General features: G+C 41.0%; 5 protein-coding genes, 1 long non-coding RNA gene and 2 other non-coding genes across 12 annotated transcripts; 1 reads left to right on the forward strand and 7 right to left on the reverse strand.

The window, feature by feature from the left end:
* Positions 1-1993: 1993 nt before the first annotated feature.
* LOC119791588 (coagulation factor VII) lies at positions 1994-13795 on the reverse strand. The gene is made up of 10 exons (XM_038297772.1): positions 13668-13795; positions 10377-10549; positions 7561-7585; positions 5621-5734; positions 5398-5532; positions 4936-5231; positions 4330-4444; positions 3358-3554; positions 3164-3289; positions 1994-2656 (listed from the first exon to the last, which is right to left on the reverse strand). Exons 1-10 carry the CDS (start codon positions 13729-13731, stop codon positions 2414-2416), a joined length of 1488 nt encoding a protein of 495 aa, XP_038153700.1. The 5' UTR covers positions 13732-13795; the 3' UTR covers positions 1994-2413.
* Positions 13796-18558: 4763 nt separating this feature from the next.
* LOC119791593 (diacylglycerol kinase delta-like) lies at positions 18559-45878 on the reverse strand. 4 transcript variants are annotated; one of them, XM_038297778.1, is made up of 31 exons: positions 45707-45877; positions 40759-40869; positions 40583-40663; positions 29775-29879; positions 29567-29699; positions 29382-29488; positions 29176-29301; positions 28850-28952; positions 28582-28744; positions 28399-28507; positions 28165-28304; positions 27999-28083; positions 27805-27899; positions 27618-27717; positions 25406-25706; positions 25167-25334; positions 24962-25090; positions 24814-24889; positions 24628-24738; positions 23282-23378; positions 23092-23199; positions 21953-22066; positions 21621-21755; positions 21399-21553; positions 21219-21324; positions 21009-21101; positions 20795-20914; positions 20558-20675; positions 20272-20402; positions 19484-19583; positions 18559-19405 (listed from the first exon to the last, which is right to left on the reverse strand). In XM_038297778.1, the coding sequence occupies exons 1-30, from the start codon at positions 45842-45844 to the stop codon at positions 19494-19496; spliced, it is 3648 nt and encodes a 1215-aa protein (XP_038153706.1). In that variant the 5' UTR covers positions 45845-45877; the 3' UTR covers positions 18559-19405; positions 19484-19493. The 4 variants fall into 4 exon arrangements, with proteins under 4 accessions (XP_038153706.1, XP_038153709.1, XP_038153705.1 ...); XM_038297781.1 differs by having other exon boundaries at positions 29567-29879; positions 45707-45878; XM_038297777.1 differs by having other exon boundaries at positions 28390-28507; positions 29567-29879; positions 45707-45878.
* Positions 45879-47129: 1251 nt separating this feature from the next.
* Positions 47130-47695, forward strand: LOC119791589. The gene is made up of 3 exons (XR_005281876.1): positions 47130-47266; positions 47326-47392; positions 47479-47695. It is a non-coding gene; the product is annotated as an uncharacterized LOC119791589 (long non-coding RNA).
* A 3713-nt stretch (positions 47696-51408) lies between these two features.
* Positions 51409-59571, reverse strand: LOC119791582 (S-arrestin-like). Its single transcript, XM_038297766.1, has 16 exons — positions 59418-59571; positions 58306-58373; positions 58140-58200; positions 57742-57786; positions 57274-57473; positions 56785-56844; positions 56614-56681; positions 56396-56531; positions 55757-55841; positions 54571-54643; positions 54340-54477; positions 54159-54236; positions 53628-53642; positions 53207-53259; positions 51852-51861; positions 51409-51739 (listed from the first exon to the last, which is right to left on the reverse strand). The coding sequence occupies exons 2-16, from the start codon at positions 58351-58353 to the stop codon at positions 51646-51648; spliced, it is 1164 nt and encodes a 387-aa protein (XP_038153694.1). The 5' UTR covers positions 58354-58373; positions 59418-59571; the 3' UTR covers positions 51409-51645.
* A 10075-nt stretch (positions 59572-69646) lies between these two features.
* Positions 69647-86024, reverse strand: atg16l1 (ATG16 autophagy related 16-like 1 (S. cerevisiae)). Of its 2 annotated transcripts, none has more exons than XM_038297789.1 (20): positions 85836-86024; positions 84570-84681; positions 84402-84495; positions 84210-84312; positions 82204-82277; positions 82061-82130; positions 80202-80383; positions 79214-79279; positions 79055-79138; positions 78890-78949; positions 78665-78767; positions 77052-77157; positions 76346-76416; positions 76201-76272; positions 70993-71113; positions 70799-70904; positions 70561-70710; positions 70441-70488; positions 70269-70370; positions 69647-70194 (listed from the first exon to the last, which is right to left on the reverse strand). In XM_038297789.1, the coding sequence occupies exons 2-20, from the start codon at positions 84673-84675 to the stop codon at positions 70101-70103; spliced, it is 1812 nt and encodes a 603-aa protein (XP_038153717.1). In that variant the 5' UTR covers positions 84676-84681; positions 85836-86024; the 3' UTR covers positions 69647-70100. The 2 variants fall into 2 exon arrangements, with proteins under 2 accessions (XP_038153717.1, XP_038153716.1); XM_038297788.1 differs by having other exon boundaries at positions 78665-78770.
* LOC119791606 lies at positions 76716-77001 on the reverse strand. The gene has a single exon (XR_005281877.1).
* On the reverse strand, positions 80466-80751 carry LOC119791607. Its single transcript, XR_005281878.1, has one exon.
* A 19932-nt stretch (positions 86025-105956) lies between the features above and the next one.
* Positions 105957-119399, reverse strand: spint2 (serine peptidase inhibitor, Kunitz type, 2). Its single transcript, XM_038297782.1, has 10 exons — positions 118891-119399; positions 111163-111333; positions 110161-110259; positions 109107-109130; positions 108590-108751; positions 108446-108502; positions 108189-108356; positions 107962-108006; positions 106389-106497; positions 105957-106281 (listed from the first exon to the last, which is right to left on the reverse strand). The coding sequence occupies exons 1-10, from the start codon at positions 119309-119311 to the stop codon at positions 106188-106190; spliced, it is 1350 nt and encodes a 449-aa protein (XP_038153710.1). The 5' UTR covers positions 119312-119399; the 3' UTR covers positions 105957-106187.
* Positions 119400-142893: the final 23494 nt, after the last annotated feature.

The following is a 142893-nucleotide window of genomic DNA, read 5'->3' on the forward strand; positions in this document are numbered from 1 at the left end:
AAACCTATGGAGGCTCCTGAGAGTAGCATGGAAGAACAGGATCATCCCTTCAAAGTGGCAAAGAGCAGTCAAAGTCTTCATTCCAGAAGAAGGCAGACTCCTCTACGATCAGCCAGTTCAGGAGCATTGCTCTCCTGAATGTTTAAGGAAATATCTTCTTCTCCATCCTGGCCAAGAGGATGACCAGCTACCTCACAAACAAGTAGAGAGAGCAAAGGGACCTGGATGTAGTGTGGTTGGATCTTGCCAGTGCATATGGGTCTGTCCCCCATTAGCTCATCGACTAGACTCTGGACTTGTTTTACAACCCTGTCTGAGCTCGTACCCTGGTGGCAAGGTACTTTGCAGACCTCCAGATGCATTGCACTCACAAGGACCATGAAATTTTTCATCTCCCCCAGCCTGTTCGTTGCAGCCTTTGAGATCATCTTCATAGGGGCAAGGAAGATGGCAGGAAGATTGAAGCTATTTGCAGGGCAAAGGCTTTTTCCTATACAAGGGTATATGGATGATATTACCACCATCATCCAGACAGCAGCATGTACCCACTTCTTTTGGTCGAAAGCCTCAAAAGAACTGAGGAGAGCCATGGTGGTGGCAGAAGTGGCCAGGACAGAACAAGATTGTCTCCATGTCAAGGCTTTGTTGCCGAGCAGACAGGGAGGCTGGTTGTCATGGGAAGGCGTCTCAGACAGACAGGCCCATGTCATTGTCTGATCTGTGGTAATTCCCACAAGCCAGCCACTTGGCAATCAATGCAAGCCTTCAGCACATCCTGCCAGGCTGCAAGATTGCATTATCCCAAGGTCAGTACATGTGGAGACAAGACTTGGTTTTGAGGAAGCTAGCAGAGGAGGCATGCATACAAGAGGCTAACGACAGACCTCCTGCTCCAGTGATGTTGCCAATCCTCTTCACAGGAGCCAGGGTAAACCCCAAACCTGCCCACGGCACATTACCATCAAGCTTCTTCTCACCTGGTGGTCAGTTGTCAATGAGGGTCGAACTTAGGAGACAACTTTAGTTGCCCAGGGAGATTGTGGCGACATCACTGTGGCCAGACCTGATCTTGTGGTCAGTTCCATGCAAGACCATCCTCCTGGTGGAGCTCACCGACCCATGGTAGCAGGGTATGGAGGCTGCCAGTGAGTGAAAGTGTGATAAGTATTCAGATCTGGCAAGCCGGGTGCAGAGAAGCTGGCTGGAAAGCCATCACATGCCCCATCAAGGTGGGCTGTAGGTGATTTGTCAGGTCCTTGATGGTTTGACTGCTCTGCGGCCTTGGATGCACTAGACCTTGACGACGCAGGACATCAGGGAATTGGCAGAGGAGGCAGAGAAGGGCAGTTTCTGGCTGTGGCTAAGGAGGAGAAACAGGGTAGGGGCCTAAAACCTAGGGCATCTGCAGGGGGTGGCAGGGAGATATCCAATATCAAGAGATGTACTAGGGTTAAAGGAGTGAAACATCCATGACTTGTGGTTCCCAGCTGATGACCTGCTCAAGCCCAGGGGTGTACAAGGCACACGTGTTTAAGGCATTGGGGGAGGTGCGTCAGGTAGCAATGCCATGCAGGTGGAACATCAGCCTGTATTTTCAATTCAAAGATCAATTGCTTGGAAAGAGGTTTTAACATTCTGGATTCAAACAAATGCTGATAATATAGCAGAATAACCTCACCAGATTTGAACTAACCTTAAGTAGAGCCACAAAAAAAAAAAAAAGGATTTCTTTGACAAGTAATAAAATGACCATTTATTTAACAAAGAATGATATGGTCAGAACCCAGTTACCATTAAAACCTTATCTTACTAATTTCCTCTTGTTCTTTGCATGCTATCACACATAGATTGATTTGTCTAATTCATTGAGAGTTTGCATATCTTTCGTATATAAACATACCATACAAGTGAACAGGATGAGCGAAATTGACCCATTTGAAATCACTACCACTGCTGCTAAATGCATTGCAGCATCCCTGGAAGAGGGAGCCTCTGTTTGTTCTGAGTGCTGACTGAGTGCAGCTTTGTGTGACAGTGGACCCTGACTATCCAGCTGCCGGTGGAAAATAACCAGTCTTCCTTCTTTAAAGTTTGTTTTAATGCATTTCTAATAACTGTTGCAACATAATTGGGTTTGAATCTGGATTCTACATTTTCTTTTAACATCAAAATAGACTCAAACCACTATGAAAAATAGATTCAAGACTAGCTGAAAACCTTTTCTGTCTCTGAAAATAAAATAAAATACCAGTATTAAAGTAATGTGACAGATTTCACTAAATTCTGTTGATGTTCTGCCTTAAAGCTCTGACTTTATTCTAATCCTACAGGAACCTCAGAGTTTGTTTCCTGCACATTCTTTCAGGCCGATAAGGATTGTCTTAGAATGGTCATGCTTAAAACTTGGCTCTCATCAGGTCCGAGTTCCATTTTGGCCTACTTTCTGCATGGTTTCTCTCATCCAGCTCAGGAAGTTTCCTAATCTGGTGTAAACTCCATATTTCCCCTTAGCAGCACATTTCTCTCCCCAGCTCACAATCCCGGTCAGAAACCAGGTTCCTCTGTAGTTGACCACAAATGGACCGCCGCTGTCTCCACTGCAGGCATCCATGCTGGTTTCAAGGTAACCTGCACAGAACATGTTGTCTGTGATCACCTGGAGAATGCAAAAGGAGGAGGATTACCCTGAAATATCAGGGTTAAGAATTTTAAAATCACAGCTGTCAACAGCAAAATATTAATTAAAATAATAAAATAATTTTTTTCAAAATGTACTTAGGGCTGCAGACACATTTTTGCAAATTCCAGGCACGCACTGATGAAAAATCAATGGCACTCCCTGCTGGAAATAGAGCTGTATATCAACCAGAGCTAAGGTAAAACATCTGAAAAAACTTTATATGGACTAACTGAAGGTTTTTTTTTTTCTTTGTTACGCTTTTTTGTACTATATACACTCTTTTTATATTGTCTGTCGTATTTTTATCTTGATTTAATTCTTTGTACCCTATACAACCTACTGGTACAATAATTTCCCCAAGGAGTAATCCCAAGGGATAAATACACTTGATCCAAGTCAAAAACCATTAAAGATTTTCATTTAAAATGATCTCAACAACGCCCCCTACGGGTGGATGTGATGCCACAAGATGGAGCAGATCACCTGTTCAGTGGACGCAGAACACGCCTGATAGCTCACCACTGGCAGGGTCACCTTCCTCAGAAAGCGGGAAGATTTTCCAAGGTACTGAGTGGCTCCCCACCCCGTCACCATGCCCCGGGTGTTGTCCTGAACAAAAACCTACATTCAGGATCTCAATGATCTATCAAAAAGAGAGGTGTTTGTAATTGGGTTACCCTCAGTAGGTACTCAGATAGGTGGGGGTCTGGTAGGCAGGCGGGTACTGCTGTTGGGCCCCTGATAACGGGCTCAGCCAGGTAGAGAAGGGCAATGTCGCTGTCGAAGGTGAAAGAGTGGAAATGAGGATGGACGATGATCTCCTGGATCTTTATTTTCTGCTCGCCTGGATCAGGGCGTTTTTTATCAATGTTGCCTGAAACAGATAAATGGTTTATGTTTAGGATGAACCTGGACAAAATTTGAAACTTAGATCTGGTTAATAGGCACTGCATGTTGTTAATAAACAAACCCAAGAACCCCTCAGTGTGGCTGAATCAAAATAACTCTTCATAGCAGACAGTTAATTTCTCATTATGGTGTGAACAGAAACCAATTAGAACTGGGTGATGCCTTCCAGTATTTCTTCTGGTCCAACATACAGGACCCAGATGCTGAAAGGATTTCACGCTATATCCTCTTTCCCTCTGGAAATAGAAGGTTAATACATGTTTTTCAGACATAGGTTGACCCAATAACAATCGACATTTCTACTGGCTAAAAAAGCTGGGTCTAACGCTGGCCGCTGTGTGGTCTTTGTCTCCTTCGGCTGCTTGTCTGGTGACCTCATCAAGCTGGGTTATCATTGATGCAGTCACCAATGCCACAGAAATCAGGAAAGTAAACAATGGAGAGAAACATGTAAGGAAGCCAGGGCTAGTAAGTGTGCTGTATTGTTTTACCCTTTTATCTCTCTGAATCCCTTTCACCAGTGCTGCGCCATGTTTATCAAATTTTAACAGTTGTTTCGGCTTGTTAGATCAGATGGCATCACGTAATTTAGCGGGTTCCCACAGCATGCCGATCACAGCCAAGGTGGTTTTCACGCAGGTAGCTTGCCGATTGTTGTCGATTTTAAAAGGGTTTTTTGAATAGTGGGAAAGGGGCCTAATATACCCAGGGTGGATAAGAATTGTTCCTTTCATTCTCACCTACAGTAACATGGTCTGCAGAGTCCACGAAGCAGTGGGCTGCGGAAACAACCCATCGATCTGTAACCAGAGTCCCTCCACAGAATCCAAACCCATCTGACCTGTGGATCAAAACCTGGACAGAGAAAAACAATTTGTAAAAGATTAACTTGTCTATACCCCCATACCTGGGGGTTGCGACCCCCACCACCTTACAGGGGAAAAGAAGACCTTGCCTGTTCAGCCAGGCCAACAATGCCCTTTAACGACTCCCCTTCAGAGATATAGACAGGTATGGGGTATTGCAGGCTAACAAAGTAACCAAACAAGCCCCATTCCAAAGGGGCGGACCCGTTCATGCGGTTCAACTTGCATGTTTTCTAAGCCAAAACAAGGCTTTGTTTTTGCTCCACTCTATAAAGCCTGGAATTCAACCCTATTCCTGATATTTTGAATTGAAAAAGCTGGATGGGAAGCGAAACATCTTCAAACTTGGAAACAAAGTCCAGTGGATTGTTTTTTAACTTTTTTGGAATGACTATGACCTTGATGACTTAGAATCTTCACCAGCATAAACCAAGACATTAAGATATTCATGATGAGTAGGAAACAGCTGCTATCTCTCACCTGCCAGGGACTCCCTCCTCTGGACTCCAGGTTTCCTCCGACAATACGAGGAGATAGATCTTCCTCCTCTTGTCCCCCAAGCTCAGTTTGGTTTCCACCGATACCCCTTAATGTTGAGTTTGTTGTCATGAACTCTTCTGATGCCTCTGTTACGTTGTGTCCTCGAACTTCAGCATGTGTGCTATTGTGGTCTAGGACATCCATTGGAAGGGTAAAGTTGGTGTCTTCAGAGAGATCGAACAGGGAGCGAGTGTAGGACAATGCTGCCATCTGCTGGCGGCCACAGGGAAACTTCACTGTAGGATAAAATGAAGCAGGTTGGAGAGTTTTAACACAATTCATCAGCCTGACTCCAGGTAGGTCGAATAGCCAGGCAACTTATTGCAGCACAAAACATTTTTGTTCAGATCACGTGTGTCTTATTGCAGGTTTTTTTTAGATCAGATATCAACAGTTTGGTACCTGTTGGTGTGCAGCTCTCTCTATTAGTATCTAATTTAAATCCATCAGCACAGCCACACTGAACACCTGCGCCCCCTGGCAGGTCTTTACAGTACTGCAGGCACTCGCCATTTCTATAGCGACACTCTGACACCTCTAAACCCAACACAGAAACAAGCACACAAGGTTAAGATATGCCATGTATGGGCCAATAGGTGTAACTGAGTCACAGAGGGTTCTTTGCCTGAGTCGCAGGTCTTGCCGTGGAACCTTGGAGGACACAGGCACAGAAAGTCCTCTCTGTCCTGAGTGCAGATGCCTCCGTTAAGGCAGGGGTTGGTCTGACAGGGGTTCAGATCTGTGACACACAAGACAAACTCAAAAACAGGTAGATCAGAACCAGAAAGGCTGATGAGTGGTTTCAAGAGACATTAGCAGACAGCCATTAGGCAATACTAGGCAGTTGCCTAGGACCCCAAGTTCCTGGGGGCCCCATAAAACTCTGTTTACATGTATGGTTAATACAACTATTCCTTGTTTGTGTATGTTAATTATGTTTTTGATAAAAACACTTTCGCTAAAACGCCATCAGTCAACTTTTCAGACCCCTCTACCACTTTTTTTTCAAAAAGCGCCTAGCGCCAAATCAAGCTACTTTTTTTTTTTGAGAATTTAGCAACAACATATAAAGGCACCAAACTCTGCTCTCCAGAGCAAGTAGATTGGTAACCCTGCCTCCTGCTTTCCTCTATTTTGTCTGCTGTCATGATTCATGCAGCTATTATTTCATCCAAATGAAAAATGGAGAACAGATAAGCAGATCATGGCTTGTCTACAGTGAAAAGAAGGAATGTGTTATTTACTTTTGCTGTCGCCTTTTTGGAAACACAGTAAGAAGCAATCAGTTAAGTGAGCTTAGTGCTTGGAAAAAATCTTTCATTCCTTTTGAGACAGCATGAAAAGTCAGCTGAGTACAAAATATAGAGAGGAAAACAACAAGGAAAGGGACAAGAAGAGAGGGAAAATGTAGAACAAATAATGCATGTCTATAAAAATTTTTTTTATCATTATAATAGGTCTGTTTTATGTGTCGTCTTCTCAATTCAGAGGGCCCCATGCCTGTCTTTGTCTAGGGCCCAACATTTCCTAAATCCGCCACTGCAGACAGAAGGATATATCAGATAAAACACAGGTATCAAACTCTAGTCTTTGAGAGCCAGTAACCTGCACCTGTTAGATGTGTTCCTGCTCCAACACACTTGAATCAAATGAGATTAGCAGGATATTGCCACACTTGACTGTTTACTGAACAGGGTTGGAAGTTTCACAGAGATTTTTCCATGTTGTTTTTTTCAGCCAGAAGAAATATTTTCTTCCAGTTTTTCCGAAAGAAAGTTGGAAGGTCAAATTTACTGGGAAGTTCTGTTTCTTTTGGTGAATATTTTGCCTTAAGCAGACCCATCCAGTAACAACCTTGAAATGGTGTCCACTATCTATAAACCAGGGTATTTTGGCAGCATGATTAGCAGAAGAAATTAAAGAAAAGTAAAGCCAGCTGGAGTATTCTGGGTATACAAGCAGCGTTTTCCTATCATTTTAACGTTATTAGTAAATTATCACTTCTGTACTGAATATTTAATTCCCTGGTGAGTTTCCTTTTGGGGGTATTCCCTAAGGGTGTTTCCCTGGGGAGTGTACATTTTTTTAAAGTTTTGTGACCAATGGTTCATTCATCTAGATTTGTACTATATACACTTAATAAATTATATAAATTCTTAATTTATGTCGCTGTGTGTATTCACCTCATGGAGAGTTTTGGATATAGTGAGATTTTCAAATATGATTTGTTACCGAGACTTTTTTCCAGTTTCTTCTGGAAGAAATGTAAAAAAAGACCCTTTGTTCCAGTTTTTTTCCACATGTTCGGAAGAAACAGATTTGTTTCAGGACAATTGGAAGAAGAAACTCCACCCTGATGCTGATGCGTAATTAAGTCATTTGATTGCGGTGTGTTGGAACACAGAAATACCTAAAAGTTACTGGATACCTGCATTTGAAGAGTTAAGTTCGATACCCATAAGGTAAATATACCTTTCTCAAGCATCTAAGAGTATTATGACATCACCCGACCGCACTGGAACATATTAAATAGTTTTGTTGCTGGTCTAAATGGATTTTACTTACTTCTGTATCTGTACCAAAACTCCATCTGTGTAAGAAAGGCAGAAAAGCATAATGAATATAATTAAATCATTCTAAATACATGTAGTTAAATATTTAAGGGTAGAGCATCATTACAGAGGTTTACACGAACAAAAAGTCTATTAAGGTTTAAACTTCTTTAAAGTTGGCTTGTCACGCATTATGCCTATACCTAAACCCATAAATCATGTTTTTCATTTTTATGTCTTTGTTTGGCTGATTTCTTGAAAGAGAAATGATATTCTTGAAATAACATGGACAAAACTTTAGGCAACTGTTCACGACAAAATGGAATTACTCATTCATTTTGTGACATTTCAAACCATTTGCCATGTATAATTGAAACTTTAATAATAATAAAGTAGGGAAAGGATTTAGTACACGTAGCCTAAAGTTAGCACCGTTAGCCTACCTTTAGCACAACTTTTAAATGATAATAATTCTGTTGATGTAAACTGATTGGAGGAATCTCAGTCCAATGGTTTTTCTCTTAAAAACACACCTGCATATTTTCATTATCTGAGTGGTGACAGGCACAGTAATCTGTTCAATTCTTGAACTCCAGTCGGCCTTGGCAGATGGCCGCTCACACTGAGCCTGGTTCTGCTGTTAAAAGGGAGTTTTTCCTCTCCACTGTCACTACAAGCATGCTTACTGTGAGGGATTGCATTTGAGTCAATGAGTCGATGCAATCAACTGGTTTTAGATAGAAAACTTTGAATAAATTTGACTGGATGATCTGGTGAACTGTAAAGTGCCTTGAGATGACATGTGTTGTGAATTGGCGCTATAGAAATAAACTGAATTGAATTGAGGAGAGTTTTCTGCATCTCATTCAACAAATAAAATACTCTTTATTTACCTGACAGGTGCTGTCCATTTTAATACAGCCAAATGTACAGAGTTAGAGCTTTATCAAGACTGATAAAGTTTCTGAAAAAGGACTCACCTGAACAGGTAACTGACCAGGTAAACTGCACGCTCAAGCTAGAGGAAGAAGGGTAAGAGCAGTAAGGGAAAATGGGGTTAGAATAGGGGCGAGAGGTTTAAGGATGGGTGAAACACGTTTCTTATATCCACCGTGGTGTAGATGAGAATATATAGCCAGATAGACACCAGCGTGTGCATGGTCAGGGGACCCAGGAGGGGAGAGGGATCTGCCTGAAGCCTACAAGACAGAGGTGTGTCATGTAGTGATATCACTACACAACTGAAAATCACAGTAAACCACGCAAGAGTCTGCCTCGTGTAAACATGGCCGTTTAAACATGACACCAATAGCAAAGCAGACAGTGGTACTTTTAATTACTATGTTAATAACTGTGCATAGTTCATTAGACGGTTGGTAAAAAATACACTCATATAATATGTTTCAAACTGCAATAAAGATCTTAAAAGAACAATGTATTTGAGTATTTTATTTTTTACACTACGACTTGGAATTATAGGTAATCCAGAGCATAGATTAAACCATAACTGTTACGTACAATGTGTTAGCGACGATGGATACCAAAAAGAGGTACCTAAGCGGAAAAAACAACCAGAAAAGAAAAAGCAAAGAAGAGCTGCTGGAAGAACGGAAAAAAACTTCCCAAAATAAACACGTTCTTTCAAAGAACCGAAGAGGGAGAGGTGGACGATGCTGCTACAGTGAGTAAAGATTGCAACCAGGAGATGAATGGAGAGAGCGTGGGTGAGGAGGGGGGCTGTGAAGCTCCAGGTAGCCCGATGTCTTGTTGTGCTAAAATCAGACATCCAGAGTCTCCAGGAAGTTCCGGGAGTCTCCCTGTTATAGATAGTTGTTCACGGATGCTTGTGAGTTGGATAAATTGTCCTGGATTTCAGACTATGCGAGGTGGGGTTAATGTGAGTGAGAGCGTGCAGGCAGTACAATAATGCGTGCATCATGTGCGAATTAGAACTACTGCGATTGCGCAGACACAACAAGAGAGTGCACGGTGTGTGTGTATGTGGGGCAAGTTTCGGATTGGCTGTCTACGGTGCGAGGGGAGTGGGGGATGGCGGTATTGGGGAATCGATAAGCATCTCCCTGAAATGAGTTTTTGGAACTTGGGATTTCTGTAACACGTGGTGGTGCGCTGCCACCAATGGTTCCATTCAAGGTCCGCAGTCACTATTTTTCCGTGTGTGATGTGTGACCATATACTACTGAGAATTGCATAATTGTATCATCTTGGCCGATTTATGGAACTGTCGCCGTATCCTGAACCTTTATCAGCTGTTGTACTTCATATGGGGCCCAGCCAGATAATATTGCTATTGTTGTGTCATTACGCCATTGAAGTGGACATTTGGTGAATGTTCTAGTAGGAAAACAACGAAATACACACATGAGAAGCATGGAGGAGTTGACCTGTTAACTCTCCATTAGCCATTAGTGGATCCAAAAGGTTTTAGCGTCGGCTGATGGTCCTACTGGTTTTAGTGGGTTAGTTCCATTTTCTTAGGGTATTCTCTTCCTTTTCTGTTTTTTTTTTATTGTGTTTCCTGTCATTTCTTTAGTTTTATAATATATAAGGCTAACCTTTTCTGGTGCCTGAACCAAACAAAGCCTCTCCAGACATTAATTCTGCATCACAGGGTAGTAAAATGTTATTATTATATCCCCCTTAAGTAGAACAAATATCCCCACTGATACTGCAAGGTACCCAGACCCAACCTGGTGTTTCTCTGACTTGCTAGGAGAAGGAACCTAAAATGACTGAACTTAGTTAAATAATAAAAGAGACTGCTTAAAATGCCCCCTCCCTTGATGTGGCCCTCGCGGTGTGTCATACTGTGGTTTCGTGGGTCTGGAAGATCTCAGCTGCCTCTTCTTGGGAGCAGCGCTCTTCGTAGCATTCCCTCTCCAGGTTTCCTGGTAGCATCTCTTCCAGGGCGACGGAGTTGGCACGACGCCTCCTATTGGAGGACTGGAGCACTTGCAGGGCAGAAGGCTGGTCGAGGAAGACTGAGGGAAGATTTAAAATTTTACTCTGACATGCCTTGTGCTCTAACTGCTGCTGTGTTTTATTACCAAGCAGTGATGGGGGTCATCATTATTTAACAATCTGAAGATCATTTTAAAGTCCTCATGGTGTTAGAAGGAGGTAATGATCTGAAAATGCGCTGCAATTACTATTATTTAACTTTTAAATGTGATTGTGGTAAACAGCAAGGCCCTCATTCACAAAATCCTGAGATTTTTCCTAGAACTTTATTTTCAAAACAACTATGGCCTTCAGAGAACGTCTAAGGCGCACAGATTTTAAGAGTGAAGGATTTTTAATGAGCATAAGAGGGTTTTAAAGAGGTATCCTTCTTACAATGGTCTACACCGAATTAGTAATGCTTTACCTGATCTATCATAAAGAAATCATTCTCATTCAGTGACAGGGCCAACTCTCTAAAGCTACATAGGAGAGTTTTTGAGAAGAGCAGCCTACACAAAGCATCGATACGCACCAAGTGCTTTTAATTGATCTGAAAATGTATTTAATATATCTCAAATTAAGCTGATACTTGGGTCAAAAATTACATTCTATTGCTTTAATTTTGTAAGTTTACCACTTTATTTGCTTAATGTTAGCATTTTAATCTCATAGGGATTAATTTTAGACTTAGACAAATTTATTGTCATTTTATGGAGCCCCTAAAGGGACATGGAGGGGGAAAAAAGAACTTTTGCGAGATCCTGCAATACTTTTGCGGGATCCCCCAATAGTTTTGCAAATCTTGCAAAAGTATTGCAGGATCTCGCAAAAGTTAATTTTTTCCCTCTATGTCCCTTTAGGGGTTCCGTAGGATTGCATACTGACTTTTTCTCTCTTCATTGGTGTAATGTCATGTTTTGGGACTTCACTAGGAATTAAGAACCTCTCCAAATCATCCTCCATGGTTGTAGCTGACACATGGGCGTATTATCCTCCCATAGCAGTACACTTTGCACCTCCACTGTTGTGTGTCTGTTTTATTTCCGGTTCGCTGACATGTCAAAACATTTTGCGAGATCTCGCAAAAGTATTGTGGGATCTCGCAAAAGTTTATTTTTTCCTCCATGTCCCTTTAGGGCCTCCGTATAATTTTGTATACACAGAGTGTACACAAAACTTAGTTTATAAAGCTTTCAGACAGTGAATGAGCAGCAGCTTAGCAGTGAAAAGGAACATTTCCATTTCATAAAGTGCAGCAGTAAAAAAAATGTAAACAGTGTGGGAGAAAAACATGGTGCAAAAGGCATTGATGTGGAAGTTTAAAGCAGTGTAAAAACAAGAAAATATATTTGGTGCAAAAATGCAAATATTTTGGGACTTTATTCACATGATATTATGACTATTTTAATAATTTAATAAATAAAAAAATATATCTTTATTATGGCTGTAGTAACACCCGACAAATTAACTAGTAAAAGGACCAGTACAGCAATTAAACATTACTCTACTCAAATGAATTGGAACAATTTAGGAAGGTACATTCAAACATATTGATGCAGTGCAACTATGATAGATTGTGAATTATTGGTTTATTAGAATAAAATTTGTTCCAACTGATTAATTGAAAAGGGTAGAGGAAACTGCTCTTCATTGACCGGTATTTTCAAGAGAAGTAATGACAGAACAGAAACATGGATCAATCCAGGTTCCAATCTGGGATTATTTACTGTTTAATGGATCTAGAATGAACTTTAAGTGATTCTGTTTGTAAAAATAAAAACTGGATAAACTCCATAACTTAACACCTAAATAGTGCCTGTTTAGCCATGCTGCATAGCGGAGCAGCAAGGTTTTAGAAAGCGAGGATGCATCATTCGATATATAAAAAAAAAAAAAACGAAGGACATCGTGCAAAGCTTTATAACATGATAGAAAAATACACACAAGCAATTAGCATAGTAAATGGGGAAGGCTTTGGCTCGCCAAAGCAGTTAATGGAGTCACGTATCAGCTTTCCTCTTTAAGTCTCTTCTAGCATTGAATGCTGGATTACAATAAAAACTGAGATTGAATTAAAGTGGCAAATAGTCAGACAGTATGTCAGAGCGACATACCCTCTCCTTTAATGATAGTTTTACATCTCTGTTCATTGGAAATCATTAGTGTCAACCTATTGTTGTTCATGTGTTTTATTTAGTAACCTAACAGGTCCCTGTTATGTTATATTTAATAAATAAGTTCAATAATGTGTAAAAAAAAAACATTTCATTTTGTTTATTCAGTCAATATTTAATACAGCTGGCACAAAAATTGTTGAAATACAATGTACCAACAGCATATTTAAAACAAATATTTTGCACTTTATGTTATGGAAAGATACTGAGAAAATGGCTGCTTATTAATGAGTTGTTAGTTGATTGATAAGATCAAACAACTTTTGATTAATTCATTAATGGATAACTTGCATCCCTAAGTGCAACAATAATTGAAGGTCTACCCATCATGAGAGAAATGCCTTTATCCATTCTAAATTCTCTGATCGGTTTATCTCCGTCTATGGAGAAGCGCATTTGTTTGGTTGTTCCACAGAAAGAAAATTAAAAACAGTCCACTGGACTTTGTTTCTAAGTTTGAAGACATTTTGCTTACCATCCAGGAAGCTTTTTCAATTCAAAATATCAGGAATAGCGTTTAGTTCGAGGTTTTATACAACAGCCCGATAAAACCTTGTTTTTGTTTTGAAAAAAATGCTAATTGAAACAGACGAAGGGGTCCACCCCTTTGGACTGGGGGTCGTTTGGCTTCTTTTGATAGCCTGCAATGCCCTATACCTGTCTAAGAGTCTGAAAGGGGAAACAATAAAGGGGATTTTTGGCCTTGCTGAATGGGTGGGTGATGGGTTGTTGTTTTTGGGAGGTTTGTTCAACCAATCACAGCTCGAACAGACCCTGTTAGCTTAGCTGACCCCTAACAACAGGGTCAACCAGGCTTAATCCAAACATTTCTATCTCTTCCTCCCTCAGAGTGGCTCTCGGCAACTGGCTGAATCGCTGAGCATTAAAACTCTTTGACAAAGAAAGACTAACTAGGAGCTTTCTGAGAGACTCTGAGGATCTTAGTGAAAACGGACACATTTCATGCAGGTTAAAGTCTCACCTGAACACTGGGTCATCAAGAAGCAGCTCAGCAGGAAGCCAGGAGTCCACAGCAGGGACAACATGTCTGTCTCATCAGCGTCTGTCTGCAGGTAAAATGAAGGTCCAGCTGATCGATCGACTTTTAACCACAGTTCAAACATTTACTCATCAGAACAGGGAACAAATAGGGATAAAAGTCCAACCTGAATACTGACAACGCACTCGTTTTTCATCGCTCACCTTTAAAGATGGGAGGTCAGAGGTCACCTTCTGAGGGATCAAACCTTTAGCTCAGGTGAGTAATCATCATTAAGTGGGAGCAGCAGCTTATAGGTTGTTTATTGTTGTAAAAACACCCATTGTCCTGCGAAACAAGCTGCAGGGATTACTGAGCCCATTGGGATTTCAACAGGAGGGAGTTTCATCTCTAATGTCATCAACAAAAACCCTGCTGTTTACATGAGACCTGGAGTTTTCAATTTATCTGAAGGAAACAGTTCAGGACAAGTGAAAAAACCCCCACAAAATTAAAATTTCACTGTTAATTAATTCTAGAAGCCACATTTCATTGAACTACATTTTTTATCTGACCGAAGGTTAATCAGAAAACATCCACTTGTTACCGGTTCTGTGCTTTGAACTCCGTTTCATTCCATTCTTTCAGGTAACCTGCATTTACTGCAGCTTTTCTTCTAGCTGAGATCTGGCTCTAGAAGGTGCTCACAAATCTCCACGAGAATATTTGATCTTTACAAAATCTCTAAGACACCGAGGAGCGTTATCACAAATCCTTCCTCCCAACAGCTGTAAGAATCTGTAACCATCACTGTTCTAAACAACCTGATCACTCAGGACAAACTCTTTAAACAACACTTCATAACTTATATGTATTAAATAACCAGGAGACATGACAACAGATTCTGATAGTGATTGTAATCTTACTCAGATCATAGAAATGACTTAGGGTTACAGAATAACAGCTGCTCACCTCTCAGAAAGTGGCTCCGATTAACAGTCAAAAAGGGCATTTTATGTATCTCCATTCTGCCAAATATTTTACATCATACCTGTTAGCAGGTGAGTAGACATCATGGCTCCAGCCTTATTAAAACATAAAAATTTGTTCTTAGCTGAATGACACCGGGTACAGAATGGAGATTATAACTGTATATCAGGACAGAGGAACCATCTTAACCAGATAAACTCACACATCATTAGTGATAATTACCCTAACAGGTTTCTACCTTAATCAGTTAAATAACCTGCTGCTGTCATGTTCCACATCTCTGATGTTGCTGCTATTTTTCAAATATCCATTACTGTAAAAATGTCCGTTGTTGCATATTGGTTATTTAGTCTCCAGGTGCAAAGTTTTTATATTGTTAAAACATTTTACAGTACAGTATTTCATTTGTTTATTTTTTAACTCCTCACTATTTTTCTTATACTCTTTTTTTAAAGGTCCACATTTGTTGGTGAAGATTCTCAGTCATCCAGGTCATAGTCATTCCAAAAAAGTAAAAAATAAATAAATAAATAAAAATCCACTGGACTTTGTGTCCAAGTTTGAAGACGTTTCATTTCCCATCCAGGAAGCTTTTTCAATTCAAAATGTCAGAAATAGCGTTGAGTTCCAGGCTTTATAGAGTGGATCAAAAACAAAGCCTTTTTAGGCTTAGAAAACATAAATTGAACCCGACAAGCAGGTCCGCCCCTTAGAATGGGCAGTTGTATGGCTTCTTTGTTTTTAGGGGGATCATTGGCCTGGCTGAACAAACCAACCTTAAACAGAGGGGGGAGGCTTAGGTTTCAGATGTCAAAAACCTACAATGCAGCAATAGGTTTGATTCCTTCCCACTAGTCAGGCCACGTTTCCCTCTAATGACCCCCCTTTCAGAGCCATAGACCAGTATCGGTCTATGGCTCAGTAAGGGACAACAGTAAGCTTCAGTAGGAAGCCAAACGACTGCCCATTCCTAAGGGGCAGACCTATTCGTCCGGTTCAATTTGCATGCTTTCTAAGCCAAAACCAGGTTTTGTTTTTGCTCCACTCTATAAAGCCTGGAACTCAACACTATTCCTGATATTTCAAATTGAAAAACTTCCTGGATGGGAAGCGAAACGTCTTTAAATTTGGAAACTAAGTCGACTGGAGCGTTTTGTAAGTTTTTTGGAAGGTCCACATTTGTGTGACCGTTTATTTTAATCTTTTTGCTGCTGTAACATCAGAAAATCCCCATTGTGGAACAATAAAGGGATTTCTATTCTATTCTTTCTTTTTGGGGTGCTTAAACATCATTTACCAGAATAATTTACTCTCACCTACATCATCCTTCATAACCAGATTAGGTGTTGTGTTGTACTAATTGAGAAACTCCTTATAAAGTATATGCATTTTTCTTTTGGCAAATAGACCTTAGAGGTTAAGAGAAAAAATAAGATAAAATGTTTGAACCATCCTTTCATTAATTTATCTACTGTAAAAACATTCAGTACAGCATCAGTCTGCTTTTTACATCATTTCCAACTTAAGAAGCATCACTTCTCTAAACAGAAGAACCATTGGAACCTCTCAGGAGCAAATCTAAAATGTCAGTGAAATATGAACTGGAATTTTATCAGACATTTACATCCTTATGAGAATCTTTCAGGTGTCTTACATGAGGTTGGATTAACTTTCACTCAGGTTTAATTTCTAACTCCTGTTTAAACCAGTCTGAACCAGATCAGAAACAGGTTTGTTTCATTTATCATGGATCAGCTCGCTGCAGTGTTTCCTTTAGCAAACAGATGTGGTTTTCAGTAAAGAGTTTAGTTTTTAGTGTTGATCCAGGATCCCAGTCAAACAGACTGGTTGGTCAGTCGTGTTTGATTGGACCGGTAAAAACTTTTAGGTCCATTCACTTCCAGTGCAACTGAATGGCTGTTTGCAATTTAAACCCTTAAGTTTTTCACAGAGAAGCCAAAAGAAAATATTTCAGGGGAAACACAAAGTTTATTTTCCACAGGTTTCAGTTGTTCTCTGTATTTACAATGACAGCCCTGCAGGGGGCACCCCTGTGACCAGAACAGGGTCAGCATTCAGTCATAAATTACTAAATAAATAGATGCATCATCAGACTAGTACAGAAACATGTCCAACATGCCCTCGAGCAAGGCACTGAGGAGGATCTGGATGTTTCAGGGTCTGGATCCAGAGGTAAAAAAAATAAAAAATAAAATTAGGATCCAGAACTTTACAAGTTAGGACTCTGAAATATCTCAGTTATGGCATTTCCCTAAGATGTGTCCGAACTAAGACATTTCAGTGCGTAAACGCAGAATCAGAAAGATGGGGAACTAAACACAAACATCTGGATTAATAACTTGAAAAAACCTAAACAACAAAACTTGAAAACATCTGGGTCCAGACCAGGAAATTCAGGACTAAGAAACATCTGTAGCAGGAAACTCTGGGTCGATTTTATGAATTGTTTGATCTTCAGGAACCAGATAACAAATGTCGAGACCAAAGATGTTAAACGTCGAATATCAGCATCCAGAATCTGAAACATCTGGAAGCCTGTGTATCATCTGGGCTTGGGTCAATGTGTAAAAAAACCCATCTGGAATCTGAAACATCTGGAGGCAGATTCTAGCCTCTGAAATACTTTGAATAGGACTCAAACATCAGGGAAGAGGTGCAAACATCTGGATCAATAATGTGGAGGTTTTGGCCCAGGTTCTACAACACCCTAATCAAAGATTTGAAGCTAACAGAACCAGATCAGGATCAGGGTGTGGAACTAGAATTTTGGAAGATAGGAGAATGGACTCAGAAACGTTTAAATCCACACTAAGAAATGTTTTAAGCTCTAGAAATGACACAAAACACAATGTTTAAGAATCTGAAACATCTGCAGCAGGACTCTTAAAACATCTGGATCCCGGCTCAGAAGAATCTGGATCTATACCTGCATGTATCAGGGTCAGGTCCCAGAACCTGAAGGCTCAGGTGTGTCTAGGTCGACTATAAAACAGCTGGATGTTGCTTCGGAAACATCAGGAACCAGACTTGAACACCTGGATCAGGAATCTGAAATATATGTGAAGCAGGATACTAGACCTCGAGTCCAGAGTTTGGAGACATTTGGTACCTTACGTAGCTAGAAAAAGTTTGAAAAAAAAAGTCAAATATTTAAAATGCCGGGCTCCTGGTTAGAACTCAAACATTTGGAGCCATAATACAAACATTTGGAAACAACTGAATTTAAAAGTCCAATCCCAAACACTGTAGAACACAAACGATCTATAGAAAACAGAAGCTAAAGGCTGACAGCAGAAAACATGGCGACACTCAGGAGGCGATCAGGAGCCGCTGACCCGATCACGACCCCTCTCTGGGTGTTTAAGGCATCAACTGACTGATGAGAAACGTTCAGTCTGTGGTTGATCTTCATCTGCTGGTGCATTAGAGGACTGTGGGACGTCAGAGTCTCCATCTGACAGCTGATCCATAAATCTGGAACTTCAACAAGGGTTTGATCAGAGCTAGAAGCAGAACTCTGGAGCTGCAGCAGAACATGAACCCAGACGGTGGTTCTGGTTCCTGATATTAGGCGGAGTCCAGATACTTGAATCTGATGGATCGCTTCAGTATTCAAATTTTCTTTCCATCTTTTAAGTTTGGACCAAAAAACGTGAATAAGACTAAAAGTTTTCTGACAATTTATAATCAGAACCACCATGCAAACGTTAATAAGAGGAGCTCATTTGGGCTTAGACGACTCAGAAACAACTAACTGTCGGGTTGGATCACCTGGACTGGATCAGAGGGTTGTCGGGTCGGGTCTCATTCTGTCTCTCTTGGGAGTCTTTTGTTCTGATTAAGGGGTTTGGGGCCTTTAAAGGTTTGGTTTTTCGTCTCCGAGCTCTTGTTTAAAGGGTTCTGCTGGATCCTGGTCCAAAAGATGAAACGGAAGGAGGTTCTAAAGAATCAGCTGGGTTACGATGTTCCGTAGAGGGTAAACCAGAGCGGGATCCGAGTGATAATGGAGCATCACCGTGGTTTGGTTCCAGCTCACTCCAGTCCAGAATTTGGCTCATAGAGCTGCAGCTGGCCTGGCCCAGCTAGAACCCGGTCAGGGTTCTGGTTCAGTCTGTGAAAAATCTCCACCATCTAAAAGTCGTTCATAAGAAAATATAAACAGAGTTCAGACCCAGTCTGTGGTTCTGTTTGGTCTCCAAACACACTTTCAGGAGTTTTATTTACTTCAGATAGTAAACCTGTGAGCAGCTCGTTCAGAAATCCATCAGAACCTGAACGCAACACAAGGAGTTCATGTTCTTCAGGATTACTTAAGGATTCAACCAAGGAATTACAGCCCAGCAAAGCGGATCAGAACCGGATCAGTTGACAGTCTTTAGCACTCAGAAGAAAAAACAGCTTCTGACTGTTCAGAAACTGATTCTAAGGAGATGGTCAGAGATGGAACAGATTGATCTGATTAGAATAGATTAGATGGTTCTGATCTGGAGATTTTTCACTGAGAACCGGGCCGGCTGCAGGCTCTGAGTTGGGCCGGTTGGTTCTGGTTGGAATGTAAAGGCACTAGTGGATCATTTGATTGGTCCTTTTCTTTCGGGGAGAACCGGCTGGTTCCTGTGAAATGCTGGTTTCCATTTTGCTGAGCACCGGTTCTAGACCTGGGGTTTTGGGCCTGGTTTCTGGGCGGTGGAGAAAGGCAGCAGAGGTAGAAGGACAGCAGGCAGCAGTTCCTACGCAAGACGAAAAAAACAAAACGCTTAGAGTAGGACCAGGACCTGACTGGGTCTAACCGGATCATCAGAACCAACCTGGAGGTAGTTAGGCCTCGCTGGCGCTGCTGTTCCTCGTAAGCTCCTTGATGGCCTGTAGGATCCTCTTCATGTGGCCGACCTTCGTCACTCCAAGGTCCTACAGAGGATGTGGACAGTCGGTGAGACAGAAGCTACGTTCAGTCTGCAGATCATCCCATGTCTGATATCAAGACATCCGCCCGACATCATGACATCTGCATACATCCAGACATCCGTCCGATATCAAAGCATCCGTCCGACATCCAGACATCCGTCCGACATCAAGACATCAGTCCGAAATCAAGACATCAGTCCGACATCAAGACATCCGCTCGACATCAAGACATCCGCTCGACATCCAGACATCCGTCCGATATCAAAGCATCCGTCCGACATCCGGACATCCGTCCGACATATCCGGACATCCGTCCGACATCAAGACATCCGTCCGACATCAAGACATCCGTCTGATATCAAAGCATGCTTCCGACATCCGGACATCAGCCCAACATCAAGACATCCGTCCGACATCCAAACATCCATCCGATATCAAAGCATCCATCCGACATCCGGACATCCGTCCGACATCAAGACATCAGTCCGAAATCAAGACATCAGTCCGACATCAAGACATCCACTCGACATCAAGACATCCGTCCGACATCCAGACATCCGTCCGATATCAAAGCATCCGTCCGACATCCGTCCGACATCAAGACATCCGTCTGATATCAAAGCATGCTTCCGATATCCAGACATTTGGCCGACATCCATCCAACATCACCCAAACACCTCGTTGTCCCTACCTTCAGGTCCCTCCTCTCCAGGTGGATCAGCTCAGCTCCACGGACATCATGACCAGTAAAAATGTCCTTATACTCAGAAAGACAGAGGAAGTCCAACCAAGCCCCCACTTCCTCGGTCCCCCACTGGTGAACTGAGACACCCACAGAAAGTGGTTCAGACAGAAAGAGAAGCCCCAAACAGTGAGAGAGAAGGAGAGACACCTTTAAGCTGCGATTCTGTGATACAGAAAATGTGTGGACGCAGTTCCAAGACAGAATAAAGCAGCAGAAGAGGTCAAGAGCTCACCTGGCAGGGACAGGGTGGCGCACATCTCTTTGTTCTTGTTGTTTTTGTCCTTCTTGAACTTTGAGACGAGACGAAATTTTCCACTTTGACTCCGTTTGGAGAAATCCACCAGAAGACCCTGAACAGAGAAAGAACCAAAGTCTGACTCAGCCTAACGGAAACAGAACCCCTTCTGCTCTATTGTTATGTCCTTTCTAAAGACGGAATCAAGGCCCCAGAGGAGGGAGGAGGTCCTACCTCCGGGTCCGATGGGTCGATGACGGGACACAACCAGGGGACATCAGATAGCCGACGGAGCTCCTGAGCCACAGAACCCAGAGCTGCATTTAGCTGGTCCTGCTGAGGAGGGTCCAACTGCTGCACACACACAGACAGAACCACTGTCATCTCTTAGAGTAGAGGGGAACCAGACACCTACAGCCAAACACCAGAACAGCACCAAAATAATTACCATGGACATCTTTCCAGCCAGGAGCAATTCGGTCTCGCTGAGCAAAGCCTTGACGTCGCTGACCATATTAACCACAGAGCTGCAGCTGAGAGCCTGAAAACCAACATAAGCTTCTGATTAATCAGTCAGAACGTCACCAGATCCGTTCTACTATTGTGTGACACGATGAGTGCTCCAAACGAGGAAGCAGGAAACCATAGAGGGACATACCTCGGAGCTCTTAGCGTAGACCACATCCATGGCTTTGGAGCTGGCGTTAACAGCGTGAGCCAGTTCCTGTTCCATGCTGTGATGGAACTGGGCCACCTCCCGGATACTGGGAACCAGAGACAGCATGAGAGTCCGTACAGAAGCAGGAAGTAATGGATCACCAGCAGAAGAAGTATGTACCTGTGGATGAGGGCTCCAGCTGCCCGGCCAAACTCACTGACCAGCAAGGCCTCCTCCTCAGAGACGTTCTCTGGCTGGGGGGGCAGGGAGGGCTGGGGCTGAGGGAACTCACATTTCTGTTTGTCCTCCCAGGACTTCAGGGTGTTCTCAAAGGCCTGTAAGTGATAGACTGTTAACCACTGCTCAGCCTGGATCGGAACAGAAGCCAGCAGAGGGACTGACCCGGTCTCTGGTCAAGGTCTGGGTCCGGTTCTTGTGTATGATCTGAATGTATCCGGGAGGTTGAATCCAGGCCTCCCCGTCCACCTGGACTGGAACACCTTCGTCCCCAAGGATGGTGATCTTCACTGTTCGACACTGAGGAAGGAAGAAACAGTTAGAGACAAGGGACAGGAAGATGGAGGGACATGAAGACAAGGCGAGAGGCCGAGAGGGCAAAACAATGCATGGATAAGAACCAGGGGAAAGGCAGAGAGGTGGGAAGACCAAGTAGGACAGGTAGACAGATATTTTGGGTAGCAGACAGAAAGTGGAACAGACAGGGAGACGGGTACCTGGGCAATGCGGTGGTGCTGCAGGTTGATGACTCTTGATACGGCCATCTGCATGCTGCCGAACACGGCAACCACCTCCAGGATCTTATCATCGAATGATGGCGCAGTGAAGGTCTGAGAGACAGACACAGCGAAATCACTGCTCAGAGGACTTTCACTACACTTTTCAGCCTCTCTAAGAAGGTCCATACTAGTGTGCTAGAGAAGAGAATGTAGCTGATTGTAAAACATATGCGCCAGGAAGAGCAGTGCTGTGTCACTCCACCATCTACCCACTTGCGGGCCCATGAGAGTTTGCCAAACCGGTTCCCGAGTGATTTGTGGCCTGAGGGTCCATCTGTATACCTCATATTCTAGCTCCTACATCCTTTTCCTCGCTTCTATTATTTCCCCTTTCGCAGGGCCAACAGTTAGAACATTATCCAGGGTAGGAAAGGAGCTCCAGACTGCCGTGCTCAATCCAGACTTCGTCCTTACAGACGTCATTATTTAACAGACAAACAAATGAATGGTTACACTGGAATTCATGTCAAGAAGTAATGTATTGTTGTCAAACTCTGTGTGGTGGGCTGTGTCTCTATGTCATATCATGCAAAGGATTGTGGGTAATCGTATGGATCTTAGCGGGCAACAAGAATTCCAGGAGGTCTCACCTCTGCTTTGGCCAAAGAGTCTTTACCAATTTGCACTATTCGGAAAGAGCCCTGGAGAAGGAATTTAGATGTGTTCCTCATGCTGCATCAGACACTGCTGACCTATAGTATACTAGTATAAGTAGTCGAGATAGAAGTTCGGGTTTAATTTAATGCCTCAGTTGCCCTGCAGTGACATGTTAAAGACCGTCCAATAATTTTAGGTGATATCTGAAACCTGCAGGAATGTGGACCCTGAGGATGGGAGCTCCTGCTGTACAGGTACCGATAAAAGACGCCATTTGACCTGCAGAAGCAGGAGAACCCAGTGAATCATCATAGACGTCAGCAACATGAATCTACAACATGGCCTGATTCAGCAGCGTTTCTGCGAGTGGCCAGAAAATTCCAACTCCGGTGACCTCATCTAGTCCAGAAAAACAGCCATTCACCTTACTGACCAATCAGAGCAGAAAGGGACAGAGAAACACAGGGATGACTTCTTACATCGTCCTCCTTGGTTCCGCCCCAGAAGTTGGTTCCTCCTGCGTAACTTGGGATGTTGAGCACGGCGATTCCTTGCAGACTGGGGAGGGGGATGGACCGCCCGTCACACTGCAGCAAACACAGAGAACACACTGAGTGACACCCGCATCTTATCAAAGCCTCAGTGTTTTACCGTGGTTCTGCTCCTTACTTCCAGCAGGACTCTCTGTTCCAGGTTCTTGTAGGTTCTGTGCAGCAGCTCTTTGGTTCCCAACACACCGTACCACATCAGGTTCTTGGTACGGCTCCTGAGCAGACAGAATCAGGCATATGGAAGTTTCTGACTCAGCTCTGCGGGTCAGGATGTAACAGAGATAAAGAAGCTAAAAATTATTTGTTTAAACAAATTCAGGAAATTCTGACCCATAGCATTACAGAACCAACACCGTGTCAAAAAAGCTGGATACTATTCTTGACTTAAAATATTTATAAAAACCAGATGCTGGTTATTAATCAAACTATAACTACATATTTTTTTATTACCAACAGACAGCACAGAGAACTTCCTGTTTATATGTTTAGACACTTTTTGTAGCCAACAACTGTTTGGGATCATATTGGGGCTGAGAGCCTTAAACCTGTCAGTGCTGGAGGCAAAGATCCACAGGAACCAAACTGGGTTCTGCAGTTTTCTCTTCAATGTCAATGCGATGGTGTTTCAAACCTTTGAGTTTAAGAACTTTTTCCTGCCTGATTGAGTGAAAGTCAGAGTCAAGATGCCTAGAAAGAGAATTTACATTCCAGAAACCAAGACCAAGATCAAATCTGACAGCAAGGTATGCACCAAGGGAGGGAAAATAGGGAGAAATGAAGGCTGGATCTGGGCCTTAAAAAGCTTAAATCCAAAAACTTTCAATGAACTTCCACTATTTAGGTAATGGAATCTGACTTATTTGTAAATTCAACAACTAAAGAGCAGGTTATACTCCCTGCAGCAGTGTGTAGGATTGAGCTTGTAGCAGATGTTTTTGATTTATGCCCAATATTGAAGCGTGGTCTGCGCTATGTTATTCCACGCCACAAGAGGGACTAGCTGTGGGTCTAGATACGGCCGAGGCGGTGAGGAAGTGGGGGCAAGTTTGTGCAACAATGGAGGAACATGAGGGCGAAAAAGAGATCCAGGTGGAAAAAAGGTCCCAGCGTTCTTGCGCACCTCCCTCTTCTAGCTGGTCCAACTTCATGAGTCGTTTTCCACAATGGCGGTCATACAAACAAAACAAGCCGGTAAGGTACCAAACAGGAAATAATGTAGAGCGGATGTAAATTTGACCAATCAGAGGCTGTTTGCGGTCACCTACAACTTTGGAGAGGTGCGCCAGACTGTCTGCGGAAGGGGCGGGGGCACATTTGCGTTCACTGCAACACACACAGTCAACCTGGTTTCTAAGTAAAAATCAGCTTTAAGTCCAACTAACAGTTATGTTTTCGCACAAATCTGAAACGATGTGGTTTTTCCAAAACTTATTTGGACAAAACTTTAGTTTTTCTATGTTGTACCTGCATTTTTCTGGGTGCTCGTCTCTTTTGTTGTTAAAGTCCAGGGTGATCTTAGCATCCAGCCCGATGCCAAAGTAGTTGTTCATGACGCACTTCTCTGTGTAGCAGTCCCTGAAACACAAACACTGCTGTGTTACACGCCTGTTCAGCGTTAAAGGTAAGCGTGCGTACAGTCGGCGGATTTACATGTTGTCGGCGTCGCAGCTGAACGGGTCGGCGTTGACCAGCAGCCGACTGATGACCGAGCTGCTCGTCAGAGAGCCTGAAACACAAACAGCTCTGAAAGCTCACAGGAAGTCCAACCGGTGAAACACAGATGGAGAGGGCATCTTACCTGGATACAAGATCTTTGTATTAAGCATTGGCATGTTGTCTCTGCATCCTGTGTGGGCAGGAAGTGAAGCGGAGCTCCCCAGTGGCAGGATGGCTTTTTGGATCAGTTTTTCACACGGCGTCTTGCTGACTGTGAATGGAGAGAGGAACAGGTGAGCAGCCGTGTCCAGGCCGAGCCTCACCTGTCCAGAGGACCCGCCCCTCACCTCTGCGGCTGCTACGCAGCTTGGCACTAAAAGACGACTGCAGGGACGTCTTATCCTCGTCACACTCTTCCTCATCCTCTTCTTCCACCAGACCCACCTGCTGCTCAGCCGGACCCACGGAGAACATGTGCTGCGGCTGCTGGGTCTGAGCGTTCTGCTCGTCCACAGCTGTAACATAAAAACCCACTCAGTAACCCGAACTAGCAGGATGAACTGTCCTCCCCCAGCAGGTGACCCACCTTTCTCCGTGTGCTCGATAATTTGTCGGATCGCCTTCTTCAGGCTGTTGGCTCTCAACATCAGCTGCTCCCGAGGTTTGAAAATAGCGGCTGCTGTGGATGGAGGGGGTGTTGTACGCGGCGAACAGGTGGGGTGCGAAGGAGGGGCGGGATGAAGCGGAGGAGGCAGACCGGCCACCTCCAGCTCCTCCTGTTCCTCAGCGATGGTAGGCGGAGGAGCGGGAGGGAGCAGCGATGAGGCCTGAGACTCCTCGTTCAGAGTCTTCAGCAGTGAGTCGAGTTTCTCCTTCAGAATGCCGCACTGCAGCACGAAATGAGACATCATGATAGAAACCTCTACAAAGATAACCAGCAACCATGGCTCATCTGATTTCTACGACGGAGTATCAGGGCCAGGCTAGAGATTTTTTTTAAATTCTATTTCGAGAACAAAGTCATAAAATTACGAGAATAAAGTCATAATATAACCAGAAAAAAGTCACGAGCATAGTCATAAAATTCCAAGAAAAAAGTTGTAAAATTATGAGTATAAAGTTGTAAAACTACGAGAAAAAAAGTCACAACGAGAAAAGTCGTAAAATTACGATAATAAAGTCGTTTGAGAATATGAGAATAAAGTAATAATATTACTAGAATAAAGACGTAATATTATTAGAATAAAGTCCTAAAATTACGAGAAACAAGTTATATTTTATGACAACTCTTACAAGAAGCACTTTCTTCCTAAAATAAGGAATGATGAAACATCATGTGAAGTTATACTTTGGCTATGGTTTGACAAATAAAGAACTATTTTAGCACCAGCATCAAATTGGGCAGTAGATCAAAGTGGACTCAGGTTGCTGATTGGTGGAGCTGGTCGGCCGTCACATGTTGGTCGGAGCTCGAAGCTTTTTTTCTGAAATGGGTTGTTGTACGATGACTTTATTCTCATAATATTATGACTTTATTATCGTAATGTTACAACTTTATTCTCAAAATAAAAAAGATAAAAAAAATCTCTAGCTTGGCACTAATACTCTATTTCCGGTGCGGAAATAGAAGCTGCCTAAGATCAGCGAAGAAGAATCTACAGGAGTGTGTCAGAACAGCACCTTCTGCAGGGAAAGTGGCGCCTTTTATATACTTTCCTCGTCTTACTTTACGTCTTAAAAAATACACGCCTCGTTTCCTTCTAGGGCTGCAACTATCTTATTTTACAAATCGATTAATCTGTAGATTATTTTTTAGATGAATCGATTATTAATCGGATAGCCAAAATTTCCTTAAAGAGGACTTTTTACAAAAATAAACCGAGTGAAACCCAAACTTCTCCACTGGAGGAGTTCTGGATAGAGCATATCGGCAGACAAAAAATATTTTCCTATCTTATATGCAAAATATTTATATATATGTATATATATATTATTATTATTTATTTTGGTAGAATTACTGCTCTAAGTGGGTTGCTCTGTCAGCTAAAGGCATGTTTTAGAGTCTTTGAGCTCCTTTACCATTAATCTAATACTAAATTAGTTGATTATTATTTTAATCATCGATTATTATCTGATTAATCGTTTCAGCCTACCAGTTCCTACCAGTTCGGAATAGAATTTAAAGCACTCCAACTTAGATCTGTCGAACTTTTGAACCATTTTAAGTCTAAGTTCCTCATTCATTTATTTTAGTTCATTTGGAATCTGTTTCATATGATAAAACTAATGAACTGAAAGACGGGAGAACGAAATTGCACCAATTTTCTGTCCATAAAACTAAAAAATCTCCAATTCAATGTCTGAGTGGAGCTGAGGATATAAACCTTCTGCTGCGATGCTTTTTCCTCCTGCTTAAATAGTTAGTTTAGCAACGCAGTCAGAACCTGGGTAATAAAATAATTAAATAGTCTTATACGACATATATGACATAAGTGCCTCCAGTATCAGACACTGGATATGTGTGTTAATTACTTTTTAAACAAAAAGTGAAAATGTATCTCTGTGAAAAGAATATTCAGAAGATTTATATTAGACTTCATAGCTTTGATACTAGCCAGCCCTGGTTAATCAGCTTATTTATAACATGTAAAATTTTATGATTCTTCTTAAAAGAAATCAGAATCGAGATTTGATAGGAACTGAAATTGGAACAAGGAAAAGGAATCGGAAGCAGAATTGCTCCAGCTTAAACCCCAACCCTAGTGAAGGAACCATCTTATAAAAACTAAGAGCTTTACCTTCTTGGCCATGGCCTCAGACTCCTCTGAATTCTCCGTGTTCTTCTCATACGCTTTACCAACACGGGCCACAAAGTCCTTCACGGTCTCGCACAGAACTCTGGGTCCAAACACAAACTTAGTCGATTACACAACAGCATCAGAGCTCAATGCGGCTATGGGATGTACAACAGAGAGACGGTCGTACTTGGCTGAGGAGATGACGACTGAATGCTGGTCTGAGGTCAGGATCTTTGTGAGGTGAGCAGCGACCGAGTCCTCATAGGTTAGAATCTGCTGGACCTGCATCAGAGGAAGAAACATTCGTACCAGCCTGTTCACTCTGCCACTGTGGTAGAATGCAGTGGTCATAATTGTTAGTAGGAAAAGACATCACGGTACCTCAGAGTCATCACTGCAGTCCTCTGTGACAGTGGAGGCGGAGTGTTGCCGTGGAAACTTTGTCTCATAGACCATTATGCTCCATCTGAAGGGTCAGAAGGACACATGAGTTTTCCTGGTTTCGCCGGAACCAGAAAAGACGGCTGTCTGACGTCACACGCCTCACCTGTCCAGCATCTTGGTGCTAGCTCTCTCTAGTTTCTCCAGTATCTGAGGAAGCTGCGTGTCGTCGTCGCAGGCCGAGCCCCAGCCCAGAACCCGAGCCAGGTCGTTCCCGGTTCCGAGAGGAAGAACGCCCAGCTGACACTGAAACACGGAGACCCTGTTTTAGATTCTGTGATGCTCAGGAAACACGCCGGGCCTCGTTAGGCAGCTTCTCAGATAACCTTACATTTGGTACCTGTTTGTGAAGCGTCAGGGCATCGATCTCAGAAAGAACCCACCCGACGCTGCCGTCTCCTCCACAAACCAGGATCCGGAACGTGTCAAACTTCTGGAAAAGTCGCAGACTAACAAAAAAGCAGGTTTATGGTTTCAGCTCACATATTCTGTACGAAACATGCCGTCATTGTGTGCATCTCACCCCAGGTGAGGTCCTCCGTTCATCAGGTCAAACACCTGCGCCGGGTTCAGCAGCTGTTTGAAACGGCGCAGGAACTTCACGCCCTGATTGTCTCCACTTTTCGAGTTTACAAAAACCAGCAGAGGACTGGTGCAGGACGGAGGACAGGACGCCTTCCAGAACCCTGGTTACACACACAGGTAGAGGAGGAATGGTTTTTTTTTTTGCTTTTTGTTTTCGTATGCAGTGTCTATCTTTCACCACTGGAGGGCAGCAGGGCATTCCTCACCATCTGAATCGATGCTGTTGAGTGCCGTTGGAGGAATGACGGACACTTTACACTGACCCAGAGGACACTTGGACGACAACTGCTCCTTGCAGCCTGAGTGAACCTGAAGACAAAGCACAGCTGAGACATTCATGCTTGTAGCGACTGTGGAGAGGAAAACTCCCTTTTAACAGGAAGAAACTCTAGCAGAACTAGACTCAGAGTGAGCGGCCATCTGCTGAGGCCGACTGGGGTTCAAGGAGACAGAGATGCATAAGACAAAAGCAAAGATCAGGTGTCTGTTATCAGCACACCTGATCAGGTGCATGTTTTAGTCTGTGTCTCACCATGGCTTTACACCACAGACACCTCCAGTCCTGCAGCCGGAGGACGCTGCCGCACGTCTTATCACAGACGCTACACTTAGCTGAGACGGGAAGATTCCCCTCCAGCCACTGATGAGGCATGGACACCTGGAGAGGAGACAGGGTGAGGACAGGTGAGGCTGAAGCTAAATGTGACGGAGGTCTCAGGTGTAGGTCAGGTGTCTCACCCCGTTCTCATCCTCGATGATGTCCTTCCCGATAGAAGCCAGAGTTGTCCACTTACAGTTGTTGGTGGCTCGGACCGCGCAGCGCTTATGAGCCTTAAACTTACACACTGCAGCAGAAAACAGAAATCAGAGAGAGGCCATTCTGATCAGCTGTGGAGTATTGGTGTGTGGTAACGTTCGCCTACCTTCACAGGACAGGCCGTGGGATGTGACTCCTGACAGAGCCTCTCTACACACGTTGCAGTATGTGGGTCTGGCGTGGGAGCAGGCGTACCAGTTGTGCATCCCGCTGAAGTGATCCATGCTGTACTGCGTGGACTGGGAGACGGAGACACGGTGAGCTGAACAAACTAGGGCACAGCTGTTGTTTGCTGGTGGGTAAACAAGCCTGACCTCATAGTTCTGTCTGTTCTGGACGCTGCGCAGCGCTGCCATCCATTCCTCCATCTCCTTCCTGTTGTCAGCACACAGAATGAGGCGTCTGCAGGGGGTGATCACCTGGAGCACAGGTATGGGGTCAAAGGTCACTTAAGAGGAAGAAACCAACTGGTAAACGGTTGCTTTGGAGATGATGTCAGAGACGGAATATTCTGAGCTTGTTCACATTCTACATTCAGCTTACGTCTGTCCTCTTTATCTTAACAAAACCTCATACATAAACCCCAATAAGGCTTCATTAAGTCATCTTGCAAAATACTTTACTAGCACCTAGTTTGTTGATCACCTGAAGCACACGTGGGGATCAAAGATCATTTAAAAGTAAGAAAAACTGGAAAATGATTACCCCAGAAATGATGGTGACAGAAGAAATGCTCCGACTCTGGTCAGATTCTATATTCAGCTCTTTTTTTGTCCTCATTACCTCATTAAGACTTTAACAAGACATCATTTAGACCTCAATTAGACATTAATACATCAACAGGATCATTTAGAGCTCAAAAGCACAAAAGGACATTATTAAGACCCCAACAGGACAAAGTTTAGCCCTAAAGATGATCACCAAAACCTCAACGACACATCAAGACCTTAATGAGACTTCAACAGATATTATTAAAGGAATTGTACACCCAAAACATGATTAGCCTTCATTTTCTACTCACCCCCATGCTGAACAACACTCTGGAGTACTTTTTTGATATCTCAAATGCATCTGGAGATCTGGGAGGCTTCTTGCTGTCTGCTGACATTCAAATAATGGAGGTCTATGGCGCCCGAGGCAGAAAGGTCCATAAAAGTCCACAAAAAACGTGTCAATATTCCTCCATACTGCTCGTCCAATGTATTCCAAGTGTCCTGAGTGGGTAGCGTCCATAATTTACTCGAAACGAAGTCATTTAGAATGTTTTTAGAGCATAAACAGTAGTGTATAGGATTTCCTAAAAGCGCGCGCATTAGAGTTCACGACGCTACGGAAACCGCGGCAGACCAAACCAGATGAAAGTGCACATTCAGCGTCTGCTCTGCCGATAATGCAAGCGTAGAAGAAGAAATGTGCCGTTTGCCTGTGCAAAGAAAGAAACAACGAAAGAAAAATGTCTGAGGACTTCAGTGTTGAGGAAGAGCATGAGTTCTTTGCCGAGCTGAATGCGCACTTTCGTCTGGTTTGGTCTGCCGTGGTTTCCGTAGACTCGTGAACAGAAAATGAAGGCTAATCATGTTTTGGGTGTACTATTCCTTTAAGACCTTAATAAAACATTAATAAGCCAGCATTTAGACCTTAACATTAAACATCATCAAGACCTTAAATGAGGCACTATTTATACCTCAATAAAGCATCAAGTCAACCTTTAGAAACACTTTGCTAGGATCTAGTTAGGTGCTTGTCAGGAGCTAATTTGTCTCTTATTATGATCATGTTAAAGGAGAAGTCCGGTCATATTCAGAATTCAAACTTCTGAAAGTACTTTAAATATGAAATTATTACATACTGTTCAATAAAAATAAGTGTTTTTAATTAAGAGTAGTTTTCAATTGAATGTCCTTTACTGGAGGCATCCATGTTTGTCAAAGAACAATACTGCCATCTAAAGGTTTGTGATGTCACGGTATGGTATCGGCTGTTGATTAAGTCCCAGTGCTGTATCTGGTGTTTAACGCTATTATCCAAGTCATATTTAAAAAAAATCTGCTTCCAAATGTTGGCTACATATTACGTGTTTTTCTCTGGCCAGAAGTTCGATGGTAAATCCTTCCTCTTCAAGTTGGCAATCCAACGATGAACCCGTCCGTGGAGGATCAGGAATTGAAAAGGTGAAATTACTAATCTTTTTCACTTTTACCTGATGTATTTCAACATCAGACTGCCATGCACATGTGCATTGTCAGTTTAACTATAGCTCTGGTGAATTTCAATGATTAAAGCCTCTGGAAATCTTAAATAATTGTTGTTAATTGGAAATGTGTCTAGCAGTTCCCATTGATTTAGCTTGTAAAGCGGGGAGAATGTCTTACCACACCGTGACGTCACTGCCGGAAGATGGCAGGAGTGAAGTGTTACTATATTTGGGCAAAACTAGCCGCTCCCAGATTCGCAACGAAAATTATTGTTCAAATTTTTTTTACTGATTAAAGCTAAATTCATTAAATCACTGCAAACATATTAGTTTTAGGTATAGATACTGTAATGATCCATTGATTATTCCTTTCTTACCAGACTTTGCCTTTAAGGCCACATTATGCCTGGTGGTGAAATCCTAGTCTGTCACGATACAATTTCCATTTGATTTGATGAATAGATTTGGCAGGATCTTCCCCTCTATGACAATTATGTAATGATATGAACTCACTCACAAACAGCTTCAATATCTTTTGACCGGTTTAGTGCTAAACTTTTGCAGGTATTAAAAAGGCCCTTAATCTAATTACAAGAAAAATAGTAATAATACCAGATCACCAGTTCAATATAGTTTCATGCACTGTGATTTAGAAACATGCGTCTCCTAAAGATGTGGATTCATGTTTTCATTTGACAGTGATGTGACTGAAAATGTCATCATTTAATCAATGAATCAATATCAATTGACTTGTTGTTAAAAAGCTAATGACGACTTCAAGAGGAGCACATTAAGCACCTATACAACAACGCTGGGACCTTGTTCAATTTGTAACTGTTAAAGGGCTCATAGAATGATTCTATAGGGTGTTTGGTGCTGGTCCTTAAGGTCTCTGAATAGGGTGTGTAACATTGGTTGGGCTGAAAATGGCATATTTGTTGTTCTATGAGCCCTAATGCAAGCTTGGTTAAAAGGCCTAGAATAAAACAACAGGTTTTCTTTCTTTTATGGTATGCTCCTCAATATTTAGACGAGCTGTGCGCTGATTGGTTGGTTTACAACAAGCGAAGCTGCTGAGCAAAGACGCATCATAGCAACAAGCACTCACTCACTGAAACATCAAATTGTTGATATGGTAGGGTGACCAGATGTCCTCTTTTTCCCGGACATGTCCTACTTTTCATACCTAAAAAAGTCTGAGGGAAATTTCAAAATCTTCCGGGATTTTGGTCGACTACAGTGCAGCAGAACCGAGCAGTGAGCTCCGGGGCTGGTCAGGGAACCCTGGTGGACAGGGAGCCAGCGGGGGACGGAGCGACCGAACCTGACCCGGTGGCTGTAGCCCCCCCCCCCCCCCCCCCCCCCCCCCTGTCTGCCTTACCGGCCACCAGCCCTTTCCTCAGGCTCAGGAGGGGCGGCTCATGGCTCTCTGCTGAGGTCCGGTCCAGTCAGCAGCCCAGCAGTGGACACTTCATACCTGCCCCCCCAGGGTGTGACAAAAGTACAGGCGAGAACCAAATAAGGCAACATCCCCGAATTGACGTCAATTCGGTGCTTTGTTTGGATTCGCCCGTTTTATGCTGGAAGTTTAGAACTTTAAGATTTGCAGAGAAAGGAGGTGTTGATGGGGTTTGAACTTCTCTATACGTCCATTTCACTCACTGAACTATCGTTATTCATCTATGACAATGTAAACTCGGTTTTCCATTCTATGACCCCTTTAAACTCAACCAGAAATGGCTGTTCTGTTTTCCTGTCTCCGCGTCTTTCCTGAAAGCTGGAAACTAAAATTCTTGTTTTTTCCAGTTTTCAACAAACACCAACAGAATCATCTATTTTATTACAACGTCAGAGGCCACTTGACAGACTCCATGCTGCCTTTAGGGACACTCTGACCTTCTGTAATCTGAAGATCAGAATTATCCACAGAGTCACGCTGCTTCCAAAGAAAATGTTTCCTGTCTCAGTTTTCTGGCCAGTTGTGGCTGTTTTCTTCTGGTTAGCGAGCTGGAGTGGAGGCCAACACGAGTGACGTAGACATCCACTTCCTGTCAGATGTTCAACAATGAAGCCTCTGTTCCCACAGAGACAGAAATAGCATCAGTAGAAAGGAGAATCTGCTCTTCCAGCTCACAGACCGTCATGCGTTTGTTTTATCCAGAAAGAAAATCTTTTCCCCTTTTGGATTTTCCTTAATCAGCTGTTTTTAAATCATTTGCTGGCTTCAGTTTAGTGATGTTCTGATTCATTTTTTAGGAATCTGTCCAATAGATCTCTGACGTTAATGTGGCCTAATATCATTTCCAGATCTAAGGGTGAAATATTTTTCCTACCAACATTTCAGTTCCAAACATGGACAAACTGAATCTGCTGTGGAATGCTCTAAGTCAAAGACGGGTCATGGCACCACAGGATTTTTCCACAATATAGGTCCTTCATCACTTGAACCTATGACCCAGGTTAAAATAAGCACCGCTTATGTTACCTGATCCCTCCCTGGCTTCTCTTTGCTGGCAACATGGGCCCACGTCTTAACCACAAGCATGCTTAGAAAACTGGATTGATGGGACTTCTGCTTCTGGATTTTATACTCGATCGATTCCTCAGGCCTGATACGAAGCAACGCAATCAGATGTTTGCCTGTCACCTCGGCTTTGGATCGCTTTGACCGACGCTCACTCCATCGCCAACTAATCCTTTTTTCTGAACAGGTTTATAGAATTTAAAATATACTTCATTGATCCCAATGGGAAATGAATTCCTGCTGTAACTGTCAGAGGGTTTCTTTTTAAACTATTTGTTGTTGATGTTAATAGCTGTTGGCTGGAAGGATCTCCTGTAGTGGTCTGTCTTGCCCCATATGACGGGAAGCCAATGACTGAACACAATGTTGTTGTTTGTCTTCTTAAGAGGATGCTCTGGGTTGTCCATCATGTTCTTCATTTGAGTACGAGTGGACATTTCTTTTGACCAAGCATCAGCTTAATGAAGAACCCTAAAGAAACGCTGGTAAAGATTCTCAGTCATCCAGGTCATTGTGATTCCAAAAAAATAAAATTAAAACAATCCACTGGACGTAGTTTCCAAGCGTGAAGACGTTTTGCTTCCCATCCAAGAAGCTTTTTCAATTCTTGGCTGGGAAGCCAAACGTCTTCAAACTTGGAAGCTAAGTCCAGTGGATTGTTTTTAATTTTCTTTTTTTGGAACCCAAAAGAAAGACATTTGATTTCTTTGATCCATTTTTGCCAGGGGAGTGGCCCGATGTGGATGATGCTACACTGAGTTCTGATAATCGTTCTCATAGCCGGGCCACTGAAAACTGCTTTTACACCATAAAAACCATCTCTATGGATAAACGCAATGTAAAAGACATTATATAAGACTGTGGAAAATCCACTTCAATGGAGCTTTGTTGGTTCAGAATCGGGGAATCTTGGTTCTGTTTAAATGAATTGATAAAAACTGGAATATTTCTCAAATACATTAAAACTTATAGTTTCCTCTGTGATCCCTTCAGTACTGTGACTTCTAAAGTAGTGATGACTTTCTGGATTTTCTAATGATAGTCCATAAAGTCAAAGGAATGTGGTTCTTCACTGAAGTGTTATAACTTTTTGTTTCTGGGTCTGTGGATGTGTTTGATCCAGTAAAAAATGACATTTCATTTCTATTTGATAAAAAGAAAACTTCCTCCTCCCGGTTGTGTTGTTTAAAAACTTTACATTTTTCAACTATGTTTTTGTTGAGGCATTATACAATAATGAACTCTGAATCCGACACAGGTTTAATAATTTAGGCTAATCTCAAAAATCCCAAATACTTTCCTGAGAAACTAATAGGGATTTCCCCCTCCAGGTCCAGTCCTCAGAAACCACTGCTCCAATTTTTTTTTATGTCGGTTGATTCTGGAACATTCTCTATAATGGTTTCTCTGGATCCTGCATCCTCTGCCTTTGACGCTGGAGGTCACAGTATCTTATTAACAGCCCTCCAGATGTCGTCAATCTATTAGAATAGATTAACATCTGTCTTTTTCGCAGAACATTTTGGAGGTTCTGCAAAGCAGATCAAGTTAAACTCTTAAGAACTTGCATTGTGGGGAACCTCAGGGCTCTGTTCTGGGTCCAATTCTATTTCTTTTCAATCTTTCCTTTCAGTTTCTAATGTGCGTAATCACTTCTTGGCCTGCAATGTTCTTTTAGGCCTAATGAATATCTTGATAAACTGTTTATGTTGCATTAAATGGAAGATCAGTAAAAACACTGGCAGGTAGATTTTGATAAGACTTCTTCTACTGTCAAACCAACCTTTAGTGTCCTTTGTACTTTTTTATTTTTTTGTCTCCTGATTTAAAACATTGATAAATTACAGCGTGTTGCCTGACGACAGTGTCTAATCCCACATCCTCCATCACCACCCGGCCCCGCCCCGCTGCGCTCCAGACCTCCTGGGCAAAGCAAATCCTACAGCCTCCGCTGTTCCTCCCGTGTTGCTTTGCTCCAACTTCCTTGGAGCTCAGGGAGATAATGCGCTTTATTATTATTAAATTCATAGGAGAAAAACATATGGAAAGAACGTTTAATTTAATATGAGATATTAAAAAAATCCTCCTCCTCATCCATATGTTCAGTTTCTGCCCAAATATTTTGTTTTATTGTGGATTTTTTTAACAGGGATAATTAGGATCATACGTGGTTTTTATGAACTATGTTTGTTCTCTGCGTCCAAACTCAGCATCTTTTCATCCATTCCTGAGATGAGAAGTTTCTTTTGAAGTTGTGAGAGGAGCTCTTGGGCGTTTTGACTGGATTTGATTAAACTTTTAAGCCTCTTAGTATAAAATAAATATTTTGATCGAGAAGAGAAATCTGCTTCCTGGTATGTTGATGTACCAATAGTTATCATCTAATCATTTAAACAAACGGTCTTAGTTTTTGGGAATATATAAGCTCACGAATCAGCCTGGAATGGCTTGATAATGGCTTTGTCTCCATTCGAACCCAGGTTAAAGCCTTGGAGCCTAAAGCCCACTGCTCTCATTAAGCCACAAAAAAGAAACAAAACAAAAACAAATGGTCAGTTTAGGTGTTTTATAAAAGATGAGAGTCAGGATATTGTCTATATATCAAACTTTACTATTTTTGTTCTCTACTTCAAAAAACACTTTAGATTTTAAAATGGAAAAATTTTCTATTTTTTTTAGATATTTTTTTTTTAAATTTCAATTCAATGTATAAAATGGATGCATGAAAAACCTCATTCTATTTCAGTGTTAAATTCTGTTTAAAAGTAACATATTATAGATAAAAAATGTCTCCGGACCTTTACTGGTTGATGATTTCCTTTGTTTGGACCACTTTAATTGGTGACCCCTGCTCTAAACATGCCATTTATATTTGAGACCATTATTTAGAAACAGGTTTTATTTTTTATAAATATTGTCTTTTTTTTTTATGTTAAATAAGTTTGAAACATCAAAGATGAATGTTGATGCTAAACGGCCAGAAAACTGTAATGAGTGGAGCTCTAAAACAGGGATCCTATCTCGATAAGACTGAAGCTAAAATTGCAACACCTTTCTTTTTAAATCATTGCTGATATTATAATAAAGAGTAAGAATATATAAAATATAAATATATATATAAAATAAGAAGCTAAAAATAAGAAAAAGTTCAAAGGGAGCTTTCAGTGATGGTGTCTATCTCAGAACATTTATTCATAAGAAATATTTTATTTGATATTTTGTATTACGTCTTTAGTACAGGAGCCAGGACCGGTTCTAGAGGAGCATTGGCCCCTAATGGCCCCTTTCTAGAACCGCCATGTCTGTTAGAATAGAAAAGATCAATCAAAATTCTGCTGTAAGACAAGAAAGAGACGCCACATTTCTGCAGTTTGGATCTCTTTACAGTCGCAACCAAAACATTTTACAATCAATTTAAAACATCAGTTCATATTTTAGATCCCTCCCCTGTCATCTTTTCACAGTTTAGATCTTCTAGCAAAAGTCTGCTAATGGTTCCAAAGACACATTTTAAGACAAAAGGGAATCCCCGGCTTTAAATATCCGCTGTATGATGTTACATTTGGGCAGTTTTTAATCTTCTGTGTTTTTGAAGTTTTCATGGTTGTTTAGCTGTGATATTTGCTGAATAAAAATAAAGTTTGCTCTGAGGTTCTGGGTGGATTTTCCATGGAGCAGCTGCAGCACAAACACAGAAACCAGCATCTAGCTCGTTAAACTAACCGATCAGGCAGCGGCCAAATCTACCAGATGGACCACGGAGATCCTGATGCACTCTGAGGAACTCAAACTCTCGCTTCCAGGGGATACAGTTCAGGAACCACCAATCCTGACCCATCCGTTTGAATCAAAAAAACATTAAAACGCTGCGAATGTTAAATATTTCATTTCACAAATTAAGAGGGAGAGCTCTGATCCTGGAGTCAGAGAGAAGAAAGCACTAAAACTCAACAGGGCACAAGACACAGTAAACCATGAGGTGGAGTTTATCATCAAGAAGGACTAATTAGCGAGCTTACCGACTCCAGAACATCCAGAAGGTCCAGCAGACAGTCCCGATCCTGGACTGAGACTCTCTGCTCTTTGACTCTCCTACTGTTTCTCCCCTCCCTGCTCCCTTCAACAGCTCTTGCCCACTTCCTGTCTGACGTCTGACAAACACACACAGTTTACTGGGCCACACATCCTGTAGCTATAAATACACCCCGTCACATGATCTGCCACACGAACATACACCGTCTAACCAAGCCGCTAACCGTCTGCAGCCTCATGACAGGAAGAGAAATATCTTCCAGCAGGCTTCAGGAAGACCTGATCCAGGGTCAGAGTGTGCAGCTCTGAAGCTGGGTCTATGTGATATCAATGAAGCGGGTCTGGACTCAGACTGGAGGCAGGTATCAGTCTGGTGCTGCAGCAAACAGTTCCTCTGCTGCCAGTTGGTTCTACTGGAAGTGATCATACCTCGTAGTCAAGCAAGGGCTGAAAGAATTTGTTTTTTGTTTTGGAAAAAGAAAAAGAAAAAGAAAAGATAAAATATGGAAGTAAAAATAAATTTCTGAAGATATTTATGATTTTATGATTTGCATTTCAAACATAGATGATGTTTGAGGCGGTGCAAAAGGTTAGTTGGAGTTACAGATGTCCAACCTTTGCTGCATATCTCCCTCCCTTCTGCCCATTATTATAAATAAAGACCACAATTCAACCACTCGACATCGGTGTAAACAGGACGCAGCAGGCGCAGCAGAAGCAGCGAGTTTACATGCAAAGTCAATGGTTGACGCACGTATAGGCGCAGCAAAAGGTCCCGCAGCGCGTTTTGAGCAGCGGGCGCAGCGCGTCGGGTGCGTTTAAGCATCTGACGCGCTTGAGTCTACGGAAACCACGGCAGACCAAACCAGATGAAAGTGCGCATTCAGCTCGGCAAAGAACTCATGCTCTTCCTCAACACTGAAGTCCTCAGACATTTTTCTTTCGTTGTTTCTTTCTTTGCACAGGTAAACAGCACATTTCTTCTTCTACGCTTGCATTATCGGCAGAGCAGACGCTGAATGCGCACTTTCATCTGGTTTGGTCTGCCGGCTTCCGTAGACTCGTGAACGCGCTTTTAGGAAATCCTATAGACTACTGTTTATGCTCTAAAAACATTCTAAATGACTTTGTTTCGAGTAAATTATGGACGCTACCCACTCAGGACACTTGGAATACATTGGACGAGCAGTATGGAGGAATATTGACACGTTTTTTGTGGACTTTTATGGACCTTTCTGCCTCGGGCACAATAGACCTCCATTATTTGAATGTCAGCAGACAGCAAGAAGCCTCCCAGATCTCCAGATGCATTTGAGATATCAAAAAAGAACTCCAGAGTGTTGTTCAGCATTGGGGTGAGTAGAAAATGAAGGCTAATCATGTTTTGGGTGTACTATTCCTTTAATGTTTGCAGTCAGTTCATCGAGATTATCATCCTGCGCTCAGACCCCCACATACCAGCGGTGCGCTGACAGTAGGAATCCATTCAACAGCAGCCTCTGGCCGGCCACGAGGAGGCAGGCGCCAGGATAATTAAAGCGAACATATTCTGCCAGCAGATTTCTGCATTTTAAGTAAATTTATGCGTCAATGACCTGTTTCAGAGGAGTGATCACAGCGCTCTGTCATCAGAGCGATGTGTCTGTCTCACAGCCAGCTCCCAGGTTTGATTAATACTTTGTAATAAATACACGAATAAAGCACAGTCATACTCAGTTTTTCCCCCGCTCTATTTTTAAATACGCAGTAGAGGTATTTAAAGGTAGTAGAGGACATGTACCTGTATATAAAAAACGCGCCCTGTAGTCCGGTGCGCCTTATGTGTGTGTTAAATACTGAAATGGCACACATAACTGAGACTGCGCCTTTTAGTACGGTGCGCCTTATGGTCGTGAAAATACGGTACTAACAATTGCTAAATTATTACTTTTACTTTGCACTACTCTAGATGTTCTATTGATGTATTAGTTTTTTAAAATGAATAGTTAAAAAAAAACAATAAAAAAAACGTTTTGGTTATTTAATCTTAACGCGTGATTAATAGTATTTGAGTTATTCTAAAAACATCTACATTTCATTTTAATTGATGAATCAACCAGGTTTTGAATAATCAGCTGAGTGTAACCATAACTAAACATTTATTCATGTAGTTTGACTGACTGGTGACACTTCATCCCTCCTATGTGTGAATCATCAGTTGACAATAAAGCTTTTCCTGATTCTCAGCTAGTGCTAATCATGCAGAGTGACGCATCTCCTCTCAGAGAGCATCTTTGGCAGAGTTCAGTCTGTGCTCTTCCCACAGCAGACCGATGCTGCTGGGACTACTTTTTGTGGTGGAAGCATCTGTCAGTGACTGAGACTGGACTCACAGTGAAGCTGTTGTTGACGTTCTTGGTGCTGGATTCGGCCACGCTGGCGTCCGTCAGGTCCACCTCGTCAAAGATGATCGACTGGAGAGACATGAGGGCAGATTAAAGCCTATTTATCGCTAACCAATCAGATTGTTCCTGAACAAACTTGGGTCTCCGCGCACTGTTTCTCTCACCTTACTGGTCTGAGCGTAGTACAGAGTCCTTCCTCTTAGCTTGAAGTATCGTCTCTTCCAGCGCTGAAAGGAGCTGGTCTGTTTCATAAGCGTCCCTTCCTTCAAAACGGTCTGTAAGACATCATCGTTGACATCATCAATAACATCATCAGATTCAACAGCAATCCCTTTTTAAAGGCAATCTGTACAGGAGAGTTACTTCTGGAGTGCCGCAGGGCACAGAGCTTGCTTTGGTCAAATAATGACCTTTTCCTTTTTTATGACGTTCAGATCTTGGGACCAATGTTAAATTTGTAGTGAATTGTTTTAAAGAAAATTAACATCAAAGGTGTTCTCTCCTCCAGGACAGAATAAAGTGCAGCGTCCTACTCAGCTTTATTCTGATGAATCCACTCAGACCCACATAATCTTTAACCATGATTTATTACTGGACTGGTAATGATTGATGTTGATTAGAGAACCATAACCAGCTTTATACGTAGCTGGAATCTGGGATGTTTTATTCTGTCTCTCACCATTTCTTCTAAATGTAAATCATCCCCACCTTAGGCTCCTTTACCATTTCTACCTGATCTATTAACAAAAAGTGCACCAGTTAGGGGTTAATAAAGGCGATTGGGTATCTGCAGGTGGTGCAGCTATTAGTGCGCACGACCCATGTACGGAGGCCTTAAGGGCTGGTTATAATCCTGCAGCAGTGTGTCGCAGTGAGCTTGAAGGAGACATTTTTTTAAAATTTATGCTTAATTTTCAGCGTGGCCTGCGCTATACGCCGTGGGTCTAGATACGGCCGAGGTGGAGAGGAAGTGGGGGTGAGTTTATACGACAATGAAGGGACATTAAGGCGAAAAGAGCAGGGATCCAGGTGGAAAAAGGGTCCCAGCGTTCTTGTGCACCTCGCACTTCTAGCTGGTCAAACTTCACGAGTTGTTTTTCACAATTGCGGTCATAAAAACAAAAAAAGCCGGCCTCCTGTCTGCAGCCACCTACAATTTGGGAGAGGTGCAGCAGACGACCTAGTTTCGAAGTATAAATCAGCCTTTAGTCCTTGACGCAGCCGACTCAGGTTTCGAATCCAACCTGTGGTCCTTTTTGCCGCATGTCTCTCCCCCTCTCTCATACCCCCTTTTCTGTCAGTCTACCGTTTCGAAAAAACGAGCCAATTGTGGCATAAAAACTCAAACAAAAATATTTATAAATAAAATAAATAGAGATGATTGATTTAGGTCTGAACAGGTTGGCTCATTTGAACAGTTTGATTTATTTTAGCTGTTATCAGACTCAGATGATGGCAGCTATGAAGACAACTAAGTGTGTACAGGATACAGAGAGGAGACCAAAGGATACGACAAGCTTATGTGAAGGTGAGCTAATGCTACCTAATGCTACTACCTTAAAATAATGCTGTGATTAGTTACTCCGCCCCTTAAATAATCAATAACCAACAATCCTCTTTTGAACAGCTTGGCTTGGGTAAAATTAGTCTTTTAGATCATCATCTGAATGTGGTACCGTAGGAAAATGTTCATGTGGAGTCCCTTAGAGCTCTGATCTTGGACCTGTAAAACACCTACAAAATATTAGAGACTTACGGCTGATTTATACTCAGAAACCAGGTCGTCTGTGTGTGTCGCAATGAACACAGCTATGCCCCCGCCCCTTCCACAGACACTCTTCTACACCTCTCCTAAATTACAGGTGACCGCAGACAGTGCCGCAGACAGGAGGCCTCTGATTGGTCAAATCGATTTCTGCTCTACGTTATGCGTATTTCCTGTTTGGTACCTTACCGGCTTGTTTTGTTTGTATGACCGCTTTGCGGAAACGACTCGTGAAGCTGGACCAGCTAGAAGAGCGAGGTGCACAAGGACGCTGGGACCCTTTTTCCACCTGGATCCCCGCTCTTTTTCACCCTCATGTTTAGGACTGGGTAAAAAAATCGATTTAATTGATTTTGAAATGATTCCTTTACAGTTTTGCAAAATCGATGTCTAGGAAACTGGGACTGAATCAGAGTTTACATTTTAGAGGAAATTAAAGTGTTTGAAGAAAATTAGTGAATAAATGTTTGCTCTGAGTCTTACTGAGATCGTAGGATTGGGCTCCTTATTTGACCTGTTTTAGTCATCAGAGACAATCCATTCATCCTCGCTGAAACATCTCACCTAGAAATCCCTCCATCCAGCAAACTTTAAAGGCTGCAGTTCCTAGGATATGTTAATAGGATGCCACTCTGACACCTTTGTGCATATTTTTAGATTTGTCAAAAACCTGATGTAAAGAGGCTGGATTAGCTTGTTTCAGCAGGAGCCGCGTCACTGTCTCCTGACACAATGGAACAAAGGGAGCTGTTTTGAGTCAAGTTGCTTTTTTTTCTCTCTCTCTCTGAGGGTTTGTTGCTGTAGACAACGAGGTTCACTGTGAGGGGTTAAAGCTCAGTTTACTTTGATGTTTATGACGCACTTCTAGGAGGAACATTCAAAGCGAGGGCTGTGGATAAAACCACTGAGACGTTCCTTGTTATTCCCATGAATCTCTCTCCATGTGCTTAACTCCAACCGGGGGGAAAAAAATGCAGCTTTAAATAGAAACCTGACTCCATTCAAACCCCCTGAACCCAACCACCGCTGCCTTCAGGGCCCATAGGAACTCACAGATTTATTACAGGAGGAATATGAGGAACCAGCTGCTGAAACACAGTCATCTTTATGTTCCAGCTCTTTATATTTTTACTTTATTCCTTAAATCTCTTACATGGTTAAGAGAAAGTAAGCTGAACGGAAAAGAGATAGTTGAATTTTACACAATAAACAACTCTTCTACCTTTTTTTCTGTTTATTTTTAACTTAACTAAAAATAAGATTATTTTAAACAACTTTGAAAAGGAGATGTGATCACTCGACATTTTTTTAAACATCCATGAACACAGCAACAGGTAAAAGCGATAAATAATCCGATAATAAGTAACAGCTGCTCAGATTTATCAATGATTTGCCGAGAAAGGCCTTTTTTTGTTCACTACAGTTGGAATTAACTACCCTAGTAAACTAGCCCCTCCCGCCAGTGGTCTGGCCTCTATCAATGCCCCAGGCCCTAGAACTGGCGGGCCAATCACAAGGCAGAGATGTGTCTTGAATTTTTGGATGCAAAGCGGGCGGGGTTTTCAGGGCGTGGCGCCAAAGCTGCGCGACAATGGAGGAAACACAACAAGGAAAATGGGAACAACTATTGAACAGTTCTCATTTGACTCAGCTTTGGAATCAGTTTTGAAAGGATTAGACTTGGGGTTTTCATTGAAACGTGAGCAGGAAGATGCTCTACGCTTATACATTTTTAAGAAGGACGTATTCGCCGTTTTACCGACAGGCTGTTTGTTTACACTGCCCCACCATCTTTCTGTCGCGCTTACTACGTCACAGTCAGTTGCGCTCATTGGTCAGAGCGTTGGCCAATAGGCACAGACATAGTTTGATACAACGGGTTGTTCTCAACAATCTTACAATGTCTCGTTCATCGGGGCCAGACTAAATTACACATTTAATCTCACATTTAGTCTGGTTTATCAGGCAAGTAATTAACAAGAAAACTCGCCGCTAGCATTACCTGGAATGTAGCTCCTCCCCCCGGTCTCACAGCTCACCACCATCCGGGTGGAAACACTGGGGGGGGGAACTCAGAGGCCTCCCTCAGGCCTCAGCCCACATCAGTTTTTGATGCTCCTTCTTAGTGTTTTAATCGGATATAATTTTAACCTTTTCATTTTTTATTCTTCATCTCTAATTTACGCCCTGCAATAGGCTGATAGGGGCGTATTAAACTTAACTCCAATTTAGTTATTTATTGATTATTGAGCTCATGTGAAATACTTTAGTGAACATCAATAGGTCATGACACAAATATCTCGAGTTTCTCGGATGAAAAAACAAACACACTGATTTTCACCAAAAATCCTTAGTATTTTAACTCTCTTTAACTCATTTACAAATTTTAATCTCCGTTCTAATGACAACACTAACGCTATTAAATGTAAAACGCGTCCACTCCTATTCGGCATGATTAAAAACTCGCCCAGCAGCCTAAGTTTCCGTTAGCTTTATCCAGACTCCAGTTAAAAGCTGTTAGGTCTAAACTGAAATGTACCTCTAAAATTAAACTTGCAACTAAATTTAAATGTACAGACGTCAACTAATTGAAACAAAACCATTATTTAATTCGGCACCTTTATAAGTCACCAATAGCCAGCAGTTTCGTCAACTATTCCGGAACTGAACAACCAGACCAAACTCAATTCAAAATCCGTCGAATTTAAGTTCAAGCACATCGGTAGAAAAATAAACCCCTTAAATCCGGATCTTTAAATGGTTAGAGAAAAGAAATAGAAGCGCATTTTCATACGGTTTAATTTAAAATTATGGTCATCAGGTCGGATTCTTTGTTATTGTAACTTTCTCATCAAGCTTTAGTTCAAAGTGCTGATTGGGAATTTAATTTATTCCCGGATAACGGTCGATGGAAAAGATTAAACAAAGGGACGGAATTAAACCCACTCTTTAATTCGGCATCAGTTAAAAAGGGCAAATAGATCAGATTTTGTTTAGAGCGGTCTATTTTTGTCTTTAAGTCGGGTGACTGCGACCGCGGATAACGGATGAGAGAAGAAGGAATCCAAGTTTCAGTAGCGGACAGATTCTAAACCCAGTGAAGCTTTTCTGGAGGACGGATCAGAGAACAGTCTTTATGCAACCAGCCTGTGATCATATACATTTATTAAAACGTTATAAAGAACTTCTTCAGAGCGAAGATTCTAAAAGTGTCGTTTTTTCCCGGGGGTTTGGCTCCCAAGAGTTCCTTCGGTCATAGCGGAGCAGCTCGGGGCTTTGTGGGGCCCACTCCGCTCAATGACCATCCAAACCCCTCCATAAGCTCCCCAAGTGTAACCCTCTCATACCTTGCTGCGGATCTGACCGGACGTGGATACTTTCCGAATGAGTTTCTGTGGAGATCCGGGCTCCTGTTCAGGCTCGCTGTCCGATGACTCGTCCGGACACCGGGCCGTAGTGGACTCCGGTCCCCCTGCCTCCGCCATCCTGTCATTATCAGGCCCCTGATGAGCTGCGGAGAAACAGCTCTCCCTAGCGGCGGACAGTGCACAGCACAGCGAAGGAGGGGCATACTGCTCCCTGCTGGCAAATCTTTGACATTACAAAGGATATCCGCTTAGAATGTTTACTTCAATGTAATTCATTCACTCAAATTAATGCACTCAAGTTATAAAACATAAATGTAACCTCAAGGCATTTTCAGAGTCAATTTAATCAAATAATGCAGACATATTTGTTTAAAAGTTCTATCTTTGAACACCCAGCTGATTGCATGGAGTCAATGACTTTGAAGAAATCACTTGTGGCAACAATGGACATTTGCTTGGAAAGTGTTGTTGACTGCAGCAATCCCTTATACCAAGTATGCATGATGCAACGATAGAGGTGAAATCTCTCTTTTATTAGGAAGAAACATTCAGCAGAAACAGGCGTTGTATGGCCTTCTGCCATGGCCAACTTAGTTTAAAGGAAAAGTTCAGCCATATCAGAATTGAAACATCTGAAAGTACTTTACATATGAAATTGTTACATACTGTTCAATAAATGATATGTGTTTTAATTAATATTAATTTTCATTTGAATGTGCTTTACTGGAGACATGTTTGTCAAAGAACACTATCGGCTGTTGAGCAAGTCCCAATGCTGTATCTGGTGTTTGTCACAACGCGCTATTATTCAAGTCATCTTGAAAACATTCTTCTTCAAAATGTTGGCTACATATTACATGTTTTTTCTCTGGCCAGAAGTTCAATGGCAAAATCCTCCCTCTTCAAGTTGGCAATCCAACGATGAACCCGTTCGTGGAGGATCATGAATCGAAAAGGTGAAATAACTAATTTTCTTTTTTATCTTTACCCGATGTATTACAACATCCAACTTCCCTGCACATGGGCAATGTCAGTCCTCTGGAAATCTTAAATAATTGTTGTTGATTGCAGATGTGTCTAGTAGTTCCTATTGATTTTGCTTGTAAAGTGGGGAAAATGGCGCAAGGCTTACCGCACCGTGACGTCACTGCTGGAAGCTGGCAGGTGGGAGGGGTTACTATATTTGGGCATAAATGGCTGGTCCTGCACTTGGTGATCACGACGAAAATTATTGTTTTTAAAATTTTTTTACTGATTAATGCTAAATTCTATAAATCACCACAAACATATTAGTTTTAGGTATAGATAATGATCCATTGATTATTCCTTGCTGACCAGACTTTTCCTTTAAGAAGACAGGGACAGATGGATAAAAGGAACATAGAAGCCATGATCTATAAGTATGTTACAGGTGGTATGGTGGGCGTGGTCCAAGCAGTATAAAAGCGGAAGCTGCAAACTTTCTTAAAAGGTGTCAGTTTCCATGGGACGCCAGGACGTATCTGGATTCAACACGTTGTAGATTTGTCAAGAATGTGGGTGAGTGTTGAACTTTTATTATGAAGAATGTAAATTTTAACCATTCTTTTCCTTGTTAGGAGGCCCTGCAGGTTTTTTAGACCAGGCTGTGTATACAGGCAGATGAGGGTGGTGTACGCGATACAGGTATTTTTAGAGATTTTAAGGTAGTCATTAAAATAATATTTTGATTGCATTATTTTTGTAATTTGGTGTTTTCTGTTTGTTTACAGAGATGTTTTTTGTTGCTCCTGCTGTCCTTAGGTTTATGTTTTGTTTCTTTTAGTTAGTCCGACCCTGTTTGATGTCTTTGGTCCTGTTGTTTACTTGTGAGGGCGGACTAACTGTTTTGTTTTTTTATCTTTTTTTCATTGAACTGTTTGTTTTCTCCTTGTTCACTCTCCCACGAGGCTGTGAGCTGGTAGACAATGTTATATTGCATCTGATTGTCTGCAGTGCTGAGTGGTGATCGTCTGCAGTATTTTTTTCACCTGTGAAGCCTGTGAAGCCTTATAAGGCTGTGAAGCCTTATAAGTGTGCGACTTTTCTGGTTCTGGTTATGCGGGTTTGTCCGCCATCCACTAATGTCAGAGTTTAAATATTATATTGTCTACCCTAGGCTATCAGTTTTGTGGAAGAGAGGTAAAGGATTTTCTGTCTATTTCTTTAATAAAGAACGTGTATTTTTAGGACTGAGTTTGTTTCATCCTTGCGCGGGTGGTTACAAGTAATATTTACTTAAGACGGTAATGGTAAACTAGGTTGCTCTGTCTAGGAAAGAAATGGTTGAGCAGTTCTGAGCTGGTTTACAGGTCAAAAGAATAACAGAGCTAAGACGCACCCAGTCATAGTGAAAGGATAACTAATGGCTATGTCCATGAGAGAACCAGGATTAAACACTTAAAACCAGAATAAACTCTATCACTATCATGAACTTGCTGATGGTGGCAGTCAAGCTAAAGCCTCCTTTCAGGGTTGTGCCAGAGCGTCAAGCCACATGTGGCTACTATGACAAGTAAAAAAAATAAAGACAAAGAGCAATTATATATTTTGTTTGTTACAAGTTAGCATTAAAACAAATAATGAAAAAAAAATGGAGAATAAAATTTGGATGTTGGAGAGAGGAAAGTTACCCTACGTCCTCCAGCAGTCTAAGCCGACTTTTCAGTTATAAGATCATTTTTTGATCAGCCCAACTTTCAGCCTGATTGTGCATCGTGAGTCGTGTAGTGTACAGGGGGTAACGAGGGGCGATCAGCCTCTCACAACTACCTCCTGATCAGGATTCGTAAGGTGAGGAGAAAATCAAACATATTTGATTTTCAGTCGACCATCATGGGCAAATCGCTCAGTGGGAAAACAAGGATTCTACTTTTTCTTCTTCCTCTCAGACTAAAACACAGAAGTGAGAAGTGCAAGTGAAATGGAGTTCTTTCTGTAAAACTGTAGTAGCCACGTTTGCTCAGCCATGTCTTTGTCCAAATACGTCATCACCTTTTCTTTTTAGGGCTTTCAGCACAAAACTGCCGAGGCAGCGTGTTTCTCTCTAGTGAGCTTCATATTCCTCTTCTACTTCTTTGTCTTCTGGATAGACGAGTCCCATCTCACTGCGGAGCTGAGTCCAATGTGGTTTTTGGATGTACAGTGTAAGCAGGTAGATTGCATTAGAGCATCAGTGTGAGAAAATACATCGTAAGTTGTAAATTTACACTGTACGACGAAACCCTGTGGTTTCGTCAACAGTGTGAGCTGTAGCTCCGTTCAACGATTGAAAAAAAAAAATCGCACAGTATATGCCCAGCATAAGCTTTATCAAAAAGGAAAGTTTTAAGCCTAGCCTTAAAAGTAGACAGGGTGTCTGCCTCACAGACTAAAACTGGTAGTTGGTTCCACAGGAGAGGAGCCTGAGAACTAAAAGATCTGCCTCCCATTCTACTTTTAGAAATTCTAGGAACCACTGGTGAACCTGCAGATTGAGAGTGAAGTGCTCTGTTAGGAACATAAGGAACAATTGGATCCCTGATATAAGACAAGAGTTTGGCCATTTAAGGCTTTATATGGGAGAAGGAGGATTTTACATGGATAGGAAGCCAATGAAGGGAAGCTAAAATAGGAGAAATAATTTTCAGAACACTGGTTGCAGCAAGACTAAAGCCAAACAAGCTGGTTTATAAAGTGGTTATACCCAGTGTGTGGAAAAGTATGTCTTTCAGAATGGAAATGAATTAATGAAATCAATTTCTGTTTATCAGATTACCTTTTTGGAAAATCAAGATGTATTTTTTCCACCGACAAACTTCCTGTGCCCCCAATAGCTCAGGCAGGGCGAAACACCTACCTGTGACAGTAAATAACTCAAGGAGCTCAAGAAGTAATCCAATGTTAACTACCTAAATGATGCATGCAGTATATATAACCCTTCCTTGTCATGCACATCCTTGTGACGGTTGGCATATGGTGTAATGATCTATTTCTTCAAACTGTAAAGTCATTGCAACAAACTAAATTATAATAAAACTAAGATGCTTTCTTTAAACCAAACTACAATGTTCCTCTTGTATTTGGCAAATTTATGTTAGAATATTTTGCAAAAATATGTTGCGGTGCATGATGGGGTTTTGCATGTAAAGGCTACCATTTCCTGTCTTACCTGCATTGTTCCCAGGTTGGGATGTTTCCCAATCTGGCAGTTTAGGATGGCCATCTATTAGGGCTGAATATTTTCGCCAAAGTCCTGAATCGATTCCATTTTGATTCATACAGTTCTAAATCGATTAATTTCGATTCGATCTGTTTTACAATAGTGAAAGTGGTTCAACTGTGTTTCAAAATACTCATGCATTGAATTTTTTCCTGTCACATTAAACATAAAGTGCAAACTTGTAAATCAGATAGTTTAAACTTGAGATGTGAACAAAACTCTCTCATAAGTGCAAACTTGTTTGTGAAAAGTATAAAAGTGAAGCCTTACTCGAGCAATCAGACGTGACACAGCAGACAGGCATGAGCTGCATTATCTTCACTGCACAAACCATATTTGCAGCGTTGTCTTTAACAACTACAGGGTGTTTTCTGGTCAGTCCCCATTTGTTAAGGTCTTCAGTCAACCTATTGGCTATATTTGCAGCTGTCTGGCTTTAAGTGAGTGCATCTTTCCTGCTCATTTGAATCTGAACATCACGCATCTTAAAACTAATTGATCTCATTCCCTAGACATCGATTTTGCACAAATATAAAGGAATCGATTCAAAATCGATTAAATCAATTTTTTTACCCAGCCCTACCGTCTATGGGTAAAAAATGTTTTTCTTTAGATTTATGGCCTAAGAGATCAATAGACTTTGGTTCAAATTGGGCAAGATTTCTTATATATGTGGTTTATGAACACTTTTGGGCTGGAAACGTGAGTCAGTGATGGCACTGTATGAGTAAGTAGGTGGGTGGGTGTCTGGCTGGCTTCATGCCGTGTGGACACACTAGCAGTACCTGTTGCGTCCGTGTTAATAACCAAAGCCAGTAAAACCGCATTATAGATTATAGAAGTCTTGGTAATGGTTGCCATGTGATGCTTGAAGATTGACTGGTTAATCCACAATGTATATCCGTATTTTGTTTCACATTTGAGACCAATGCATTTGACTGTGCTTCTATTTTTTCGCATTAAAGGAGTCAAATAATGTGTTTTGACATCTGCTGCACTGCTTCCCTCACATAAAGTTTTCTTAAAGACACAGAAAATATGTTTTTTTTTTTCTCGTCTTTGTACATTTATGGAAATGAAGCATTGTCTGGGTTGATCAGATGAATTAACTGAGGCTGAATTTGATAGTTTTGTTTAGGCTCAACATGAACATGGATCTGGAACTCTGCAATGGCTCTAAGTGTGGAAATTAGATGACTGACTGGAAAGTGTTATAAAAATCTTGGATCTTGTGTTTTCGAAGTGTAAGGATCTTCTTATAACTCCAAACCTTCTCAGTGAGGAGTTTCACAGGTTTGAAACTGTTCACTGAGTAACTCACAGGTTCAACTCACAGCTACAGATACTCAGAGTCCCTTAAAAGAGCTAAGGGAAAATCTGAGCGCAGTTGGTTGTTTTAATGGTTGTGTTTTTAGTTGGTTGGTGGGATGAACGGTCAAACAGACAAAATCAAACGCTGCAGTTTTTGGGTTTAGGAAGTTCTTTAATCTGAGAACAGCTGACAACTACAATCTGTACTTCCTAAAATAAAACTATAACTAGAAAACTTTAACCAAGAAATGTCAGAGGTAAGCAACTACAGATTTTATTTGTAAGAATTCCACACCAAATATCTTTCATAGTTATGATGTGCGGTTCTTCTGATGTCTCCTTGTATGTGAAGATCTGAACTGTCGATGTTGGCAGCCATCATCGTGGCTCAGGCCTCAGTTGGAGACTCATCGTCATCGCCATAAACCACACCCTTCAGGTAGGCCCTTTTAAATTCTTCAAACACCATGTCTCCAGATTCACTGCAAAGTTTGGAGAGGAAGCTGGAGAATCCTGGGATAGCCTCACAAGTTGACTAAAATTAAGATTTAATTTGATGCCTTGAAATTTCATGTGATGAAGCAGAGGTCTTACCTTCCCTTGGCTGAGGGTCATTGGCAGCAGCAGAAGAAGAAATAAAAAAGGCAATTAATGAAACATGAATAGAAAATTAATGAAACATCTCTTTATTGTGACCCAGTGAGTCCAGTTTTGCTACTGAACTATGTGGGTATGGCCTACAGATGGGACGTTAAAGCATGGTTTATTTTTGCTGTGTCTGATGTCTACATCCCTCTTCCAGCTTTTATGTCACTCTTATTTTACTACTTGCACACCTAGGATATTCTTTAACTACATGGACAGTTTTCTGTGGGGAGAAAACATGGCGGACTGGCAGCAGCTCCTAATCGTCTCAGAAGCTGACAAATATAAACATCCATTGACGTCTTGGTTTGGCCAATAAATGTCACTTAGATGGCAGTGAAAATGTTGGGAACCAAGTTTTCTATTAGTACGTGTTATGAGGTGTTGTAACCTTGCAGTCTGTGCCATAAACCACTCCCCAATATGAGCTAGATTATTAGGTACAGTGAGGAAAATATCAAATGCTGCAAAGGCTATGTCTGCAATGTTCTAGGTGGAAACATATCAGAAAAGCATGTATGCATAAGCATCACAGCCTGTGGGGTCTGACCCTGGAGCCCCTCGTCTGCCCCTCGTGGGGGTTGCTGCTGCTGCTGTCTCTGTGCCTCCCCTTCCCTATGTCTGGGGCTCCAGTCTCCTTTGTGTCAGCCCTGGGCTCTTTGGGATGGGTCTGGGGCCCCTCACTTCTGCTGTTGAGCAGATCTTCCTGTGCTGATTGAGCCTTATAAAGCTTGTATTCAGAAGCAAACTCTTGCATATACATCACAGCATTTGGATTCAGGTGTTCATTGTTACACAGTTGTGTTTACTGCTAAGCTGCACCATTAACTAAATATAGCTCTGAATGACTTGTGTAATCTTCATATGTTTTGCTTTTGATGTTCGTGTGTAACTATTTCCTGTGTCCATGAGATACTCTCTCTTTTGTCGTTGGCTGTTTTTTTTTTTTTTTTTTCTCCATCCCATTTCTTGCGGTTGTGGAAGTACACTTCTAGGAGTTATTCTGTATTTTCAGTCTTTTCTTTATTTCTCCTTTATTCTTTGTTTCCCTCCATCCCTTTCTTCCCTCAATTTTCTTCTCCATGTCTATTGTAAATATTTTTCCCCAAAAGCCACGTCTAATAAAATAAAACACAATTATCAAGTGGAACCTTATGTCAACTTTACAAGGTTCCACTTGTAAAACCAAATCTATTGAGCCATTATCTAACAACAGGACATCAATTCTCAGAGCTGTATTGGCAAAAAAAAAAAAAAAAGAGGCGTCGAACATAAGCCGACCTTAAAATTTCTAATGTCTTTACCTGGTTCCGGTTTTGGATTCATCAGTTTGAATGGAACCTCCACAGAGACCTCACTGTAAGAAAATCCACAAAGCTGTAATCACAACATCATAAAACACACAAGATTTTGTATCTCTATACTTGTCAGGACATTCCACTGACTTCCATTCATTTGTAACCAATTCCTATAACCTAACATTGACACCCACCTTAAACCTAGCCATTACAGGTTCAGGTATTTAACACTAACCCCAACCTAAACTCAATTCACACCTTAGTCCTACACCTAACTCAAAACAACATTTGTACCCATGGGGACCAGTCATTGGTCCAGACAAAGCAGTCAATCCCAACAGTGTGCTTTGATTTGTGGAAAATGGTCCCCACAATGTAAGGAATACATGCCCCTGCCCACAGAGACCGTGTTGAAGTGTGTACATACCTGGATCCCACCGCCCTGTTGGTGAGCAGCAACAAAGAGAGCAGAGACATCAGTGAATTTATCATTTAGAGGGTTATTTTCCCTGAGAGCCGATGTTCTGTCAGGTCAGCACACCTGTAGTCAATACGGATGCACAAGATGACAGATTTGCATTTATCCCTTTAGTTTTGTACGAAAAATAGACTTTAAACTACCTAGACGGGCGTGTGTCCCTTTAGTCATGTATAAAAACAATTTAAGGTCAGATCATCATACGCTTCAAAAGAACACCAAAAAGTAAGCAATTAAATAGTTTTTTTTGTACATGACTTAAAGGGATACACACCTGTTGAGGGCGTGTATCCCTCAACGATAGTCAATACCTGTACCCCAGGTATTGACTATCGGTATGCTGGTCTGACCGGGTATGCTCATCTGACAGAACATGACTTACAGGAAGAACAGGACACATAATCAACAGGAAGTTGATTTACTTTTCAAACTAGAGGTTGAACCCCTTAACTGATCTGAGACCAGCAGAGGTTTACTCACCCGGATGCTATCATCTTCAGTACCACCTTGTAGGAGACCAACATCCCCTGGACTTCCTTCAGTACTTCCTGCTTCACACTGAGACACAGAGACAAGAATCAGAACTCCCCCTTTACTCATACAATGCATCATCTCCAGCTTTCTATAGGTTGATCTGCAGCTTGATTCAAAGTGTCCATACATGCTGGATGAAGCCAGGTTGGTGTCTTCATGTTTAAGTCGTCCATCCAGAGCGATTCCTCTGCGGTCCTTATTGTTTGCCAGCATGGGGTACAGGTTGTATTCCTTCTTCAATGTTGTACCAGAGGGAACCGAATCACTGCAACATGGATCAAACAGCATAAACAACACAACTCTTACAGAATACATGTATTTCAGAACTGTTACATTTCATTTGGGAAATAAATCTTACTCAGTCTCTTCTTTGGCCACAGATTTGACATATTTGTCATTGGAGTAAAGCAACACATTGGTCACCTGCTCAACTGAAGACAGTGGAAAAAGGAAATAATGTCAACGGACAGGAAGTAACAACTGCATGGTGGACATATTTGTATGTTTCCTCTGAGAATCAGTTTATATTTGATCACGTTATGATGTTAAAGAGCAGCTATTTACCTCAATCATCAACTGGACAGGGGAATGTAGGAGAATAGGAACTTTCTCTTAAGGAAAGTGGTATGACGTAGAGTTGTGCAAAGGTAAGTGCGAGTGTGTATAGGTGAGGACAGTTATAATTATTGATTGGTGTGTTAAGGTATAGACATGTTTCTCAAACAAGCCTAGGTGTATAATAGTGAGGCAGGTGTATAAAGTAGTATTGCCACGATACCGATACCTGTATCGGACAGGGCCCCGATACTGAACTGAAATGGTGGTATCAGTATTGCCGAGTTCTGACAAATAGGGCACCGATACCATTTTTAGAGCCAAAAGTTTATTCAACTCTATCCATCCATCCATCCATCCATCCATCCATCCATCCATCCATCCATCCATCCATCCATCCATCCATCCATCCATCCATCCATCTTCTTCCGCTTATCCGGGGTTGGGTCGCCGGGGTAGCAGCCTTAGTAGGGAGGCCCAGATGTCCCTCTCATCAGCCACTTGGGCCAGCTCCTCCGGGAAAATCCCAAGGCACTCCCAGGCCAGCCGAGAAACATAGTCCCTCCAGGGTGTCCTGGGACTCCCCTTGGGCCTCCTCCCGGTGGGACGTGCCTGGAACACCTCACCAGGGAGACGTCCAGGAGGCATCCTGACCAGATTTATTCAACTATTGTCACCCATTCCAGCTAAGCAATAAAAATTTCTACTGGATTCACTTTGTATTAGTTTTTTTCCTGCTTCACAAAGTTAGGCAGCAGCTTGACAAAGCCATGATGGCAATTATTTTACATCCCAGTAGTATGCATTTCTTCGTTTATACGCACACACACATCAATTTCAAACAGATGGTATCGGTATCAGTATCGTCCAATACTGCACAGCCACGTATTGGTGCCAAAAAAATGGCATCAGCGTAACACTAGTAGAAAGCTGAGAACACTCTTGCAAAGATGTGAAAGATGTTGATATGTGCAGGAAGAGAAGGTCACCTGACAAACTGATGTCTTTTATGTTCCTGCTCGATGAGTTAGTGATTTCAACACTTGCTTTGACTGGCTCTCCATGATAAAACGTCTGAAGACAAAGAAACAGAAGGACAGATTTGCAATTTAAAGGTTGAAAGAGATGCAAAATTAGATGACAGTGCATAAACTTTAAAACTGTCTCGGAATTATTGCAAGCAGCTTAAGGAAGCATTGAAGTAAGTTGTTCAGGAGGACCTCTGAGTATTTACTATGTTTTTTTTTCAATGGTAAGAAACCAGGTGAGGTAGGATTTACAGAAACAAATAAAAGTAAAGAGCAGATCAGGAATGAAGAGTTTATTTTGAGTCTTGGTAAGAGAAAAATAATCCCTGAGGATCAGTGATACTGGGACATCAGGTGGAAGATCTGAATAAGGGCAATTAAGGAAATAAATCCCCCTTGGTATCATTATCTGATGTCTGTGGATCCGTACTCTGGTGTACAGATGATGACTCCAACTTTGAACGATCTAAGTACCACCCTGTTAAGTACTTCATTCTGAAGCATCTGACATAGCTGAACCTTTTGTCCTTCACTGAAGTTGAGCCAATACAATAGATAATTTGTCTCATTTGGAGTGATCTCAGAACCGGCTCAACTCACCTCTTTTGGAAGGCTGAGCTTGACATGTAGAGGTTTTTCAGACATCAGGAACTCGAAGGTCATGTCTGCGAATGGAGCCACTTCACTGATCTGTGGACTAAACTGGATCTTTCGGATGGTGAGTCGAACTGAGCTCCTAAAGATAAAAAAAACAGCAAAAGCACATAAAGAACCAATAATTGACTGAATCATTGAGTGTCAAACTGACCTGCACTTACTGTTTGCCAATCTTCTCATCCTGATTATCTCCACAGAATGCTTTCACCTCAAACTCCACTGCACATTTCTACCCAACATAAACAGACAACCTGTGAGTCCGGACTTCATACATCAGTAGAGACATAAAATAGATGGATAAACATAAAATTTTCGAGAGGAGGATCCGCTACCTTTCCCACATCATTTGGACTGGGTTGCAGACTGACAGAACATGGCAGGTTGTCTGGAAACTGAAAAGGTTTTAATGCAGATTAACTGGACTGAAACTTTTTTTTTCAGTTTATGTTTGAACATGTAATATAATTTGAACTGAAAATCAAGATCTCTGTTTGGGTTAGATGTGAGCCTGGGTCTGACTTGAACTCAGTCCTGCCTAAGGCATCGCCAATACCTAGGTTCTCAGTCCTTGTAAATATCTTGGTCCAGTAAGATTTGAGACAGAAGTAAGACCTTTGTTCTAATGAAGACCTCAATACTTGGCTAAGTACCCTAGGTAAGGTATAATCAATAGTACAAACTAGATTTTAGCAAGCACCTAAGTCCTATTTTCTGTCCTCTTCCTGCCATGGAGCAATGAGTCGTCCAGGGTCAGATCTTGGTGCATAGCACAACTCCTTCCCAAAGAACACCATCATGAACTCCCCAATTTTAACTCTCACCTCGAAGAAGAAAGGGTAGGCGTAGTCACCCAACTTGTGCAGCAGCTTTTGCTGAACCTTGGTATGGGTCAACTGCTCTTTATCTTGCATCTCTGGGTAAACCTGACGGGTCACCACAAAGAGGTCCCTTCTGAAGGCCACTCCCATCACATCCATATCCTGGCGACCGTATCGAAACGTGCAGGACAGCATCACATAAACTGAAAGAAAAGGAGAAATTAGAGTCATACCTCAGTTTAAGAATTAGAAGCCGTGTGTAACAGATCCTGTATCCCAAGGAACGATTTCATCCTGGAGCAGAGTGCTTTCAGAGAATGAATCTAAAACTGGTAGAATGAAAATACTAGTTTTGTCTCTATCTCATATTATAAACAATGAGCCCCAAATGAGACACTGAAGCTCAAAAACTCTATCACTATCGATTCTCACTATTGCTAATTTCTAGGTAGAGAATACACAAAAGCTCACCCTTCTTTCCTTTTAGCTGCACTGGGTCTATCACGATAACGCCATCTGTGTGACCAGAAACAAGAGCAGTCCATGTCAGGCAATGCAACCTGTCACAATGGGCATGTGCAGAAAATGTATAGCAGTAGCAGCAAATAGGGCGCTAATCCTGTTGTTCAAGGTTGATGCAACATGTAAAGAGTTGCTATGGAATCAATGTCAAAGCTCTCATGATTGTTGTTGGTGGTCTCCCTGGCATGGAAAAACTTGTTACATGGAAACATTTTTAGTTTGTCTTTGGAGAAGAATCTAAATCCTGATGATGAACGTAGGCAATTTGCTATACAGGAAACCTCAATAAAGAAACAGAAAATTTCAACAATAAGAACCATCTTATGTCCAAGTCAGATCTCACTCACCGACTGGATCCACAAAGTCACAGTGGTCCACAAAGTCTCTCTTAGCCATATAGACGGCCACCTATTAGACAAGGCAGAGGGAACCATGTAAATATAGCTACCTGATATAGGAATACTTTACCTGCAGATGGATTAACAAGTGGGCAGGCTTCTTGGTATGACTTACCGACTTGTCTCTCGACACCTTCTTGAAGACAATGTGTTTTGGACTCATCCTGACTGATGGGTCTTAATCTGAAACAAAAAAGTTTAATCTAAAAAAACATCTTTTCCTCATAATGTGGGGGAATGTGTTTTTTTGAGTGCTCCTGCTGGTTAGATTTCATTATTCTTATTCAAATAAAGTAGGCTAGTGACCAGAAAGTTGGTCTTCTCCAGACCTTAACTGGGATCTAAACAGATTCCAGTTACGAAATAGACCCCACAATCCACGGGCATTGTGGATTATGGTTTTCAGAGGATCCTCGGATCTCTTTTGGTCCTGCTTCCTTGTGGCCTACAGAGACTGTACTGTTTGTACACAACCAGAATGCGGAGTTGCACTGCCCTTTAGTAAAACCCCCCTGCCCAGAGTCTACATTGTGTCTACAGATATCTCAAGATTCACAAAGAACTTCCACTCCAAAAACATGAGAATTCACAGACATCTTAGTTTTCAAATCATCAATCATCTAAAAGGATTTAACAAGATCATAGAATTCACAGATAATTAGATTCCTCCATGAACCGGGGTCCAAATACTCTGAGTCTGTGAGACTTTAGAGAACTATTGACCTGCCCTCATCCCCTATTATGATATGACTGTTCTTAAAGACTTAATCCTTACAGTAGAATATGTTGTACAGTCATGTTCCATCTAGATGCAGTATTATTATTGTCTGTGCTCAGTATTATTCCACCCTGCAGAAATTCATTTTCATGAAGATCTCTGTGTATGTGGTGCTTCCTATTGATCCATTTTATGAAAATCATTGTGACCTGCTATGCCACTGTTGACCAAACCCCCTTTTTTTTAACAACACCTGGAACATGTTCAGCCGTACTTCTCTAACTGGTTGAAAATCTAATCACTTAAAAAAAAAAAGAAAAAAAAACACCTAAATTTGACAGGAGCATTTAGCTTTTTGCATCCGGTTTCATTTGCTTTTTGGCAAAAAGAACAGAAAAAAAATAGCAGGAAAACATTACAAGAGGAGCCACACCATATTACCATAAGTTTTCAGGTAAAATCCTGAAGCACCTGAACAAACCCCAGACCTGGGGAGAGAAAATACTTACATAAAGTAGCAGAGATGAGGGTGAAAAAACACTGATAGGGAAGACTGAAAATGAAAACCGAGGAGAGGAGGACAGTGACGAAGAAGCCTGTACAGCAGCTGATCACATGTATTAATAATCTCTGCACACAGCATGGTCAGCATGCTGATAATTACGCTGTAATCCTGCAGGGAGATCTGCAGCTTCTGTCTACAGCTCTGTTTACTGCATCGCATGTCTAAATGTAAAGTAAAAAATCTGTGGCACGTCACACTGCTCTGTAGATCAGTTGGAGGACTTTGTTGTGTTATAAATGATGAGATCAGACCTGAAGGTCAGAATGAAACTAAAACATGAGATTAAACTGTTATATGATATCTCAGTTGCATCAGCTGTTTATATGGATGAAAATAAAGGGCCCTGCTCAGCTAAACGTCCGTTCCATCACCGTTCTATCGCTGTGACTAAAGATATGATAAAACACTGCAAGTCTGCATCATTACCCATTTTCCCCTTTTGCAACAAACATGCTAAAAACCATTTGTCTCCCTGGTCTAATCCTTTGACTGCTCTCCAGTTAATGTTTTCTTCTCTTGCTGCCATTAACTTTGTGTTCTCAGTTTTTTTTTTCCACATCTGAGTTCAGATGCTTTATTAGACCTACTTTTATAGACTTAAAATATCCTTTCATCATTATCTTATACCGTACATATATCAGATGTAAATACATTCTTTTTTTGAAGCAAGGCGAGGCGTGGCTGTCTGAGTTGCAAGGCAGAGCTGGATTTGGGTCACTCACCATGACATGACTGTCTCTTAATAACTGTGGCAGCTAAATCATTCACATGGTGGGTTTAACAATCTATGAATAGGTGTTTAAACAGCCCGAATGATGGAAAGTGATCAGGGACCTTATTAAGCAGTACTTAGGATGAAGGTTTTATATGGTGAGAGCTGTAGATCAGTTTGTGGAACTTCAGAGCAAACTGGAATCAGGAGGAAGAGTTAAAATTTAAACAGAATTATAACACATTGCTCTGATTTATTTTTGTGCATAAAATAGGAACCCAGCACAGAATGAAACAAAAACAGAAAAGACCACTGCAGCATTTAATCATGACTGTAAAATTAAAATTCGCCTTTGAATGATGACAATAAATCACCCTTGTTATTCTGTTACGAGTCTGGGGGTGATCACATTTGTGAAGTGAACGTTTGATTAGAAATTTGTTTTTATATACAACTTTGAATCAGAATGATATGTTGAATTATGACATTAACTGTAGAGGCATCAGCTTTATTATTATTTCTAAACATATTATATAAACATTTATTTTTTATCATCAGTTGTTAGGGCCAGACTACATGAAGGAAAACATACATTTGTATATTTTATTTCACTTTATTTTTGCTGATCTGGTTGCTGCAAAGAATAAAATTGCCAATCCAGCCTTGGTATTTTTTTATGAGAATTTGAAGCTAAGTTTTTGTTATATGCCAATGAGGTGGTGTAAAAAATACAGATTGTCTTTTAACAATGATAAAACACAGGTAATTCACTTCAGAATGAAATGTAAGCAGTGAATATCCATCCATACAAATGTATGTATAGATCTTTACATAGGATACTAAACACCTATCCGATCAAACAGGGTGAGCTTTGATAGGTATTTAGAATAAAATCATTTACTTGATTTGATCTTTTCTGTTCTGTTTGTTTTTTTTTTTGTTATTTTTTTTTTAAATCAAATGGTTACTTCTATTTTATTTTATGCTGCTGCTGTATGGGGCTTTAAGGAAACGAGGCATATCAGTGCTCTTCACTTATAGGGGGATGGCAGCCCTTCCTAACTAACTTGATTTAAATTCCCTTTATTTATATACAGCCAATTCACAACACATGTGATCTCACGGGACGTCACAGAAACATTTCAACAATATCATATACAGAATGGTTAAAAGTTTTCTATCTAGAAAAAAGGAAAAGCTGATTTTATCAAATCTCTGACTTTGTAAGGTACGTTCCTCATGGATGAGCATTTGTCCCCAGTAGATATTCACTTGCGTGGTGTTGCTAATTCTACACCGAGCTTGCATGCAGTAACAGTGGAGAAAGAAACATTTTTTTTTATAACAGGAGGAAATTTCCTTTGTGGTAAATGGCCTTTACTAATCGCTTTACACTACATTCAGTCATTTACCCATTCACACACACACTCACACTGATGGTGGCAAGCTACATTGTAGCCATAGCTGCCCTGGGGCTCACTGAGAGCAGCAAGGCTGCCATACAACTGGGGCCACTGGGTCCTCTGGCCATCAGTAGGCAATGCAGGTGAAGTGTCTTGCCCAAGGACACAACAACAATTAAAGTCAGAGCCGGGGCTCAAAACGACAACTCTTCGCATGCAGGGCAAACTCCTGCACCTGCACAACACTGTTTGTGTGAGCAGCCTTTTGCTGAGGCCGACTGAAAATAGAAGCACTGATCCATAAATACTTCCTATATGAGAAAAGGCAACAGTAACCTAGCTCCATATTGGGTCTGTCTAGGAAATAAAAAGTTAAGCAAACAAGCATTGAGACAGTATTTAAGTAAAAAGGAATGAGTAAGTAAAAAGAGCCATACAGTTAGTCACAGCAAAAGCTGAGCCCATTGCTATGTCTAGGAGAGAAACATGACTAAACACACAAAAAAGGCCTGGCTCCATCATGTATTATTGAAGTTGTTGATGACTGCAACCCAACTGATATTTTGATGCAGGGTGGTCTCTCAGCCAAAAAGAATTAGGTGAGATGAAGCTATCTGAAATCTTATTGTTCCTTAAGTTCCTAACAGAGCACTTCACTCTCAATCTGAAGGTGTACTTGCAGTTCCTTGAATTTCTAAAAGTAGAATTTCGAGGCAGGTCTTTTAGTTATCAGGCTCCTCTCCTTTGGAACCAACAACCAGTCTCTGAGGCAGACACCCTGTCTACTTTTAGGACTAGATTTAAAACATCCCCTTTTTATAAAGCTTATGGTTAGAGTAGGTCAATTTATCCTGCAGGTATCTCTACTGTCTTGCTGCTATAGGTTTAAGCTGAGGGAAGACTTGAGGACTTCTTTTCATCATTCTGTTTCCTCCATATCTATTGTGTATATGTTACACTGTGTTACATTTAGTATCTCAGCATGAGGTCTGAAGAATGATGAAGAAAATGCATGGGACTATGCATATTTTGAACAAATCCAAGCAAGTCTAAAATAACACCAAAGAGTGCATTTAAGCTAATCCTTCAATGTTGGCATGATTGTTAAAATTCCCAAATATAATCACTTTATGAGACACTAAATCAGATAGGAAGTGTCGAAACTGGTCTAAAAAGTGAGAGTAAGGACCTGGTGGATGATAAAAAGTTATAAACAAAAGTGGTTTTGTTGCTTTATGGTTTGGATGGGTAAAACTTAGTATTAAATAATTAAAAGAATTGTAACTAATAACTTGTTTTGGACTAATCAGCAAATTAAACCGAAAGATTGTTGCCACTCTTCCTCCTCACTCTATATTTCTGGGCATTCAAATAGAGGTAAAATCCTTCATTCATGCTCACATATACATCTTGCTGCATCCAGGGTTTATGTAAAATGACATCAATCATTCAGATCATCATGCATCAAGCCATTAACTAACAAACTCTTTAAAAAGGGTGGAAATGCTTTTTGTGTGGAACCGCCTCACTCTCAGGACAGATAAAAAGCTGATCAAGATTTTTATATGGGATTATATAAATAACTAACTATGACCTAAAAAAATTCCCATAAAATTTGCCCTTTAAACTACATTTAGAAAAACAAATATAAAATTATTAAAGCAACATTTTTTCATGACTTTAAAACTGATGGAACCAGGGGAGTTCAAGGAGGACAAAGCGTAGAAATTACATTAAAATAAAGGCAGAGAATAAAACTGATGTATAGAGAAAATGTAATTATCCCCAAAGAAAGCAGCCCCTCTCTGCCCAGACCAGATCTGGTGGTGGTTTTTGTGAACTCAATGTGGTGGAAGAGGAGTATCACATTGTTATTTACTGCCATTTGTCCTCCTTATCTGAATATATAGTAGCTTTTCCTAGGTTTTGGTCGTCCGAAGCTAAAATCTTAAGATGGATATATGAAAGAAAAATAGTTTACATTTATTTCTTTTATTTCTAAAGCTTGGGGCGGAATACGCAAAATTCTGTGTATGCTGTTTTAATTACAAGAAAAAAAAACTTTTTGCCTATGTGATCTGTATATGGCAATACAGCGTTCTTTTTTGTTGGTTTTTCTATGTGGTGGGTCTGATAAGCTCATGCACCATGGTAAATGAGACTTATATAAAGGAATTTGTCATCATTATCTGTCAAAGCAGTATTTTATTATTTTTTTAATGTGGAAAATAAACCTAATGCATAATTTCCTGGTTTAGATCTAAAGCTTTTAATGGGGTCCTTAGCTTGTCTGGGGGCAAATTTGCTTCTGCTTTGGGGTGCCTCTGGATTTAAAGCAGTGAAACTTGTAGAATCTGCAACCCCTTCAGGTCTATAGTTGGATTTTTGAGAATATATGTCATGGTTTTGTTTCAATCAACAAATCCAACTATTTTAACCTGAAAAATATGCTCATTAATATATGATCAGCTTGGACTTGAACCAGTGTCCAAAGCTTCTCAGGTGCAATCAGAGACGGAACATGTTTACAACATTTTGACACGTGTGAACAGGAGGAGTCTGTGATGAGCTGATCAGCTGAGAAGGAGTCAGCAGTCTGAGTGCTTACAGCAGCTAAAAACACCCCCCCCCCCCCACCACCACCACCACCACCACCACCACACAAACATCTTCATCTGCTTTCCTGATTAGGATTTTCCGTAGAAATAGTCTTTGGGTTGCTTCAGAGGCCATCCAATCAATCAGACTACTTTTCAAATATATTACAGTTTAACAAAAGCCCCATCATCACAGTATAAAAGACCTCATGTTGCAGTCAGAGCTCTCCTTTACACCATAATCAATGCTGGAAGAAAATTAAGGTGGTGCAGTTGGTAGCATTGATGCTTTTCAGGCAGAACATCCAGGGTTTTTATCTTTTGGACCTGGAACTCTTTGTACGTTGCACCTTCTCCTTTGGTTTGCATTGGTTTTTTGAGGGACTGGCAACCCCTCTCTCACTTAATGACCACTGGCAATGGTAACCAAATGCCATGCAACTCAGAAACAAAAGCTCCCGCTGTAGGCAGAAGAACCAGTACAACAAATTTTTAGGTAGGTTTCTTTGTATAAAGCTATGTACTACACTTTGAATATTTGACAGGCTCTGGTTTCAGCACCTTGGACAGCAGAGCCTCCCAACCAGGGATCCCCGGATGAGGAAAAAGATCTCTAGATGTCACTTCAGATCATTTTAAGTAATTTTCACATCATCAAACTGACGTCAGTTCATGTTGTGTGGTTTCAGGGATGTAAGAGTTTGTTTAAAAAAGCAACATTTAGAGAAACATGCAGATTGGATCGTTTTAAGCAATTAATCTTTTAGGTGCATGTGGGTTCTACTCTACATTAACAGAAAAAAACAGAAAAAAAAAAAACTGAATAAGCTGCTCATACTAAAGCCAGGACCAAACTTCAGTGACATACTTAAGCATTCTTCCACCCTGCAGAGGCAGAAGAGGCATTTCAGTGCCCCAGCAGCCAAGGTGGGAATAAAGTCCTTTCTTGCATTTCTATCCTTAAAGTTCAGGTTTAATCCCTCATTGGTTGATCATGTTATATTTTGTTAGAAGTTATATTTAATTGTAATGTTTAAAGGTATATCTTTTGATTATTAAAGAGAAAATTCTACCATATAAATTGGCACATTTGTTTCTACCATTTCTTTTGCTTTGGAGGGAACGCACCCATCCACCTTCAGTGATGTCCTTTTGAATAGTAGCATAGTTTCAGGCTAAGGCCATCCCAGGAAAATCCTAAATTGCTGTCTTTTAGCTTTGGAAAGGTCAAGTTTATTTAAATAACACATATGACACATCATACATTTAGAGTACTGTACAAAAACTTCAGGAACTTTGTATAAAACTGAAATTCAAAGCCTGGGAAGGAAAAAAATTTTTTAGGGTGATGTCTGGAAACCAAAGCAAAGTGAAATAAAGGGCCCTTTAAAAGAGGTTCAAGAGTCGCAATGACTGAGCTGTGAGGAAGTGGACGGAAAACTATTGCATAAAACTGGAGAACCTTTAGACTCATTAGTACAGAGGTCACCACGGTCCAGATCCTACTCGATTTAAAGCATTTATTAATTACTGCATGTTGTTCAACAGCAGTGTCTAACTTCACTTGTGCCGCTTATCCTGTTAATATGGTAAAGTCTTCCAGCACGCCCAGGACCAGGCTACACATGATACAAACTAGCCAATGAGCTGCTGTCAGTCTGGGTTGCTGCTGCTGCTGCTACTTTTAGACACAGCAGGCAAACCTGTAGTAAGCCGGACGATGGGAAAGATGAGAAAAAGAGAGCAGAGAAAGTGTGGACTGCTGGAAGAACTGTGGTGAACAGGTGACACAAAAGTAAAATGGCGTGCTCAAAGATAACCCTGGACATTTTGAGTATGTTTGGCTCAACCTGCTGCTGTGAAGCAGGATTCTTCAATATGAACAGAATAAAACATTTATTTTGACCAAGGCTCAAAATGAGCTCCTTGATATGTGCATTAGAATGGCTTTGTCTCCATTCAAACCCAGGTTTAAAGCCTTGCAGGGCAGCATAAAGCCCACTGAGAACATTAAGACAGAAAAATGAAAAAAAAAAAAACAAAGTCAGTCAGTTCAGGTGTTTAAAATATGTGAATCAAGAAATTGTCTATATACCAAACTGAACGATTGTTCTCTACTTCAAAAAACAGATTTAAAAATGGAAAAAATGTCCTTTTTTATTTTTATTTAAAAATTCAATGTATAACATAGATACATAAAATCCTGCTTTTTATTTCAGTGTTAAATTCTATTTAAAGTAACAGATTATAATACAAAATGTCTACGGACCTTTACTGGTTGATGATTTTCTTAATTGGTTACCCCTGCACTATTAGTTCTGAACTGTGGCACCGTCTGTTGGTGGAAAGATGGAATTGTAACCATGGATCACTGCAGCAGATTCTCTTGGTCTGTACAGTAAACTGATCTTGGCTTCACCAGGACTGTGGACCATCTCATGTGCAGGTCAGGTGTTTTAGTTTCAGACCATGTCGATCTGAAAGCTCCAAAGATCTAAATTTCAGACTTTAGAGATTGGATCTTTTTAGGAGCCTTTCTACAATAAACTTTTATCTTTGCATTGTTGAAAGGAAAAGTTTCTGCTGTTCTTAGACTGCAGCTTGACACGGTTTAAACAGAGGAGTCCTGTGGCAGAACAACCTCAGGCTCCTTTGTTGCCTCTTCTGGAGATGTCCTTGTTCTCTTCAGCTCCCATTATCTCTACAATAAGGTTTTCAGGAAAATCTGAAGGGGGAGGAGCTTGCTTGATCAACAGCAACGGTTTATAGTTCTGATTAGCAGCTGATATTTTTTTTTTTTTTACTTAATCAAAAGTATTAGACTTACAAAAGGTTAATGATTGAATTCTATTATGTTAAAAATTTAGTTTTAAACTAGTCAGCACAGGGATACTGAGAAAATTTCATTTGTATTAAATGTGACAGATGCTGTATTTTTAAGACATTTTATTAGCAAGAAATATATTTAGGAAGCACATGGTTGGCTGTAAGACATTAACACTAGACCGAGTCAAAGCATCCATCTAAATGAACCATAGAGGCTGCAGACTGCAAGTTTTGGACAGTTGGTCCCAAGTCAATAATTAATTTTGGTATTTGACTTATTTTGCTCTGGAAGGTGCAGCAAACACTTTGCTAAAGCTGTAAGACAATTCAGATTTTTAAGCACTTTACTGGAAAGGCTCAAAGAGATCTCAAAACACTGACCAGGACAAAGTCACGTACTTGACACAGACTTAGAAATCTCCTGTCTAGGATTGATGCTGAGAAACTAGTCCATGCATTTGTTATTTCAAGGCTGGACTATTGTAATTCTTTACTATCAGGAAGTCCACAAACTGTAGTTAAAAGCCTTCAGCTGATCCAAAATGCTGAAGCCAGAGTTCTGATGAAAATTAAAAAGAGAGATCATATCTCGCCTATCCTGGCTTCTCTTCATTGGCTTCCTGTTAAATCAAGACTAGAATTTAAAATCCTCCTCACATATAAAGCCTTAAATGGCCAAGCTCCAACTGATAGAGATCTGATTGTTCCTTATGTTCCTAACAGAGCACCTCGCTCTCAATCTGCAGGTTTACTAGTGGTTCCTAAAATTTCTAAAAATAGAATGGGAGGCAGATCTTTTAGTTATCAGGCTCCTCTCCTGTGGGACCATCTACCAGTTTTAGACTGTGAGGCAGACACCCTATCTAGCCTTAAAAGGCTAGGCTTAAAACGTTCCTTTTTAGGCTTATAGTTAGAGTGGCTCAGGTTATCCTGAGCTATCTCCATAGTTTTGCTGCTATAGGCTTAGACTGCTGGAGGACTTAGGGACTCCTATTTGATCATTCTATCTCTATTCTCCCACTCTGCAGAATTTGTTAGTTCAATCTCTAGCATTATGCTCTCTCTGCTTTTTCTCATAGAAGCTTTGCCTTGTTTGTTCCCGTTTGGCTGTGACGTCATCCTGGAGAGTAGTATCACCTGTGCTGCTGCCATCAACACTGTTATAGATGTTGGAGATCAGCCTGTTTTCCAGTGTAGTCCTGTTTCTCTTACTGTGATTGGCTGGATGTGCTCTCTTCATCTTCTGACATGGGAGCTGGCTCAGAGCTTGTCTGCCTGGCTGCGTGTTTCCTGGGCAGGGCCTTCTTTTAACAGTTGCCTTTTGTATCCTTGCTTCTGTCTCCTTGAACTCCAGTCGGCCTCAGCAGATGGCCCGCTCACAATGAGCCTGGTTCTGCTAGAGGTGTCTTGCTGTTAAAAGGGAATTTCCCTCTCCACAGTTGCTACAAGCATGCTTAGTGTGAGGGATTGCCTACGAGTCAATGAGTCGATGTAATCAACTGGTTTTCCTTAGAAAACTCTGAATCAATTTGACTGGATGATCTGGTGAACTGTAAAGTGCCTTGAGATGACATGTTGTGAATTGGCGCTATAGAAATAAACTGAATTGAGCTTGAACACAGGAAAAAGATGTAATGTTGTAATTGTAAAGGTTTGTACAGCATCATCAACATCCAATCAGCATTTAGGTTTCAGTCAGCGAACTTCGTGGATGACCACACAGACAGCAGGAAAGGCATACCAAGGACCAATCACAGCTACTATCTGCGCACTTCCGCTTAAAGTCTGCATGGGTTTGCCACCATCCAACACGTAGTCAGGATTTTTTTAAGGTGCGCGGCAACAGTTGCATAGCGCTTGGTCATGCAGAGGCCGGATTTGACAGTTGCAGAGGCTATGCGTCAGAAGCATAAATTGGCCTTTCGAAACGACACTGTCAAGGAACGCTAAAGGACAGCAGAAACATGCAGGAGAAGGACAGTTTTGTGTCGGAGGTCGTGGATGAGTCTCCGTCTTAAATTTTTTATTTACAGGGGGAAGTTGTTGTGGAAGTGGACGCCACGGTGACAGAAGCTTGGTTTGGTGTAGAAGGCTTACAGCCGTACATGTTTGAGCCCTTGCCTCGCAACGCTGCCAGTTCTGTTAGCTCTACGCCTGCTGAAGACACAGACGTCCATACCCGTTAACACTGGGACGGAACTCAATGGGAAGGAAAAGGATTCTTATTTCAACCGTTGCGTATATTAGCTGCGACATATGAACCAAGATGCTATGACCGAGAAGATTTGATTGACAGATGACCGTTGATATATGATTGACTGAACTTAGGTGTACAAGCTGACCTATAACTAACTGGCCTGCATAAGAAACCCCCCCCACCCACAGATTTTAAGACAGGATTTTAAAAAAAATTAAATTTAAATTTTTAACTTTTGGGACAATATCGTCTCATAAAGATTACATTTATATACATGTTTAAGCCAGAATGATTAGAAATTTAATACGACTTCCCTAAGACTTTAAAGAGAACCTCCAGTTTGGAAAAGAGACTCAGAACATCTCTGCCTTCATCTACATCCCACTGTAATTGTTAAAACACTGCGTTTTGTAAACAGGACGAAGCATCAGACAGACGTTTTCAGAGTTTTTTGGTTTAATGTCTCCGCGTTGTGGGAGGAGCAGTGAAACGAAAACATGAACAAAAACGGGAAGAAGCAAAACACACCGATTAGTGTTTATGGATCTAAAACCTCAGGCAGTTTCCATGGTTACGATCCAGCGGCTTTCCCAGCATCACTCTGGGATAGCTCAGAGGCACTTCAGCAGCTGTGTGTGCCTCAGTTCATACGGAACAAAGTTCGCTCTGACTCTTTATTCTTCATCTTTTAAAGGGAGGACTTCTCTTCCTCAGGCTGCATCACACACTCAGCTGTTTGCCGTCCATACAACCGTTAACCAGCAGGGGGAGCGCTGTCACCGTTAAAACGACTGAACATTAAAAGCTCCTCATTGGCTTCGTCACATACAGCGACGAAGACGAGTCCACCAGAACCAGACCATGATGGCTCCACCCCCTGAGCTCCAGCCAATCACATGTCTGACCACAGGATGGCTCTGCTGCCCTTCTCCACGCTGGCCACGTACGTCCCCGATGGCGACCATGACACGCAGTTGACGGCGGTGCTGTAGGACAACGACAGCATCAGCAACGACAGCAGGTCAAAAGTTATTTTCCAACAGAACCGTCTCGTTTCTACCTGTGGTTTCTGTCCAGAGTCCGGTCTAGTTTCCCCGTCAGGACGTTCCAGATGTACAGGGCGCCATCGGCTGACCCTCCGGCCACATAGCTGCCGTCAGGGCTGAGAGGAAAGAAAAACTGTTAGTTTCTGCATCGGAACCAGAACTGATTTTTCACCGAGGGGAGCTCACCTGAAGGTGACTCTGGTCCAATCGGCTCCACACTTGAAGCCCTGAGCACTAAACACACAGTCTAGGTCAGAGGCGGCAATGACTATGATAACAGCAGTGATGAAGGCCGCTGAACCTCACCTGAACGTCTGCCGTACGGCGTTGCTGCGCAGGTCGATGATCTTCAGCAGGTCGTCTCTAGAACAGGTCAGCAGCTCGCTGCGGTCGTGGTTCAGGTCCAGAGACGTGACCCGACCCATCAGCTCCATCTCTCGCACGATGCTCTCCGCCCTGATGGCCCGATGGAAGCAAACAGGAGGCACGATGAACCCAAACGCACTAACGGCTGAATCAACCAACCAATCAGATCAGAACCTACCTGATGTCCCAAAATCGGACTTTCTTGTCAAAGTGGCCACTCATGACACACTGCTCCGTGCACACGATGTCATTACAGCTGGAGCCGGCGAAGACCGTCTTCATGCCTGCACCAGGTGAGTTCAGAGGAGACAACTGAGCAAAACAGGTGGAGGCGGGTTTACAGAAAGAGGCAGCAGCTGGCCAATCACGTACAGACTTTGCTGCGAAGGTCCCACAGTTTGAGCGTGCGGTCATAGCTCCCAGACACGATGCGAGCGTTGTCCAAAAGGAAGCGGGCTGACAACACCTTCCCGCTGTGACCCGTTAAGGTGTGCTGAGGAACAGGAGGGACAGGGTCAGATTACTCTGCTGAACAAACACCTGGGCCTGTTCAGGAAGTGGGATCAAGTTTAGAGGTAAATCCCTGCCTACAAGGGATTTCCAGTTTCAGAAATCCTAACAACTGGGATCCAGAGACTAATTAATCCCACAAGTTATTCCATGAAACAGCTGTTTGGTAGCAGGATTTCTAGAAGTTATCCTGAGTCCCATTTACACTACAGTCAGAGACAAGAAAGGCATCAAACGGTTTGCATGGAGAGCGAATGTTCATAACCCTCCATGTGATAGGATGCATTTTTTTTAACCTCTCAAAACCCACCGGGCCCGTGATCCATTTTATAGCGTTTAACTTAGAATGCATGAAAATCACACAAGTAAAATGTTTACCAATATAGACATGTTAGACATAGTCGGAAAGCGTAGATTTTCCACAATTCAACCACCAAGTTATTATGGACATAGCGAGCACCAAAGCACAATTAACACTGATATAGCAGCATGTCAAAATGTACCATGACAAAGCAGCCACAAGTAAGCATGTCTTTATAACTGCTCTTCAAAAAAAGACCTATAAAAAAAAAAAAAAAAAAAAAAAAAAAAAAAAAAAAACACTGAGTCATGTTTGAATGGATGCAGCTTGGGCTGTGTTTTCAGGGTTTCTACAGCATAAGGCAACTTAAATTGAAGACTTTAAGACTTTTTAATGCCACTTGAAATAAAAAATTTAAGACCAAATTCACAAGAAAAACCTGTTTGCGACAACTTAACCCAAAGGTTTAATTTAACTAAACCACTGCACTAATGTTTCAAATTTTGAAAAGCTTCTCATACAGGAAGAAAGCTAAAAACACACAAATGACAGATATATTTTAACTATTATTTCACTGAATTCACAAACTTTGTTTTAGCAGGGAACAAAACAAATCGGTTTTAAAGCCACAACATAACCAGTGCTAAGTCTTTTTTGCAGCTATTTTTCTTTGTATCGTTTTCTTAGTATGTTTGATTTGGTGATAAGTGGAGGCGTTGCAGAGACAAGGCTGGAACTAAACTGAGAAATACCGGCTGTTTCTCGGTAACTCCATTTTGGCGCTTTGTGCGACTCCACTGCCTTAATTCCCATTGTTCCGAGCTTGAATGACTTCTTGCACAAAATCCACTGAGCCTCATGTATGTTCCCTGGTTTTAGCCATGGAGAAAACTCTTGGCTGGATAGAAAATTTTTGTTACATTTACACTTGCTCATATTTTCCAGACAAAAAGTTAATGGTTAAAAGTTAATTTTAATGTTTTATTTAGATTACAAAAATAAATCGTAATAAAAATAATCCTATTTATGATGTTTTAAAAATTAAGAGCTACGAAAGACTGATTTAAGACACTTTAATACCAATTAAGTTTTATTTTGAAGAATTCAATGCCTTTTAAGACTTTTTAAGGACCCGCGGGAACCCTGGTTTTATTCACCCAATTTTCATTTATATATTGACAAACTAGAAGCCGTTAGCTTTCAAAAAATTTATCACGGTTCGTAAGTTCTTTGCTTTTCCATTTGGCAATGCAAAATACCTGAGTGAAGTTGGCCCCCCACCTTCTTCAAATCAGACAAAATTAGTAGTAGTTTGTGCCGCTAATTCTGTCTAATTTGAAGAAGGTGGGGGGGGGGGGTTTGACCTTTTGACCTTTACATTTTCATTAATATCTTCAAAGCCATTCTTCTGATTTGAAGAAGGTGGGGGGGCTGGTTGACCTTTGATGACGTCTAGAATTATTTCTTTATATCTTTAAAATGATAGCGGCACAAACGTTTGACACTAATTTGGTCTAATTTGAAGAAGGTGTGTGTGTGTGGGGGGGGGGTCAACTTCACTCATGTCTGCAAAATAGGTGAGAATTTTCCAGAATGTGGGGGGTGTTAAGAGGTTACTACAGATTTATAGATCTGAGTTCAACACAAGCTATATGGACACAAATAAAAGGATTGAAGGCAGATAAGTTTAAAAATGTTTCGCATAAACATAAGACTGAATTCCCTGATCCAATTGGAAAGGAATTTTATTCCTGTAGTGGGAAAAAAGTATTCAACTATTCAGCCCAGTTAAATAAACGGAGATTTATGAATTTCACTCAGTCGGCACTTTATTTTCATATCTTTGCAAAGAGAGAACAGTTCACCATACAGTCCTTGCTGCTCTGTAATCAGCCCTGTTCTGCCTGGGCAAAGTATGTTTCCTTTACTTACAATAATGGAATGTAGTCACAGTCAAAACAAATGACCGACACTTTGGTTAAACTGTAACAGGTAATGAATAATCCTTAAGTTAAATCCTTAATCTGGCTTTGTTTTCGTTTTGGGAAAAAGCTGTCTGGTCTACAAACAGCCTCACACAGGAGGATTGTGTGGCCTTGCAGGTGAGACAGTGAGTGAAAACGTTTATGGTGAGTAAATAGGATAAATATCTGAAATAGGAGAAATCCAAATTCCGCAACAGATTTATTTTTGCCGTTTGCCATTCCGATTGCTGTCCATGTACAGGAAAACAACCTCTACTGTGTGCAGAGATTTCATCTGACTAAATGTTTGGTAAATGTTCATTTCATTTAGTGTCCATGGAAACAGATTCTTCTGATTAAGCCGATATTTAAATCAGATTGGGGAAATTATGCAGCAATGACAAGTTTTTTGAGCTGCACTTCATTTCGATGTGAAAGGAAAACCATGAAGGTTGATGAACTGCTACCATACAGCTTAAAATCCCATCAGATCAATGACCATTTCTGCAAAGTTTCAGCCGTCTGCTTTGGCAGAGAGGAGGCCTTTCCTAGCTGCTGTATGAGGTTGGAATCCATGCTAGGGATGAAGCACTCAGGGAGTCCTTTTACAGGTGCTGGTCATAAAATTAGAATATCATGAAAAAGTAGATTGATTTCAGTAATTCCATTTAAAAAGTGAAACTTGTATATTATATTCATACATTACATACAAACTCATATATTTCAGATGTTTATTTTGTTTAATTTTGATGATTACAAATGACAACAAATGAAAATCTCAAATTCATCATATCAGAAAATTAGAATATTACTGAAGACCAATAAAAACAAAGGATTTATAGAAATGTTGGCCAACTGAAAAGTATGAACATGAAAAGTATGAGCATGTACAGCACTCAGTATTTAGTTGGGCCTCCTTTGGCCTGTATTACTGCAGCAATGCGGCGTGGCATGGAGTCGATCAGTCTGTGGCACTGCTCAGGTGTTATGATAGCCCAGGTTGCTCTAATAGTGGCTTTTAGCTCTTCTGAATTTTTGGGTCTGGTGTATTGCATCTTCTTCTTCACAATACCCCATAGATTTTCTATGGGGTTAAGGTCAGGAGAGTTTGCTGGCCAATTAAGAACAGGGATACCATGGTCCTTCAACCAGGTACTGGTAGCTTTGGCACTGTGTGCAGGTGCCAAGTCCTGTTGGAAAATGAAATCTGCATCTCCAAAAAGTTGGTCAGCTGCAGGAAGCATGAAGTGCTCTAAAACTTCCTGGTATGTGGCTGCGTTGACCCTGGACCTCAGAAAACACAATGGACCAACACCAGCAGATGACATGGCACCCCAAACCATCACTGACTGTGGAAACTTTACACTGGACTTCAAGCAACATGGATGAAGTGCCTCTCTTCTTTTCCTCCAGACTTGGTTTCCAAAGGAAATGCAAAATTTACTTTCATCAGAGAACATGACTTTGGACCACTCACCAGCAGTCCAGTCCTGTTTCTCTGTAGCCCAGGCAAGACGCTTCTGACGCTGTCTGTGGTTCAAGAGTGGCTTGACACAAGGAATGCGACAGCAGAAACCCATGTCTTTCATACGTCTGTGTGTGGTGGTTCTTGAAGCACTCACTCCAGCTGCAGTCCACTCTTTGTGAATCTCCCCCACATTTTTGAATGGGTTTTGTTTCACAATCCTCTCCAGGGTGCGGTTATCTCTCTTGCTTGTACACTTTTTTCGACCACATCTTTTCCTTCCCTTCGCCTCTCTATTAATGTGCTTGGACACTGAGCTCTGTGAACAGCCAGCCTGTTTAGCGATGACCTTTTGTGTCTTGCCCTCCTTGTGCAAGGTGTCGATGGTCGTCTTTTGGACAACTGTCAAGTCAGCAGTCTTCCCCATGATTGTGTAGCCTATAGAACTAGACTGAAAGACCATTTAAAGGCTTTTGCAGGTGGTTTGAGTTAATTAGCTGATTAGAGTGTGGCACCAGGGGCCATCAATTTTGAACCTTTTCACAATATTCTAATTTTCTGATATGATGAATTTGAGATTTTCATTTGTTGTCATTTGTAATCATCAAAATTAAACAAAATAAACATCTGAAATATATGAGTTTGTATGTAATGTATGAATATAATATACAAGTTTCACTTTTTAAATGGAATTACTGAAATCAATCTACTTTTTCATGATATTCTAATTTTATGACCAGCACCTGTATATTACAAAAGGAGTTTTGTAGACAGAAAAGCTACAACATACATCTGTAGAGTAATTCACTTCATCTATTTCTGGTCACAAATCCAGACAGATTTTAGAAAAACTAAAGATCTGCAGGTATGGGAGAGAGGGCATATTTGGGTTATATTTCAAATTTAAAGTAAAATAAAGTAAAATCTATTCATACATTTATGGATTTCTAGATATGACTAAGCACTGTTGGCGAACACATTCACTGCTCCACCGTAAAAGATTAAATTGATTTTACTTTAAGAGTTCCTGTTTAATTAAACAGCTTTCCATGTCTTGTGACTAAACATCATACAGCTATTTTCAAGGGAAGCTTTGGGTACAGGATAATTTTAGCTGTTCTTCAGTTCTTTATATTAATTCATACCTTCTCACATATTAACTGCATTTGTTAAAGTCGTAGGGAAATCATATTTAAATATCAAATCATTCTGCCATTCTGCTCTGATGTCTGCCTAAAGGTAAACAGTCAGGAGCAACACTGGATCACAGCAAGCAATGTTCACTAGCCTCGTGATTTAAGCCAATCAGGAGCGTCGCCCTGAAGCTGCTGCCGACTCACCCTCAGTCTGTAGTCGTCCACGGTCCAGATTCGACTGGCAAAGTCATTGGATGCAGCGAGCAGGTAGGAGCCCTGAGATACAAATGCACTTTAACAAAAACACAGGTAACCAAGGCAACCAGAACTAGCAGGACCTATAGCTTACAGCACTGTCGAACTCGATGCTGGTGATTCCTGCGTTGCTGCCGGTCAGAGCTCCTTTAGCCTCACAGCGACCTGAAAACACACAGGAAGTGCAGAGTAACGCTGCGTTTTGATTGGACGGTCATCCGTCAGCCAACGCCATCATCTGGTTCTGTAATTTTCACAAACCCACCAAATACTTATTCTTGCATCAATCCTAGATGAATATAGTCAGTGGTTTGACTCCTGTGGCCCCCAGGGGCCCCAATTCCTGCTGTGGGGAGCAAGACAGGCTGGACTGGCAAGCCCTAACTGTTAAGTTAATCTGTTCACTCTAACTGTCCGCTCGCTCTGTAATCTGATTACTGTAATCTGAGTAATATGGTAATGAAGGTCTCAGCTTGAAAACTTGAGATCAGCTCCCTTCTTTCCTTCCTTCCTCCTCCAGATGCTCCATTCTGATTGGTTATGTTGGATCAGCATCACAGAGAGGCTGCAGGTTCTCATGTCAACCTCTCAGTGATGTCACATCATGAATGATGTCACATCCTGTGTGTCAGCAGCTGCTGAGCCCATGACTGCATGACTGGAGCATGATGGGAGCAGAGAGCAGGCCGCTGGGAGCCGGAGGCAGCAAAGGATTGTGGGAATCAGACCTTTTACTGTTCATCATTGACCTTCCGCTGGTGGGCGGGCTTTGTGTCGAGGCGTTACTTTTCGAGGCTCACCTGAGACGACCTCCCATAGCTTCACCCTGCGGTCCATCCCTCCTGTTGCTAGGAGACGAGAGCCAGGGCTGAACCTGACGGTGTTCACCTCTCCGTCGTGGGCTTCCTGTGGGAACAGAAACAGACGGGTTTGGTTTTTTTACCAACTTCAGCCTTAAAACATGGAACTGATCATGTGACTGTCAGGGGCGGAACTAGATGGGGGGGGCCAGGGGTGGCCATGGCCAACCTTAGGCAATCATTGGCCACCCACACCATTTTTCTCCCTCTAATACAGATGGTGGCAGCAGTAATACTCTCAAGTGGAATATTCAAAACGTTTACATTTGTTGGGTTAATTATACACATTAATATCAAAGATATGTACAGAAGTCATGCTCTTTTCAGACATAGATTTTGTGTTATATGGAGTAAAGAGAAAATGATCTAGGAGTCTTCAGTGAAATCATAGATAAATGATTTTAATAAAAACTTATCAAATAATCCATTTATGTAGATATTAGTGCTTGTAAATATCAATTTTATGCAGAGTGTTTATTGATACATGCAGGTAAGTAATGACAATAGAAAAGATTTACACCCAGAACCCAAAACTGAAAGAGTTTTATACCTTTTATCTAGAAATTATGGTGTTTAAATATATGCGTCTATTTGTTAGCAAAGGCTGTAGGAAAGTATAGTTTGTCTCGTTAATTTTCCTGTTGGAACAGAGTAGATTAACTCTGAGGATCTGGTACCGATCCGCTTTCGGCCACCCCTCAGTGTACATTGGTTATTGCCTGGCCACCCTTATAAAAATTTTCTGGCTACGCCTCTGGTGACTGTGTCCAAATGCTGCTGGCCTTCAGGAAGCGATGAAATATGATTAGTTAAAGTCTGATGTTGACATCAGCTTCTAAGGCAATAGGCACCACAGCCGGATGGGAACATGGTTTATGGTTTGATAGAAAAATGGTTTTTTGAAAAGGATCAATCATCCTCTGGTCAGGAACAAGTCTGACAGCATCATCACAAAAGGAGTTCAGAGTTTGTAGAGCAACATCTGCTGCCTTTAAGACATAATTTACAGTGAGACTGGCCTGGATGGTGGCAATGCTCGCTGCAAGGGAGAGGAAATGTTTACAGATTTTAACTCAGGATTAGAAAATCGAATGTAGGAGTAGAAATACGAGATCTCAAAATAACACCCAGACTCCTAAACCCAAGGACAAAGAACCCTGAGGAGTGAAGCAGGGTTCCAAAACGTTTCCTCAGAACTGATGAACAGGATGGGCTCATGCACATAGCTTTGTGGCACACCAGGAATGTTAAAATGGCAAAAAAAGACAAAAAAAATGCGACCCCCGTTTTTGAAATATAGTGCCTTGCTAAAGGGCATCAGGCATGTAGACTGAACCAAGCCTGGTGGATCTACTGAAGGGTCTCAGAAACCAACATTTCACAGATCAGGTGGTATCACAGAATCTGCAGAGATTGCTCAAGTCAACCTTGAGGAAAAGCAACGCAGCACACTTCAACACCAGGATCAGAGCCAGAACCTTCTGTGATCCAGGTACCCTGCTAACACGTGCTAGCGATTCATTTCTTCCATCTGACTAGCATCAGATACTCACAAAGACATGCAGGGCTGTGGACGGCACCCGGACCTCTGCACACACCCCCGACGGCGTCTCTGTACTTTCTGGAGACGTGCTGAAAGAGTTAGTCGACCTACGCCTGCTGAGGAAGCAGGAGGAGGGAGGACAGTAGATCAGGAAAACCATCAGCAGAGACGGTTCAATTCAGCCATGAAGAATAATAAATATCAGCTGACAGAACGAGCCTCCTGAGGTACGTACCCAAACATGTTAGAGATGGAGTCGAGCAGCCCGCCAGGAGGCTGCTGGAGCGTCTTCCTGCTAAAGTAAGACAAACTGATGTCAACCAGCTGACATGTCAGGAACAATCCTTGTTTTTTCTTCCTCGTGTCTTCTGCTGTGATTCTCCTGTAGACTCGGGCTTACCTGGGCGTTCTGCTGATTGGTCTGTTTGGGGACGTGTCCCCTCCCTTTCCTCCTTCCTCAGGCAGCACATCAATGTCGTCGTCCCTGAGGGAGACACATACTGGGGTTCATCAACAGCACAGGGCCTGTGATCAGAACCTGGGTCATTACGTTACTGACTGTTCGATGGGCAGCGGCTCCTTGGCAGCGTCTGCCAGATCCTTCTGCAATTTGGCCTGTCTGCGCCTGAAACACAAACAGCAGCCAATCACGTCAGAGTTCAGAAGCCCCACCCCTTTCTTTTTAGAGTCGTAGGAAAGCGGCTGCTCCAACCATTGCATTTCCGAATTCTCCCGAGTGGTGCCCGACTTTACAGGAGTGAATAAAGAATCTGATTGGTCGTTTATCAAGGGGGCGGGATTGTTGTGGCAGAAGATTCGCAAGCATGTTTAGTTGTGGCCGGTTTGTCTGAAGCATCTTGCTAACCAGTTAGCAACTTAGTGCTAGTAGGTTCCCAATGGGAAATTCCATTGCGACCAAGTAGCACTAAATTGTTGACCTAGAAACAACACTGTCAAGGAACGCTATGGACAGCAGAAACATGCAAGAGGAGGAGAGTTTTGTGTCGGAGGTCATGGACGAGTCTCCTCTGTCATACATTTTTTATTCAGAGGAGGACGAAGTTGTTTTGAAAGAGGATGCGATGGCGGCAGAATCTTGGTTTGGTGTAGAAGGCTACCAGCCGTACATGTTTGAGCCCTTGCCTCGCAACGCTGCCAGTTCTGTTAGCTCTAGGCCTGCTGAAGACAGACGTCCGTCCCCGTGAACACTGGGACGGAACTCAATGGGAAAATACATGAATCTCATTTCTTATTTCAACCGTTGCGTATATTAGCGGTTAGACTGAAAAGATTTGATTGACAGATGACAATTGATATATGATTGGCCGAATTTAGGTGTTCAAGCCGACATATAACTAACTGGCCTGCATAAGATAACGAAAAAAAAAAAAAAACTGAACATTTCTATTTTTATAAAATCCTGCCTTATAATCTAACTTTTGGGACAATCCAGTCTGATAAAGAGTACATTTATATACAATTTTAAGCCAGAATGGTTTGAAATATAAATATGACTTTTCTACGACTTTCAGTAACCCCCACCTCACCTGGTGTCCTTCTCGTTCTCAGCATTGAGCTTGTTGGCCTCCAGCGCTTTCTCCGCCATCCAGCGGGACACCAGCTCCTGGTTGTCCTCTGTGGTCTTCCTCAGTTTCTCCTCCAGGGCGGAGAAGGTGATCTGCAGGGCATCGTACTCGTCCTTCAGTGTCTGATTGGCCTGCTCCAGTTCCTGCAGGAAAGTGGCGGTTATCAAAGTCACATGGTAGGGCAGTAAAATCAAAAGATCAGCGCATGTCTCCAAGAACGATGAAGGTCTCAGCTTGAAAACTTGAGATCAGCTCCCTTCTTTCCTTCCTTCCTCCTCCAGATGCTCTATTCTGATTGGTTATGTTGGATCAGCATCACAGAGAGGCTGCAGGTTCTCATGTCAACCTCTCAGTGATGTCACATCGTGAATGATGTCACATCCTGTGTGTCAGCAGCTACTGAGCCCATGACTGCATGACTGGAGCATGATGGGAGCAGAGAGCAGGCCGCTGGGAGCCGGAGGCAATAAAGGATTATGGGAATCAGACCTTTTACTGTTCATCATTGACCTTCCAGTGGGCGGGGCTTCGCCAACAGAAAGACTGCTTTAGATAAACTACTTCCTTAACATGCTCACAGCTTCTGAGGCTAAAGCTTCACCCTCATCTAGTTCCCTCCCCTTGGTTTTCTACAGAAGAGGTTCAATTCTAACTTCAGTAGAATCCTAATTATTTCCCTGCTGTGGAGAGCATCCCCTCCTCCCGTCTGCTAACACACAACCTAAAAACGGTTCCAAAAACATGACTGAGCAAAAAACTGCTGATAAGCCCGAACTCAACACCAAGTTTATGTTAATATTTCAGGATTCAACTTTAGCAGCAACACATGATATAAGTACAGCTTCGCTTGAGATACGCTAATCCATCTTTAATCTGGGACCAGAGCTGGAGATTAAGGTATTTGGTTACATTTACTTGAGGTTACTTAAGAATTTAAGAGAAATTTTGTTTAAGGAGTAGTTTTACTGCACCATATATTTTACTTTAATGATAACTTAAATATTGTTACAATATTTGGCTTCTGCATCCATTGAGTGTAACCTCACATCTAGACTTAAGATAAAACCAGCATGCAGACAATGTTTATGTAAAAATTATTTCTTTGTATAAAAGCTTACAGGAACCTGGTGTTACATTTGGTGATCAAGGAATTTTAGACAAAAATTGGTTAGAAAAGTGTTTTTTTTCTGCCTAGAATAGTTCATTTCTAATTACATCGTTTTAATTTTACTATGCATCCATTTTCCGTGAAGCTTAATTCCTGCTGGGGTCGCGAGGGATGCTGGTGCCAATTAACCTAACAGTCATGCTTTTGGACTGTGTACCCGGAGAGAACCCACGCATGCACAGGGAGAACATGCAAACTCCATGCAGAAAGACCCTGGGCCGGGATTCGAACCATCGACTTGCTCCAAGGCAGCAGTGCTATCCACTGCCCCACTGAGCATTTATCATGGTTTTTAAAATACCGGAATTCACACTAGCATTTTGTTCCCTGTTCCATAATTTTAAGTATCAGATGCTCTGATGAGTTACTTAGTACTGCAATATGTTCTTGCAAAATACCTCAAATATCTTTTTACTAATGACAAATTAGAGTTACTATTACTTGACTACAATGTTTGGGTACTTTACCACCTCAGGCAGGGACATCAGTCACTAATGCAGCAATCATGAGCTCCCTTCTAGAAGTTACCACTGATCAGACCAACTAACATTCCAACAGAGGCTGGAGAAAAACGACTGAACCTTTGTTCCCCTGAATTGATCCTGCTGTTTGTTTCAAATGAAGCGCAGAGTGGCTGCAGCTGCCGACGTACCTGCAGGCTGTTCCTCAGCTCCTGGCAGTCTCCCTCCAAGCTGGTGATCTGCTGCTGACACTCCAACATCCTAAGAGGTGACATTGCTCATCAGCTGCAGCTGATCGGGCTCTGATCAGGGGTGTGTGGGCGTGGTCACTCACCTGGCCTCGTTGTTCTGGATCTCTCGGTCCTTCTGCTGGATCAGGTTGTTGAGCTCTATCACAGTCTGAGCGAGCTGCAGAGGGAGAGCAGAGAGTGTGTTAAAGAACCTCGTCTCAAAAAAACAATAACATATAGATCTCCAATCAGGGATCCAATTTAGCACCATGAGGGTTTATGGAAGCAGACAAACAAGGGATCCAACTACAGCTGCAGAGCTGAACTTAAAAGGACAAACGTTGTTGCAGCTTTATTACAAATAGAACAATAAATTACAATGACTATAGTGATTCAAACCTTTGAACATTTTGTTGATGCATTATTGGAAGCCATTCCAGCCTCAAGTCTTTAAATATGACACCACACCTTTTAAGTTGTTTTATCATTCTTCTTTGCAGAACGTCACTCTGATTGGGCCCCTTTTCCCCTGAGCTCCAGGAGCACAGGACTTTTTCGCTAAAGATGGTTAGAACTTCCAGGAAAGTTCCAACCAATCAAAGCAGCCCCAGGCTGGTCCATGAAAACAATCCCATCCTGAGGTCTGCAGACCATTCCTTTGACTTCATGCTTAATGTTTGCCCTCTGACCTGTACTGTCAACCTTATATCAGCAGGTGCGTTCCTTTCCTAATTAGATCCAATCAACCAAATCAACCACAGGTGGTCTCCATCTGAACCAGGTTTAAAGCATTTATAAATTACAGCATGATGTCCGACGACAGTGTCTAATTCCACTTGCGCCGCTTCTGCTGTTAATAAGGTAAAGCCCTTCGGAGCATCCATGGCAAGGCTGCACGTGAAAGCAGTGAAAGTGTCGACTGCTGGAAGAACTGGTGACAGAAAAGTGAAATGGCGTGCTCTAAGATAACCCAGCACATTTTGGCTACATTCACACTGCAGCCTGAAGTGAACCAAAGCCGATATTTTTGTGGCCCATATGCGATCTGAATCTAATTTTCATGGCTGACTGAACAACACAGATCAGATTTTTCCCAATCCAACACAGGCCACTTGGCAATGAGGTCCTGAATCTGATACGAATCTGATCTTTTCAAATGCGACCTGTGTCTGAAAGGCCAGGTCGGATTCATCCGACCCTGAACGCCATTATTACCCGACAGTCACTATTCTGGGTCTTGCTATGAAGAAGCGGCAAGAAAAACAACAACCATGGCCGACTATGATGCGGAGAGCAGTATTTATGTTTAACCATATTGAAAAGATTGTGTTTTTATGGTTGGAAAAGACCGCTAGATGCATAAATAAAGAAAATCAACAACCTTTACTGGTTGTTGATTTTCTTTATTTGGACCCTGCTGATTTTTAATTGGTTTCGCCTGCTCTAAGCGGTATCAATATGAACCATGGCTCAGTTTGTAGCTTCATGGTTAAGCTTGAATTATTTTAATATCTTAAGTTTTTTATTTTTTTAAATATTTATAATAATCTATAAACAGCAGTCACTTTTTCATACTGGGATGCAGCGTGCAGAATTTAGAGGAATTGCATTTAATACCTACTCGTTACATGAATCAGAATGACGATATTTCTCGAAACATCTTAGTTTCCAGGGATTGCTTCACCTTTAAGTCAAACATGGAGTAAACTGAAACCACTGCAGTCGACTGAGGGGGGGTAGAACCAAGAGAAAATCTGATAAAGCGGAAAACGTGCTGCTTTTCACACGGAACAAGACTTCCTATGATGGTTTGGTTACTCATCTCTAGGAGACCAACAGATGTGCTTTATTTCCCTCCTTGTATCAGAATCAGCGTTTATTGGTTCATTAGTGAATTTAGCAGCAATGTCTTTAGAAGACATTCAAATGTGCGTCGCTACTCTGTTTGCCATTGCTAAATGTTTCTTCTGTAATATCTATTATTCTTGTCTAATTTTTACCATTAACTGGAGGAAAACAAGCAAAATCAGCTCTAAAAAATTGGCAGCATCAGTTAGACTGATGTTAAAAATAATTGGGGAGAAAAATGTATCAGTCAATCTGTACTCACCTCCCCTCGTTTCTTGTGCAGCTCTGTCAGCTCCTCCTGATGGCGGATCCTCATCTGAGCCATCTCCTGCTGCAGGGTGTCGCTGCGGGATGAGTCCACGGAGCTGAGACAGAGGGAGATGGATAAACAGGTATGGCGTTAAGAAGACAGGTTGCACTGACCAAGCTAAGACTCAGCCCCAGGATGTCTCACCTGGCCTCATGACCTCTCTGGACGTCATATTTGTCCGTCTGGTATCTTTCTGTGAGGACAGTCTGCAGGTCGGATTTTTCCAAAAGGCGATTGTCTGAAACACAAAGAGCTCCGATTACTACCTCTATCAGAGCCTCAACAGCGCGTCCACAGAGTGTCCCAACTCACACTGGTGGACGATCTCCTCGAAAGTGTGTCTCTGAACTCTGTCTCTAAGCTTCAGTTGCTCCAAGATGTGTCTCTTCCAGGTGCATTCGGCCCTCCGCTCCGCCATCACCACCTGGAACACACCAATCGGTCAGAAAGAAAGACGCACGAGGACAGCCAGGAGGATGAGCTCCGCCAAGAAGACAGCGGTGGGAGTGGACAGAAAAATCAAGGCTCTCTTGAGACAAATCTGAGCATCGGAACAGAAACCTAAGACCAGATAATCCACTTAAACCTGCAGATGCGAGCAGAACTAAAACAAATCAGATGCATCTGAGAAGATCATTTTAATCTGTTTTGTTGTCTTGAAAAAACGCTGTGTAACAGAACATGGTACTAAAATGGCAGCAGAACTCCAGGCTTATGCTGCAGCTGATTTCATTTTAAACACTGCCCTGTCTGGTCTAATCCTATCCTATTCCATCACCGTAAATTAGATTTTGTTCTTCTGAGGGATGCTTCAAAGCTGGTTTCACTTTCCTTTTTCTAAATAAATATGTATTGATCCCTGCAGAGAGGATGATGGATTGTATGATCTGCTAAAAGTACAGAACCCTTCTAATGAAACACTATAACCTTAGCCCCTGGTTCTGTATTAGTCCATCTCCCTCTCACAGAAGTCTCAGTCTGGGTGTTCTCTCTGTCCACACCCACCTTTCTTGTATGAGCTGCTTTATAACGGTACTGGAGGCTGCTGCCATGGTAACAGATCCAGATCATTAACTGGATAAACATGGTCCAGCAGGGCCTAACCAGTAGCGATCTGGGTTATAAAAACGTGGCTGGGAACCGGTTATTATATAAACACAATAAACCAAATCCGTTTATACAAATCAAGCGTTTCGAGCCATGTCCTTACTGGAAACTACGGAGGCCGTTAGGTTCTGCGCTTATTAAATTCCTACAACCATTTTTGACAAATAAAGAACATGTGTTTGATCAGGTGGAAATCAACTGACCAGAGGAAAACAAACCAGAACCGGAACCAGAAGCAGCCTACAAGCAAACAGCGTCTTTAAACATTTGCACACACTCAGCTGGTGAACCGAACCGGTTCGTTGCGCTCAAACAGAAATAAAGGTTCCGTAGGTCGGTTGGGAGCTAATTCCTAATAGGTTCCCTGTTAAATCACCGTATATTTCCGGTGGATCACAGTGACTCAACACGTTAGCAGCATGCTAGCTGCAGAGCTCTGCGCGCCTCAAACCGAGGAGTCACGACACTCACGCCCTGCACGCGCCTCCGGGTGGGCGGCTGGTTTGGCTGGGATCTCCCCGGTCACGTCCCAGCGGGCCGATCAAGGTTCTTGGTGTAAACGGGTTACGTTAATGTCCCGAAACAAATCCAAAACCAACAACTGGCGTTTCTGCGCCATTTTGGCTCTCAGCGATACTTCCGGGAGAGGCGCAGCGTGATTGCGTCAGAAAAGCGTCAGGGTGAATTTCTTTTACCCTAAAAAAGAAATCCTCAAGGCTGTGTTCTTTCACCACTTTGATTTAGTTTATCCAGCATACGCAGACTATGTATTCACAATGAATTACTGTAATCATGTCAGTAATTAAATTTGAAATTTTACTCTTGACAATTATCAAATGGATCAATCCCTACGGAAGAGGATAAGGGCCACTGAAAAAATAAAAGAAAGTTATTTTTATATGTCATTTCAGTATAATATGAGAAAAAAGTCAGAATTCAGACTTTTTTTCTCTCACAAATTTTGACTTTAGTCTCAGAATTCTGACTTTCATCTCAGAATTCTGACTTTAATAATAATAATAATTAAATTGTTTTTATTAGTTTTTCATCCATCCAGGGCTTACAAAACAAAACAAAACAAAAAGACTCCATAATTACATCACAACGACATCACAAAAAAAAAAAAAAAAAAAAAAAAAAAAAAAAAAAAAAAAAACTATCAACAAGACAATTACTACACCCGCACATATAACCCATGTTCCAGACATCCATGGGTTGGAAACCAAAAACATTAGTATGAATAACAATCATAATAAAAAAAAAAAAAAAAAAAAAAAAAAGGGAAAATGCTGATTATGCTGAAGCAGATTGAACCTCGGATTCAAAATAGGAAATAAAAGGTTGCCAAATCTGGAAGTATCTCTTAATGGTACCCTGTGCCGTAAATCGAAGATGTTCCAGCTTTAGGTGTGCCATTACCTCCTCTATCCATCGTTTATATGTCGGTGGTGCTGCCTTTACCCAATTAAATAAAATCAATCTCCTGGCCAACAGCGAAGAAAATGCCATTGCCTTCTGTTGAGCTGTCGTTAATTCTATCCCCCCCGGTGCCACACAAAAAATGGCCATCAGAGGGACCGGTTCAATATCTTTCCTGAAGACAGATGAGAAAGTTTTAAAGATTTCAATCCAGAATTCTTTGAGTTTGGGGCAGGACCAAAACATATGGGATGTGTTGGCTGGCACCTGTTTGCATCTCGGGCAAGTCGGATCGGCTTCCTGAAACATTCTTGCCAGTTTATCTCTGGTGAAATAGAATTCTGACTTTAATCTCAAAATTCTGTCTTTCATCTCAGAATTCTGACTTTAATCTCAGAATTCTGACTTTTTTCTCAGAATGCTGACTTTAATCTCAGAATTCGGACTTTTTTCTTTGAATTCTGACTTTGATCTCAAAATTTTGCCTTTTTCCTTAGAATTCTGACTTTGATCTCAGAATTCTGAATTTAATCTCAGAATTCTGACTTTTTTCGTAGAATTCTGAGTTTGATTTCAGAATTCTGACTTTAATCTCAAAATTATGTCTTTAATCTCAGAATTCTTGATCTTAACGTAGATGGGCACTATGGAGGAAGAGATGTCGGAGCGGTCAGCTTCACTGACAAAGATGTGAGCTGTTTGGGAGGGCCAGTAACACATTGGTGGAAAATGAAGGAATTAGGCAACTTTTTTTATTTGTCCGAGGGGTTCCCTGGTGATGCTTTTTAATGGAAGAGCAGAAGGTGATTAAAACAAGAGAGCTAGTTTAGTCTTTAAAAGAGAAATGGCTATGGCTTGCTGCTAACATGTTTGTTAGCTGTCAGAATTCAGATATTATAGTCAGAATTATGAGAAAAACGTCAGAATTCTGAGATTAAAGTCAGAATTCTGACCTTTTTCTCATATCATACTGAAATAAAATTGAAAAAAATCAGTAAACTTGTTTTTATTTTTTCAGTGGCCCTAATCCTCTTCCTTAAATCCCTGATCCACTTGCTGTTGGCAGAAAAAATGTGAGTGTAACAAGATTTAACTGAGTTCAAGAACACAAAATTGATCAAAATTGATCTCAAAGCTATATTAAATTTTCTGGTTAAAGAAATAAAATAAAAACAAAATATTTAGATTATTTGTTCCTGTTTAATAGCGCAATCTTTCCAATAAAGATGCGTTTGGCTCTTGGTTCAGAAGCATCCAAGTTAGACTCGCTTGAGATCTGTTAGATGTTGTTTAATGTGACCATGTAATCAGCAAACTTTCTTTCCTCTTGTTCAAAACGCTTTATTTTCCAAAATCAAAACAAACTTAAATTTTCTTACCGCAACATGACGTGACAGGCAGATCATTTCGGCTCATTTCGTTGCTTTTTTGCCACTCAAAGAAAACAACAATAATCATCAGAAGCGGTCAAAAACTGTATGGCTGCGTTGACTGAATCCAAAAGCTCACCCGGCCCCAATAGCCAACTCCAATATAATCCAGGTGCTGCAGTCACCTGTCCATAATGAAGGGGCGGAGGCGAGAAACAACGTAAATTATGAATGGCAGCAAAACACAACTAAACAAATTCATAATTTCAAAATTAAGTCAGTCAACTTATACTTCAAACCAAAATATTTCATGTTCATATATATCGTACCAAAACCAGACAAAAAATAGTAAACTAGAAATAAATATTCAATCATAAATCAAGCATTTGGCTCCAACATTCCGGCCCCTAATTGGCATGCAGGTACAAATGTCAATTACATAAAACAAAATAGAGGAGCCAAAGTCTCTTTTTTTTTTTTTTAAGTCTGTAAGTCTTCAAGTCAATTGTGTGTATGTTTACACTTCAGTCTCCACATGAAGCCTCCAGGAGAAGAACAAGCTTTGTTATAGGTCGACGGAGAGTGTTGGTCTTGGTCCGAACTTGCACCTGTCTTACAAATCCCTTGGCATCCGGAAAGGTTTCCGTTACTCGCCCCATTGAAGAACCTCTTGGAGCTGTATCGTCAATGATCAGGACAATATCCCCTTTTTCAAAGTTTTGTGTTTTCCTTGTCCATTTGTTCCTTTGTTGTAGTTCAGGCAAATATTCCTTTATCCACCTCTTCCAAAATAATTCTGCCATGTACTGAACTTGACGCCATCTTCTCCTGCTGTAGGAATCTTCTGGGCAGAACACTCCAGGTGGTATGGAAGGGTTTGTTTTGAGAAGTAGGAGATGGTTTGGTGTCAAGGGTTCCAAATCCATGGGGTCGTTTGATGATTTTGTGATTGGTCTGTCATTGATGATAGCCTCCACCTCGCAGAGTAAGGTGACGAGTCCTTCGTCGTCCAACGTTTGTTGGTTTAGGAGAGCACTGAGAATTCGTCTTATAGAACGAATTTGTCTCTCCCAGACTCCTCCATGGTGAGATCCTGCAGGTGGATTAAACAGCCAAGAGATGCCTTTTTTCAGTGCAGCAGTTTGAATCTGGGAATTGTTTAGAGTTTTTACAGCCTCACGGAGTTCACGCTCTGCTTTAACAAGGTTGGTCCCATTATCTGACCTCATGACTTTAACAGGGCCTCTTCTGGAGACAAATCTTCGGATTGCATTAATGCAGGAATCAGTATTGAGATTATGTGCAATCTCTATGTGAACTGCCCTGATAGTGAGACATGTAAAAACAACTCCATATCGTTTGACAGTAGACCTTCCATGCTTTATGTTGAATGGGCCAAAGAAATCTACACCCACGTTGGTAAAAGGCGGTTCATCTAGACTGACCCTTTCCTTTGGTAAGTCAGCCATGATCTGCTCACCTTTCCTTACATTCATCCTCTTGCAGGGAACACATTTGGCGATCACCTTTCGAATTGCTGAAGTAGCTCCTGGAATCCAAAACTTTTGTCGCAAACGCGACAGAGTGTGACTTCTTCCATTGTGTCCAATATTCTCATGAATGTATCTAATGATGAGCTGTGTTACATGGTGGTTCTTTGGCAAGATAACAGGGTGTTTGGATTCTGATGGCATAGCAGACTTGCTTAATCTGCCACCAACTCTCATTAGTCCCTCCTGCAGAATTGGTGATAGTTTAAGGAGATGGCTGCTAGATTTCACAGCATTTCCTTTCTTTAAGGCAGTCATCTCTTCTGCAAAGTTTGTTTCCTGCAAGAACATGATGATTGCATCTTCTGCTTCTTGTAGTTCTTGCACAGAGAGAACTTGTTTTTCCTGTTTGTCCCTTTTATTTCCAAGAATATCCTTTTTCTTTGCAATAGCTGATGCCAGTAGAGCTTTGAAACGAAGAATCCAGGCTACTGCTCTTTTAAGGCGGTACCAGTCAGAATACCACAACAGTATCCTACTAACAGCATTTCCACTCTCTTCTAGAACAGCAACGTTTGATACAAGCACTTTAATTTCTGGATCTTCAGGAGTGAGAATCAAATCTGAATCTGGTGTCTTGGGCCATTCAGATTCAGGTAGCTGAAGAAACGCTGGGCCTGAAATCCAAGTCACATGGTTTAAGAAGCTGGGTACAGAAACTCCTCTTGAAGCACAGTCAGCAGAATTCAGGCTGCTGTTCACATACCTCCACTGAGAAACATTGGAAGCAGATCTAATGGTTTCGACTCGATTGGCGACAAAGGTCTTAAATCTAGAAGTCTCATTCTTTATATATTTTAGCACTGATGTGCTGTCAGTCCAAAAGACTGATGGTACGAGAGGTACTTCAAGCTCCTCTTGTAACATCCGATCCATTCTCACAGCTACAGTTGCAGCTGTGAGCTCCAACCTTGGGATGGTTACAGGCTTTAGAGGAGCCACTCTAGCCTTGCCAATAACAAAGGCTAAGTGAACTTGTTGGTATTTATTTGTCATCCTCAAATAGGAGACCGTGCCATAGCCATTTTCGCTTGCATCAGCAAAATGGTGGAGTTGTGCTGAGTCCAGTTGTCCAAAACAATCAGGTTTGAGGCATCTCTTAACCTTGTAGTCTTTCAGCAAATTCATGTTTCTTAACCAGTTAGACCATTTTTGATGGAGACTTTCAGGAATCCTCTCATCCCATCCAAGCTTTAAATGGCAGAGTTCTTGTAAGATCTGTTTGGCAGGAAGGATGACTGGAGCCAGCATTCCAAGTGGGTCAAAAATCGAACTAACCATTGATAAGATCCCACGATGAGTAAGTGGCTTGTCTTGGAGCTGAATTTTGAATTTAAATGAGTCCGTCTCAGTGCACCATTGTACACCTAGTGCTCGTTCGACAGGCAAGATATCTTGGTCAAAATCCAGGTCTCTGATTTCCTTGGCTCGGTTCTCCTCAGCTATGGAGAGAATCAGTGTTTTGCTATTGCTGATCCACTTGTTCAGCTTAAAACCTCCTCTGGCACATAAAGTACTCAGGTTTGATGCGAGCGTCAGGGCTTCATCGTCATTTTCTACAGATTTGAGACAATCGTCTACGTAGAAGTTTCTAAGTATTGTAGAGATGGTTTCTGAGTTGAAGTCCACCAAGTTCTCCTTTGCACACTGCCGCAGAGCAAAGTTTGCACAACTTGGTGAAGATGTAGCTCCAAATATGTGAACAACCATTTTGTACTCTTCAAGTTCTTTGCTCCAATCTCCATCTGGCCACCAGAGAAACCTTAAGAGGTCAGAGTCTTCCTCTGGGACTCTTACTTGATGAAACATCCCTTCGATATCAGCCATGAAAGCAACAGGTTTCTGTCGAAATCTGGTGAGCACACCAACAAGACTATTGGTCAAGTCAGGACCTTGTAGCAGATGGTTGTTCAAACAGGTACCCTGAAAGCTAGCACCACAATCAAATACCACCCTTAGCTTCTGTTTTTTGGGGTGGTAAACACCATGATGTGGTATGTACCAAATCTTCCTGCTCTGGCTTGTCTTAGCCTTGTCCTCAGGAGTTAATTTAACAGCAAAACCTTTGTTTAGGATGTCCGACATGAATGCTTTGTATTCTTCATAGAATTTGCTGTTCTTTGCAAACTTCCTCTTCAAGTTAAGTATCCTCTGTTCAGCTACACATCGATTGTTTGGAAATACAGTGTCATCATTCCTTAGTGGTAGACCAATACTATAATGTCCATTTACCAACTTAATGGACTTGGAGACACTGTCCATGAACAGTCTGTCCTACTGTGACATTTCAAGGCGCTCCTCGTGTTGACGCTCTGGGAAGTCTTTTTCAATTTGCTGTTGCATCACTTCATAAAGCTTGACAACAGAAATTCTACAAGCCATAACAATCTGTTTTCCATCCTTTGTCACATTTGTCTTTCGAAAAGGACCATTTACAGTCCAACCCAATGCAGTTTTAACAGCATATGGTCCATCTTTTTGGCTGCTTATAACTTTCCATGGCTCCAATGCCTTTGGAACATTGCTGCCAATCAGCAAACCAATATCAGCATCAATTTGAGGGAGTTTAACCTCTTTCAGATATGGCCATTGTTCCAGATCCTTTTCTGAAGGAATATTTTCCTTTTTTACAGGGATTTTCGTCTGCATATAAGTATCAGGCAAACCAATGTATTCATTGCTGTCCAAGCTGCTTATTTCCAAATCAGACACAGTAGCTGTTTTGATGACTTGCTCTTTATTCATTGTGTGTAAAAGTATGTCAGTTGTCCTTCCAGTCAGTTGTAACTGTCTGAGCAGTGCCTTGGTACAAAAGCAATCAGTACTGCCTGGATCCAGGAAGGCGTATGTCATGATGGATTTGTTATTTCTTTTATTTTTCACTTTAACAGGCACAATAGCCAGGATGGATTCAGATTCATCAGCCCCCATGTCGATCAATCCTTGTTCTTTATTCTTTATTTCCAACAGACCACTTATGATAGATTTTTCTTTATTGTCTTTGTGAGCAGTTATTGCCTCACTCTTGGTAATATGCAAAGTGGTGGGGTGTTTGAGTAAACACACTTGACATGTTAGCCTTTGAGAACACACTTTGCTCATGTGCCCAGCCTCCAGACATCCAAAACATACCCCTTTTTTCTTGAGGAACTCCAACTTTTCTTTGTGGGCTTTCTTCATTAATTTGGAGCAGGAGTTAAGTTTGTGAAACCCATCACAAAATAAACAAAGCTTGCTAGCTCCTTTAATAGCAGATGTACCCAGAGAAGTGTTGCTCTCCGTTGTGGGCTCTGTGACTGGTGTTACACTAGTGACAAAACCACTTTTGCTCCTATTCTCCCTGCCAGCCCTTGGCATTTGCTGCATATTTGAGCTACCTCTTGTAGTTGGAGTTATGTCCTTTAAACTGCCAAATACTGGGTGAGATGCTATTTGAGCCTGCTTATCCACAAACTGCACCAAATCTGAAAATCTAGCTCTTCTTCTACTTTGGTCCTGTAGTTCCCAGACTTTGAATCTCCATTTTTCTTTTAGTTTGAAAGGAAGCTTTGAGATTATGGTTTTTATGTTGGCTGGATGGTCCATTTCTTCCAAATAGTCCACAGTAGTCATAGCATTGAGGCAGCCATTTAGAAATAATGAAAAACTTTTTAATGCTTCAGCATCTTCCACCTTTAAAGCTGGCCAGTTAAATGCTCTATTTAGGTAGGCTGTTGCGACTGTATAGTCATCTCCAAAGTGTTTTTTCAGCAGTCTTTTTGCCTCCTCATATCCTCTGCTGGGTGGCATATACTGGCAGCTGCGCACCAGCTCTTGTGGTTTGCCAGTTGTAAATTGCTCCAAAAAGTGAAGTCTGTCTTTGGGATTGTCTGTGCGCTCCTCAATTCCATGCTCAAAAGCTCTCATGAAAAATTGATATTCCAGTGGATCACCTTTGAAAACTGGTATGGTGAGCGATGGTAACAATGACATATTTTGTTGTTTTACAAGAGCCTCTGTTATTTTGTTTTGTTTTTCCATGATTTCAGACAAGTTGTGTAAGTTTTCATTTCTTTGTTTAGGCATGGAATCAGATTTTTCTACAATCACAGGTGTGTGTTGTTGCACAGTCTTCTTCTGCAGTTGCATGTCTTGTCTCCATGAGTACTGCATATTTTCATCCCTGACAGTTTGTTGTGTAATTTTTGGTCTCACCACTTGGGGCTGTTGCACTTGATCTGGTAAAGACTCATGAGCACATGGAATCTGAACAGCATTTTCAAAGTATGAATTCATCCCATCCTTTCCATCTGATGCTTCAGAGCCTTGTTTTGATCCCAAAACCTCAAGTACATTGATTTTTGCTATTGCAGCTGCAAGTTCTGTTTCCAGTTCCAGTTGTTCTTGCCTTTTTTTTAATTGTTCTTGTTGTGCCTCAAGCTCATGCTTTTTAGTTAGGGCTGCGACCCGTTCTATGATAGCAGCTCTTTCTGCTTCTGCCTTTATGCGAGCATATGAAGTGGCTGAAGTGCTTGATGCACGAGACTTTGATTTAGCCTTTGATGTTGGGGCATTTGAAACACTGTCATTAGGGCAGATGTCATCAGAGTTTACAACACTGGGTTGCTTTCCATGTCCAACAATAGAGGATAAAGTCCTTTGACATCCATTTTTAACATTTGGTCCAATTTCACATAACCACATTTGCACATCCTGTCCAAAATCAGTACATTTGTCAATTGTTTGCTTAAGCCATTGACTTTGCTTTTCAAATTCCTTTTCCGGCAGAAAATCCTTAAGTGATTTTTGACATTCACATGCTTCATCACAAAGTTTGTTCATTTCATCCAAAAGACCTCTTATTCTAGTTGCATTTTCATTTGATTGCATGAGCTCTTTCATTGTTTCCATTAGCTTTTTGGATTGTTTGCATTTTGAGTTTCTTGATTTTTGAGTGTTTGCCAAAAGCAGCTCCAAACCCTTTGCAGTGTGTTTAATAACCCTTTTTTCCTTTTGAAGTTCCATACAAGTTTCATCTTCCATTTCCGTGCGTGGCTTAACACCGCCCTCTGGTGACTGAGGTTTAGAAAGACTTTTTGCCATGACATCTTCATCCATTTTCATTTGTTCAAACCACTTTGTTCAGACAAAGACACAGATGAAATCCTCTTTTGAAATTTCAAGCATTGATGATTTATTTTATTTCCACAGATGATAGGTTGCGTTCAGTTTGAGTTCACTAATGCATTGGTGGAGAATTCTCATTTTAATTAACGTCTTTGTGCGTAGGCGTGTCCATACGCTTCATTCATTCATGATTCCGGTTGTCAGGGAAACATTTGCTCCGCAGTCCGTGCACATAAACGTATTGCACAATTTTCTTGGAGTTGAATTGTTGTGTGCCCCACTTGACTTCACAACAAGCTGCCGACGTTCCTCATGCAGTTAAGTTTTTGACGAAATAATAGCGCAATCTTTCCAATAAAGATGCGTTTGGCTCTTGGTTCAGAAGCATCCAAGTTAGACTCGCTTGAGATCTGTTAGATGTTGTTTAATGTGACCATGTAATCAGCAAACTTTCTTTCCTCTTGTTCAAAACGCTTTATTTTCCAAAATCAAAACAAACTTAAATTTTCTTACCGCAACATGACGTGACAGGCAGATCATTTCGGCTCATTTCGTTGCTTTTTTGCCACTCAAAGAAAACAACAATAATCATCAGAAGCGGTCAAAAACTGTATGGCTGCGTTGACTGAATCCAAAAGCTCACCCGGCCCCAATAGCCAACTCCAATATAATCCAGGTGCTGCAGTCACCTGTCCATAATGAAGGGGCGGAGGCGAGAAACAACGTAAATTATGAATGGCAGCAAAACACAACTAAACAAATTCATAATTTCAAAATTAAGTCAGTCAACTTATACTTCAAACCAAAATATTTCATGTTCATATATATCGTACCAAAACCAGACAAAAAATAGTAAACTAGAAATAAATATTCAATCATAAATCAAGCATTTGGCTCCAACATTCCGGCCCCTAATTGGCATGCAGGTACAAATGTCAATTACATAAAACAAAATAGAGGAGCCAAAGTCTCTTTTTTTTTTTTTTAAGTCTGTAAGTCTTCAAGTCAATTGTGTGTATGTTTACACTTCAGTCTCCACATGAAGCCTCCAGGAGAAGAACAAGCTTTGTTATAGGTCGACGGAGAGTGTTGGTCTTGGTCCGAACTTGCACCTGTCTTACAAATCCCTTGGCATCCGGAAAGGTTTCCGTTACTCGCCCCATTGAAGAACCTCTTGGAGCTGTATCGTCAATGATCAGGACAATATCCCCTTTTTCAAAGTTTTGTGTTTTCCTTGTCCATTTGTTCCTTTGTTGTAGTTCAGGCAAATATTCCTTTATCCACCTCTTCCAAAATAATTCTGCCATGTACTGAACTTGACGCCATCTTCTCCTGCTGTAGGAATCTTCTGGGCAGAACACTCCAGGTGGTATGGAAGGGTTTGTTTTGAGAAGTAGGAGATGGTTTGGTGTCAAGGGTTCCAAATCCATGGGGTCGTTTGATGATTTTGTGATTGGTCTGTCATTGATGATAGCCTCCACCTCGCAGAGTAAGGTGACGAGCCCTTCGTCGTCCAACGTTTGTTGGTTTAGGAGAGCACTGAGAATTCGTCTTATAGAACGAATTTGTCTCTCCCAGACTCCTCCATGGTGAGATCCTGCAGGTGGATTAAACAGCCAAGAGATGCCTTTTTTCAGTGCAGCAGTTTGAATCTGGGAATTGTTTAGAGTTTTTACAGCCTCACGGAGTTCACGCTCTGCTTTAACAAGGTTGGTCCCATTATCTGACCTCATGACTTTAACAGGGCCTCTTCTGGAGACAAATCTTCGGATTGCATTAATGCAGGAATCAGTATTGAGATTATGTGCAATCTCTATGTGAACTGCCCTGATAGTGAGACATGTAAAAACAACTCCATATCGTTTGACAGTAGACCTTCCATGCTTTATGTTGAATGGGCCAAAGAAATCTACACCCACGTTGGTAAAAGGCGGTTCATCTAGACTGACCCTTTCCTTTGGTAAGTCAGCCATGATCTGCTCACCTTTCCTTACATTCATCCTCTTGCAGGGAACACATTTGGCGATCACCTTTCGAATTGCTGAAGTAGCTCCTGGAATCCAAAACTTTTGTCGCAAACGCGACAGAGTGTGACTTCTTCCATTGTGTCCAATATTCTCATGAATGTATCTAATGATGAGCTGTGTTACATGGTGGTTCTTTGGCAAGATAACAGGGTGTTTGGATTCTGATGGCATAGCAGACTTGCTTAATCTGCCACCAACTCTCATTAGTCCCTCCTGCAGAATTGGTGATAGTTTAAGGAGATGGCTGCTAGATTTCACAGCATTTCCTTTCTTTAAGGCAGTCATCTCTTCTGCAAAGTTTGTTTCCTGCAAGAACATGATGATTGCATCTTCTGCTTCTTGTAGTTCTTGCACAGAGAGAACTTGTTTTTCCTGTTTGTCCCTTTTATTTCCAAGAATATCCTTTTTCTTTGCAATAGCTGATGCCAGTAGAGCTTTGAAACGAAGAATCCAGGCTACTGCTCTTTTAAGGCGGTACCAGTCAGAATACCACAACAGTATCCTACTAACAGCATTTCCACTCTCTTCTAGAACAGCAACGTTTGATACACTTGGGCCATTCAGATTCAGGTAGCTGAAGAAACGCTGGGCCTGAAATCCAAGTCACATGGTTTAAGAAGCTGGGTACAGAAACTCCTCTTGAAGCACAGTCAGCAGAATTCAGGCTGCTGTTCACATACCTCCACTGAGAAACATTGGAAGCAGATCTAATGGTTTCGACTCGATTGGCGACAAAGGTCTTAAATCTAGAAGTCTCATTCTTTATATATTTTAGCACTGATGTGCTGTCAGTCCAAAAGACTGATGGTACGAGAGGTACTTCAAGCTCCTCTTGTAACATCCGATCCATTCTCACAGCTACAGTTGCAGCTGTGAGCTCCAACCTTGGGATGGTTACAGGCTTTAGAGGAGCCACTCTAGCCTTGCCAATAACAAAGGCTAAGTGAACTTGTTGGTATTTATTTGTCATCCTCAAATAGGAGACCGTGCCATAGCCATTTTCGCTTGCCTCAGCAAAATGGTGGAGTTGTGCTGAGTCCAGTTGTCCAAAACAATCAGGTTTGAGGCATCTCTTAACCTTGTAGTCTTTCAGCAAATTCATGTTTCTTAACCAGTTAGACCATTTTTGATGGAGACTTTCAGGAATCCTCTCATCCCATCCAAGCTTTAAATGGCAGAGTTCTTGTAAGATCTGTTTGGCAGGAAGGATGACTGGAGCCAGCATTCCAAGTGGGTCAAAAATCGAACTAACCATTGATAAGATCCCACGATGAGTAAGTGGCTTGTCTTGGAGCTGAATTTTGAATTTAAATGAGTCCGTCTCAGTGCACCATTGTACACCTAGTGCTCGTTCGACAGGCAAGATATCTTGGTCAAAATCCAGGTCTCTGATTTCCTTGGCTCGGTTCTCCTCAGCTATGGAGAGAATCAGTGTTTTGCTATTGCTGATCCACTTGTTCAGCTTAAAACCTCCTCTGGCACATAAAGTACTCAGGTTTGATGCGAGCGTCAGGGCTTCATCGTCATTTTCTACAGATTTGAGACAATCGTCTACGTAGAAGTTTCTAAGTATTGTAGAGATGGTTTCTGAGTTGAAGTCCACCAAGTTCTCCTTTGCACACTGCCGCAGAGCAAAGTTTGCACAACTTGGTGAAGATGTAGCTCCAAATATGTGAACAACCATTTTGTACTCTTCAAGTTCTTTGCTCCAATCTCCATCTGGCCACCAGAGAAACCTTAAGAGGTCAGAGTCTTCCTCTGGGACTCTTACTTGATGAAACATCCCTTCGATATCAGCCATGAAAGCAACAGGTTTCTGTCGAAATCTGGTGAGCACACCAACAAGACTATTGGTCAAGTCAGGACCTTGTAGCAGATGGTTGTTCAAACAGGTACCCTGAAAGCTAGCACCACAATCAAATACCACCCTTAGCTTCTGTTTTTTGGGGTGGTAAACACCATGATGTGGTATGTACCAAATCTTCCTGCTCTGGCTTGTCTTAGCCTTGTCCTCAGGAGTTAATTTAACAGCAAAACCTTTGTTTAGGATGTCCGACATGAATGCTTTGTATTCTTCATAGAATTTGCTGTTCTTTGCAAACTTCCTCTTCAAGTTAAGTATCCTCTGTTCAGCTACACATCGATTGTTTGGAAATACAGTGTCATCATTCCTTAGTGGTAGACCAATACTATAATGTCCATTTACCAACTTAATGGACTTGGAGACACTGTCCATGAACAGTCTGTCCTACTGTGACATTTCAAGGCGCTCCTCGTGTTGACGCTCTGGGAAGTCTTTTTCAATTTGCTGTTGCATCACTTCATAAAGCTTGACAACAGAAATTCTACAAGCCATAACAATCTGTTTTCCATCCTTTGTCACATTTGTCTTTCGAAAAGGACCATTTACAGTCCAACCCAATGCAGTTTTAACAGCATATGGTCCATCTTTTTGGCTGCTTATAACTTTCCATGGCTCCAATGCCTTTGGAACATTGCTGCCAATCAGCAAACCAATATCAGCATCAATTTGAGGGAGTTTAACCTCTTTCAGATATGGCCATTGTTCCAGATCCTTTTCTGAAGGAATATTTTCCTTTTTTACAGGGATTTCTGTCTGCATATAAGTATCAGGCAAACCAATGTATTCATTGCTGTCCAAGCTGCTTATTTCCAAATCAGACACAGTAGCTGTTTTGATGACTTGCTCTTTATTCATTGTGTGTAAAAGTATGTCAGTTGTCCTTCCAGTCAGTTGTAACTGTCTGAGCAGTGCCTTGGTACAAAAGCAATCAGTACTGCCTGGATCCAGGAAGGCGTATGTCATGATGGATTTGTTATTTCTTTTATTTTTCACTTTAACAGGCACAATAGCCAGGATGGATTCAGATTCATCAGCCCCCATGTCGATCAATCCTTGTTCTTTATTCTTTATTTCCAACAGACCACTTATGATAGATTTTTCTTTATTGTCTTTGTGAGCAGTTATTGCCTCACTCTTGGTAATATGCAAAGTGGTGGGGTGTTTGAGTAAACACACTTGACATGTTAGCCTTTGAGAACACACTTTGCTCATGTGCCCAGCCTCCAGACATCCAAAACATACCCCTTTTTTCTTGAGGAACTCCAACTTTTCTTTGTGGGCTTTCTTCATTAATTTGGAGCAGGAGTTAAGTTTGTGAAACCCATCACAAAATAAACAAAGCTTGTGGGCTCTGTGACTGGTGTTACACTAGTGACAAAACCACTTTTGCTCCTATTCTCCCTGCCAGCCCTTGGCATTTGCTGCATATTTGAGCTACCTCTTGTAGTTGGAGTTATGTCCTTTAAACTGCCAAATACTGGGTGAGATGCTATTTGAGCCTGCTTATCCACAAACTGCACCAAATCTGAAAATCTAGCTCTTCTTCTACTTTGGTCCTGTAGTTCCCAGACTTTGAATCTCCATTTTTCTTTTAGTTTGAAAGGAAGCTTTGAGATTATGGTTTTTATGTTGGCTGGATGGTCCATTTCTTCCAAATAGTCCACAGTAGTCATAGCATTGAGGCAGCCATTTAGAAATAATGAAAAACTTTTTAATGCTTCAGCATCTTCCACCTTTAAAGCTGGCCAGTTAAATGCTCTATTTAGGTAGGCTGTTGCGACTGTATAGTCATCTCCAAAGTGTTTTTTCAGCAGTCTTTTTGCCTCCTCATATCCTCTGCTGGGTGGCATATACTGGCAGCTGCGCACCAGCTCTTGTGGTTTGCCAGTTGTAAATTGCTCCAAAAAGTGAAGTCTGTCTTTGGGATTGTCTGTGCGCTCCTCAATTCCATGCTCAAAAGCTCTCATGAAAAATTGATATTCCAGTGGATCACCTTTGAAAACTGGTATGGTGAGCGATGGTAACAATGACATATTTTGTTGTTTTACAAGAGCCTCTGTTATTTTGTTTTGTTTTTCCATGATTTCAGACAAGTTGTGTAAGTTTTCATTTCTTTGTTTAGGCATGGAATCAGATTTTTCTACAATCACAGGTGTGTGTTGTTGCACAGTCTTCTTCTGCAGTTGCATGTCTTGTCTCCATGAGTACTGCATATTTTCATCCCTGACAGTTTGTTGTGTAATTTTTGGTCTCACCACTTGGGGCTGTTGCACTTGATCTGGTAAAGACTCATGAGCACATGGAATCTGAACAGCATTTTCAAAGTATGAATTCATCCCATCCTTTCCATCTGATGCTTCAGAGCCTTGTTTTGATCCCAAAACCTCAAGTACATTGATTTTTGCTATTGCAGCTGCAAGTTCTGTTTCCAGTTCCAGTTGTTCTTGCCTTTTTTTTAATTGTTCTTGTTGTGCCTCAAGCTCATGCTTTTTAGTTAGGGCTGCGACCCGTTCTATGATAGCAGCTCTTTCTGCTTCTGCCTTTATGCGAGCATATGAAGTGGCTGAAGTGCTTGATGCACGAGACTTTGATTTAGCCTTTGATGTTGGGGCATTTGAAACACTGTCATTAGGGCAGATGTCATCAGAGTTTACAACACTGGGTTGCTTTCCATGTCCAACAATAGAGGATAAAGTCCTTTGACATCCATTTTTAACATTTGGTCCAATTTCACATAACCACATTTGCACATCCTGTCCAAAATCAGTACATTTGTCAATTGTTTGCTTAAGCCATTGACTTTGCTTTTCAAATTCCTTTTCCGGCAGAAAATCCTTAAGTGATTTTTGACATTCACATGCTTCATCACAAAGTTTGTTCATTTCATCCAAAAGACCTCTTATTCTAGTTGCATTTTCATTTGATTGCATGAGCTCTTTCATTGTTTCCATTAGCTTTTTGGATTGTTTGCATTTTGAGTTTCTTGATTTTTGAGTGTTTGCCAAAAGCAGCTCCAAACCCTTTGCAGTGTGTTTAATAACCCTTTTTTCCTTTTGAAGTTCCATACAAGTTTCATCTTCCATTTCCGTGCGTGGCTTAACACCGCCCTCTGGTGACTGAGGTTTAGAAAGACTTTTTGCCATGACATCTTCATCCATTTTCATTTGTTCAAACCACTTTGTTCAGACAAAGACACAGATGAAATCCTCTTTTGAAATTTCAAGCATTGATGATTTATTTTATTTCCACAGATGATAGGTTGCGTTCAGTTTGAGTTCACTAATGCATTGGTGGAGAATTCTCATTTTAATTAACGTCTTTGTGCGTAGGCGTGTCCATACGCTTCATTCATTCATGATTCCGGTTGTCAGGGAAACATTTGCTCCGCAGTCCGTGCACATAAACGTATTGCACAATTTTCTTGGAGTTGAATTGTTGTGTGCCCCACTTGACTTCACAACAAGCTGCCGACGTTCCTCATGCAGTTAAGTTTTTGACGAAATAATAGCGCAATCTTTCCAATAAAGATGCGTTTGGCTCTTGGTTCAGAAGCATCCAAGTTAGACTCGCTTGAGATCTGTTAGATGTTGTTTAATGTGACCATGTAATCAGCAAACTTTCTTTCCTCTTGTTCAAAACGCTTTATTTTCCAAAATCAAAACAAACTTAAATTTTCTTACCGCAACATGACGTGACAGGCAGATCATTTCGGCTCATTTCGTTGCTTTTTTGCCACTCAAAGAAAACAACAATAATCATCAGAAGCGGTCAAAAACTGTATGGCTGCGTTGACTGAATCCAAAAGCTCACCCGGCCCCAATAGCCAACTCCAATATAATCCAGGTGCTGCAGTCACCTGTCCATAATGAAGGGGCGGAGGCGAGAAACAACGTAAATTATGAATGGCAGCAAAACACAACTAAACAAATTCATAATTTCAAAATTAAGTCAGTCAACTTATACTTCAAACCAAAATATTTCATGTTCATATATATCGTACCAAAACCAGACAAAAAATAGTAAACTAGAAATAAATATTCAATCATAAATCAAGCATTTGGCTCCAACACTGTTATAATCTGCTTAATTAGTAATCTAAACTGATCTGCCCAATATAACTTTAAAAACATGTGTCTGTAACTTATCCCTGTATATTCTGTACTGTTGTGCATTTCCTTGGGTTCACTTCGCTTTAGTTATTTCTGCACCTTTAAAAACAATCAGAATATCTTTCTATAGAGACAGCAGAATCAGAAGGAGGTTGCATATTTTCATTAGCTCAGCTGGTTCTCTGCTGAGATGCTCCAGATAAATACCTGATCATTAAAAATCCGGTCCAAATAAAGAAAATCATCAACCAGTAAAGGTCCAGAGACATTTTTAATTATAATCTGTTACTTTAAACAGAATTTAACACTGAAATAGAATTGGGTTTTTAATGCATCCATGTTATTCATTGAATTTTTAAATAAAAAATATTTTAAAAAAAGTTTTTTTTTTTTAAGTAAAGAACAACAATCTTTCAGTTTGTTATACAATTTCCGGATTCACATATTTTATAAAACGCATGAACTGACCGTTTGTCTTTGTTGTCTTTTTTTTTTCTGGCTTAATGTTCGCAGTGGGCTTTATGCTGCCCTGCAAGGCTTTAAACCTGGGTTTGAATGGAGACAAAGCCATTCTAAAGCACATATCAAGGAGCTCATTTGAGCCTGGATCTATATTTGATTCTGTTCATGGTGGAGAATCCTGCTTCACAGGTTGAGCCAAACATATACACAGATGTGCAGGGTCATCTTTGAGCCCCATTTCACTTTTCTGTCACCAGTTCACCACAGTTCTTCCAGCGGTCCACACTTTCACTTTTTCCAATCATATTCTCTAGCAGCAGCAGCAACCCAGACTGACACAGCTCATTGGCTAATTTCTATCATGTGCAGCCCGGTCCTTTCTATACCTTCAGAATGAAAACTTCCCCAGCCTAACATTGATAGACATGTTCCATAGAAACTGATGATGCTCTGGATCTCTGGACCTTTATGGACAGCTGTCTTAACACTTCTGTTTTAAGCTACAATGGTTTGAAATTTTTTGGTATTTTGTGTTTAGAAAAAAACCCCCTCAGTTTCTGGAAACCCCTGACAAATATGGAATTGCAATGTTTTTGTGTCTCTGTTTTCTCCTGTGTTAGACGCAATGTTGTTCTTCCTGTTAGTTGTTTTGAACCAACTTAAACGCCCAGGCCTGATAACCACATGCTTGGAGTGTTCCCTTGACATTACTGTGCGAGGGATGTGCTTAAGGGGATTGGCCTCTGGGTGTTTATATACATCAACCATAGGTTGCAGAACTGAAAGTATTCCGGACTTTGTCAGTTCTGGAAAACTTGGCATAAATTGGGTTGCCTCAGATTTATATCCGTTTTGTAGATGTCATAACCTGCATGACCGAGACTTGGCACAGCCACATTTGACCTTGGTAGATTACTAGAGGGAATAGAGAACTAGGATGGTCTTTCAGTAGCAGTGAAACATACCTTGCACTGCAACATAACTTGCTGTGAAACAGTTTACAGAAGAGAGAAAAATGAGATGGCAAGAAATAAAATAAGATAAGGACAATACTGGCTTTTTCTGTTCCTCTTGACCACAAAGTTTATCCTCACTGTATGCAAATTACTTTGCAATGACAGTTGCATTAATGTGGTTTGAAGCGTTGTTTAACCCGTCAGCTGATCATTTACTAAGCAGACCGTGGAAATGAAGAACACATTCAGACAGAATTGGTTCAATTCAATTTATTGTTTCTGTGTAAAATGATCAGCTTATAGTTAAAAATAAAGATCACAACAGTGTAATTAAAAGCAAACATTGATTACCTAATTAATAACCTGATATGGATAAAACAAACATGTTATAGGTCTTAGAGTCAAAGAACACATCCAGAAACCCCAGCGTAACCCTTTTCAGATAGATTATTGATCAGATCACTGTAAAACCAAAACTTCAAAGGAAATATAACTTCCATTGATAAATGGATTAAACAGCAGGCTGTAAGGGCTCATAATAAATCAACAAAACTAATGCTGTTCAGACCTCAGATTGCAGGGAAACAGGTCTGTACAGGTGCATCATGGGAACTTGTGCTTAAAAGTAACAGTAAGAAAGTAGTAGCAGTATTTCTTCTGGGTCCATCAATAAACACATCCAATAATAACCAAAATATACACACTCACACAACTTATATAGAAATGATTAATAAAATGATTAACGACTGAGAAAACAGAATCAGACGTCTATTAAAATAGATTGCATCCCCACTTATAACTGATCAATAAATCCATAACTGAAAGCAATAAGTGATCAAGACTATTCCTTCATTAATTACTTTAATCACAGAATAAACAACAGTTTGACCATTTAATTAAAACCACCTGAGCTCTGATCCGTCATCTAATCAGCTCACCGATTAGTCACATCAAGCTTAAAGAAACAGTTTCTCTACTCACAGCCAATCAAAGGCTCTGCTCTGAACTCTGAGCAGAACCACAAAAGCGAACCAGTTATGGCTAAACTGATCAGTCAGTAACCAAGCTCTCTGCAGGTTCTGTGTGGTTTTGTCTGGATGAGGAATCTCCTTATCTATTAAGTTCTGATCATCTCTCAATAAGCTCTGGCTGTTTCTGGACTTTCAGGCAGATGTCAGAGCTTTCTGAATCTGGACTTGTTCAATGATTTAACCATCGGAAAAACATTCTAATTTCCTCTGAAACACAGAGCTTCACATGAGAACTAGATTAATGGGGAAGCAGAACCATAAGGCATCAATCCTTACAAAGATGGAGAGGAATTGGAGACATTAAAGATCAGCAGGCAGCAAATTTAAATGTTTCTATTTGAAAGGGACTAATGATCGATCAGGACCTTGATCATGTGGATAAAGAAGCACAGCAGAACCATCTGATTCTTTCCCAACAGATGATCAATAATAATTATCAATGACTTTGTTTCTGACAGGAAACCAGGAACTGATCAAGTCTGGAAACAGAAAGCAAACAAAAAACAAAACAACTAAAACACTAGACTGTGTGGTTTTAGCACAGGATTGATTCTTTTCAGAAAATTCATCAATATTTAGGGGTTCATGGTGGTAACCGTCTCTCAGGGTCCAATTAGTTATCAGGAGAGGACCAGATGTAATTTGGGCTGAGCTTTGATGGTGAAGTGTGTCTACAAATTAAATGGCTGCTTCAATGAGGTGGTGATCAGTGACAAAATCAGACAGGGCTCTGATGCTGTAAAAAGGAGAAAATATTTTATTGATGCCCTGGGATCTGCCTCAGAACTGAAGATCAGCCCATTCAGGCTTTAATTAACCATTTAAGGAATGATTGATCCAATTTTTGACCAGATCTTTGTCACCATAATAAATCCCAGTAAGAAATGAGAGATCAGTTTTGAGGCAGAGCCCCAGTGGATTCAGAGCACCTAGGCCTTTGGTTCTGGTCTGGGGCTCTCAGGAATGCTCATCGAGTCCTGAGATGACAGCTCATCCCTGTCGGGGATAAGCCCCTGCTTGTCACTAGGAGACAAAGACAGAAAGAGTTTTAGTTAGACAATGTAAACAGGTGACCTTTTGAGTGATGCAAACACCATCCCACAGGGGGTAATGCTGCACTCTAAGCTTACCTAATGGTGGAGTAACTACGGGACAGACGGCGGCGTCTCAGCGTGATGACGACCAGCGTGGCAAGCAGCAGAGCAGAGATGGCAGCCAGAGTGACAAAGAGGAAGGCAGCTTCAAGAGAGAGAAGAAGATGATCAGATTTCTGTTTTTTGTTTTAAAACACACCTCACAGGAAGTTCTTTATTGATAAACTTTGGGGTCATTATAGACCCATTACTCCAGAATTATATTGACTTTTTCTTTTCCATCTGTAAAATAATTCTGAATTCAAGATATTCAGATTGTTTTCCACATGTATTAAAAATTCTTCCTGTACATTTTAATATCTAAAATGACAGAAGAACAAAAGGCCAAATCTAACATTCATATACATCTATATGCTGATGACACCATTATATCCTTCCACATTTCCTACCCAACTAACAGAACAATTTAAATCAGGAATGTCCCGATACCAAATCTTCTCAACCACAAACATTTTAGTACCTTGTGATGCAGCGTACGGATTCAATACTTAAAAGTTAGTCATCATGAAGAGTTTATCATATTCAGACAGGTAGACTTATGCGCTGGTGAAGATTCTCAGTCATCCAGGTCATTGTCGTTCCAAAAAAGAAAGTTAAAAACAATCCACTGGACTTTGTTTCCAAGTTTGAAGATGTTTCGCTTCCCATCCAGAAAGCTTTTTCAATTCTAAATGTCAGGAATCAAGTTGAGTTCGAGGTTTTATACAGTAGCCCAAAAAAAGGCTTGTTTTTTGTTTCGAAAACATGCAAATCAGAACAGACGAAGGGGTCCACCCCTTTGAAACGGGGATGTTTGGCTTCTTTTGTTAGACTGCAATACCCCAGCCCCATCCAAGTATCTGAAAAAAGGGTCATTAGAGGGCATTGTCGGCCTCGCTGAATAGGTGAGGTCCTCTGCTCTCCTGTACAGGGGCTGTGATGATGGCAGGAAGGGATTAACTCAATCGCTGCAATGTAGGTGTTTGAAAGCTGGAACCAGAGTCCACCCTCTCTGTTTAAGGGCGTGGACTCAGCCCCTTAAACACTACCTTACAGTTCAATTGAGATCTCTTTATTCCTTCTAACTCTTCATGACAAGTTTGCTGAAATAACTTGCAGGAGGCCCTTATTTAGCCTAATTTTAATGATGCTGTTTTTTTTCGAAGCAGCGATCTGTGCTTACAGACCCGTCTGGATGTTTAGATAACTGGCAAATTCATCTGTAAACTAGCTGGGAGGGGGGTTGCATTTTTAGTTACCGGTATTTACTTGGCCAAGCAAAAGGTATTGATCCATCACAGGTACCTGGTTCCGCTCTCAATAACTAATTAGTTTTGCAAAGAAGTTGAGCCCATATTTACAGGTAAAAAAAAATAATTACAAGCTGAACTTCATCTAAACTCAGGACAGTCCCATTAAGATTATTAAATCTATCGCCTCTTGATTGACCGCAGCAGTTCCTAAACAGATAGAGCTGATTGTGGAGGTGGCTGTGATCGATGCCAGAATCTTTGGAGAGAAATTTTGAAATGTCAGAATCAACACAATGGAAGAACCCAGAGGAAATCACCTGCGGTCCATCGGCTTTTGGTTTTACCACGACTATCGAACAAACCTACAAGAGAAGGAAAAGGAAATCCTGAGAGACATTTCTCAACCCAGGTAAAACATTTAGTAGGTAGTAGTTTAGATACAAAACCTAAAAGATTCAGACTGCACTCCTGTGGTACTGCTGTAGAAACTTAAACCAGTCAGGCTAGCAGATCAGGGTGTCAGTGATAAAAAGCGTGTAGTTACCTGCTCCGGAGCAAGCAGCCATGCACTCCTCTATGGTGTTGAAGTTGTTGGCATTCCCTCCACAACCGCCGTACACGAAACTCTGGCAGGAGGCTGTGTCTGGGTCATAGTAGAACTTTGGGAAGTAGGCCCGGCAGAGTCCACCCTCAGGACTCAAAGAGCAGCGCTCTGACACAGAGACACAAAAATGAACCACTGTGTCCCTGGATCTGATCAAAACCACCACAGCCATCAGGATGCCCGGCTAACTCTCTCACCTGCAGAAGCTTCTTTATCTTCTGGGACCTTCTTGGAGGAAGGCAGTACAGAGATTCCTACATACAGAAAATGACGATGGGAAATTACTTCCAGTCTCAGCTGCACCCTGTAATGTCCAGGTAGAACTAGACCTGGTACCTCACCTACACAGGCGGACTTGCAGCTGTCCTCGTCTGGGTAATTGTTCTTGTTTCCTCTGCAGCCACCAAAGATGAAAGTCTGACAGTTTCCGGTCTCTTTGTTGTAGAACCAGCGCTGTATGGAAGCTCTGCAGGGTCCAGTCTGATATTTTGCTTCACACTTCTCTAATCGGACAACCACACACATGTACAACACTTTACCAGACCTGCTCATCATGCTATAATTTTCTTAGAGACATAGCGGGTAGTCAGAAGGAAAATCCAGTTGAGTGTCAATAGGGTAGAAGAGAAACATGTAGGTTCACAGACGTCTCATTTGACCACCAGGAAACACAGAAACCCACAAAGCCCAGAGGATTCGCCCAGACCACAGGGAACCTCCAGGAGGAGAAGCCCTAAAGACCACCAAAACATGCTCCCAAAGATCAATCACTCTTGGCATTTCCAGAATGGTCACAAATTAAGCTCCACAACCAGAACCAAACCCACTAGCACACCAAGAGGACTAAGTGAAACCTACCTGCATAGTCATCAGTTTGGATTTCTGCAGGAAATGGAGAAAAAGTTCAATGACTGACTTGCAGCTCAGAGTCACAGGACTTCAACTCTAACCGCTCTGCTTCTTGTGGTGCATTTACATCGAATGTGAAAGCAGTGAAAATCCGCAGATTGATGCGCTTTTCCTTGTTTGACACTTCGCCAGAAATTTCCCTGGTAAGATACGCAATTGCAACGGGAGGTAAAACGGCTCCAACACTGTTACTTTGGAAATCCTAAGAAACTCGCCGGAATCTTTGAGTCTGACAGATCCTACAGAGATGGTCCCAGTTTAGTGTTTCCACAAACTACGGTCGCTTTCCACAGAGCTGTATGTAAGGTGAGATGGCATTCTGAAGGCGAGACTGAAGCAGCACGGAATAAAAGTGCAACAACTCCAGCAAAGAGATCACAAGAAACAGCCGTTTTCACGATACAAATATACAAAAAACATATTTGTTGTATAATTTGTGTATATATATAATAAGATGCAGGTGCGCCTTCTAAGTATTCGCCCAATGACATGCCTTTTTCTGCTCAGTCTCGCAGTGCTCATGAGCCTCCCCCTGCGTGAACATTATGCATGTTGATACAGTGCAGAGAGATATTCGAATTTGGTTCGAACGCATCTTAAAATTATATTCACAACAATTTCTGTGCAACGCACCTGGTGTTGGTTACATGACATTTCAGCTCCCTGCCACAGACACCACAGTAAAATTCCACCCAGCCACTTTAAGCCTCCTTCTACTTCACAGTGTTACACCATATTCTGTGCCCCATCATATATTGCTACCCATGGGGCAAAGAATATGGTTTGTACTGATCACTAAATAGGCGCTTGAAATGTATCCTTCCAATCTCAGACTGTTAGGAATCACTCACTCCATGCACATTTGATGTGAACGCACCGTTAAACAGAACTAGAAATCACAATCTAAAATGATATGCTGGGCAGTTTGTTTTTCTGAGGCAAACACTGATGCTTCATGGATGCATGGTAGATTGCTTCAGTAAGTGAGTTTGTGAGGATTTACCAGTCTTCTTTAGAGGGGCGGACTCTAATGGTGCCATCCGAGGAGCCTTGGGAGCCGCTGGGGGAGGGGAGGAAGTCTGGTCCTCAGTAAGAACTGAGCCTGAAAAAAAAAAAAACAGGTTACAATCAAGTTCTAGATGCTTTATAAGCAAGTTATAAATGAAATATTGGCAGCCCAGATTTGTTCCCACTAAATATGTTCCTGTAAAGCAACTATTCTGTTTTGTCTTAGAGGAACATTTCTGAGATGCATCAAACATTTACTGGAGAGGAGCAGGTGAACATTAACATTTCATTGCAGCTTTAAAACTTGTTTTCTCTGCAGGATAAATGCATGAGCTTTTCTCTGCAGCCCCGCCCTCTGATTGTTGTTGTTGGTTATCTGAACTGGGAGCGGCACCACGTACCGGTTCCCTCCCAGTGTGCGCTCAGATTTCAGAGTGTGGTCATTCTGATGATCCAAAAAACAAACACAGAAACTTAAAAAGTATGCGAACAAACGGGAAGAGGTCAGACAAGCCCCAAATTTAAAACCTTGGACTGCTATCAGGAATCAAACATCATATCTAGACATCAAGGCAAAACTTTAAACACATAACTCAACTATAAAGATTTCAGTTTATCTCAAAACCTCTTCATTTTCAGATAAATCAGAGATTAACCAAAATCCAAAAACCAAAAATATCATTAGTTTTCTAATTCATCTGTTTTGTTAGCAGTTCCCCTTGTAATCCCGCAGATGACCTGCTCAAACACTCCTGCAGTCCGACTTGAATCTTGTGGAATCTTTGGTATGACCCAGGACCAAAATGTTCCTACACTCCAACTGGTATGGATCTATATTTACCTCAGTGCTTTCATACCTGCCAACCACTTAGTTGATTTCCTGACTAACTGCTTCGTGTGGTTTCTATTAATTCGTTTTCTCCAGTTGAATGTTGCTGTTCCCAATGAACCCCCCAATGAAAACCGGACCACCAGAAGCTCGGTGAGAGAAGCTTACCAGTGACTCCACTGCAGGTGGCCTCACACTCTCCCTGGGACACGAAGTTGTTGCCGTTGGCCTCGCAGCCGCCGAAGATGAAGGTGCTACAGCTCTGACTTGTCACATTGTAGAAGAACCGGGGGAACGCAGCCCGACATGGACCAGTCTTCTTTGGCAGACGGCAAAGATCTGAGAAAGAGATGAGCTGAAGTCAGCTTAACCCGGGACGAAGGTTGCTTCAAATGTACCATTAAATTGAAATGTAAAAAAATGAAAAACAGATTAAATATAATTCTTAAAAGAATATAATTTAATCCTCTTTTTTTTAAACGCATAAAATTAAATATAATTGTCATTAACCCACTTTGTATTCATTTCTTGTCTTTCCTGCAGCAGGAATAAATTGATCTAAACTAGAGGTCATGGATTAGCGGACCACTATCCGGATCCAGACCCACCTGCTGGCTAATCCGGACACAACCTTATTTAAAGTATTTATAAAATTACTGCATGTTGTGTGATAACTTAATGTGTGCCGCTTCTCCTGTTAATATGGTAAAGCCTTCCAGCGCCCCTGGGACCAGGCTACACGTGATACAAATTAGCCAATGAGCTGCTCTCCGACTGGGTTGCTGCTGCTGCTACTTTTAGACACAGCAGGCAAACCTGCGGCAAGTCGGGCGATGAGAAAGAAGATGATGATGAGAAAAAGAGAGCAGAGAAAGTGTGGACTGCTGGAAGAACTGTGGTGAACTGTTGAAAGAAAAGTGAAATGGTGCTCAAAGATGACCCTGCACATTTTTGAGTACGTTTGGCTCAACCTGCTGCTGTGAAGCAGGATTCTTCACCATGAACAGAATCAAAAATAAATATTGATCTAGGCTCAAGAAGCACCTCGATATGAGCTCTAGAATGGCTTTATCTCCATTCAAAAAAAAAATAAAATAAAAGGAAGAAGAAAAAAAACAAAAACGGTCAGTTCAGGTGTTTTAGAAAAGGTGTGAATAAGGAAATTGTCTATATACCAAACTAAATGATTGTTGTTCTTTATTAAAAAAAAAGAAAAAAAAAAAAGAAAAGAAAATTTTCCAGTTTTTAATTTTTCATTTAAAAAGTAAATATATAGCATGGATGCATAAACACCAGCATTTTATTTCAGTGTTAAATGCTGTTTAAAGTAACGGATTATAATAAAAAATGTCCCTGTTCCTTTACTGGGTGTTGATTTTCTTTATTCAGACCCCGCTGATTTTTAATTACCCCTGATCTAAACTGTCAACTTCCATCATATTTAGGGGACGGTTTCTGATTGGCTGATTCATACAGCAAGTCGGGAAAATACGATCCCAATTTCTTCTCACTCTGATTAATGTTTTTTCTGTCAAGGGCTGAAATAACTTCAGTTATATGTTGCAATTTATTTACCAAATCTGAGTCAGCAGCTCCTGTCTCCATTTCCCTAGTTTCATCTGAAATCTATAATAATACATCTCAAATTTGACATTATAATTCTTTAGGTGTTAATAATGTGTTTTTCTCAGGTTACTCAGTAAATGTCAGACATGCTTCTAGTAGCTGATGATCTAGGATCCCTCTCTGTAACACCAGTTTATATATATAGCGTCGATTCACAGCATGTCATCTGAAGGCAATTTAGAGAGATGATTCGACCAGAGCATACAGACAGATTGGTTTAAAGTTTTCTATTTAAAGGAGAACCAGCTGATTGCAATCCCTCCCTACATCTCTGACGTTTCTGTGGTTTTACTCCTCACAGCGTGGTTGATCTAATCTTTACCAAACATACACTCATGTCATAGTGAGGAATAACTGACTACCATATAAAACTAATTTTATATTTATTGATGCAATACTGTTTATCATGCGTCCATGGTCATATATATAGTTTTAAGCATAAACCAAACTGACCAAATGTTGACTCCTACATGCAGTCATTAAATGAGTAGTGGCAACGATGGCATTTTTAGTGAAACAAAATAAGCTTAGTTTCTTACTAAACTCTAAAAACTTGTTTTCCCTTCCATCCACCTTGTAGGTTTGATGTTGAGTGTTGAATGCAAACAGTTCAATGTTTATATGCAAACTAAATTTACATTTCATATATTAAGAGTTTAACTATAAAGGACAGAACTGTTTCTATTGGCGCAACTAGAGGCTGACAGAGGAGCCTCCATGTTGAGATCTGATTACTAACCCAAACTGATTGATCACTAGTGCGTACATGATAAAATTCACCTATTTAGCAATAAGATGAAAAAAACTGAGACATTGCTGTAAGCTACAAGAGTGTGGAAAACTACTGAGTCCAACTTTCTTCCTCATTAAGGTTTGTAAATATTCCTTCAACAGAAAAACATGTCATTTTACCAGAAGTGACACAAATAGGTCTAAGGTCTGTCTGGTCAGGATGTTTGTGGATAACCCACAGGCCCCTTCTGCGGTTCCTCCCACAGCAGCATTTGTCCACACAGTATACACGCCTGCGTCACATTTCTGTTGTCTTACACTATTTGTAGACCAGCACACTAAAGAAACTGCAAAAAAATATGAGTGATTTTTGTTCTTGATGCCCTTAGAGATAACATTTTTCTTTGTTCTAGCGGAGAGTAAATTGACCTTAATTTCCACACAAATAAACAGTAATCTTAGCAAAAACAAAAAAAAGACCTGGTGGTTTCTTGGTTGTATGTATAAAACGCCCCATTTATTGAATGTGTTAAAACTATCGGTCAAAATGAAAGCCCAACTTCCTTTAACATCTGAACTCACCCACTAAAGTGCAGATAATGTTAATCAAGTACATGTCCTGCTTGCTTTTAGTTGCAGGTTCTTGGATGCGGGACACAAATCAGCAGGAAAATGAGAGGGTTGATCAGGGAAACCTGCTCATAAGCAGCAGTGCGGGGATTGTTGAGAACAACCAGTTTTCTTTCAAACCATGTCTGTGCCTATTGGCCAACGCACTGACCAATGAGCGCAACTGATTGTGACATAGTAAGCGCTACAGGAAGCTGGTGGGAGGGTGTAAACAAACAGCTCGTCGGTAAAACGTAGAATACGTCCTTCTTAAAAATGAATGAGCGTAGAGACTCTTCCTGCTCACGTTTCAACGAAAACCCCAAGTCTAATCCTTCCAGAACTGACTGTTAAGTTGAGTCAAACGACAACTGTTCAAGAGATGTAGCCATCTTTCTTGGTGTGCTTTCTCCAGCGTCGTGCAGCTTTGTTGTCCCGCCCTCAAAACCCTGCCCGCTTTGCATCAAGAAATTCAAAACACATCCCTGCGTTGTGATTGGCCTGCCAGTTCTAGGGCTTGGGGCATTGATGGAGGCTAGACCACTCGCAGGCAAAAATGATTTTGGCCGCTGGCGGGTGGGGCTAGTTTACTAGGCTAGCATTTACCCATTCTCTATTTTTTTTTTCTCCGCCTTGAGCTTCTTTTTTCAAACATATGGCTTTACGATCAACCGAAAGCAGTTCCCCACAAACACACGGAACCAGCTATATCTGACGAAATTGTGAGTGTGTGTTTTTTTTTTAATAAAGCATTTTAAATGCCACAATAATAACATTTAATAAATGTTAATGCCAATTAAGGCCTTTGTTAAAAAAAATTATAATTTAATAATTTTTAATGACCTGCAGAAATCCTGTTCATGATAAAATGTGTATGTTGGTGTTGGACCTCAATTAAAGCCAGTCTAAAATTTCAGAGTGTGAATGTGGCTTGTTTTATTTTTCCTGCAAGCTTTTTAGCAAACCAGAAATGCCCAAAAGAGCGTAAATTCAAGCGAGTTTGATTTTGTACCTGTTTTACAATCAATACTGGAAGGATGCCAACGTTAGCCTGCTCTGCTATCACCATTCCCATTTTATTCCGATCAGGGACTCACCTGCTGCTCCTGTGACTTCTTACCTAACGCGTAAAGGTGCATTTGTCAAATAGAAGGAGCTTCAGAAAATGTAATGGTTATTGCTTAATCAGGGTTGGTTTCATGAAAACTGTCATTTGTAAAAAGAAAATAAAAAATAAGAGAAAAAAGATAATGTGCTACTGCTTTTTTTCAGAGATAAAGATTATCATTTAGGTCCTCCAAAGGCCGCTCTCCCCCCATTAAGCTCCAAACTGAATCAAAATGATCCACTTTTCAGTGCTATTTGATGTGTGCAGGTAAAACTGGTATTAGTGCCGATTTGGTTTATAAAGATCATTTATCATTTAATCATTTTTCATTTCAGCTAATGAGTAGCGCATGTTATCGCTGCTATTTTAGAATATAAAGTTATTGCATAACATCACATTTAATTCCTGTGCTGCCGTTGGATATACCAGTGTGCCTTTTTACCTTATTTAGTGGCTGGAATGATTGCTTCACAATATTCAAGAATTAATCAGCCTCCCAGGTCCCTTAGTTTAGATCTGCCATTACCCCTTAACAACCCCATAACATTTCCGGTCAAGGTCTCACTGTCGGGACTTCAAAATAAAAGCACGGAGGAAACGTGACATTAGAGACTGCTGCTAAATAGTTCTCTATGCACAACCTTTGAATCTGCTTAGACTCCATCAACTTTGGAAAAGCCCAAAAGCGCTTGTAAAGTAGATCACGGTAGGAATCGGGGGTACCTCCTTGTAGCTCTACCCACACAGAAAGCACTTTTGCTAGGTAGAGGGCAGGGACAGGCCGGGGTCTGTCCTGGAGGTGAGGGAAGAAGACCAAAAGTCCTTCTAGGGCTAAATTAAAATGGCGTTTTTAAAAAGCCACCTTAAAACCTCTTCGAAGCATTTCTTATTTAATTCTTTATCAACATTATTTCCTCTATATTCCATTTTAACTGAAAAAAAGCTTTGTCTTGCCTGCACTCGTTTTAACCTTCATCTCAACCATAACCAGTACCTGATTATTTGCCGCAATACGATTTAATACAGGGGTCTTCGATGTTTTCCAGGCAAAGGACCCTTTAACTGATGGTGTGATGGAGCAGGGACCCCCTAATTATATATATTGTGTTATATCAAACTGGTCCTATAGTCAGCCTATTACAGATGGAGTAATCCGACGAAAGTAATTTCTCCCTGGGATTATTGATGACTGAAAAGACATCTTCTGCCTCCATTTGTCTATTTACTACAGTGTGTTGAATTCATGATAAAGTGTATTTAAAGACATTTCAATTAGCGGAAAAAAATTGCAAGGGGGAATATATATATTAAAAAAAGTCTAATCAACCGAAACCTTTGCGAAACCCCATTCAGTACCTCTGTGGACTCCTAGGGGTCGCGGACACTGTTTTGAAGACCTCCGATTTAATAGAATGGTTCAGATTTTTCAACTTCAAACATCACTGCTCTGCTCTCTCCATGCGGTGCTGCTGTTTGACAACACCAAAATTCTATCGAGTAGCACGAGTTGAGAGCGGAACAGTGACCTCTCTCACCGCTGGCCGCTTCCATGCACGGTTTGGATAGGGATACTGTGTAAATCCACCACCGTTGGACCGAATACAACAGGAAACAAACCCTGGCTACCTGCTATTGTTGCTAAGGTTACATCCACATGAATGTGTTTACACAAGAGCAATACTTGTACATACCCTCCCAAGAAAAAAGGTATGAAAAGGGGTCTAAATGAGCTCCATTTCATATTTTTCCTTCTATATTTGATTTATAAAAAAATTTAAAGTACATTTCAGAAGGATTGCATAAATAAAATACCAGGTTATGACTCCTTTATCTACTTTTTTGGGTTCTGAAGCAGAAAACCGGGTCCAGAAACCTCAAAGTTATACATTTTTGGTCCCGTCCTGACCCAACTTAGTCTGTGAGGCTAAAGGCATAACCATACAGTATTTGTTGCAAACTTAGACTAGACTAGGTACGGTTGGTTTATATCAGCTAAATGAGATCTGATCTGTTAAGAGGGAATAAAACCTAGGATATGAAAAGGCTAAAATGCCTTGTTGTTAGTCCAACCATGGAGCAACATATATATTCCTAGACCTTAGGGAAACCTAATACTAGGTTGTTGATCTGAAAACTATGAACAGCCGCTTAAAGACACCGAAAAAAACCTGCCCTTAAAACAACCCGGCCCAAAATCTTTCCAGAATCTGCTGTCAACGATCAAACTCAGAACTTTCCAGTGGAAGTTATCTAATTCTTTCATGGAATCATGTTGGAAGAAAACCACACATGGTGATTCATCCATAAGAGGAAAACTTAAATTCTTGGGAATATAAACAGGAAATTAGGTCAGACACATCTGAAGGCTTTGTTTACCAACAGCTCTCTGGAACCCACTCCCCCACATGCTGAACAGATAATCTAATCTGAATCAACACAAAGGCATTGTGAGGTGTCGTCAGCTCTGGGCCTGCGCCTCAGGTGTTCTGAAAAACTGAACTATCAGGAACCAGAGAAACTAGTCGGACCTGAGCTAATCCACAGTCGGCAGTGAGTCATCAGCTACCTGTATAGCTGAGCAGAAAAGAGCAGATTGTTATCGTGGATCAGGTGGTACTGAGGTGTTACTGGAGTTCAAACTGCTTAGAACACAATGCAAATTTCCAACCCTAAAATGTTCACATTGATTTTCTAAAGTAAGTATTAATGTACTTTGTCTCATGCATACATATATTTCTTAGTATATTCTTCTATACTATATAAAATAGTTTATCAAAAAAGTAAACTGCCTGTTTTTTGTTTTGTTTTTATACTTATACAATATACAATAACATGAGAGATTTGGGTCTGTTCCTTTTGGATGGGCGCTGAGTTTCATCTAGAGCTGAAACAATTAATCAGATTACTCATGATTAATCGATTATTGAAATAATTGTCAACAAATTTAGCAATCGATTAATCGTAACTGGGGTCTAAAGACCCTAAAACATGCCCTTAGCTGACAGAGTGACCCACTTAGAGAAGTAATTATATCCAATTTGTGAGGAAAAATATCTTGACATTTTGCACTTAAGATAAAAAAAAAATTGTCTGTGGTTAGGGTTAAAATAAAAAAAAAGTTAGCTGATTTTTTAAATAGTATTTCAGTTTAATATGGGGAAAAAAGTCAGAATTCTGACTTTAATCTCAGAATTTGGACTTTAATCTCAGAATTCTGACTAAATTCTGATAGGTAAACATGTTTGCATCAAGCTCTAGCCATGTCTGTTTTAGAGACTAAACTAGCCCTCTTCCATTAATGAAATAACATCACCAGGGACAGAATTCAGAGATTAAAAGTCAGAATTCTGACTTTGCTCCCATATTAAACTGAAAAAAAAAAAAAAAAAAAATCAGTTAACTTCTTTTCATTCTTTCAGTTTTCCTCTTCTGTACTATCCAGGACTCCTCAGGTGGAAAAAATTTAGTTTCACCTGGTTTAATTCCATAAAAAGCCTTCTTAAAAGGAACTTTTTGCTAGCCGATTATTAATCTATTAATCAAGAAAATAATGGACAGATTAAGTTGCAGAATAATCGTTAGTTGCAGCCCTAATTTAATCAGAATCATCTAGTTCTGGTGGTTTAAGTCTTTCTTATTTCAGACCAGAACCCAAACAAGGTTTCCCAGCCTGTCAGTTTGGCTCAGCAGGACAAACAGGAAGTAGTTGAATAGATGGAAAACACCTGATCAGACTAAACTGCGTCACTTATAATTAACTCAGCCAATAATGTTGATCGGAAGCTGCTAAACTGATTAATTAATTTAATCCCTTGTCTCACCGCTGTTAGTAGCGTTGCTCTTCGGCTCCTCAGCCTCCATCAGCGGGACGACATGGATCTTGTCCCCGCCTGCGGGCTCTTCCTGCTCGGCCCGGTTCTGGCTCTTCTTTCGGTACACCTGGAACTGGGAGCTGCGCTGCAGGCTGCAGCCCCCGGTGCCGCAGCTCACCAGCATACACTGCATCCCTCCGTCCATGGGCAGCCCGATCAGAGCCAGGTCACAGTCCGAGTCCTGGCAGCAGGCGGTTCGGCAGGTCTCCGCATCAGAAACCTCCTGGATGTGGCCCAGGTAGCGCGCTCCCGCTTTCAAAGCGTCCGGGGCGAGGTTCTGGTTCGGATCCGTGGACTGGTCCCAGTCACAATTCTGGGTCAGCCCGGTTTGGAGGAGGAAGCAGAGCGCAATAAGCTTCGCTTGGAACATTTTGGCAAACAGAGCCTGAAGTCACCAACTGAGAGCGTCTTTGTTCTGAGCACAAGTCGTTCACTTCCGCCAGTTTGTGTCGCACTTAACTTTACCTGCGACAGGTGGTCACAGAGGCCACGCCCTGTGCGACACAACAGCTGAGTGGCAGCAGACTTTTTCTTTTTTTTTATTATAACCATCATGTACAACAGGCAAGTATCAGCATATAACCTGAAAACCAGGAGAAGCAGACCCAGGTTGCCTCCTTATATACATGATAAGTAGAACAAAAATAAACAAACTAACAAGAACCCCCCCCCCCCCCCCCCCCCCCCACACACACACACACACACTTAAACACAAATTAGGGGTGTCTCATCAGTGCCAAATTGTTTATCATATTATACAGTTCTGCATCTTGTTCTTTGTCCACAGAGATGTCAAGTACTGGACTAAAATACACTTTTTAAGTATCTATACTTTACTCAGTGGTGTCAAAAGTACACACATTTGGTACTTAAGTAGAAGCATAGATACAGCAGTTTAAAAACACTCTGGTAAAAGTTTAGGTATCAGCTTGACCTCTTTACTCAAGTAAAATTGAAAAAGTATGTGCTCCAAAAACTACTTAAAGTATAAAATAACCTTAAAAAAAACAGCCAGATGCCACTATATGAATGGAAAACAATTTTTTTGATTTAGAAAAATTCTTTGTGGTTCTTACCGCTAATCTTTAAAACTGGGCTCTGATTTTAAACTTGAGTTCAGATATCAAATCACTTCTAATAAGAAGCTGATCTCGTTTGTGTTGCTTTTATAGTCAGAAGGGGAAACTCCATTTAGAGCATTTCTGAATTAACCAGATGCAAAAGTATTAAAGAAGTGGTTCTTCCCTTGCAAAAGTAGGCTGACATTTGTTTTACTCTCCCTTTAGTTTAATAACTGTTTTTAAAACAACAGTGATGTCAGCATTGCTAAAACTAGCAATGATATCTGTTTACTCCTTGTCAGACCGATTATTATACTCGTATTTTGTCACAACTGTATCTATGTCTATATCTCCTAACCAACTGGGCCTAATCAGGGTTTTGATGAGATGTTTAGATTCAAAGTATTTGCTGTGAGGATGAAGTCTGTTCAATAAAGAACCTCCACCAGTGGTCCAGGCTGTTTTCCTTAATTAAGTGAAAAAAGTGATATAAACAATTATTAGTCAAGTCACCAGTGGAGTCAGGCTTTAGGTGGAAACTCACAGGGTGCATTTGTTAAATTCCTAACCACGGTTCTGGAGGGCATGGAGAACAGAGCAGTAACCTCTCCCTGCTGCTGCAGCAAAAAGGCAAGGAGTCCTTCATTACACAACACAGAGCTATTTAGCTTTATAAATAGCCTACTTGCAAAGAGAGACAAAGACTATGGGGTGGATTTTGTTCCACTGTTGTTGCAAGCAAAGAACTGATTTTGTAAATTAAAATTTGAAATGAAAAAAACAAAAAAACAAAACAAAAAACACATCATCTATGTAGAAATTGTAAAAAAAACTAAACAAAAAAACACATAAAAGTATTATATATATATATATATATATATATATATATATATATATATATATATATATATATATATATATATATATATATATATATATATATATATATATATATATATATATATACTATAGCCAAACAGGAAAGGGCCTTCTCAGAAGGCCCTGTCCTGACACTCTGTGTAGCCAAAATGATGATAAAAGTTGTCTAGGTCTAAGTTCACTTCAAGCACTTCACTTGAAACATAAAGGAATGTTGTTGCTTGTATCCCCTGCCGAGCAATAAAAATGCGTTTTCTACTCTCCATCCAGAGGAAAGCCGCCACAGACGAAAATAAAACTCAATCTGAAAAAACAAAAGTACATAATCTTGAAAATACAATATAAGAAGATTAAATGAAAACAGGTGAATAACTCTCAAAACCTTTTTTGATCCATTTATTTTCACAGACTTTTGTTTAATGATTCATAAAAGCAGAAGGAAACAAATATTTCAAAACCTTCTGCGCCCTAAACAGATCTGGATAAGTAAACGAATGGGGACAGAGAAGGCAGTCTGGCTGTTAGAGGAATGATGTGATTCAACAGTAAAAAATGTCTGTTCATATTTCATATCAGATTGTCTTTTACTATCTTCTTCCCAGAAGGCCAAGTCCTTGGGCTAGACCGAGGTTGAAGATTACCAAAGACACTTGTTACTGACTGGGGGCCAAGGACAAAACAATTCACAATATAAAATGGTAACTGGGATTTTATCATCCTAAGCTGGGTTATTACATCTTGAATCAAGGTGCTGCAGCTTTCAAAGTAAAAGCTCAAAGAAAGTAGCACCTACTGGTTCATTAAATAATCATAAAAGTCCGTACTTTATTGTTAGATACAACAGCCACGGATTCGCCCATCTGATCTTTCAATCACCTGGATGGTGACGCTTTGGCTGGGGCGCAGAAAAGGTCAGAGATCAACAGCATGGGCATTGCTTTAAGGTTTCCTATGATGCATTTGCTTTAAGATCTCCTGTGTCTTTATAGACAGCAAAATCAAGTTTACATTTAATTCAGTAATTTAATTTTCTGACGAATTTGAACATATATAAACTAATTCAAAACGCTTAGAAATAAAAACAGTTAAATACTTGTCATTGTTTTCTCTGTCTGTCAGCTGTTCAGGACCATGTGCTCATTTTACCCAGTTTACCTGTAATTTTCTTTTATTGTTTTTGTGAGTTTTCTTAACAGGGATTAGAGGTCGGAACACTTTTTGGATTCGTTCATATTTTTGGTTGAAAATGAAAACCACCATTTTTTTTTTCTCCATCTTTCTGTCCTGGGATCAGATTGAATCTCTTTGGCGCCATCTAGTGGCCATAAAAAGTCATCAGACTCCATCTGCGACGAGAGTGATTAGAAACTCTTTTTGTTGTTTCTATCAACGATGTAACTTTGTGAATAAAGTTGTTGGGGTCACTCTAAGGGTGGGGGCTGATGGACCTTTGATTAGGCTTTTGTATTTTCCAAAAATTAGCTCAAACACATATGTATTGAATGCTTTCCTATTGTTGAGAACACAGGAGAACCATAATACCCTGATATTTATATTTACAGATAGAGAGATGCCTTTTAGTGCATTACATATATAGGGCTCAGAAACATTGTTATAAAAAAAAATGAATAACAGCAATTCTAATGCTAAAATCGATAAACCATGCATCCCTAGAAGTACAATTTCAAATCCATCCAGAAAAATATGGATATGCTTCATTTTAATAATATCATAGCATAGTTTTTCTTCTTGTAAACTTTCTGTTAAACTTGGAGATCTATTTTATTGGATGTTGCATATCCCAGTAAATGTTTCGCCTTTAAATCTGCAGCTCTCCCTAGTTCTCTCTGTGCTCTGTTTAAAAAAGATTTATAAAACTATTTACTAATGTAATGATGCCAGAAACAAAATGTAAAGATATGTAGAAGCTCTGCTATCTGATTCTGTCTGTACAATAAGATAACATTTTAATTTTAACCTGTAACTGGGGGTCATGGTCCTCTGAGAAGCCAAGCTTTTATAACTAGTGAAGAAGAATAAACTATGTTTTCTCAAGTTTCTCACATTATAATACTAACTCGTATAAACTTACAATCTGTTGCAATGTTTAGCTGAAAAAGCTTTGTATGTCTTTTGGTGGCATCTCTAATTTTTTTAACCAACCCGTCTCCTAACTTTTACTTAAAAATCGAAGTAGATGCCGGTTAATATTCACTGAGTGCTGCTGTGTCTCTCCTCCAACCATGCAGTGACTCTGTATGCAGTGAAATGCGACTGCCAATCAGATGTCTTAAAGTGACAGATCTGAGGATGTCACAATGAGAGGCAGGACACGGGAGCAGTGCGAGAGGAAAAAAAAAAAAATACACGGCCTCGAAACGCTCTGAACACAGATAGCTGCACCCAACCTCTCTTACTTCTGGCTACAGTAAATGAGCGGAAAGTGGAAAAAAAAGCAGAAATTGTTATTATTTATTTATTTTTGTTGAGTTTTTACGCAACTAGTGGCTTGTTTTTCTGACATTAGGCTGACAGGAAAGGGGGTATGAGAGAGGGGAATAGAAATGCGGGAAAGGACCACAGGCTGGATTCAAACCCAGGTCGCCCGCGTCAAGGACTAAAGGGCAGATTAGACTTCTGCAACCGCACAAGTCGTGAACCAGTTTTGCTGGTATGCTTCTGCACCGTCGGTCTGGAATTTCTAGGGATGCACAGCAGTTTCCCGTCAAAGTGCAAGAGGTAGCCTATTCGAAAACTCTCAAGAACTTTGGTGGATGGTCACAAGAACTTCAGTGGAGCTGGCGGGAGTGTCTTCCAAAACAACAATGCCACATCTGCTAGATATCATGGTCATGGAGATGGATCTAGAGTTGCTAGTCATCAAAGAGGAACATGTTCTGTTAATGGCGTTGGCAAAAAGACAAAGGAGGACGCATAGGTTGTCCATTGTAGTTGTTCCTCGGTTTTTAAAAATGGCGTGCCCCGGTACCAAATCGAAAAGGACGACCACACAGACACTCGGAAAGGCATACCAAGAACCAATCACAGCTGCTTTTTGTCTGCGCACTTCCGCTTGAGGTCTGCGCGGGGTTGCGACCATCTGACGCGCAATCAGGATTTTGTTTCTATGTGCGCGATAACGGTTGCAGAACCTCTGTGTGGAACAGATTTGATGGTTACAGACGCTATGCGTCAGAAGCATAAATTGGCCTTAAGGCCTCCATACAGGGGTCGTGCGCACTAACCACTGCGCCACCTGCACACCTTTCCTTCAGAAAGTTTCGCCTGTGGTATCTATGGTGCAGTGGCTGTTTTCTCACGCAGATCTTTGCTGTGAAAACTACTTAAACAATTCAATATATAACATGGATGCATAAAATCCTGCTTTTTATTTCAGTCTTAAATTCTGTTTAAAGTAACATGTAACCCACCTGAAGGGTAAGTGACACTGGACCAGAATGTTCTAGATTCGTAAGAGGGGTGATGATGAAGAAAAAAACAGTAAGACACCGATTGAGTAAGAGGAAAACACACAGGTAATATTTTGTGAAGTTTGGCCGGCCTTCAGTTTGTTTTTTTCTATTGTAGTCTCTTTAAATTGGGTGCACCCTTTTAAAAAAATAAATAAAATAAAATGTCTTGTTTCCCAACAGAAAAAGAAAAAGGTTTCCCCCTTTAATCTCTGAGTTCTTCTTTTTAGTCCTACCACTCCGACAGGACGATGAATGCAAGAAAAGAAAGTGCTTTCAGTCCAATCCAGATGTTCACACGGTTGGCTCGCCATCTCCATTTAAGGAGAGAATCCAGAATCCAGGGTATCCAAAAAACCCAGCTGGGAAAATAAAAGAATCAGAAAACAGGTAAGGTCCCAGGGTCGTTCCTCCATGGTTCTCCAGATGCTCAGGTATCGGCCCAAACAGTTCCTTTTCTTCCACAGTTCCTCAGTATAGAAAGATTTATTTGCACTTTTCTGTACTTCAGCTTCTGCCTCTCTGTTCTCGTCATGCTAAAATAAAGACAACAATTATTAATTAAATGAAAATTATACCCAATGACATGAAAATATAAAACACTTCTAACTGTTGTAACATTTTTTTTCCATATTCAGGTAAGTAACAGGTAGGTTCTTTTTTTTCTCTTCTTTTTTTTTTCCAGGTACAGCAAGTAATAGTTCTTTTCTTTTTTTCCAACAGGTTACAAACAGATTATAATTAAAAATGTCTCCAGACCTTTACTGGTTGTTGATTTTCTTTATTAGGTCCCTGCTGATTTTTAATTGGTTACCCCTGTTCTAAAGTGCCGGTTCTCCTGTTTTGAGCCATGAGTCTGCGGAGAGGCTGTTTATAGGTTTAGTATAGTTCTCACTGCTCAGACCTGAATACACCACGCTGCTCAATTTGTATTTAAGTGGACTGGAACATTCTTTAGTTTAGTTATTCTGACTTCCTCCGATGTTTTAACAGGATGATAGTGTAATTTGAGTTTCTTTGCTGCCTTAACACAACATCTTTTGAAATATTTACAGGGCTTGCATCATTTAAGTATTCACAATGCCATTGATCACTAAGAATTTTCACCGGCAAATCAGTGAGTTTAATAAGTTATTTTTTAGTTTAATAAACTGGTACTGTTGGCTTGGAACACCCGCTGATCAGTCTAAATTAGTTTTTTTTTTAGATCTGCGGTTTTCAAACTCTGTCCACCTGTTTTAGGTATTTACATGCCTCCACACACCTGACTTAATTAAATGGGTGATTAGAAGGCCCGGCTGCAAGGTGGCTTCTGAGAAGAGAATTTAATAATTTGATGCAGGTGTGCTGGATTAGACATCTAAAACATGCATTACAGAGGGTCCCACAAACAGAGTTTGAACCGCTGAGGTTTGTCCTCATTTCATTCTCACCTCCCACTTAAATCTTGAGTGAAAGTCTAGAAGTGTGGATGCTCCTAATTAGGAACAAGCCATTATCCTAACCAGCCTTCAATTTTTTATTTTATTCTTGTTACCTGTTTTACAAGAATACACTAACTGCTTAGTGAGTCATAACACACATAAGCCTAAATACAGGTAAAATACAAATATTGCCCGTGACAGTTCATTTGAAGGTTACTGCATAATACAGTGCAGGTTTTGGAGTATCCAGTATGTTCCATGACATCTGTACAAAGTTTCCAAGTAAGTTCCATAAAGTACCTCATTATATTTCATGTGTATTCAATTCAATTCAGTTTACTTATATAGCGCCAATTCACAACATGTCATCTCATGGCACTTTACAGTTCACCAGATCATACAGTCAAATTGATTCAAAGTTTTCTAAGGAAAACCAGTTGATTGCATCGACTCAGTGACTCAAATACAATCCCTCACACTAAGCATGCTTGTTGCGACAGTGGGGAGGAAAAACTCCCTTTTAACAGGAAGAAACCTCCAGCAGAACCAGGCTCAGTGTGAGCGGCCATCTGCTGAGGCCTGTAGTGGGAAAAAAAGTATTCAACTATTCAACCCAGTTAAATAAATAGAGACTTTAAAACAATTTTTATTCTGTTCTCTTTGTTATTTTTTGAAGCCTCATCTGATGTAAATAGATCTTCTCTACAAATAAATCTGCTTTATAGTGGGAATGAAACCGTCAACTAAAGTAACTTAATTTAAGAGATTGTCTTACTATTATACAAATGATGTGTCAAGCATTAAAAAATATCTAAACCTTAATACATTGGTAATACCAGCTGTTCCTCGTAAAGCACTCAATAAAATCGGTACAATAAAAGACAAGCTGAAAGAACACTCCAGCACCCAAATTATGCTTTTGAGCTCATTTGCTGTGTGACTCAAACTGTGGTAAGGAGATAAGAGGCAGTTGTGGAGCCAGTGTTGTGACTATGCTGTTCAATGATCCACTCTACTTTGTGGCAATGTGCAAGCGCAGACTAATGCTACATCGCAGGTTGCAAATAGATAATGCCGTCTAGTCGCTCGTCGGTAGAAAACTCTGACAAGGTAGCACAGATCGTCAGAACACAGGTTGGGGAGAAATTATTTCATTTAAACAGAAACAGGTGCAGAGTGCACCCTCTGTGATAGGGTTCATACCTGAAGAGAGCTACACACAAGTTGTAATGTAAAATATATCCCCCAGGGCAGGGTCAGGCTGGGAACGATTTCTGGCCCTGGCATTTTTCCATCTACACCGGCCCACTTGAACATAAATTCGCCAAATGTAAGAGGAACATTGTAGTTTGGTTTAAAGAAAGCATTTTAGTTTTATTATATTTTAGTTTGTTGCAAGCTTGTTGCAAGACTTTTATTATGAGCACAGTTGCATGAGTGGGAAGGTAGATTAAATTCATTTAAACGAGGAAACGTTTAAATGAGTTAGAGATAAGTGACATCAATGTTACTGGTGACGCCAGTGGTATGAATCAGACATATCTGTCACAAACATTACCACAGATACGCTTATAGAAAATGCAAAACAGAAAGAATACAGGAAGACACAACTAAGCCACAGTGGTTAAAGACGATGCTGCAGCAACTGCTTTACACCCTGCTGCTTTCGTACATCCCATGTCTCTGGTAGAATTCAAATTTTAGTAACTCAATTTATATCAATAAAGACATTTCAATTAATGTTATCGGGTGTGGGGGACCGAGATGAAAAGCATGAGGAGTCACAGGAATTAATTCAAAAATAGTTTTTTTTTATTTTTAACCCAAAAAAGAAGCTTACAAAAAACACATGGGTTCAAGTCATAAAAGAGGCCGACCAAAAAGAGAAAATTTAACTCAAGCAAACTGTGTCCAAACTAACAGGCTGCATAAACAAACGTAACTGAGCTAACAAAGAAATGACACACAAGGGTATATATACACTGGCTGATCAGACCTGTGACAAAGTGGGTGAGAACACCATTTGTCTCAGTTTATACATTTATTTTGTTTGCTTGATTTAACCATCTCTTTATTCTGTAGTTTGCATTCATTTACTATCCCGGGTTTGTTTATGTTTGCATTTTTACAGATAATTTAGTAAACATCTTGGTTTAAATCAGGTGATAACTTTTCAAGGTTTTGTTTGATTATGTAACTTTAGTTTTATTTTGGTGAACTTACCTTACCTGTCTTTCAGGAGGAAGTGTGACCTCACTTCCTGCAATTAAAGACTCCTGTGTAGAGCTGTGGTCACAGGAAGATACCAGAGGAAGAGGGGGGGATGAAAATCCTTTTACATTTTGTTAACTATTTAAAATCCTTGCCAATGTTACATTTAGATGTAAATATTTGTATGGTGTTTATTCAGTACATTTTGCTTAAAATTATAGTATGTAACAACAGCTAGGTAGAGAGTAAATGGAGCAGCCATATTTGTTAATGGAAGAGTCCATTGGAGGCCATTTTGTGTTTCAGACCAAACAGGTATAAAACAGAGCTGTTTGAGGTTCAGAAGAGGGAGGAACCAGGTCAGTGTAGCTGGGTGCACGTGACATTATTTATGGTTGATTTAAGTTCAGTTAATGTTCTGTTGAGCCATGTTAAACCTCTGAGTTATTTTTTTTGGAAATTTCTTTTGTAAATACTTTTTTTGCACCCTTGTTTTGCAATGTAAATAAACCACCTGCTACATTGGACATCTGCCTACTGCCTTCTTCAGCCACTTGGCCAGGCTATCTCACATTTGGTTGCAGTGGTGACTCCCAGGCCAATTAAGAGGCAGTGAAGATGTCAACCCGGTCAAAGAGGGGCTTGGTTCCAGAAGGTGAAGCTGGAGAATTTGAAGAAGCCAGTGACCAACAAGGGGCAGTAAGTGGCTATGATACCGGACAAGAAAATGTGGCTGAACTGACAAGGCTTTTGCAATCCTTGATGCAACAACAGGCTGAACGTGATGTCAAATTGGAACAAGATTATCAGCGGCAGGAAGACAGATGGAGGCAGATCCGGCATCAGTTTTCTCAGCTTCAACAGCAGGTGCATCAGGAGAAGATGGACAATCAGCAACTACGGGTGGTTCTAGCTTCTACCTCTGCTCAGTCAGGAGGACCTACTCCAGAACCACCTTCCCTTTCACAGGATGTACACCTACCTGACTCTGGACCAGCACATCAACCAAGTGGGATTCAGCATTCAAACCTGGTGAGACATTCTACCTGGAAAGGGCCAAAAATGCATCCCTACAATGAAGGTGAGGACATTGAACATTATCTAACCACCTTTGAAAGAATTGCACATGCCTGCCAGTGGCCTCAGGATGAGTGGGCCCTTCACCTAGCACCATTGCTAACTGGTAAAGCTCGTTCGGCATATGTAGCCATGGATATTGATGACACTATGGACTATGCAAAAGTGAAGTGTGCTGTTTTGCAGAAGTTTGAAATAAGTGAGGACACCTATCGAAGGAGGTTTCGTTCCTGTACCATTGGAGAAGGAGAAACCCCAAAGGAACTGCAGGTCCGGCTCAAGGACTGGTACATCAAATGGATGAAGCCTGAAGCAAAGACAAAGGAACAAATCGGAGATGCCATCATCTTGGAACAGTTTCTTGAGGTACAGAATCCTGATGTTCGGATGTGGATTAAAGAGCACAATCCAAAGACTTCCAAGGAAGCAGCAGAACTGGCTGAAGCCTTCTTGTCAGCACGTCGACCATCGAAAGACTTCATTAAAGCTAAGTCACTTTCGTACTTTCCTTCAAACAAATCATCTGGTGGCACTGACTTTGGACTGAAGCATCCAAGACAGAACTGGAATAACTCAGATCCTGTCAGATCTGAGAACAGAAGTAAAATAAATAAAGCTTGCCATTTCTGTGGCCAAATAGGTCATTTTAAAGCACAATGTACTAAAAGATCTGCTAGTAAAAATTACATGTGTGCAGCTTTAAAAAATCATCTCAGTAAGGACAATAGAAGTATAGTTGATTTTCAGCAACATGAACCTTCTGTAGGAGTGCTTATTGAGGATAAACCCTGTGTAGCTTTGCTAGATTCAGGAAGTAATCGCACTCTGGTTAGACAGGACAGTCTTCCAAGGGATGTAATATTTTCTGGAGCAATAGTTGATGTTTGTTGTATCCATGGTGACAATGTACCTTATCCTATTGCTGAGGTTTCAATTGAAGTTGAAGGTCAGAGTTACACCCTTTCAGTGGGAGTACTGCAAACACTGCCATATCAAGTGGTGTTGGGTCGTGATCTCCCAATACTGACAGAGCTAATAACCAGGCATTCCTGTCGGGCCGAAGTTAGTGAGAGTTTGCTAGCTATCACGAGGTCAAAGTCTGAGAAGCGACAGGATAATTCTTCCGGTTGGGATGAGTTACCTTTTGCAAAGGAGGATGTTCCATTGAGTGAGGTTAGCGTTAGCAAAAACGTGAGAAAGACCAAAAGGGTGAGAAGACGTGAAAAGGTCAGAGGAACAAAAATAGCCGGGCACAATTTAGAACCTTTGAATTCTGAAGGTCTTCCCAGTGCTAGTGATGTTGCTAAGCTACAGAAAGAAGATCCAACTCTTAAACCTTTGTTTGCTAAATGTGTTCATGAGTCAACTCTAGTTAAGGGCAGAGAGGAAGTATTTATGGTTAAGGGGGATCTGTTGTATCGCCGCAGCAGGATTGGTGACCAGTTGGTGATCCCACAGAGTTTGAGACCCACTATTTTGAAAATGAGTCATTCTATTCCCTGGGCAGGACATTTGGGGCAATCTAAGACATTTTCTAGAATGGTTCCCAAGTTTTACTGGCCCCAGCAGTTCACTGACACAGTAAAATACTGTAAAGCTTGCCCTCAGTGTCAACTAACAGCTCCAGACAGAAAATCTGATAGGGCTCCACTAGTTAGCATGCCTATCATTGATACACCATTTTCACGCATTGCTATGGACATAGTTGGACCTTTAGAACGGAGTAAGGCAGGTTATAGGTATATACTTGTGGTCTGTGACTATGCCACAAGATATCCTGAAGCATTTCCCCTGAGGAAAATAAAGGCTCGTCAGATTGTAAACTGCCTTATACAGTTGTTCTCTAGAGTGGGAATCCCTAAAGAAATCATCACAGATCAGGGCACCAACTTCACTTCAAAGCTGCTTAAAGAGGTCTACAGTCTGCTGGGAATTCAAGGTGTAAAGACCAGTCCCTATCATCCACAAACAGACGGTCTTGTGGAGAGATTCAACAAGACCTTAAAATCAATGCTCAGGAAGTTTGTGAATGATACAGGGTCAGATTGGGATCAATGGCTTCCATTTCTTCTATTTGCCTACAGAGAGGTTCCACAAGCGTCTACTGGGTTTTCACCATTCCAACTGCTTTATGGACATCCAGTCAGAGGTCCAATGGATGTTTTGAGAGAAGCTTGGGAAGGATCTAGGTCAGAAAAGATGTGCACTGAGCTCTCATGTGTTCTTAAAATGAGGTACAGGTTGGAGAAATTTCAAGAACTTGCCAACACTAATCTGGCTCATGCACAACAACAACAGAAGCGGAGGCACGATAGAGCTTCAAGAAGAAGAGTTTTTAGAGAAGGCCAAAAAGTTATTCTTCTGTTGCCAACTTCAGAGAGCAGTCTTGCAAAGTGGCAAGGACCATATCAAATCACAAAGAAGACAGGCCCAGTCACATATGAGCTTTATCTCCCGGACCGTCGGAAGACCCATCAAGTTTTTCACGTAAATCTGTTAAAAGAATGGACTGATCAGCCAGAGGCTGCAACTTCTATGTGGGCACGCACAGTTGTGGATGAGGATGAACCTCAGGAGCAGTACTTTCCTACTTCAACTGTCAAATCTGTACTACCAGACCTTCATTTATCATCAGAAAGACGTCATGAGGTGCAGCTTCTTATGACAGAGGAACTCTTCAGTCTGAAGCCAGGTCGTACACACCTCATTGAACACAAGATCACACTGCATTCACCAGATCAACGGCCAATCAGAGATACCACTTGCAGGATTCCAGCTAAGCTACTGCCTGAGCTTAAGACTGAGCTCGAAGAAATGCTGGCTGCAGGGATCATCGAGGCTTCGTACAGTGAGTGGTGTAGTCCAGTGGTTCTTGTTCCGAAGAAAGATGATTCTAAACTTAGATTTTGTGTGAACTTTTCTAAGTTAAATTCTGTATCCGCTTTTGATCCTTATCCAATGCCGAGGGTTGATGAACTGATTGATCGCTTGGGACATGCTAACTTTCTGACAACCCTTGACCCCTGTAAAGGATATTGGCAGGTGCCATTGACGGAATCATCAAAGGACTTCACAACATTCAGAGTACCGAGTGGATTGTTCCGGTTCACTGTGATGCCTTTTGGTTTGCGTGGAGCGCCAGCAACATTCCAAAGGTTAGTGGATCAGGTTTTAAGAGGTGCAGAACAGTACGCGGCTGCATACATTGATGACATTATCTTCAGTCGAACATGGGAGGATCATCTGAAGCATCTTCAAGATGTGTTTCAACGCATCAAAAATGCAGGGCTTGTCATAAACGGCAAGAAATGTAACATCTCCAAACCTGAGGTGCAGTACCTAGGGTATCTGATTGGAGGTGGTAGTATCCGCCCTCAGATTGGAAAAGTGGAGGCAGTTGCTGCAGCACCCTTACCGAACACCAAGAAAAGACTGAGATCCTTCTTGGGATTAGTGGGTTGGTACCGTAGACTGATTCCCAACTTTTCTTCTAGGGCTGCTGTGCTAACAGACATGACAAGAAAATCTAGTCCTACAAAGCTAAAGTGGTCTGAAGAAACTGAGAATGCCTTTAATGATTTGAAAAATTGTCTGATTCAGAAACCTGTTTTGCAATGTCCAGATTTTGATCTACCCTTTACAGTACAGACCGATGCCTCTGATGTGGGTTTAGGAGCGGTCTTACTGCAAGGAGTGGAAGGACAGCAGTTGCCAGTTCAGTACATCAGCCGGAAACTTTTTCCAAGGGAGATGAGGTACTCAACTGTTGAAAAGGAAGCTTTGGCAGTTAAATGGGCCTTAGACACACTGAGATATTATCTAATTGGAAAAGAATTTGTTCTTGAAACTGATCATCGGGCTTTACAATGGATCCACAACATGAAAGACACTAATGCAAGGATAACAAGATGGTATTTGTCCCTTCAGCCTTTTCGTTTTCAGGTCCAGTATCGACCAGGAAATAAGAATGTTATTGCAGACTTCCTGTCCCGTTACTCAGAGGAATAACGGCCTTAAGGGGGGGGGGGGAGTGTGACAAAGTGGGTGAGAACACCATTTGTCTCAGTTTATACATTTATTTTGATTGCTTGATTTAACCATCTCTTTATTCTGTAGTTTGCATTCATTTACTATCCCGGGTTTGTTTATGTTTGCATTTTTACAGATAATTTAGTAAACATCTTGGTTTAAATCAGGTGATAACTTTTCAAGGTTTTGTTTGATTATGTAACTTTAGTTTTATTTTGGTGAACTTACCTTACCTGTCTTTCAGGAGGAAGTGTGACCTCACTTCCTGCAATTAAAGACTCCTGTGTAGAGCTGTGGTCACAGGAAGATACCAGAGGAAGAGGGGGGGATGAAAATCCTTTTACATTTTGTTAACTATTTAAAATCCTTGCCAATGTTACATTTAGATGTAAATATTTGTATGGTGTTTATTCAGTACATTTTGCTTAAAATTATAGTATGTAACAACAGCTAGGTAGAGAGTAAATGGAGCAGCCATATTTGTTAATGGAAGAGTCCATTGGAGGCCATTTTGTGTTTCAGACCAAACAGGTATAAAACAGAGCTGTTTGAGGTTCAGAAGAGGGAGGAACCAGGTCAGTGTAGCTGGGTGCACGTGACATTATTTATGGTTGATTTAAGTTCAGTTAATGTTCTGTTGAGCCATGTTAAACCTCTGAGTTATTTTTTTTGGAAATTTCTTTTGTAAATACTTTTTTTGCACCCTTGTTTTGCAATGTAAATAAACCACCTGCTACATTGGACATCTGCCTACTGCCTTCTTCAGCCACTTGGCCAGGCTATCTCACAAGACCATTAACACAATAGGGGTAATTCAAACTAAACAAACACAAATTACAAACATTGGCAGTACAGTTAGGTTTGGCAAAAAACAAATCTATATCTTATAAAAATAAAAACACACGGTCAGATATTTTTTCAAGTTTGGAGTTTTTGATTTTGTTTTATTACAATGCCTCAGTCTGAAAAAAACAAAAACAAAATACAGCTAAGAAAAAGCACTGGGGCTTATTTAGCTTGAAAGGCAGCAGTTTCACCATTTTTAATAGATTTCTTTGTTATTTTACGTTTATAAATGTTACATTTTGTTATATACACTGACAGCTTCGGAGGCATTAGCAAGATAAGACTCACATCTAACCTTGTCTAGCAGGTGTTCTGCTTCAGCCAATTATTTTGTGCAATGAAGGAAACAGAAAAAGCTCACTATAACAGCAACTACGGTAACTAGAGGTCAAACAGAAATAAAATGTAAAATACTTTTTTCCAGCACAATCTAAATAAAAAAAAAAAAAATTAAAGCCCTGTGATCTGCAGCGATCCATCCTCATGGATAATCGGGATTGGCAGCAATTATCCTGATTGGAGGATCCATGAAAGACACCAGGCCAGGGTTTTAAAGAGTGTTTCTCCAGCAGAGTCCGCCGTGGATCCTCCTGAGTTGAGCCTCCTGCACAGCTGCAGCCCATTCCATCATCAGAGGATCCACAGTACTTAAGCTGTCTTCAGACCTTGCCTCAACGCCGCAGTGTTGATCCAGTTGGTTAGCACCTAAGCCTAGTATCTCTGTGAACCTTTGTCGACTTCTGAATCCAGTCTGGATTCTAACCTTTGTCTCTGTCTTCCAGGAAACCAGTTTTTCCCCTGTGAAGCTCAGGAAGAGCTTAACCTGCCGAGCCTGCCCTCTGAGCCAAACCTGAAGCCTCTCTCTGAACTTCCATGCAGCTCTGGACCAAGAGCTGGAAACTCAAGGCCAAGGTCTGCTCATTCTTTAGAAGTAAGACGCTGAAGCAGCTTACGGACTCAGCTGATCAAATCCTCTCCAGATCCAACAGTTTCCCTCAAGGCTTTCGTCAAGAACCCTCAAGGTACAAATCAGAAACTGTCAAGAATCAAACTCCTATGCGCAACGCTAACTGAACTGTTTCTCACGCAGACTCCGGTGAACCAGTTTCCCAGGCCTGAACCAGAACCAGTCATTATCTCAGTGCTTGTGAAAATAAACTCTGTTAAACCTTTTACTCCTGTTTCCGTCTCAGTGGTGTTCTGCATAATTGGGTCACACCAGTGAACCCATCATGACAGAGTGGTTAAAAAGCTAAATGATTCTCCCTCAGGGTAATCATTGAAGGTTTAAAGGAACTTATCCTTTATATTTCTATTTGTTGGAGAAGAGATGCATCTAAAAATTGCTGGATTGTTTCTCTTGAAGATTGGACTTGGGGAGCTCTATTTTACATCAGTGGTGTCCAACTTAGTCGGCAGAACCCACTGCCCTGCACGTCTTAGATGTGCTGCAGTTCAGCTGATTCAAATGATTTCATGACCTGCTGAAACCTGTTTGTCTCATTTATTTAAGTTGGGCGCGTGGCATCAGTGAAACACCTACAACATACAGAAGAGTTGGCCCTGAGGCTTGGGTAGCTGAGCTTCAAGGTTATCTGTGAGTATAATGTTGGGAGGCCTAAAATAACTGAATTTAATCCAGAGTGGGCTGTAAAACATGGGGAAGTGATTATGCATTTGTACGAATGCTTGTTTAATTTCAGTGTTGGGTTTGAATACATCAGAATAATTGAATAGGTCATGTTGTCATAATGCAAAAGAAAAAAATGATTTTCGTCTTTAAAAAGACATTTTAACATGAAAATGATCCCAGATACACCAACAAAGGAGCATATTGGTTACAGATTTACAAGATGAACATAATGGGGAGGGTAGTCCAATCCATGGACCTTAATGCAATCGAAAACTTGTGGATTGATAGTAAACACTCTGCTTCTGAGTCTTTACACACTTTCACGTTTATATAAAAAAAATGTCTGAGCTTGTAGACAATAATGTTGTACAACTATACCCCCTTTAACTTTTTCTCCTTTATTGGAACATATAAATGACAGAAAAGTTCTTGTTTTCCTTTATTGTAGGCTGTGTAAGTTTCTAAGGCAATTGCATGTGTGGGAAATAAAAGCTACTTCCATAATCAGTTTTGTAAAACTAGTACTGTTATTATGAGCACATTTGCATGAGTGGGAAGGTAGATTAAATTCGTTTAAACGAGGAAATGTTTAAATGAGTTAGAGATAAGTGATATCAATGTTACTGGTGACGCCAGTGGTATGAATCAGACATATCTGTCACAATCATTACCACAGATACGCTTATAGAAAACGCAAAACAGAAAGAATACAGGAAGACACAACTAAGCCACAGTGGTTAAAGACGATGCTGCAGCAACTGCTTTACACCCTGCTGCTTTCGTACATCCCATGTCTCTGGTAGAATTCCACTTTTAGTGACTCAATTTATATGAATAAAGACATTTCAATTAATGTTATTGGGTGTGGGGGACTGAGATGGTTTTTTATTTTTAACCCAAAAATGAAGCTTACCAAAAATACATGGGTTCAAGTCATAAAAGAGGCCAACCAAAAAGAGAAAATTTAACTTAAACAAACTGTGCCCAAACTAACTGGCTGCAAAAACAAACATAACTGACCTAACAAAGAAATGACAAGGGTATATATATATATATATATATATATATATATATATATATACACACACACACACTGGCTGATCAGACCATTAACACAATAGGGGTAATTCAAACTAAACAAACAACCACAAATTACAAACATTGGCAGTACAGTTAGGTTTGGAAAAAAACAAATCTATATCTTAGAAAAATAAAAACACACAACCGCAAAACAAATCCTAAGTGAAAAATGCAAAAAATTAGAAAAGGAAAATTCAAATTCCCCCCTTTAAGCTGCACCCGATGGAACAGTCCAATTTCTCCTGCTGCATTTAGCAGATCTGAACCCTGGCTGCCATCTTTGTCTAGCCAAACTCCTTGGCACCAAAGAAAGAAACATGTATGAGTGCAAACAAATACAGGGAACTAAATTTGCACGCTTACAAATAGAACACATGCATTTGAACTAAGAATAAAGTTTTATTGCAAACTAAAGAATGTGTATGGAGTAAATAAATAAAGGTGCATGTATAGTCCAGACTTAAGGTGTGGCCATGGGTTTGGCCATCACAATGAGTTTCTGTTAATATAAATTGGAAATATTAAACTGTATCTTATCTTCATCAAATTTATTTGTAAGTATATCTCTCCATGCTTAATATTTTCCACAGAGAATAAGCACCCTTTATAAATCACACCACAGTAATAACAGTGTAATGTCTTCACTAGCCACTTTCTTACTATAGATTTAGTTGCTGCTTTACTGTACTTAATCATAATGTACATTTGGGTTTTCTGTGCTGCTTATGTAGCATATAAGTCTGCCTGCTCATTCCCAAAACAGTAACCTCCAACCCATGCCTTTTTATTCTGGCAACACTCTGAACAATATCAAAAATTATATCTTGTCTAGTTTATGAATACATTTCCAATGTTGTGCCAGTACTTTGTTAAAAAGAACTAGCTCAAAGATCACATTGTCATAAAGGACAGATGGACCCAGTATTCAAGATGAGACAGTCAGCAGGAAAGTTCAAAACCTTTATCAAAACAAAACAGAACTGAAACAGAACAGAAACGGGCTGCTGTGGATCTGTGGACCTGCAGCAACTGCGGGAGGGGTGGGGTGCAACCCATCTCTGCCTCTCTGCAGGGAGAAACACAGGAAAGTGACCACACTCATCTGACAGGAGAGGATAATCTCAGTAAGTCACTTGCCTAGTTTCACAGTTCAGTCTATCTCCTTAGAAAGAGGTGCGATCCAGCCGATGGGCTGCCAACCAGACGCGGCGCGCGGCGCCCAGAGTGTCCGTGATGCTGCAGGCCCGGAGAACTTGCAGGAAGCTGATCCAGGTCAGGGGAAAACAGAGCGGCCGGAAAAGTTCAGGAATCAAGGAGACCTCCGCTTGATCAGAGGTTTCAACCCAAACAGGCACAAAGGGATCAAGGCTTCCAGGAATCCTTAGAGCAAGAAGGCAGGTTCAGAGTCAGACGGGTCCAGAAGCGTGCCCAGAAAGACACACACAGAAGCAGACAGGCAGAATCCAGTAGGAATCCAAGGATTGTCCAGGAGAACAGATTAGATGGGGACAGACAGGGCCAGTGGCTGAGAGGGAATGGAATCAGGATATCAGAATCACTACGAAACGCTGAAACGCTCTCACCAGTGGTTAGGAAATAAACTCGCCTGAGGACACTGGGTTGAGAATAATCTCCTCAATGGAACGGAGACAAGAAATTTGGAGTAAGTAAAACTAATGAAAACAAAACCTAAAGACATCAAACAGGAAACAAACAGAGAGCAAACAATGATCTGGCCCCGATATCTGGAACTGAGCCCAACATAAAGAAACAGACGCCGATGGGAGGAGATTAGTGAACACAAACAATTAAGGCAAGCTATCAGGGCAGATCATTACACACCGCTGAAAATGACCTAGCTTACCTAGCTTTAACTCTATATGTCGCTTTAGATTTGAAGTGGCCGTGGCTGACATACAGACTTGTTTGTTAAGTTCCGGTGGGCAGTAAGTTAAAAAGCATGTTTTTTTTTTCTGTTTGAGTCTGTCTTTGTTAGTTCATAAAACTCTGACAAGCGCTCTGCAAAACTGGGATCAGAAATATGGGAAAACGAGTCTAGAGTGCGCAAACTAGTACAAGCAGTAGACATGCTGGTCTTTCATTCTGTTTGCCAAAATAAGTGCCCTAAAACGTTATTGTCATGATCTTATCTAAAGATCTGACCCACATGAAGAAAACCAAACAGAGAGACCAGGGAAAAGTTTAACAGGTTTTATTATGAGTTGGTAGAAAAGTGTCCAGTGCTGCTCTGAACACTGTCAAACCGGTACTGAAAAGTGAAGGGGACGATTCTGCGGTTTGTTCAGGCTCAGTGGGAAATTTGTTTCTTTGATTTGAAGAAGGGAATAAAGGCAATAGGACTCATCGCAGGTGTGTGAGAAGGCCAACGAGAACCAGGCGCCCTCTGGTGGTGGAGGAAACAAAAAACACAAACTGGATTCCTAACAGTTATCCAATAAAAACTGTCCTTACAATTATACACAAACATGATCTGTGTATTTCACTCATAATTCTTAGAGTAAATGTCACTCTCAAAACTGATCCCTTTAGTTCACCTTTACTGAAAATGTGAATGCAATGAATAGAATTATGTATGAATGCTTTCGAATGGCGTTCATGCTCAACAGTGTTGTGCATCCAGATTGCTGCATGTTTTTTTATGTTATTTGACAGGTTAATGTTTTTAAAGTCATGGTCTAGAATTTGCCACTTACCTTAAAAACTTTAAAAGAGCTATAAAGGTAAATCATGCAAAACGAAACAGCATAAGTGATGTATTTAAATTTAAGATTTTTAGACTTTGCCTGACATTTAGTTCTGCCTGTCTTCCTGTTATTAAAAAAGCTTTGTGATAAATCACTTGAATAGAAAGCTTAAGAAGAGCGTCTGTCACTTAGCAAAGCCTCAGTTTGAGAAACCACAACACTCTTAAGACAACACTCTTAAGAAAGCAAAAAAATGGTCCATTCCTTTGAAACAAGAGGAACCATAAGATCAGCATTTAAAAAAACGCAGATTGTCTCGATAAATCACCTCAGACTGTTTCAGCCAATAAGATGATAAAAAGGAGTTTGTTTATACTTCATATTTTTTAAAGAGGAAACATTAGAAAACTGTGAAGCTTCCCAACTGACAGCATTTCATCTCTCAGTTAGCCTCTTTATACAATTGTCTTTAACTCGGAGGAGGCTTAATATCGGCAGGAAAGTTTGAAAACTGCTGAAGGATTCCAGTTTGAGGAACAAACTCAGCTGTAAGTATCTACATACAAAATTCAATAAGCTCCTGGTTTTGCAGCTTGGGGGTCCAGTTTCCAGGCAAGAGTTCAGACTTTTCTGTGTTTTATCTTGCTTTTATTTCTTTTTAATGCTCAATTCATGTACTTTTTATCTATATAGAGCAGATTCACATCACATATCATCTCAAAGTGCTTGGGATGAGATGGCATTTTAACAGGAAGGAACCTCCCTCAAAACTTGAACCTGGCTTATTGTGAATAGCAGTCTGCAACAACTGACTTTTAGTCTGTTTAACAGAACAGACATACAAAAAGAACACAGAAACAACCTTGAATATTTTCTATATTAGACAGGGCAATGACAGACTACAGCTTGCTAAATATGATGCAGTAACCAAGAAATCTGTTCCTGTTCTTGAAGTGGCAAGTATAAAAAAAACGCGTCAGAGTATTCATAGTTCTAGAGAAACTATTCTGCTAAACTCATGAAAAAGTCACTTGTGTCACAACCAGAAAAGGAAAACAGAAAGTAACATATACGCAAAGGAGGCATTTTAAAGATTGTTAAAGAGGAACAGGACTGGATCAAAGTAATGTTTTACATGTTTTTATAGACGAATTATAGAAATATTGCTATTTTCTCATTAGCTCTGCAAGCTGATCCTCAAACTATGCTATATATAACAGATCATTGTAATTCAATTCAATTCAGTTTATGTAGTGCCAATTCACAGGACGAGGTACTTTACAGTTCACTTTACAAGGCACTTTACAAGGCACTTTACAGTTCACCAGATCATCGAGTCAAATTGATTCAAAAATTTCTATCTAAGGAAAACCAGTTGATTGCATTGACTCAAAGGCAATCCCTCACACTAAGCATGCTTGAAGCGACAGTGGAGAGGAAAAACTCCCTTTTAACAGGAAGAAACCTCCAGGAAAACCAGGCTCAGTGTGAGCGGCCATCTGCTGAAGCCGACTGGGGTTCAAAGAGAAAGAAGCAGACATAGAGAAAGATGCAGAGATACAAAAGGCAACTGTAAACCAGGTCCACACAGAAACACACAGCCAGGCACACAAGCTCCGAGTCAGCTCCCATGTCAGAGGATGAAGAGAGTATATCCAGTCAGTCACAGTCAGAGAAACAGGACTACACTGAAAACCAGGCCAATCTCGAACATCTATTAACAAGGTGTTGATGGCAGCAGCACAGTTGATATTTCCCTCCAGGATGGAGGGAAATATCACAGCCAAACAGGAACAGACCAGATAAAGGTACTATGAGGAAAAGCAGAGAGAGCATAACATTAGATATTGAACTGAAAGATTTTACAGAGCGGGAGAATAGAATCAAGCAGACAACAATAAGGAAACTAAATTCCATCCGTAGCTCTAATGGTATAAAAGATTTTTCTGCTTGAGCTTTATTTTAGTATTCTACAAGTGATAAGTTTACCTTAAGCTAATGTGGCTATTATGTATTTAGGCCACCTAGTTCCGCTAGCGTGTGAAGTTTTATTATACTGTAGCTGACAGAAAGGGGGACAGTCGAAACTACTGTCGCCATTAATGTTAAACAGATCACATAACAGTGTTGTAACATTTGTTAATCAGTTTTTTAACTTCATTAAGATACAGTTCATCAGGTTGGACTTGGAACAGGTTTATGCATGTGTGTATGCATGCATATGTCTGTATATGCTATAATACTGTAGCTTTTTAGGATTTTTATTTGCTGAGGATAACACAGCAAATAGTTTAACTTTATACATATAAAAAACAAACAAACAAAAAAAAACAATTTTCTCACCCCTCGTGGGGTGCTTTGTGTCTTAGCTGTTTCTAGGACTGCACTCTTCTGGACAGAGACCTCTGATGTTTTTTATATATATATATATATATATATATATATATATATATATATATATATATGTATATATATATATATATAATATTATATATAAATATTTACCAGCGAGAGCATGGGTTAATCATGGCACGTTTATAGTTAAATATATAAATAGTTTCATTCTCCACAGTTATAGTTTTCCAAAATGATTTAGGAAACAAGGTAAATTTTGCATAATTAGTCTATGATTTTCAATTGGAAAAAAAAAAGGTTTATTTTGCTAATAAATGGTTCAATTCTTCCTCAATCACTGAAAGCTTCGACATATATGGCCTTACAACTAAATATGTCATTCTCATCTGGTCAAAGCTGACCAGGTGAGAATCAAATAAGAAAACTGTAATTGTAACTGTAACAGTTTGTAACTGTTTGAATAAAAAATAGCAATATGATATGCAGTATTAACAATAATCCCTTTTTTTGTCGGATTTTTCATTAATGGCATTAGTGGCTCATGGTTTGAACAGTAGGCTGACAGGAAATAGGGCAAAAGAGAGGGGGAAAGACATGCGGCAAAGGACCACAGGTTGAATTTGAACCCAGGTCAGCCGCGTCGAGGAGTAAGACCTCCATACATGGGTTATGTGCCCTAACCACTGCACCACAAAAGCACACCCCACAATGATCTCTTTTTTAGAAGTGAAAGATACTGTATATATAACACGCTGTAACCATCCCCAAAAGCAAATAAAATTCTGCATTCATATGTAAGTTAAGAAAAAATACTTTAAAAAAAAAACAAGCTTTAAATTGTATTGTTCTATTATCGATAATGTGGGATCTGGAGCTGTACCACCTTTCTCCAGCAGAGTGCACTGTGGGTCTCCTGGAGCTGGAGCCTTCCAGCACACCTGAGACGCATCTATTCATCAGGAGACCTCCCCTTTATAACCAGCTGCCAGACCTTGCTTTGACGCCGCAGTGTTGACCTTAGTTTGGTTAGCAACCTGAGCCTTTGAAACTGAAAGAATCTTAGTTGTCTCTAGTGAGAGATCAGATTCTAACTCTCCTCTGTTTTGCCTCACAGGAAACCTGTCTCTAGCCTGAAGCTCTGGATGAGCTTAACCTGCCAATCTGCCCTGGTGAGCCCAACCT

This window comes from Cyprinodon tularosa, unplaced genomic scaffold (assembly GCF_016077235.1).
Source record: "Cyprinodon tularosa strain WSP-4 unplaced genomic scaffold, ASM1607723v1 ctg397, whole genome shotgun sequence".
NCBI lineage: Eukaryota > Metazoa > Chordata > Actinopteri > Cyprinodontiformes > Cyprinodontidae > Cyprinodon > Cyprinodon tularosa.

Excerpts from the sequence above, each read along its gene's own strand:
- atg16l1 (XM_038297788.1), bottom strand. The coding sequence starts at position 84,675 with ATGGCGGAGCGGAGGGCCGAATGCACCTGGAAGAGACACATCTTGGAG. Across the intron at positions 71,114-76,200 it reads TGGACGACTACAGACTGAGG|CACACCTTAACGGGTCACAG; the intron begins GTGAGTCGGCAG and ends CCTGTTCCTCAG. Across the intron at positions 70,905-70,992 it reads GGACCTTCGCAGCAAAGTCT|GCATGAAGACGGTCTTCGCC; the intron begins GTACGTGATTGG and ends CACCTGGTGCAG.
- spint2 (XM_038297782.1), bottom strand. The coding sequence starts at position 119,311 with ATGTTCCAAGCGAAGCTTATTGCGCTCTGCTTCCTCCTCCAAACCGGG. Across the intron at positions 108,752-109,106 it reads CCAAACTGATGACTATGCAG|AGAAGTGTGAAGCAAAATAT; the intron begins GTAGGTTTCACT and ends TTGTCCGATTAG. Across the intron at positions 108,503-108,589 it reads CTGCAAGTCCGCCTGTGTAG|GAATCTCTGTACTGCCTTCC; the intron begins GTGAGGTACCAG and ends TTCTGTATGTAG.
- LOC119791582 (XM_038297766.1), bottom strand. The coding sequence starts at position 58,353 with ATGAGTCCAAAACACATTGTCTTCAAGAAGGTGTCGAGAGACAAGTCG. Across the intron at positions 58,201-58,305 it reads AGGTGTCGAGAGACAAGTCG|GTGGCCGTCTATATGGCTAA; the intron begins GTAAGTCATACC and ends CTTGTCTAATAG. Across the intron at positions 55,842-56,395 it reads AGCTCAGCCTTCCAAAAGAG|ACGTTTTATCATGGAGAGCC; the intron begins GTGAGTTGAGCC and ends CTTTGTCTTCAG.
- LOC119791593 (XM_038297777.1), bottom strand. The coding sequence starts at position 45,844 with ATGGCGGAGGCAGGGGGACCGGAGTCCACTACGGCCCGGTGTCCGGAC. Across the intron at positions 40,664-40,758 it reads ACTACGCTCAGACCAGTAAG|TCGATCATCTTTGACGAGGT; the intron begins GTGAGAGAAACA and ends ATGTCTCTCCAG. Across the intron at positions 25,091-25,166 it reads GCTGCGTAGCAGCCGCAGAG|TCAGCAAGACGCCGTGTGAA; the intron begins GTGAGGGGCGGG and ends CTCCATTCACAG.
- LOC119791588 (XM_038297772.1), bottom strand. The coding sequence starts at position 13,731 with ATGTTGTCCCTGCTGTGGACTCCTGGCTTCCTGCTGAGCTGCTTCTTG. Across the intron at positions 3,555-4,329 it reads TGCAGACCATGTTACTGTAG|GCAACATTGATAAAAAACGC; the intron begins GTGAGAATGAAA and ends TATCTGTTTCAG. Across the intron at positions 2,657-3,163 it reads GTTCTGCGTCCACTGAACAG|GTGATCACAGACAACATGTT; the intron begins GTGATCTGCTCC and ends TGCATTCTCCAG.